Genomic DNA, 144,179 nt, shown 5'->3' with positions numbered 1-144,179 from the left:
AAAGTCCGTTGAAACTTTGCGTTTTCATTTCAAAGAAGCAAACATTCATTTTAATACCTTAAATAGTGTTATTTTTATTAAATGGAGAAGTAGAATAATGGATTTATTTTTACAAACATACAGTAAATTGAGGTATTTTGACACAGTTGATTGATGTAATGATGAAATATACACAAGATTGCGCATATAATTGTGACTTTAATTCATAGATGTACATTTATCATCGGGTTCATTCTATTCGCTTGAAAATTGTTTATAATAAAAATGGATACGAATGATGCATAAGTCTACATGACATAGTGATATCTACAGTTCGCACTGCAATTTGAAATGCGGAACCTTTTAAAGACCTAAAGTATTAAACCTTTTTGCTTAGTTCTATGATTTCAAAATTCCGATATATTGAAGATTACCTTTCTCCTTTTTACCTTTATTTTAGTCAGTCAGAACTTAAATATCCCAGTTAGCTTGTAATAAAGGATACTACATATCTTGGCCTTTTTCTTTGATATTGAGACGAATAAAAGACTACAAACAAAATATCTATGACAAACTTTGGAGGGCGATTTTAATTTTCCAAATGTCAATTACCCAGCTAGGTCTCAATGTACTACACTCCTCTGCGCCATCGTATAAGAGCACATATCTCAAATTATACCCTATGCTGGTGCTTGTTGAGTCAATACAGTCTTCTTGGATAGGGGTGTACCCCTGACTACTTAAAACAGGCCGCAGAATTTTAAGGGATATTCAAACATAATAACGACGATGATATAAAAACGGCATGGTAAAATTAGGAGAACGATGTAAATGACAAACAAAATTCTGCAAAACTCTACATAGACCACCAAAGATATAACACGAAACATACTGAAAACAAGGTTATCTCGTGTGCCCCCGGAAAGTTTAGAAGATTCTGTTTCAATTGTAACACCTGACTATCAAACGTGGAAATTTAATTTTGGTGTCATATACTTAATTATGAAGAACTTGCGACTGAAATAGACACAGAATAGGTTTTTATTTTACCGTATCACGAATAATGATACATTTAAGCTCTGTCGTGGCCCAACTCACTAGCAAGTCTTTTTGCGGTTTACAAATTTTAGATACTAAGTGTCAGATGACTGAATCTGAAAATTTGCAATTAATTTGTGGTTCCATTCCTGTTTGTAATATAATGATAGTTTTGATTCGCATGACACGGCTAACATCTTGTTGACACAACCAAACTGAACTATTTTTTGTTTTTCCTGGAACTCCCCTAGCTTTGTTTTAAACATAACCATCGGTAACTTACGTACTTTTGCCTGTGTTTCTTTAAGACATACAGACAAAATGGCAGCTGGCTCAAGTCAAGAAACCGAAGTCCCGGCTATCAAAGGTTGTGCTATGTGTACTATTGTTTGTCTGGTTTTTTTTTTCATTTTTAGCCATGACGTTGTCAGTTTATTTCGACTTATGATTTTAATGTCCCTTTGGTATCTTTTGACTCTCTTTCATATGTTTGCATCTTTTGTAAAGAAAACTACAACTACAACCAAGACGAGGAATTTCATTCTCTAAAACAGAACATTTAAGTAAAGGCTGTTTAATGCTTATTTGTCATATAGCCACTATGAACCTTTACTGGGAGTCAAACTGTTGTATTCTTAATTACAAGATCATTCACAGTAGAAAGTTTTTTATCATCAGCAGTGTGATATAAATGCTATCCCTAGTTCAGATATGAAATCTCTTATACAGACCAGAAAGTAGGGCATAACGGCCACGACAATCGGAAACATTGCACAGACTACAGTCATGTGATCATGTCTAGTGTATAGTGTCGATGCGGATCACATTGTTTTCCTGGCTTTTGTTGAGAGATATGTTTAGTTTCATGCAGCAGGACTAGACTTTTCTTTCAATACAGGGTTCTTGTGAAATTTGTCCTAGAGGTGCATTGATGTTTCAGTTGTTTTATGTACCCTATAAAATACATTGACATGGCAAAAGTGTATTCAGCAATGACGATGATGTCCAATGGTGATGGATAAAAGCTCGCTATATGTGGTACACAAACATTTGACCACCACTCTATTGCAAGGCACAACACGTTAAATGTCCGAAGTTTAACATTGATATTCGCAATATCATTATAGGATTCGTGGCTTAACAATTTTGTCGTGTTCTTTACACACTGACATTCGAGATTTTCTAAAACTTCCACTTGCGAACATACGTATTCCGGCCAAAGATCAGAACGTCTTAATAACGTCCCAACATTACAAAAGTCATTTGAGGTCTGAATTACTGATTAAAGTTAGGTATATTTAGTGCTATGTCAATATATCCCGCATAAAAAAAATATGATCTTGCGTCACTTAGTTTGGGATTGAATAACCGAAACTTTCTTCGTTTTCAATAGAATAAAAGGCTATTCTTTCATAAAATATACCTTTTAAAGTTGTAAGTTTTTCTTAAAATGATTTATTTTCCAATTCATACAAATTTATTCCATAGAAATCGTCATGACATTGTCAAAACTCAGCTATAAGTATGTTTTGAAATAATTTGTGTTGTCTGTTTTGCATGAACCGAGTTCAACATATATGGCAAAAACTTAAGTTTTCACTTTCATTGATGTTAACTAGATGGTTATATGAATAAATATATATTTGTTCATAATTTCTATAAATTTTGTTAAGTTTTGACAGACGTTGTTCTTATTATTTGAAAAAAATACATCATGTTAAACTGAAAACTACCCCCCTTTTTGTACAGTCGCATAAGTGAGTTCGGAAATCTCATATAATGATGGATTTCCACTTTTTGTATGAAAAATTGAATAAGGAAGAAAATAGATTTAAGTTTTCAATCATTCTACTGTAAAAAGGGTATTTAAATTGGAGTTAGATATTCAATTTTAATTTTCCTTGAAAACGACATTTTACCTTTGATCAAGATTTCTGAAAAACTGCACCATATTTTCATTTGACGACCAGAAGAATCTCAAAGTACACATTTTTCCGAATCCAATGATATATGAAATAGCCGTGTACCATTTTTGACGATTAAAATTTTATAAATCCGACTTTGGTCACCGGCCTATGTTACGTCAGTCTCTGGGAAAGTTGTTGTTGCAGAAATTTGTTGAATATACATTAAAAAGATTGAAGATGAGTTTTGATTTTTTTCTTTAAAAATCACAAAATTTATTTCTGTCTTAACCGACTTCTTAATGTGTCTTAAAAATGTGTCTCAGAAAATTGTCCAGTCCGAGCAGAAATGATGTGAATATCCATGAAATCTTTTACGGTTATTTTCCTTAATCGAACAATATACATTTCATTAAACCATCAGGAGAACTAAAAAGAATAATTCCATTTGCGCCGACATAGGAAAATTAGACCCAGCGGTAATCAGCTTTAGACAAAATAATTTACCGTAATAAATCATTGGTAACTTCGATCTTATCCGGGAAAGCTGGTGCAGAAAAACTTAACAACGATCTATTTAAAATAATTTGAAGGACAATTCTGATTTTTTTATTTATCTAAAGATACTGAAATAATATAAAACTATTTGATTACTAGTAATCTATTAAAATGTCTAGATAGTTTCTTTCAAAATACAACATATTTATCAACAGAAAAGATCTGATATGGTTTTTACTTCTTTAATATTAAATATCCAATACGTTCATATAGATTTGTAAAACTCTGATCATATTAATATCTCTTAACATGTTCGTGTTCTAATATGCATGTAATATTGCCACTTGACGCTCGACACCATTATCATTGTTATCTTCAAATTCGTCATCTACGTCAATAATTGAGTGCTAGATTATATCTCCTTTCCCTTTTACATAGAATGTGACGATGTATCCGTCAATGAGACTTTAACCTAATGATAAAACTTACCAAACTACATCTAGAGTTTGATTAACATGTAGACGATAACTTGTTAGTTACTACGAACCGCATAAACCTGTTGAAAAAAACTGCGAATAAACAGAAACGGTATCGTAGGAAGGGATTAATACTGTAATATTATGCAACTGTATCTCTAATCTGACGATGGACATTCAATTGGATATGTATACTGTATGTACAAACAAACATTTCTATAGTCCCCTATACATATTATAGACGCAAATATCCTTTATCTATATACATGTAGTTTAATGTCTGGAAACTTATAAAACTCCGAAGTATTTACCATGTCTACATACTTTCTGTAAGTTATGTATTCATACGTATATTCAGTCATCTGTTACAAAAGAAAACATTTGTAATGGTTTCAAATGTCCTATTTGTCGAACATTTGTGTCATTTCAAGCAAGTTCAAGCAATCCAAAACAAATGGTAACACTTTTTATATTTGTGCACATGATAGCACCAGTTATGTTTATGCCGACGATTGAAAGATGTGTCTTCTTCAACAGATGGTTCAATTGAATTTACTTTTCAAAATCAAGAACTGTCACAAACGAAAGGAATTGATTTTAATTTCCTGGGAAGTATTTTCGTGTGTTCACGAGGATCAAACAATATACACCAAATTTCACAATCAGGCGAACTGATAAGAACGATTCCATGAGCAGACATTGGTACAATGGACCCATGGGTTATAAGGTTCAAACAAAACACCAATATATTTTTAGTTACGTCAGTCACATCCGGGAAAGTTGTTATTGCAGAAATAATTTAGTTTATAATTAAAACCTATTAGTAAATGAAGAATATCTTTTATTTGTTCTGTATCAATTTTTGGATAACTTAAACTTATAGTTCAACTTGATGTTCACGATAATGTTTATTGTATTCCATAATGGTTTGGCGGATAAAGCCATTAATAACAACCGATCACCTTAATTTACATCTGATATAATCAGTTTCTGTTATTTAGTGGATTTTATTAGAATTGATTGTAGATGAAAACGTTATAATGGTATATGTGTACATACTGAATATTGCGGTCGGGAACCATTCTACCGAACTTTGGGCCTGAAACTAGTTATCCTTTTAATTAAAGATAGGAGGTAAATGTAATTGTTCACGAGCCTGATTTTAACTAAATTTAAAAAACAAAACGTCATGGTTGACAGCCTAGTGATCACTGTATATTAAAAATATTTAGACCATTCGGCCACTGATGCACCTATGAAGCAAGGAGATGTATTACGATTTCCGAAGAGACAATTATTCACCAGAGACCAAATGAAATGGAAGTAAACATACGGTCTACTTTTATATCATATGTGTTTATCTTTTCTTTTTTTTGAATAAATCAGACCGTTTATTTTATGTTATGAATTGTTTTATGATTTTTATGTCAAGGCCTTGTATAGCTTTTTATGTTGTATTGGTTTTTCTCAATGTTAAAGGCAGTATGATCGACGTAATTTTGTCTATGGTAGATAATGGTTTTATGTTCAATCATACCACATTCCCTTATTTTATAAATGACAATCAAAGTAACACTTAAGCAGCAGGAGTGCCTATTCGTAAGAGAAAAAGTGTAAACTGAAGATTTTTGTGATACAAAGTCACCTAAGACATTATGAGTTTCATATGATAGATATAAGATGTGATGTGAGTGCCAATGAGACAACTCTCCATCCAAATAACAATTAAAAAAAGTAAACCATTATAGGTCAATGTACGGCTTTCAACACAGAGCCTTGGCTCACACCGAACAACAAGCTACAAAGGGCCCCAAAATTAATAGTGTAAAACCATTCAAAGGGGATGTATATAAAAAAAGAGACTCGTATATCTTTTTTTCAGAACCTGCATTTCATTCATTGTTGAAGGCAGTACAGTGACATAAAGTTGCAAAAATTCATGTGTATAACTAACGACAGCAAGCCACTGTTAAAATACAACATGCACTCTTTTAACTACTGATAAGCGTTTATATATTACCAGCCTTGGTTTCACCATGTATACAAAAAATTAAACGAACCAGTTCTCGGACTATTTATGTGTCACTGAGCTAAATTCTCAACCAAACCTGATAATAAAAAACAGAGGTGATTTAGTAAAAATAGTCTAGAGACGCTAGTGACGCTTGTTGCTCGAAATTAAATTTCAGCTTGCGTACATTATAAAACACTTCTCACTACTTGCAAATCTAAGTTTTTCAAAAAGAGATTTGGAAATTTTTCTCTCGACAAAATGCGATTGATATACTAAAAAAAATTGGGTCTGCCACCTCTGCTGAAAGTATGATTGTGAATAAAAAACAGTAAATGGTCCTCAATTCATCAGTAATGTCTGTTTCAAAAGGGCTCATATAAATAATCTAAATTGGCAACGAATATGCTTATTTGTATGCAAACAGGTAGATAAAGAATCATTTTCTTAAAACTTGTTTAACCTGTTTAAAAGGAACCCATTTAAAACAGCCCGGCAGAAGTTAAGGTTTCGGTTTTACAAGCTAACAAACTTCAGCATTGCCCAAAAAATTATCTAGACATTATATAAGCAAAGGTGAGGTAAGCCGTTAAGGTATGAGATTGTAATTATCTGGTTAATGTAAGAAAATCTGTCTATGTGATAGAGCCAATGATAAGAGAAGTTGTGTGTCATACGACCAAATGTAGGGAAAGCAGTATGTGCCATATGGCTGAACGTGAGGACATTCTAAGCCACTGTGTTGTATGGCTTCAAGTTAGGGAGGCTGTCTGTGTGACTGTCAAGTTACCAAAGCCGTTTTTCAGATGGCATAAGGTAAGGGGAATTGCATTTGTCATTTGGCCAAGGTATGGAAAGCATTGTGTGTCATAACAAGAGGTAAGAGAAGCCGTCTGTGGCATATAACCAAAGGTAAAGAAACCTTGTTTCACTTTCTTATGGTTATATACAGCTGTGCCCACTTGATTCACTCTCATGTGGTTATTTACAATAAACTCAACATAGATACCAGGACTTAACTTTGTATATACGCCAGATGCGTGTTTCGTCTACAAAAGACTTATCAGTGACAAAACACACCCTTAATTCACTCTTATATTGTACTATTCGTCTGCACACTTGAAATCAATCAAACAGTACAGCTTATCACTGTACAACTGGTAAACAAATAGGACTATAAAATGTGACATAAATATTTCTTGGTAGAAAGGATGCAGACCTAGAAATTACATATATAGCTCATAGATATTCACTTCTATTACCCCATTGTGTTATGCAGAAGGGTTGAATCCTGTTCGAGGTCAGGCTAATCCAGGTTATTGGGATGAGGTTGGATCTGATTACTGTTTTTGTGTTAGTTGATATAAAAATCAAAATGTGAAGCTTATATAGTATTGATTTGTCTTGTTCCTGTCCAAGGAAAGATCATATTAGCATCCTTGTTTCAGTTACAGGTGAGATAAAAAAAAAAAAAAAAAACACACAAATATTCATTTGTATCTTTAATTTTCTTATACAATTTACATAATAAAAAAGATATGCACAAAACAGATAATGGATGACAAATGATTAATGAAAATATCTCCTAACAATATTATAAAAAAACAGCCACTGTTACTAAACATCAACAACTTAGTTAAATACTTAATGGCTCAAAAATTTGCATGGTTTTGATGTTTACAAATGTATTGTTTTTATTTAAATTGAATCATATTCATAATCTTAAAGAAAGTGACACATATTTGGTTTAATATATAACTCCTGAAATTTCTGAACGTAATTATTAAATAGAAATTGGAAATATGAACAGAATTTAAAGATCCTTCAAAGAGACTGCAACTGTTTAATTCCTTGAAAGCCCTTGACTAGTTTAGGCTATGTTATTTAAAATCTAACAACCTCCAATATCATGTGTAAAGAGCATTTAACATATCTGGTTATAAACATTGTTAATGGAGCAGAAAATGATATTATTTTAAGGAGTAAAATTTAAAATTCCTGTCTCTTAGTACAACTTTCGACAACCTTATTCATGCATTGCTTTCCCTAATTTATATAAACATAAATGAAACAAGAATATGGACACTTACCCTGCATTCATTCATATGTTTAGTGAACCACAAAAAATGGGTTCATTCCTTTTTTGGCATTTGTCTTAAAAAAAATTGTAAGGGTTCCGCGGAACCCAGTGTCTCGCCTACTTTTGCTGTAAATCGCAGGCTCAACAGAAATGAGGAAAAAAATCAATAAAAATATTCCTCTGGATACTATCTGATGATTGTAAGAAGCTTCTGTCCAAGTTTGGTAAAAATCTAGGATAGTTAATGAACCTAATAAATTTTTTGATAACTTTAACAGCCTGTATGTAATGTTAACTGGAAGAAAATCTAAGTCCATTATAAAGTAAAATGCTGAAAAAATGGAGTTATCTTTTTACAAAATTTACTTCTGGATACTACCTTATGATCATAAATAAACTTCTATCCAAGTTTGGTACAAACCCAGAATAGTTTAAGAAAGTTATTAAAATTTAAAAACTTTAACCACAGAGTGAATGTTATGATTCCCCGCAGAAAAACTAAGTCCATTTAAAAGTAAAATACGGAAAACATGGATTTATTTTTTTACAAAATTTACTTCTGGATACTATCTTATGATCATAAACAAGCTTCTGTCTAAGTTTGGTACAAACCAAGGATAGTTTAAGAAAGTTATTAAAATTGTAAAAACTTTAACCACAGAGTGAATGTAATGTTTCCCTGCAGTAAAATCTAAGTCCATTTAAAAGTAAAATATGGAAAAAATGGAATTTTATTTTTACAAAATTTACTTCTGGATACTATCTTATGATCATAAACAAGCTTCTGTCCAAGTTTGGTAGAAATCCAGTATATATATATAGTTTAAGAAAGTTATTAAAATTTCAAAAACTTTAACCAGAGTGAATATTTGTGTACTTATGCACAACCTGAAATCTTGTACAGGTAAGAAAAAACTGAGATGTGGGATAATATATACACCAAAAGATTACTCCTGTGTTTGCCCTCTTGACTGATATAATTAAACATCACTCAACTGTCATTGAGTCACTCTAATAGACTCACAAACCATATTTGTATCATTTTGTTCAGAATTATCATGCATAGACTTCACAAAAGTATACAAATTAAACTGCATTATGGGTAAAATTGTCTCCACTTCTTTTTATCTAGAAACAGCAGTGTTACATGAAATCATAGAAAGCAGCCATTTACAGCCATACAACGATCTGCATATTTTACATATTTCAAAATGTAAATTCTATAAATCTGTTTTATGTTAGCTGCCATGGTAACTAAAAGCACCATAACTTTGATACTGATCTTTAAGCTCAACCAGATGTTTAAAACACAGATCATCTGTAACCATGGTAACCCCCACCTCCATATCCACCACGACCTTGATTATGACCTCTGTTGTGGTGTCTTCTGTCATCTCTATAATGATCTCTGTTGTCACGTTGATCATTGTAACCTCTGTTGTCATGATATCCACGATCGTTACTCCTAGAAAAAATAAACATAACTTTCTGTAAATATATGAAAATTGATGAAATGAAGGGGAAAAAATCAGGTAATTACATTGTTATACAAAGAAATACAGCTGACTATCTAGTTATTATGAAATTTTTATCCATCTAGCCAACTGCTACGAACTTTCTTTAGATTGAAAAAATACATATTGTATTCAGAAGCTTAATTCATATTGTTTCATGAAAATGATTCAGCATGGGTTGCAGAGAATCTACCCTATATTGTAGATTCATGGGTACCAATTTTTGTGGATGTACTAAAATATGTACTATTATATTAATCTGTGTACTTTTTAGTATCCTTCTAATAAGTATGAATTCCTATCAGACTGGAAGAGAGGGCGAAGTTGTAGTACTAGATTTTTAGAAAAAAAAATCAATGTTATTTTTTAGTGTGCAGGAAAAAGATGTCGCTGGTGCACCAAAAAACCCTGCACAGATAGGACTATTTATCCCTGAGTAAACCACCAACATGACCAAGGGCCAACAGTTGCAGGATTGACTTATTTGATTCTGTACTTAAAGATCGTACCTGTCATCTTGATGTCTGTGTCTACTCCTATCATCGTATCTTCCCCCCTGGTGGTGGTATGACCTATCGTCATGGTATTGTCTATCATGTGACCGTCTGTCATCATAAGACCTCCTGTCATCATGTGACTTCCTATCATCATGTGACCGTCTGTTATCATGTGATCTGTGACTATCTGATCTATGGTCATGTGACCTGCTGCCATGGTATCTTTTATCATCAGATTGATGGTGTGATGTCTGAAAGGTAAATAGCATGTCATTAAAACTGGTGGTAAATTAATAAACAGATTGTGAATTGGAAGAAAGAAATCCCAACCTATCCACCATTTTTTTGCCAAGTGACTAGACAAGTTGCCTATCAGAGCATATATATAGCCATACCTTATTTCTGAGGAATTCAAGGATTTATGTGTTTTAGATTGATTGATTGTTGCTTCTTTAACATCAAGTGGCAGTTATTTCATGTACTTACATGGGGATTTGGTCATTTTCCTGTGATATAATATAATTCCAATACAAATAATGGGAAAGGACCTAAGCACTATACATAGAAAAGTTAAAATAATAAAACAAGTATGCATAATGTATCTCAGATATTTAAAGAGACTTTACTCTTACCTTTGAATCTTCAACCTTTGGAGAACTTTTAATTTCTTGTGTACTAGCATAATCTCCCTTATTTTCACTTCCTGTTTCAGACAATTTATGACTTGAATGAGGTTCTTGGCTTTCCTTTTCAGTTTTTTTTGTTTCATCTGCTGTTTCCTGTCCTGATTCCTCTGTTTGCTCTAATTCATTATGAACCAATTCTTTTTCTTCTAATTCACTTTGAACCATTTCTTTTTCTTCTAATTCACTATGAACCACTTCTTTTTCTTCTAATTCACTATGAATCACTTCTTTATTTTCTGATTCACTTTGAACCACTTCTTTACTTTCTGATTCACTTTGAACCACTTCTTTACTCTCTGATTCATTTTCATCTATTTTATTCTGTGATTCCTCTTTTATTTCACTGTCTGGACTGGTAGATTCTTCAATATTCACTTTTTCACTGACATCTTTTTCTGATTCAGTATTGTCTACATTTTTATCTTCATTAATTGCATCTAATTTGCATTCTGCTGACAATTCATCAACAATTTCATCTTTTTCCAGAGTGGATTCATCTTTTAATTGTTTTTCTGAATCATCTTCAATTTTTGAATTGTCATCTTTTTCATTAGATTCAGTTTCATCTATTTTATCTTTTGATGAAGATTCTTCTGCAACTTCACTTTTCTCATCTGTTGCAGCTTGTTTCTCAGAATCAATATGTTCATCGTCTTTCTCATCTCCTTTCAAATTGTCACTTTTGTCTTTGTCATCTGAATTGTTTGTAGGACTTTTGACACCATCAGAACTTGATTCTATATTATCATTGGGACTTTTCACATCACAAGAATTATCTGCTAAATTTTCATCTTTTTTACTTAAAGTTTGAATTTTTTCATCCTTTTCATTAGAACTTTCTTTAAGATTATCTTCATCTATTTTTTCAGAATTACTTTCCTTTGCTAATGTCACATTTTTGTCACTAACTTGTTCATTTTCCTCTAGTAATAGTTCATCTTCATCTAAAGCATCTATAATTTCATTGATTTTATTTTCATCTCCACTTTCAGCACCGTCATTTTCATTGTCAAAATCAAGCAGTTCATTTTCTTTTCTTTCTGCTTCAGCTTTGTCTTTAGTACTTTCAGTTCTTTGATTTTCAACCTTTTCATCTTTATCTCCACCACTGTCCCTTCCTTCATCAGCTAAAAGCTTCTCTTCAGTTTCATCAGAATTATCTCCCTTGTGAGAAGTTCCAGCTTGCTCTAAATTATCTCTCTTGTAAGAAGTACTGGCTTCCTCTGAATTGTTGGTATCTATTTCCAAGGTTTTCTTACATTTTGACTTTGGTTTCTGAAAAGAATTATTACAAATTTGTCATGAAATTTATATAATATCAATTTGAGAAAATGGATGTTATTTTCGAGATAAACTGAAATTTAAGCTCCAATTACATCAATTGGTGATTTGATGGTCACAAATTAAGTTTACTGGCGAAGTGATAGCGGAGCAAGTAAACGGGTATTTGTGTGTATCAAATCATGAATAGATGCCGTCAGAGCTCAAAATACAATACTGTTTTCTCCAATTTCATGAAACTGACAAAAAACATCAAATCTTACATTTAAAATCTGTGAGACATTGTCTAAGAAAGTGCAGATGTTTTATAAAATGTTTTGAAAATTGTAAATGATAAAAAAAAAATTGTATAGATTCTTTTGCATATTTAAAGAACATGGTTGCATTTACAACAAGGGAATTGTTGAAGTTGTTGAACAACTAATAAATGTGGAAATTAATACTACTGTCAGTTTAGAACATTTAAATACACATTTTTATGTTTTTATTCTGGCTTGTCATTTGTCAGTCTTTAAAATTTGAGGTTCTAGCCACCTGTTGGTTGATCTTTATTCATCATGTTTATTGGATACCAATTATTTGTGGATGTTTTTTGTCAGAGTAAAACACACTTAAAAAACTCAACAAAGAATAATCTAAGTAGTGCAGTTTAGTGAAGGAGTGTTGCACAAACACAAAACAGCCTTATTTAGTTTGATTTACTGTACATTTTTACCAAATAATACTTGCCACAGAATTTGTAATTGCATGAAAACCATGATGACATTAACATTTGGAGCAGGATCTACTCACTCTTCTCAAACATGTTTCACAAAACAATTTTGAACGGTTTGAGTTGGTCGGTCTTAAGTATTCTATGTTTTGTTTGTCTACAACTTGTATTTAGTTTTTAGCCATAGCATGATCAGTTTGTCTACAACTTTTTATTTAGTTTTTAGCCATAGCATGATCAGTTTATCTACAACTTTTTATTTAGTTTTTAGCCATAGCATGATCAGTTTGTCTACAACTTGTATTTAGTTTTTAGCCATAGCATGATCAGTTTGTCTACAACTTTTTATTTAGTTTTTAGCCATAGCATGTTCAGTTTGTCTACAACTTTTTATTTAGTTTTTAGCCATAGCATGATCAGTTTGTCTACAACTTGTATTTAGTTCTAGCCATAGCATGATCAGTTTTTTTTCGACAAGTTTATGAGTTTGAATCTCTACCTAAATTTGATGTAAAAAAAAAGAAGGAATAAGATTGTGACACGGTGATGTATCCCTATTTTGACAATTTTAGTCTGTTTTTTTCACACATCGTTATAAATATAAAGGTAATTTAGAAACTGTGTTCAATCCACCATTTTTTTGTTTACATATGTACAATGTCTGTCATAGTAAAAAATATGACAGTTGCTGTCCTTTCGGTTGATGTGTTTTGTCATTTGATTAGGGACTTTCTGTTTTGAATTTTCCTTAAGATCAGTATTTTTGTTATTTTACTTTTTGCTTACCCCTCTATAGATAGAATGTTTAGAAGGTGTAATAGTGTCCTTTAACTTGACAGTCTTCCTATTCTGTGAGCCCTGGAGCTCTGGAGGTACATATGCTGGATCCCATGGACTTGGTTTGTTGTCATCTACTGGGGAAGTCTCTGCTGATTTAGGGTACACTGCAAAATACATGCTTACATTTAATATCCAAAGGTACCAGTACACTACAGCTCAGGGAACTACCCACTGTTGACTGGCCTAATGGATATTAAATTTCAGATTTTGAAAAAAAATATTGAATTGAAAAAGCTCAACCTGTGCTTAGATATAGGAAGATGTGGTATAAGTACCAATCAGACAACTCTCCATCCAAGTTACAATTCATAAAAGTAAACCATTATAGTTCAAGGGTTGGCCTTCAACACTGAGCCTTGGCTTTAACATATATATATATATGGTAAATTTTAAATGAACAGAATTGGCACTTTTTTTTTAAAGATTGCTATATAGTTTTTGGTCCACTTGTGCCCACTCCCACAATTGGCTGGTAGAATTGACCAGATCCCCAAGTTTCGTGTACATATGTTACAAGGAAACTATTAGTATTGTCTGTTTATAAGATACAAATATTCTTAAATCAATGACTACTTTAATAATTATTTGATAAAACCCTTTACAATGTTTTAATACTATTCAATGCTTTGCAAACAATAAACACATGGGCAAAATTCAGAGGGAGAACTACAGAAACTATTCGATTGGTAGGATAAAGTTTTTTGTATCAGTTTTAATACTTAAGAACAGTACATTTATCCACAATAGTACTGTCAATACATAGTAAATACTTGACTGCCAGAATCATTATCAGAATGATAAATCAACATACTTAAAGCTAAACCTAGTACCTTAGTAAATAAGGTAACACAATTTACAATGGTACACATGGTACAGATGCAGGAACTTCCAGTTTGTTCTTAAACTTGCACTTTAGTAATATTGATAAAAGCTAAAGCTTTTTAAAATAAGCAAACCAAACGCTCAGCTCATAATAATCATGCTTAATTCAATCAATTTTTATTAAGGAAAAGACAACAAGCTCAAGCTATTGAAAATAAAACTAGAGGCTCTAAAGAGCCTGTGTCGCTCACCTTGGTCTATGTACATATTAAACAAAGGACACAAATGGATTCATGACAAAATTGTATTTTGGTGATGGTGATGTGTTTGAAGTTCTTACTTTACTGAACGATTTTGCTTCTTACAATTATATCTATCATGAACTTTGCCCATTAGTAACAGAGAACTATATTTGGTAAAAATTTACATAAATTTACCAAATTAATGAAAATTGTTAAAAATTGACTATAAAGGGCAATAACTCCTTAAGGGGTCAATTGACCATTTAGGTCATGTTGACTTATTTGTAGATCTTACTTTGCTGAACATTATTGCTGTTTACAGTTTATCGCTATCTATAATAGTATTCAAGATAACCAAAAACGGCAAAATTTCTTTAAAAATTACCAATTGGAGGGCAGCAACCCAACAACCAGTTGTCCAATTCATCTGAAAAATTCAGGGCAGATAGATATTGACTTGATTTACAATTTAACTTCTTGTCAGATTTGCTCTAGATGCTTTGGTTTCATAGTTATAAGCAAAAAACTGCATTTTACCCCTATGTTCTATTTTTAGCCGTGGCGGCCATCTTGGTTGAATGGCCAGGTCATCGGACACATTTTTCAAACTAGATACCCCAAAGATGATTGTGGCCTAGTAGTTTCAGTGGAGATTTTGTAAAAGATTACTTAGATTTATGAAAAATGGTTAAAGATTGACTATAAAGGGCAATAACTCCTAAAGGGGTCAACTGACCATTTTGGTCATGTTGACTTATTTGTAGATCTTACTTTGCTGAACATTATTGCTGTTTACAATTTATCTCTATCTATAATAATATTCAAGATAATAGCCAAAAACAGCAAAATTTCCTCAAAATTACCAATTCAGGGGCAGCAACCCAACAACCGATTGACCGATTCATCTGAAAATTTCAGGGCAGATAGTTCTTGACCTGATAAACATTTTTATCCCATGTCAGATTTCCTCAAAATGCTTTGGTTTTTGAGTTATAAGCCAAAAACTGCATTTTACCCCTATGTTCTATTTTTAGCGGTGGCGGCCATCTTGGTTGGTTGACCAGGTCACGCCACACATTTTTTAAACTAGATACCCCAAAGATGATTGTGGCCAAGTTTGTATTAATTTGGCCAAGTAGTTTCAGACGAGAAGATTTTTGTAAAAGATTACTTTAATTTACGAAAAATGGTTAAAAATTGACTATAAAGGGCAATAACTCCTAAACGGGTCAACTGACCATTTTGGTCATGTTGACTTATTTGTAGATCTTACTTTGCTGAACATTATTGCTGTTTACAGTTTATCTCTATCTATAATAATATTCACGATAATAACCAAAAACAGCAAAATTTCCTCAAAATTACCAATTCAGGGGCAGCAACCAAACAACCGATTGACCGATTCATCTGAAAATTTTAGGGCAGATAGATCTTGACCTGATAAACATTTTTATCCCATGTCAGATTTCCTCAAAATGCTTTGGTTTTTGAGTTATAAGCCAAAAACTGCATTTTACCCCTATGTTCTATTTTTAGCGGTGGCGGCCATCTTGGTTGGTTGACCAGGTCACGCCACACATTTTTTAAACTAGATACCCCAAAGATGATTGTGGCCAAGTTTGTATTAATTTGGCCAAGTAGTTTCAGACGAGAAGATTTTTGTAAAAGATTACTTTAATTTACGAAAAATGGTTAAAAATTGACTATAAAGGGCAATAACTCCTAAACGGGTCAACTGACCATTTTGGTCATGTTGACTTATTTGTAGATCTTACTTTGCTGAACATTATTGCTGTTTACAGTTTATCTCTATCTATAATAATATTCACGATAATAACCAAAAACAGCAAAATTTCCTCAAAATTACCAATTCAGGGGCAGCAACCAAACAACCGATTGACCGATTCATCTGAAAATTTTAGGGCAGATAGATCTTGACCTGATAAACATTTTTATCCCGCCAGATTTCCTCAAAATGCTTTGGTTTTTGAGTTATAAGCCAAAAACTGCATTTTACCCCTTTGTTCTATTTTTAGCCGTGGCGGCCATCTTGGTTGGTTGACCAGGTCACGCCACACATTTTTTAAACTAGATACCCCAAAGATGATTGTGGCCAAGTTTGGATTAATTTGGCCAAGTAGTTTCAGAGGAGAAGATTTTTGTAAAAGATTACTTTAATTAACGAAAAATGGTTAAAAATTGACTATAAAGGGCAATAACTCCTAAACGGGTCAACTGACCATTTTGGTCATGTTGACTTATTTGTAGATCTTACTTTGCTGAACATTATTGCTGTTTACAGTTTATCTCTAACTATAATAATATTCAAGATAATAACCAAAAACAGCAAAATTTCTTCAAAATTACCAATTCAGGGGCAGCAACCCAACAACCGATTGACAGATTCATCTGAAAATTTCAGGGCAGATAGATCTTGACCTGATAAACATTTTTACTCCTTGTCAGATTTCCTCAAAATGCTTTGGTTTTTGAGTTATAAGCCAAAAACTGCATTTTACCCCTATGTTGTATTTTTAGCCGTGGCGGCCATCTTGGTTGGTTGACCGGGTCACGCCACACATTTTTTAAACTAAATACCCCAATGATGATTGTGGCCAAGTTTGGTTTGATTTGGCCCAGTAGTTTCAGAGGAGAAGATTTTTGTAAAAGTTAACGACGACGGACGACGGAGGCCAAGTGATGAGAAAAGCTCACTTGGCCCTTCGGGCCAGGTGAGCTATAAAAATGAAATACTCTTAGCTCATAAATATTGAGCATGCTATGCAAAGTTCAATTAATGGAAAATTAAAAAGTTTATATATTGACCATCAAAAATAAAAATTAGCCAAACAGGTAAAAAATCTTGCTCAGAAATTTTTTTAACAGTTTATCTTCAAACCAGAGGTCATGATTATTTAGGAAATGTTGATATTAATGATAAGTATAGGCAGTGCCAAAGACATTATTGTGATAAAAATCTGGAACACATTTGCTGGTATTTTCATTTTGTCTTGATGAGTATATCACTCACTTATCCCTTCTTTTTTTTAAATGATATGTGATTGTTTTGCTTAACATCCAGTGGCAAATATTTCATACATATCCTGGAAGAATTCTTATTTGAATCATCAGCATGTGCTAAAGAGTTGTGTAAACAGCTAAGAAATACAACAAAAGTAAATGCATTCAGCATGCTGGCTACACATTACAATATTAAAAGTTTTGCATACTTGTATAGTATCATATACATGATATAAGCAAAAGCGAAGCTTTAGGGGCCATCTCACTATTTATAACTGTTAATAGTTTGTCCAGAATAATGCATAAATTCTGCTGTCAAATATTAAAATTAAAATTTGATACAATTCCAAGTGTTGTATTTTGTGTAGCATCAAGCACAGCTCTTTCACACTTCAACTTGAAAGAAGTGGTTAGGTGATCAGAGCTGGTCCAAACTGAAGTTTTAGATGACCAATGCGCTATACATCTATGATTTATTAATAAAAACACATTCACACAAACACACAGAAGCTGCTGATCTTACCTCCTTCCCCAGATCCTACAGACAAATACAGTTAACAGGGTTAATAATAAAAAGTAGAAAACAGAACAGGGTAGCAGTTCAGAACATTACTTGTAGATGTCTATTTGGGTTAAAAAGATTGATGCATCAATATTTCAATGCCATATGCCTCATATCTTATTTCATTCTAAAATTTCATATATATCCTGCTTTTTTTCAAAAATAATTGAAGCATAAGTTGTGTGAAGTGTGAAATCAGGGTCCAAACCATTATGCTGTATCTTAGAAATTGCAGGCTAGTTATCAAAGGTAGCAGAATTATAATTAAGTACGCCAGACACGCATTTCGTCTACATAGGACTCATCAGTGACGCTCATATCAAAATATTTATAAAGCCAAACAAGTACAAAGTTGAGGAGCATTGAGGATCTAAAATTCCAAAAAGTTGTGCCAAATACAGCTAAGGTACTCTATGCCTTGGATAAGAAAATCCTTAGTTTTTTGTAAACAAGAAATTTATAAAAATGACAACATTATTGATATTCATAAATTTTCAAAAGATAGCTACCTTTCTTTAAATATTTTCAAAAAATCAAAATAAAGAAAAATTGGATGAATGTGCTTTATGTTATTGCTTCTTTAAAACTTTACAATGTCATTCATTGCAAAATTTAATTCTTTTGAGTCATCTACCCTAGTATTTCAGTCTAAAAAAATGAAGAAAAAATAGTGTTAAAAAAGTTTTATTTCTATGATATATATAAATATATCTTTATATAAAAGAAAAGATTCTTAAATTAAAGCTCATTTGATGGTATGGAACATCTCTTTTACAGACTATAAAATACATAAATTCAATTGGTAGGAAAATTGAACTTAAATGTCATTATCTGAATTAAGGCAGTTCCAAAAACATTCATAGGAACCTTAAAAAACACTTCTAAATCTCTACTGTGTTTTTGCATAGAGAAAATATGAGTGAATTTAAATTTGCCACTATGGGTTGTTACACCATTTTTAAAGTGCCTTCCATGGTGCCATGTTTTAATGGAACAGCCCTCAATTTTCTTAAATCTAATACTCTATACTGATTGTAAAACTTACTAGGAGTGATAGTCCTCCTCTTGACCAGACCTAATGCATCCAGTAATGAGGCTCCTGGTTTATGTCGAGGGTCCTCTTCTTCTATAAAGATAAATAAATATCAACATTTATCAGTTTCAAATGAATAATTTAATTAAGTAAAAGTCCCCTCTTGTTTTGCAATGTAAGCTGCCCCTGTCCTGAATCAGGTGGTTGTCATTTGTTGACGTGGTTCATAAGTAACCTTGTTTCTCTTTTTTTATTCAGACTCAACAGTTGGTTTTCCTGTTTGAATTGTTAAAGGCTTGTCATTTTGGACCCTTTATAACTTGCTGTTCAATTCCAGCCAACATGTGATTGCTTCCTTTATATCATTAGTGTAGTGTGAAATGCAAATCAACATGTTATCCATAGCCATTTTGTTGTAGTTTATTTTGCTCAATCTTTTCAATAATCCTTAGTCCATATAATTGCTTGATTAAAAATTAAAACAAAATCATCTTTTTTTTTTAATTGATTTGTATAAGTTAATATCAGAATTACCCTCTTCTCTGTAGCACTCTGTTCCAGGCTCTGGTCGATTCTCATAACATGAACTCTTCATACAGAACACAAGGTGGTTAGCTGTAACAGAAAGGGGGAGATAACTTAAGTTAGGACAGACAATAGCTAGAATTAGAACATACATTAAGTAACAGAAAAGGGGGGAGATAACGTAGGTTATGACAGAAAATAGCTACGTTAAGAACATACATTAAGTAACAGAAAAGGGGAGATAACTTAGGTTAGGACAGAAAATAGCTACGTTTAGAACATACATTAAGTAACAGAAAAGGGGAGATAACTTAGGTTAGGACAGAAAATAGCTACGTTTAGAACATACATTAAGAAACAGAAAAGGGGAGATAACTTAGGTTAGGACAGAAAATAGCTAGGTTTAGAACATACATTAAGTAACAGAAAAGGGGAGATAACTTAGGTTAGGACAGAAAATAGCTAGAATAAGAACATACATTAAGTAACAGAAAAGGGGAGATAACTTAGGTTAGGACAGAAAATAGCTAGGATTAGAACATAAATTAAGTAACAGAAAAGGGGAGATAACTTAGGTTATGACAGAAAATAGCTACGTTTAGAACATACATTAAGTAACAGAAAAGGGGGAAGATAACTTAGGTTAGGACAGAAAATAGCAACATTTAGAAAATACATTAAGTAACAGAAAAGGGGAGATAACTTAAATTAGGACCAAAGGATTAGGTCATTAGGAAATACAATGGTTTTGTTAAGCTGTAACAGAAGGGATAAAATATAATGAATAACTCTAATAAATAGACTCATCATAGATACCAGGATTATAATTTGGTTTTTGCACAAGACACACATTTTTTCTACAAAAGATTCATCAGTGATGCTCGAATCAAAGAAGTCAAAAAGGCCATATAAAGTGTGTAGTTGAGAAAACATTGAGGACCAAAAATTCCTTAAAGCCATAGAGTGGTTGGTTTGCTTGAACAGAACTTGAATTAGAACAAATATTTGTTAATTAGCTGGAGTAGCAAGGACAAAATTACTCAATTTGCTGTTAAAAAGGACTTGCATTTTTCTTTCTGATCAAATTTCAGATTGAGACGTTACCTTTGACCTTAATTTCAATCTTACCAATCTTGTTGCCATAGCGACTACTGAAGCCACATAAACAGTACATAGGTTTGGGCATCCTTCGTTCCCACGGAATGTTGAGGTTAAGACTTGACATTTGACCTGAGTGGAATCCCATCATATGATTAGCGTAAGCTATACTGCAGATAGTAGCAAATCGACACATTGAACACTCCACATACTTTCTGTAAAATTTAAATTAATCAAAAAAATATTACTTTGTAAATTTATGGCAAATTCAGCAATTTTTCATTTGACAAAAGGTACATTACTCAAGTACAGCAAAAGTGACTTATTCAATCTTGATCTGTGTTTGGTGGTAATCAGCATTGTGTATAAGTTTTATAACATTTGGTTAGAGTGTGGAAACTGCAAATTTACCGTATTTTCCATTTTTTAGGGACATTAACTCGGTATCTGGAATGGTGAAAATGATGCCACCCAAGTTCAATTTAGATTTGTGTTTGATGGTAATAAGCATTGTGTATTAGTTTCATAACATTCAGTTGAGGCAAACATAAGTTAGGGAATGCATTACAATTTTGGGACATACAGATGGAAGAGGGTGTGTGCAACTTAATGCTTCTCTGCCTCCACAGGGGTATACAAAGTGCCTTCCTATTAGAGAGAAAATCTTGTCCCTCCAAAGTCCAAGAGTTTACTAAAAACATACCTATAATGATCATGTGTTCCCATGGACATTTTACATTCAAAGCAGTTAAAATAATGGACCTCTCCTGGAAACGTTGTCCCTCCAAAGTCCAAGACTTTACTGACAGATGGTGCGTTCAAAGATTTGACTCCATGCTGATTGTGTGATGATGATGGCACTTTTATTAATACTTGGTCTTGTTTGCTGCTGTGTGCTGAGGTTCCTACAAATAAACAGACTTTTTTACTGTAAATTAAAAAATTTTGCAATGGTTATATTATTGTGAAAATTGCCATTGGATAAGTGTTGCAAAGATTAAACTCAAGACTTAAAATTAATGTTAACATAATTTGTCTTGACAGCATTTCTTGGATATTTACTGCACACTTTTGAGTAATCATGATATTGTTCAAAACTTGCAAAAATAAAGGTTTGAAGTTAAGTGCCACATCCATTTTCTTTGAATTAGTTCACATTTGTGTTTAGTTGAGGTCTAAATTAAAATATTGTTTGTTTGCCCTTTTTCGACCCTATGGTTTGAAACAGGGTAGGTAGTTAGGTCTAATATTTTCTTTTTCTTTTCACCAAATATAACTTAGCTCGGTACATTTTTTGTCATGGGTAAGCAGGTAGGTATAATATTTTATTTTATAGATACAAAACCTGCATGATGTCATTTTTGTTTGTATTGCTTTTGTTTAAATGCTTTTGCTTACAAGTTTCTGAAACTATTAGTATACTAGTCCCAGGAAGTTTAGAAATCATGTAGAATGTAAATTTATTCATATGCACTTCTATTTTGTTTTCAAATATCAAAATATAGGGCTGTGCAGCATATTCTCAATATTAAGAATGTGCCTCACAGCCCTATATCTATTTTCAAAATCTAAAATACTATAACCGACTTCTTTTATTAACTTATCCTCAATATTTTGTCTAACCATACCTAGCACTGCCTTCTGATTGGGTCCATGATGTTTCAGTTTATGGGCCTTGACTTCAGAAGAGTTGAAGAATGTCAGTCTACACAGACCACATTTTTTAGTTTGAGCCTTAGACTGATGTTTTAACAAATGTCCATAATATGTCTGTGTGGTGCCCCAACCTTGGGAGACAAATTTGACAAGAAAAGCACGAAGGCAGTATAAACATAGTAAATGCTGGGAACTGTCGTGTTTCTGAAATATAAAATATTGAATATATATATAGGAAAACAAATATAAATGATTACTTTATTTTCACAGGAATATATTATTGTAAATTGATTAAATTGTATTAATATGGATACTTAAGTTCATGGTATTGTTGAAATCTGCATGTTATAAAGTTTGAAGGTTGTTGAACACAAAATTTGTGAATCTACATCTCCTTTTATTGTGTTTATTTACAGCGTTTTATTTTTAGGCAGCACCAGGGTAATCGAGGTGACAAATAAGATAAGCATCAAACATAATTTCCATTGCCTCCCAACTCTCCATCCACTTTAAAGTAAGTTCCCATAGGCCTAGGGTTCTTTTTCTTTTCTTTTCCCTTGTACTGATTTTATTGACATTTTGCAGTAGAGGAATTAATATTCCCTATTCAATCAAAGGTGTGAAGTGAATTGTCAAATTATAAATACTACATGTATTCTTTAAACATGTTATAAAGGATGGTTTTAAAACCATAACTGACTGAAAATTTAATTGTGGCTTGTGCAAATTTTGAATGTATATACTGACTAAATATTCATGTTTCAAAAAATCAGTTTGGTTGTTGATAAACAATAGTTGTAGAATGCATCAAAAGGAACAGCATGTGCACATGAAGCTAGCTTCCTTCTTTTGGAAATTATCTTTCACTTGGACAAACTAAAACCTTAGATATCTGACATTTATTGTGATGTACTCAATTTGTATCCAATTATTTAAGTTTTTATTACCTTTTTAAAATGGTCGACAACATCACTGTACATAGAAGATCTAAATTTACATAGCTGACATGTATATGGCATCTCACAAGCATTGTGGTTCTGTCTCATGTGGTTGGTGAGAGCCTGGCGAGACTCATGGTCACGTTCACATATACGACATAACAAGACATTTGTGTTGCTCATATGTACCTGGAAAATTTAAAATAAAATGTTAATATATTTCTTTTGGAAGAATCATGACTTTTAATTAAGTTTCAAAAAACAGGATTTAGGTGTCTGAAAGATAAAAAAAATGCAAACTATTTAATATTTGCTGTTTAGTAGTTTTCAAGAAAAGGCTCATCATATCCTTACCAGAAGACAGACTTTCGTCAATCAAATCTAATTTTTCATTAAAACTGAATGTAAATTGTTATCAGTTCTTTTTGTTTTCATGGAATCAAACTTTCTTCTGGATCTTTCCATATATTGATTTGTAATCTTAAATTCATGGATAAAGCCATCCATACAATACCAAGAAAATTGGTACCCTCGAATAGAATTTATTCACTGTAGTTCAATTATTAATTTTAAAGAATGACATTAGAGATTTTATGTTAAAATTCTTCAACAGGCTGCATCGATTTTTCTCATTCTTGAAGGCTGTGTAATTGCTTACAACCTCTCATTTGAACTTTGGTAAAAATTGTCAAAGTATAAATAATTACAAACCTTATCCACATGGGTCTGCATTTCAAATGGTGTATCGAATTGTTTGTAGCAGTGTTTACATTGTGTCAGGTCACTGAGGTCAATATTCTGTTGTTTACTACTGTCAATGTGACCTTGAATGTGCATCATGGCCTTGACATTGTTGTACAACATCTTGTTACAATACCAGCACTGAAAATAGAAAGAAATAGAAATACATTCAAAACAGAATACATAATAAAATTGTAAACTATATCTTTGAGAATGATTTAGTTTTCTTTGTTGTGTATTGTGTACTAGTACCGTATAGCGGGTTATTTTCGTGGGGTGTGAATTTTCGCTTATTTTCGCGGATAGAACAAAATCGCCAAAATAAATTCCACCAATTTAATAGTGTGCATGCAAAGGTAATGTAAAAAATGTTGAATCCGCCAAAATAATAACCGCCAAAATATTTCGTATACCTTAAATGAAAATCGTATAAATTTTACACCCGCGAAAATAACCCGCTATACGGTATTTGTCTGTCTTTTCATTTTTTAGCCATGGCGTTGTCAGTTTATTTTTTTATCCATGAGTTTGACTGTCCCTCTGGTATCCACCCCTCTTTTATAGCTATAATTTTTTTTTTCAATCTTGTATTGGGGATTTCTAAAATCAGCATTAAATCTACCCCTGTAACCATGGCTACAAACCTTGAACCTGAATTCTCCTTTCTCCTCTTCATATGTGGGGTCTCCCTCCATCTTGCCGTAGTAATATTCATCTAATGGAACCCAATTACCTGTAATTAGATAATCATTTACAGGTAAATAAAAAGTAAATTATCACAAAAATACAAAAAGCCTGGGAATATTCAAAACAGTAAGTCCCATATCAAACAGCAAAATCAAAAGCTCAAACACATCAAACTAATGGGTAACATGTAAAACTGCAATTTTTTATGTAGAAAATAAAAGCTACTAAATTGAATGGACAAACCTTGGAAAGTTAGGAAGACTTTTAAACTCTACCAATCTCTTACAAAACTTGAGCTTCAGATAAAAAAATATATATAATATTTGTTTGTTTTGCATGAAATACATGATATATCTGGAGCCTCCACGCTCTTTCAAAGGAGATATAGCCTTTCCAACCATCTTGCTGTATTTTGGATGAGTAGCTACTTTCTTTGGTTTAGCTGCAGCTTTCTTCTTTGGTGACTTATCACCAAAAAGTTTCTCAATTATGATTGGTATATATATATATAACCATTAATCACAAAAAAAAAAATAATAGTTGTCACATTTGCAATGATGCAACATCTTCTAATTTCATATTAAATTAGCTGAGCGTGATTTGATTGGCATTTATCAAAGGTTGTTTTACTTAAGTATACCCAGACATCAAAAAGAGATGTACTCACATAAATAAACTATTAATTTGCTAACCTAATAACTCTGTTCATTTCAGTGACAAAAATATCTGTCAGACATACAGTTTAAATTTCAATTTTAGACAGAGACAGACAACAGATTTGCAATAAAAGCCATACCCCCTCCTAGAGTATAGGGGGTTATTTTCGCGGGTGTAAAATTTCACGATTTTCATTGAATAAGGTATACGAAATATTTTAGCGGTTCAAAACTTTTATCAATACCTTTGCATGTGCACTTTTAAATTGGCGGAATTTATTTTCGCGATTTTCTTCTATCCGAGAAAATGAGCGAAAATTTACACCCAGCGACAATAACCCGCTGTACGGTACCATGAAGAACATTCTAGTCTTTCTGGCTATCAAATGTTTCAGTGCACAATGTTATAATGAAAATTCCAGTAGTCATGCAAACTAAACATCATACAACAACTGTTCATGCAGAAACACAGCTGCTTTGTCATTAAAACAAGGAAATTTTCCTGAAATATGTTAGGGGTGGAATTTTTATCAGATAGCCCTTAGAAATATTTCACTAAATTTAAGAAATGTTTGCAATTATATATGAAATTTCATCATAGTTTGATAACTGTAGATCTTTGGGTACCCATCAAAAAGGAATTTGTAGGTTTTTTCTCCATATAAGTCTATAGGAAATGTACAATCAAATAGAACACATAAATAAATGGTTCACCAAATCCCACAAATCAAATCAAATCTGTAACCAAATGAATCAGGATATGGAATTTTAATCTTTATAATTAACAAAGAAAGGAGTTTTTCATTACAGCTGAACTATTTGAGCATGTTCTTAGTGCATGAAATCTATATTTCGCCTGTTTAAATAAAACAAACATATATTGTTTATTAGCCAACAAAAAAAAGAATTGTTAACATAACAACCAGCTATTAAACAGGTGTATGTAACCAGTCCTATGATTTAATTGGCTAGTAATAACAAATATAACTTTTTAAATGGATGGTTCACATAACTTCACTTCATTGGCTTTTTTTTTGTACAAACTCAAGTAAATCAGCTGTAAAATGATAGAGGAACGTCCCACAGTGAACATAGTGAAAGACATTAGGATGCAGGAACTTACCATTGACACATATATCTGGACTTTTATCTAAAAATTCAATGATGGCAAATGATGAGAAAATGCATGCAAGCACATGCTGACATACACAGTGGCAGAATTTAAAATTTCTTAAATTTTAAGTCATAGTGTTGTACAGAACATTATCTTAGGCAGATTTAGAGAAGGGCCCAGGAAAAAAAATTGGTTAAATATAGAGGTAATCACTAAAACATGACAGTATATTGTTTTTATATAATTTGCTCTTGATTCTGTCTTTTGATTATTAATGAGATTCTCTCCAAGTTTTGGTTAAGAAAGTCATTGCATTTGCGCCAATTTTTGAAAAAATAGATCTTTCCTTTGTGCCCCAATGTTATATTTTCAGAATATCAACTAATATGGCCAAACTCATAACTTAACCTTGGTATAGTGTCTAGAACTTAGAACTGTCTCACAATTTTACTCCCGTGTTCAGTACTTTCTTTAGGTTTTTTTCTTAGGTTTTATGGTCACATTGATTTATGATAAAAATGTGTTTGATCAATGTTTTAACATTACTTGTATTAGTTTTTTGATGACTGATTTGATATAATAAGATTTTCTTATGCAATTTACGTTATAATATGGGACAAAAATCAATTTGTCTTGGCCCCAAATGTCTTTTTAAATGTTATATCATTGAAAAAGCTCTAAATTATCTCCCTTTGATGAAAATTGTCATATCTTTATGGTGTATATTAATCATCTTGTTTTTATTTTCATTTTGTTATGTTGTGTCACATACTATAAATGTGTAGTTTTATGGCAATTAAGATTTGAATTGAATTGAATTAATTGAATTTATTAACTCATCAAATTTCTTTCAAATAAGCTGAACTTTAACTAAACTATTGTAAAATTTAGGCAATTTCTGTAATTTAGTTCTTTTTTTATCTTCATAATACCTTTTTTTCTCCTATTAGTTCAACAGAAAAAAGTACCTTAACAAAAATGCCTGCTTCTTTCGATGGCAGATTGTGAGCTTAAATAAAGGGTGACCCCATATTTTTATTTAATTTTTCTATTAAATATAAGATAAAGTTTATTTATAGAAAAAAATAGCAGAATCCTATATTTATCAAAATAAAATTGATTTATACCCAGAAGCCCCCTTTAAGTGTTTTACTGGAGCTATGCCAAGTCATGTTGAATTTAAAATGCAAATGCAATGTACATAATAGCATTGCATTCACTATTAAAAAATATCAAAAATATTTCAAGCTTTTAAAATAATGTTAAACTTGCAATAACTACAAAAAATCTTCATATTCATATACTACAAGCAAAGCACACAAGATGAGACAACTAAAGCATTCGTTTCCTAAATATTAAGTCATAATTTCAAATGATGTGTTGCCATGGTAACAATGTACCCATCATGCACCTACCACTTTCATCACTTTCAAAAGGTCTTTTTCTACCAAATTCATCCACCTCGCCTGGTCGCCTTGGTTTTTTCTTGGCCAGTTGATCTTGTTGGAAGTTTGCTGGCCGTTTATATCCCATTCCCATGGTTCCACTGACCGGCTGACCAACCTGTTGCACTGTTAAAGTATAGATTGTATATTAACAAGTTCATGGTTTTTACAATTTTAGTTTTTCGTGTTCCTTGAGAAGGTAAAGACAAAAAGTGCTTTATCATGTTTTTACACCTATTTATAAAGTGTAATTCTTTTATATCTGATATATGTTTATGAAATCTAAAATGGCATTTAGTTTAGTCATTGTTCATTCCTTATCTAAGAAGAAATACCAACTGTATGCATGATTTAAACTCTTTTATCATGTATGTAATTCTTTTATCTTTTGTTTGTATCTCCAGCAACAGGTAGCCATTTTCTTATATCTTTTTATTGATTTTTAGCCATGTTAAAATTTGTATTGTTTTACATTCAACCTGTTTTGACCCTTTTGAACCCTACTGCAGGGTTTAGGTTTTACTTATTGTTGAAGGCCTAATGTTGCTAATATCTTGTAATGTATGTCGGTTACCTCAAGCATGACATGCTATCTTTTTATCATGTTTATCGCATTCAAAAATATGCTTCATATATTTGTCATATGTAATTTTCGGGTTTTTTGGTTTAAGGAAGTTTGCTCCTCTATTTTTTTAATTTTTGTCAGATTTTTGGAATCCTCTTGTTTTACCCATGTATTGCCATTAAAAAAAATTGCCCACAAACCCCTACTTTTCTTTTCATAATTTTATAACATATAGTTTAAAAAGCCATTTTTCAAAATCTTATAAAATCCTTGTAATTATTTCATAGTTTTTGACACAAAAAAGGAGCCAATGTTAAATGAAAAATCTAGAAAGAACTATTTTCCGCCAAATTTTCAATGGCTTGTATCTCGAAAACAAGCACAGAACCCTCCATTTTTTCCTGCTTTTTTAGTTTTTAATTTATATACTATCAATTAATAACAGTCTTATAAAAAGCTTGTTATTTTTAAACAGAGTAGCAAGCATCCTTAACTTCAGGTTTTTACAGACTGATGTTATAAAGACATATATAACCATACCTTGTTGCAATGGTCTATTCAATGTCTGCTGCTGTTGAGGCTAAAAATAGAACAAAATGTTATGTATATGAAACTTTCATCACCTTTATAAATAACTGAAATAAATCATAATACTTTAAAGAACTAACAAGAAAATTTTAATGCAGCTTCAAGTTAATGTACACATCTCTGCTTTTGATATTTGAGGAAAGTTTTTACATGGGCAATCATAAAACATACTGTGGTTTCAATATTTTCCGTTTGATACTAATTTTTGTTGGTTTGGTGTGATAAGGAAAACCACTAATTCAAATGTTCAACTAACTAAAATTTTTCTACAGGCTTTGTGTGCAAATATTAAAAAAAAACACAAAATCAAATCTCCACAAAAATGGAAGTTTTCTTCAATCCATGAAAATTGATACCCAAAAAAATAAATACATAGACAGTACTTTCCACTGTCATACAAGTGATAGGTTTAGCGCTATAAAACCAGGTTCGATTCACTATTTTCTACTTAATAAAATGCCTGTACCAAATAAGGAATATGACAGTCATTGTCCATTCATTGTGTTTTATCTTTTGATTTTGCTGTTTTGGTTAACTTTAAATGGTTCTTTTTTAATCGTTCCTTCAATCTATTTGATATCAAGCTAATTTTTCCTCACCATAACATTAGCCACCGGTTTCATCATCCATGGTCCCAGTTGACCTTGGTTTGTCTGGCTGACATTGACTAGCTTGAACACCTGTTGTTGTTGTGGTTGTGTTAATGGCGGTGGCTGTTGTACTGGTTGTCGGGGCTTGGACGCTGGTGTTTCTCCAACAAATATAATATCGGGACTAGAAGAACGTTCTGAAAATATGTTAATAAAGAAAAAATAAATAAAAAGATGAGCGTTGAGTCATCGTAAACTACACTTCCAAATATGTTGATTTTGATTTGTCATGTTCACTTGTACACCGTAGGCTTATTCCAAATCAAAATTAACAATTAAAACCATAAATTTATTTAAAGATATTGAAATCAAAATAATTTTTCAAATGCTGTCCACTCTTGTTAACTCAAAGTACACAGAAATACTTTGAGATACCTTTGGTTCCACACAAATGAATATATTGGAAGTTTGACCAAATGAAAGAATACAACGCTTAGTTTAGTAAAATAATAAATCCAGATAGATATGTCATGTATGTGTAGGGGCTACTATTCTGATATCAACATAAAAAGCAATGTGTTAATTCATACCTGGTTCTTTTGCAATTGGTGATTGAGTTTTCAATGCAGGAGTTGCCTTTTGAGTAACTTGAGGCGATACTTTGCCAACATTGTCAACTTTGTTTATGATTGTAGCTCTGCCTATCCTTGCCTTGGCCTGAGCATCTCTAACTTGGGCGATGGCTTGGTCATATTGGTATCTGGCCACTTGCTGGGCAGTGATCTGACTGGGGGACAAAGCCTCTTCAGTACATTCCATAAAGAGCTCAATGCCCATCGTCCTACGACTCCTGGTGGCATTTCTCTTCACTGGCATGGTTGTCTTCTTAGTCTGAAATCAGAGATTTAAGAGTAATTGATAAAAGGGAGATAATTGACAACTAATAAAAATTTACTGTAAATTCAGGAATTATTGTTTGTGTCAGAGTTTAATATGGATTTTGGAAGAATGGACTAAAATGTGAGATTAATAATTGTGCATGTTTATCTAAACTAATTGCGCTCTGAACATGCATGAAATATTTGTCACTGGACATTAAGCAACAAACAATCAATCAATCATTCATTACAATACATTCTTTGTCCATATATTACTCTAAGAACTTAAATTGTATTTTGAAAATTATTGATGTTGTAATGTTTATGCCTTTTGGAACCCATAATTGAAAATAAATTATTCTTCTTTTTGTGCTAGAATATAATTATACCTCAAGGAAAATAGCCCAATAGGAAAACAACAACAGGAAAAGTAGTTAATGTTTAGCAGCAGTTAAAAATCACAATTTCCTCTGCCAGCTCGTCAAACAATTTTTACTTTCCTTTTCATATTTTTCTCATCTTGTAAAACTGATTAGAATTTTGCTTATATTGTCTTAAAGAAGATAGAAACCAAATTATATGATGGAAAATCCTGTTTATAAATTTTTTCATTGAAATGATTGTCAAAATGAAACATGAAGAAGTACATTAATAACATGTTAATGTCAGATGAAACATGCGCTGCCAGATATAGACTATCATTCCATATACCATATATAGTAGACCTATTGCTTATTGTATCTATGAAAAGTGTCTTAATAATGTAAATTTAACCTTGATTACTGATCCAAAAGGTCCAGGTCAGGTACATGTACCAAATATAGTTGTCCTACTACTGAAAGTAAGTGAGAATTTCACATGACAGAGAAAAAAATATAATATTTTTCAAGCAGTTGCTAAATCATGAAACAAGAAGCATACATATTTACATGTCCTCTACCTTCTAAAATATAAACTTTTATTTTATAAATAGTTACTGCAATGTCCCTGAATAGTAATCCTTATGTCCTACATACTTTGACAATTGAGACAAATACTATACACATCATGTGACATGCTAAGACACTATTAAATATTAAGAACAACACGTTTAATCGTTTCTTGTGTCTGTAACAACTCTTCACATGAGACAAAATGACACAGAAATTAACTTCTATAAGTAACTGTACGACCTTCAACAATGTTTATTATCATTCGGGGTTAATACAATTAAATTAATTAATTAACATGATTTTAAATAGACATGATAGAAAAATGGTGGGAATGAATTAATTTATATAATAGACATGATAGAGGGTGTTGCTTAACATTTGATTAATTAACATTTAAGAGATACAATGTACAAAGACAATGATGACATGAAAGATCTAAACTCATAACTTGTAATTTTTAACAATTTTAAGCCATGTACATGTACATGATGTATACAGCAATCGCAAATGCTTCAAAATTGTGAATATTTGTAGGAAATTACATATATATTTTAGGGAATATAAAGCTCTATGATATATATTCTATTCTATATGCTTAAACTCAGCTGAAAAAATTGGTAAGTGCTATGATCAGACTTTTTCTTCCTTAACCTCAATGCAATCATGTTTAATTTTGAGAGGTGGACAGGTATGGAAGTAATACATATTTATTTTTATAATAGAACTTAAGTCTTTTCAGGGAAAAACTATCATAGGTGATTGTGTTGTAAAGTTATTTGCATTGTGTGTTTTTTCCAGGGCAAAACGCCATCAATTGGCCATGGATGACCATAGATATTGGAAGATGTGGTATGCATGGTATGAGTGCCAATTGCAATGAGACTAATCTCTCATCCAAAACACAATTTTCAAATTTAGGCCATTATACTATGACTATACAATGATTTTAACACATGTTACATAGAAAGCTCAACAATTGGTGATTAATTACTAATTATACCATTATTTGCTACAATGTTTTTATTTCTATAATATAAAGGGTTATATATATGTATCTCTTGTTTTTAATATTGTTAGATTCATACCTGAGTGTACAATTAAAGTAACAGTTCAATTTCAAAGGTGTTAAAGTGTATCATATCTAGCTGCACTATTTATGCTATTTGTGAAATTTAGTAAGAAACTTTCAGCTTTCAACTGGACCTTCAAAATTGAGAAGAAACCCCTTGGAATTGAAGTAATATGTTTACACTTTAAAACATCTACATGTCATGAATGTAATATCATCATTTATTAAATAATGATAAAGAAAATTACTATCACATTGTAATGAATTTTGAGTTTCTGTATAAAATATTTCCAGCTTTTTCTTTCTTTTCCATATATTGGTTTTAAATTCTAGTATTTATAATTATTAGATGTATTTTGTCACCTGCCTGGAATATTAATTATTTTTTATATTATTGTATTTGATCAGCAAACCCAGAATTACCCTTGTCCGCCCCCGATTTGATCCGATATAGAAATTGTCTTCATTTCCAGTTTTGGCATGCATTGTTTTTCGATGTCAGTCAGATGCAATTTTACTCGGATTTACACATTACTTGTCAGCTGTTTTTGGCTGTATAAAGCTAGCTGTTGAACAAAATGAACATTCCTGTCTTGAATAATAAAGATGAAAATGAATTTTGAGATCGTTTATGTGACAAAAAATAGTTGGCAAATTTTTTTTTTAATTTTCTTTCAAATCAAAGGTACGTCAGGCGTAGCTAGTTACCAAAATGATAGTCCACTTGCAAAATTGGAAGGTCGTGGACCTTGGACCACCGCTTATTTGAACCCCTGGCTTGAGATGAATAACACATGAAATGTACAAAATGTATGTGTAAAGATATTTAATAAAAGGTAAAGAATGTCAACATTGAAAGTGAAAAAAAGGTTAAATATCATTTGATTGCCTGATTCAATGCACAAAAAATCATCTTTACAGCTCAGCCAGGGGACTTACTTAAATAAGTGATTTTTAAATCACTTTTTTAAGTAGCAAATTCGAAAATTGTCACAAATTGCGATTTTGTAGTTTTACCTAAATTTTTAACATATACATTGTAGGTTTAAATAATATCTTTTCATTGATAAAATTGGAAAAAAAACAGGGTTTATGCCTTTAATCATTGTTAATGCTATCATTTAGCTACAAATTCCATTTTAGCTGAAAAAATGCTCCAATATTGGCTTTACATAATGAACTGATACTTTCTTAACAGATTTTTCCCAGCAGTAGGAGTATTTTTCCTGTGAAGTTCAAGGTTTCATCTTTCAGATTATGTAATACATTTTGTAAAATTCTACTGTTCGCAATAAAAATTTCACTGTTGGGGGTTTTGAAATTAGTAAAGGTTATTAAAATAATGATGCCAGTGCCCTCAGTGTTAATTGTTTATTTTCGACTCAAATTAATAGTTTGGATAAATGTTTTACATTGTAATAAATCAAATATGAGAATTTGATTAACACCGGAGATCATGAATTTGACAGCTTATACCTGTTTAACAGTGAAGCAATTGTAATAAAGTCATTGGTTCCAAGCCGGGAAAATGTCTCAAATTGGACGATGTTGAGTTCTTTCCGGCATACTTAAACAATCAACAGTGTTGTTGCCAGTTGGTAGTTTTCTAGATAAGTCCCAAATTTTAGAAATGTTTGGCAATACAAATTGAGCAAATATAAAAGAATTATAATAAGCTTCAGAGATGAAACTTAATGTATGCCAAGATGAATTTTTCTATTACCTCGGCTTCTATCTGCTGCTCGTAAGCTCCTTTCTTTGGAAGTAGTAGTCTTTGCTTAGGTTTTGTCTGTTGGATACATGTAAATGGAATATCTGGCACCGCATCTTGCCGGAGTTTTGGCCTCTCAAAAAGGCTACCTAGATTCCTAATCACAATTGGGTCACGGTCATAACATGAATTAGAAAAGTGTGCAGAACAAAGTCTTTGATTCACGTTGGGTATGAAATCAATTTTATTACAAAAATCTATCCATGTCTTCCTGGTCTGCAGGTCATTTGGAAATCTGTAAAAACTTAATTCACCATTCCTTGAATGTTTACTTTTGCATCCAGCAACAGCACATAAAACCATTGTTTATCACTGTCATTTGTTGTGTCAGTTAATTTGTACAATGAATTTGCACTATTATAAATGTAGCTAAATAGTCTATCAATAAAACTGATTGGCACCAATGCTGTACAATTGAAGCTGTCTTATTCTGATTGACCCTCTGCCCTGGGATTGAAATAGTATATATGCATATTGATCAGGTGATGTTTTTAAATACATATTTTAACAATGTTTGAAGCATGCTGTTATTGAAGTATTTTCACAGGATTTTTATCAAAATTGAGCACATGGGTAAGAAATCTTACTTAGAGGTGTATAAATGCAGTCTGAGCTCAGACATAAATAAGTCTGAATCTGCTTTTTTACTCATAGAGGTCTAAATTTGTTAGCTTTAGAATTTGTCTCCCTTTAATGCAAGTCAAATATTGTTAAGCAAGAAATAATTGACCAGAATCTAAAAGTTGCAAATATTGACTCCTACAAGTCGATAAGTTATCAAAATTGGTTAACTTCAAGACCCATGCATACATCTAAATCAAATAATGACAATATTCATTGACATTGAAAAACAATTCTTTGTCTTCTTAAAGAAAAATATGAATGAGTCTAAAATTTTCATCAACATAAATAGACCTAAACAAGTGACGTCTGTCATTTTCTGACTTAGATAAGTCTAAAATTGAAAACACATTTTTATAATAAATACATGATTTGACTTCAAGTCAAAAACAAAAATCAATTGTTATGAGTCTTAAAATGAGTGAAACATGACTATCCAAATAGAGCTTCTCTTCATGCTCTTGAAGATTTCCTCTCTATTTGTGAGAGGCTCTATTGTGATAGTCATGTTATAACACTAGTTTTCATCCTCCTGTGAATAATTTGAGTTGCATCTTCTATATGATGATGTTCTCAAGTGTTAAATATTTTCAATTATTTTGTTACTAAAAAAGTATGTTTTCTAAATTTTTCTAAATGCTTAAAATAAAAATAAAAAATGAAAAAATGAAGGACATTCATGCAACATAAAAAATATTAAAGATTACACATGGTGTACATGAAGTAATCAATCACCATAATGGCGGCTTTTTAAGGTGAACCGCATTTGAATACTGCAAAATCAATTACCTAGTGCTATATAACAAACAACACGCTTTGAGAGTGTTGCTCAAGCTTGTTTAATACTTCGATTTTATAATGTGATCAGTGATCTTTCCCTTGCTCTTGTCTGTGAACAGGGAATCACAGTGTAATCGGATGTTCCCCGATTACCAGCTCCTTGTTTTGGTGTGGTCACGTGATTATGTAAAATCTCCGTCTGTTATGGTCTAGCTTTCTGGCAATAAACTGCTTCAAAACGTGATATTAATCTTGATTTTTAAATTTTGTTCTATGTTTTGATTTCAATAGGATGCAGAAAGATAGAATTCAAAATGTCTTTTACAACGATTTCATTTGGTGTCGAGAGTATATTTCTATGAATAAATTTCTCTTTTAAAAGCTTGATCTTGAAGGTTTCAATATGGATTATTCAAACGCTCTTTTCATCGGGTTGTAACAATTTATGTTCAGTTTTACATTTTCTAGATTGACAGAAATGTAAAAACGAATGAAGGGAATTATCATCCACTGCATAGATCATTGATTGATTTATCCTAATTTATTATAAAAAAATATTCGAAACATAGAAAACTGAAATAGAAAATATGTATTTTAATAATTTTAAAGACAACAAAGAGTACAATGTTTTTAGTTTTTAATATTTCGTTTTATGTGTAAATCTATTAAACAAGCACTGAGCTAGCAGACAACAAAAACTAATTGCGGTTTGAACACTGGTCTACTAACAGCTAAATGGCAGAAGCGTGTTCTGCAGCGAAAGAACCAAGGGTCCATCAACTTCAGTCAGGAGAGGAATACCAAGAAGACATATTTAGAGAATGGCGAAGATCAATTGTTCGGAGATTTTATAGGACAAGGTCTATTTTCCTAGAAAACCCCGAGGCTACATAAATATTGTTTTGGACTTTGATCGCAAGTCGTCTGAGTTGTCATTTATTTTGTTATTAACGAATAGGAAGTTTTTTTTACATATACCAAAACTCCAAATATTTCAATTTGAGAATGGAAATGCAAATGGGGATATTATGTATCCAACCAGGCTAAAGATATCCAATTACTTTGTTAAGTATCTTAGCAACAAATTGTTAGAGGTTTCACTTGTGGAAAAAAGACTTTACAATTTCCATTTGAATAAGCACCACTCTTAAGCTTATAGCTGAGTTTTATGAAATATGATCTTCAATCAATGTTTTATTAAAAGGTCAAAATATAGGGCTGTCACTATTTTCAACCCCTAAATGTCAAAATGCAGGTCATGACCTGATTCAACCAAAAAAATATCTTATCACAATGAGAACACACTTTGTTGGCTTACATTTGTTGTAGTTTATGTTTACACGATGAGTATAATAAAATCACATACAGCTATTCAAGGTTGTTTTATGTCTGAATATTTTGTCAAATATGGCCATCATCATCACCAGGAAATAATTGGATGAAATGTTTGTTTCATCAAAATATTTTTTTTGTCTACAATTTAAAATGTCAAATGTATATATGCTTTCTATTTTTGTTTAAGAATAAAGTTGTCTATGTCCATGTGATGTCATTGTTTGTCTAAAAATTTCTTTACTTTTAAAAAAAAAATTGTTGCAAGTTGATGAAAATTAAAATTACTGATAAAAACATCCTGGACAGTTTGAACACAGGGCAACAAATATCTCTTTTTCAAGTTTTGTTTTCTCACTCAGGATATGAGCAAAGTGATAGAAGAAACCCATCTTCTTGATCTTTCCCCTAATCTCCTAGTTACATTTAAGTCATGTAAGTAAGCATCTACTTTTAAATCTCTAAACATAACATTTAACACTGAATTCATAAAAGAGGGATGAAAAATACCAGAGGGACTGTAAAACTCATAGATTGAAAATAAACTGACAACACCATGGCTAAAAATAAAAAGACAAACAGACATTGTATTATAAATATTGATTCAGATTTGTCCTGTACCATATTAATAGATGGATTACAGTGAAAACTGAAATGATGATATTTTATCTATTTCAGAAATCTTCTCAAGAATGGAACTTGGCCAGCCTCTATATGGAATCTTGGTTTCATGGTACTTTGTCTGTCTGTGTGCATGCTTGGTGACTGGGAATTAGTCAGACCTATCAATGCTAGGCTACTTATACTACCTGCTTATTTATTTATTCCCCAAGGTACATGTTTTTTAATTATGTATCTCCTACAATAATCCCATGCACAAGGAACATGTGTAACACTTAGATGTTATTAATTTTCTCCCTTTTTTTCTTGCTTGATATCTTTAAATATTATTCTGATGAATCAATTATTATTAGTAGTAGTTTGATAATAAGGCCAAATAAAAAAGCATGTGTGTTTCCTGTTTCCCTACCTACCCTATATTTTAAGCTTAGAAATAGCCTACCCTAAAGTTTTTTTTGGTCATTTTTCAATAAGCACTGTTAAAGTCAGGATTTCTCTCCCATAGACTCAATGTAAAAAAAAATGGTAAAATAAAAAAAAATCCCTACCTACCTACCCTATTTTTTTCAAAGATGAAACAGGAAACACACATATTATTTTATTTGGCCTAATCGATTAAAATTTATATGCAAATAATTTTTAAAATTTAGTGACACTTTTCTTTATGAAATCCTTGTGCATATATTAGATATTATTTAAGTAGTTTTATGGAATACTTGTATACAATGATGTCAATCATTGTATTACAATGTATAGTTTATGTATGGTTTAAGACATCTTTCCAGTTACATTAAAGGGTTTCACTGTTTGACTAAACAAAATAATATTTTATGGATTATATATATATAGTTTTTACTTTTATCACAAATTAGATAATTATTGAAAATTATTTTAGGAATGACTGTAAATTGTATGAAGAAATAACATCAAAAATGTGGTGCACACTGAATACATAACCGTCACATGACTTAATTACAGGGTTTCTGATCGGTCGCCATTTTTCTAAATTTGCATAAAAATAACAATTGTGGCATTTGCGAAAGTATTTGGCAAAAGAAAATTATATAAAACGATTTATTTTCCTCCATCTTGTTTATTTACTTTTTTTCGAGTTTCTTGTACTTTACCCAATCAGACAATACATTGGAATTCACCTTGACTTCATTATGATTTGGACAGAAAATCAATAATCAGCTGATTACATTTTATAGCTATCGACAACAAAGGACTAATTAATAAAGGTGTTGATTGAATTGTTAGATAAAATGATATTGTTAAATGGCTTCCGCTAAGGGACGACATCAAAAGTTCAATGAAGAATAAAAAACTTAATTCACATAGTTTTTTCACTGACCCCCACACCCCCCTCTTAACTTTATTTGTGAAAAATTGATTGACCAATAGGGATATATGTAAAATCAAGGATCTAACTATACAAATCCTTGGTAAAATCGATTTTGGATTAACAAAACTTGCAGCAATGTTGACCCCCACCTCCAAACTATTTGATTTTTATCCTACATCAATCTTTTGATGTTGTCCCTAAATGTCACATACAGAATTTATTTACCACTTTGCAACACATGTGTTTGAAGCAAACTTTTGATGTCTCCTCTCCTTTTAGAGATAGTTTAGAAAAGAAACCTGTTGTTGTGACGAAAAATATTCAAAAGCAAGAAAAGTCTCTGAATTAAAACTTTCTTTATCCTTTGACATTAATACATTGTAATATAGGTAATTGATTAGGGGGACTACTTTACAGTCTTTGGAGTCACACACATGTTTCATGCATAGTATTACGTTTCAACTTTTTCATTTACAATGGTAAAAAAAAAGAAAACTGTTGTTATGAAGAAATCTATTCAAAAGGTTGGGAACAACCCCTCGAATGAGAGTAACCCTTCAATGTAGTGACTACTCATGAAATGAGGGATCAATTTCATGTGATAAAAGCTTTTGTTTTGTGGTAAAAACCACTTCACAGTACAAAAGGGCACATCAGTATTTTTCTTGTAAAGAAACTTTCCCTACGAACTATACTGGTATTATGATAAAAACATTCATTAATTTTGTTATATTCCAGGACTTATATCTTCTTTAATATTAACAGAATAGTGGCCCCCTCATTTAAAAAAGTTGTTTAAAATACAATGAATATTTTTCATAGACACAATGGGGCAAAATCACCTTATTTAAGGAAGGGGGGGGAGGTAGAAAAAAGGGTAAATTTTAAACGAAAAATATATTGTTTTGGTGAAAGAGGTGGCGAAAAATATAATTCACCCAGGGGAAACCCAGTAATTATGTCTATTAGTGATAAACAAAACAACGTCAGCCAATGAGAAGACGCATTACATCCTAAATTAAATTATAAACAATTAATTGAAAATTTCAATAATTGGAACATCACTACAGAAGTAAATTAATGAATGTTTTACTGTTTAAAAATAGATTATTTTTGGTATTATATTATATAATATTATATAAACATACATGAAATGCAATTCAAACTATATTGTCACTGTCTTCATAGCTGTATTTTAAATGAGGAGCTATGTTTCAATCTTTTTACAGGATGTCCATTTATTCTGAAATCCATCATAGTTTCTGCAGTTGTTGGTTTTGTGTTTTTCCTTGTCCTCCTGTATGTGAGGCGGTTCATGTTAAGAGGACTACTCGCCTACAGAGGCTGGATGTGTGAGTACTACATGATATTTACCTAGCCTGTTTCCTGTATATTACCAAGGGCAGATAATTGTCTAAACCAAACCTAAACTTAAAAGTGGTACCCAACACCTTCACTAAGATTAATTTGGCTGGTTTAATTTAAAAAAAATAAATTGAAAAAGTATACATGTACTTTTACCCTTTGACAAAATATGAAAAATTGAACCAACCAATTCATCAGAAAAATTACACTGGATATATAACAGTTTGACAAACACTAATTTTTATCATTGAGAAACTTAATATTCCCTTAACAACACAATGTTATTAAAATGTTTTGCTGATTTAACAGAGTTATCTCCCTTTAGTGTTAGGTACTACCTTTATATATTGTTTTATTTATTACTTTATTATTAGACTCAATCTTTGAGACTGAATATAATTGAAAAAATCAATAATCTAGCAATGTTAATACAACACTTTCATTACAACGTGCATCCACAATATGCAAGAGATAACTGCTACTGAACTTTGAGCAATTAACAATTAAAATCATTCATTATAAGGGGATTTAATACTATTGAAAAAAGACTATTTTTATTCACATATATAGATATAGGAAAATGTGGTGTGAGTGCCAATGAGACAACTCTCCATCCAAATAACAATTTAAAAAGTAAACCATTATAGGTTAAAGTACGGCCTTCAACACGGAGCCTTGGCTCACACCGAACAACAAGCTATAAAGGGCCCCAAAATTACTAGTGTAAAACCATTCAAACGGGAACACCAACGGTCTAATCTATATAAACAAACGAGAAACGAGAAACACGTATATATTACATAAACAAACGACAACTACTGTACATCAGATTCCTGACTTAGGACAGGTGCAAACATTTGCAGCAGGATTAAACGTTTTAATGGATCCAATTCTGTATTCTGTAGGTGTCGCTGTTGACACTGGATTGTCTCCCTTGTAATTTTTGAAATCTTGCGTGTATATATTTCACTCTGGTAAACAACTCACTTGTACTTTAAAATATATACTTTTAGGTGGCAACTGCGCTTAACATAATTTGACAAAAATTAAAAATATATACATTTATTTATTAAGGGGGAAAAAAAAAAAAAAAAAAAAAAATAATATTTCATTAATCAAAGCCTTCTCCCTTTTTCTGAAACAATCTGAAACAATAATAGCATAACATCACAACATAGAAAAACATACGATAAAATATATTGGCAGACTTAACTCAATCAAAAAACGTATGATTCATATAAGATTCTATAAGTTGAATGCTTTTAGAGTACATGTACCACACGATCTTGCTGAATTTATTACTATGAATTCATTAGTATTCAGGGACATGGTGGGTACAGAGGAACCACAAATTTATATGTTCAACAAATTACAATTTTTTTAATGGAATGAATGCAAACTTTGCCAAAACCACAAAGTTGAATAAAGACAAATATGCAAGATTACCTCAAACCATGAAAATGAGTACCTACAAAATAAAACTGAAACAGAATTAAAACTTGAATGTGATATCAATGTAAATGCAGATCATGATACAAGGGGAGAAACTCTACAAGCAAACTCTCCATTTTATGAATTTTACTGATATTTTCTTCAGATGAACAACCTAAGACCCAATCATACAGTACTATACTATGGGGAGTTATGGTTAAAGTCGTTAGTGGTTATAGTCCCAGCTTATACAGCTGCCAACGAAGTCTACCCAGGATGCCAGTCCCAACAGTTCAGGAAACACTTAGTAGACTGCTAAAATCTCTCCGCCCATTGTATGACGAAGATTCCAAAGAATGGAAGAGTATATGTAAAAATGCTGAAGAGTTTGAGAAGAGTCTGGCACATAAATTACAGAGAGTTTTGATGCTTAAGTCATGGTGGTCACAAAACTATGTCACAGACTGGTGGTAAGATATTAAGGCTAATTTAAAAATAAAAACAAGAAAGGAAAGGAAATGTTTAATAGGCATATATATGTCAAAGGGTTAACAACCCAATGACAAAAAACAAAAGAAGTTTAGAAGTGAACAATAGAAAAGTGTCCAATACATTTGCACAATATGTAAATCTCTTAAAATTAATTACTTCTTTTCCTGAAAAGCTGCAAAATAATATGAACAGAGACATACAATTTTGAAATATAGAATTAAATAGATATAAGCTGGGTAATAAGACAAGAGACAAATGTATTTAAACAAATAAAGGGTACCTTAATACGTTCTTCAACAATGAGCACAACCCACTGACTGGTGCATTGTGTATTAGACTTGGTGGAGACACCATTATTTGTTCCAAGTTCTGAAAAAAGCATGGTTCAATTGAAAAACAAACCCAAAAATGACAATAACGATATAGATATGAATTGGAAATTGTTATAAAGTATATCCATTTTATTTACAGGGAAAAGTATGTTTATTTAATGGGAAGAAGTGCACTGCCAATTAACAGTAATTACTATATAATGGACCAGAGCTATTTTATGCCTACTACATTCCAAACTGCAAGGTAAGATGGATTATATTTTGGTTCAATTAATTTATGACTATTGAATAGCGGTTGTTGCCATTATTCATTTTGTTATTACTTTACCTCCATTTACTTTATTTTTAAGGGGGGCTGAGTGGTCTTAGTAGTATATACTGTAATCACTGCCCTGTCAACACTGACAGGTGCTTTTGACTCGAATCTCAATTGACTAGGATTTCATTTTTTTTAACAAAGGTCGTGATTTTCTCTGAGCAGGCACTCTGGCTTCCTCCACTAATTAATTAAAATGGCCGCCATGAAATAGCCTCAATGCAGTGCTAAAAAGGGGTGTTAAAACACCCAAAAAATCAAAAACCAAATTTATTTTCAAGGAATCTCAAATAACAAAAAAAAAATATCTGACCTCTCAAAAGGGAAAGAAATATATAAAACATTACTAAACTACATCTGACAAGTAAATTAGACAATCTCGTAAGTAAATAGTCGTACGGACTTGAAATGGTTAAACTCAAAATAAAGTATCAGTGAAAATAAGTTGGTTTACAGCATTTTAATCTAAATTATAACAATATGATATCTCAAGATGAGGCTATTTTGGAAGAATAACTAACAAAAAAAATGATTTGAAAAATTTGAATGAGGTTATTTCAAAACGGTTTGGTATTTTTCTTTCGGGACATCGATAGGAAACAAACTTAAAGCTTATTTTTTACATTGCTAAGTATTATAAAAAAGAAGATGTTTGTGATTGCCAATGAGACAATTCTCAACAAGAGACCAAATGACTTATGAATTATCAGTTATAGGTCATTGTACGTCCTTCAACAATGACCTAACCCATACCACATTTTGTAAGCTAAAAAAGGCCATGAAATGAAGTGAAAAATGTAATACAACTCAAAACAGAAAAGTAACTGCCTGGGCCTTATTTAGCATCTTGAATTGAAAAATAGAGAGAAAAAAGAAAGGTTTTTTTAATCTAAATATTTATAACAATATCTGAAGAAAAGGATTTTTTTTGAAGAATAAGTATTTATTCTTTAAAACTTATTAGGGGGAAAAAAAGATTTGAAAAAATTGAATGAGGTTATTTCCAAAACCGTTTCATAATTTTGATTTGAGACATCGGAAGGAGACTTAATTTGTTTTAAGGCTAAATTTTGGTATTGTCAAAATATGTACAGATACTTGAATATGATGTATACACGTCTCTTGCTAGTACTCCTAGATAGGAGGGAATTAAGAAAGAAAAGATTGCCAAGGTCTTTCTTACATTGTCTTTTGCTTGTATTACAGAACAGCCAATGCTGCCCATCAGTATCTGAAGTTTAAACAGCTTATAGACAGAGAGAAGTTAGAACCTCTGCTGATACGAAGGACCATCCCAGTCTGCATGGCCCAGTACGAGAGAGTTTTCTCTACAACAAGGTATTGTAACATGAGCTATTCCACATATTTTGATTTCAGGCTGAAGATAAGATTAAAATAAATATTGTTTACTGTTGCCTATAACATGTATAAATCTGCCTAAAAAAGCAGCCTACCTGAAATATTATGACACTTGTCAAAAAAATGTTAATTCTTTTTTTGGCCAAAACAAAAGATAAAAGTCTTCTTCCCTGTGGATGAGTAGACAACATCAGACAAAGAATTTTTTAAGGATGTCCTCATGATCTTTTTTGCCAAACCTGTATGTGGTTTTCTGGAACCTTATTCTGATCTTTCTTTATGATCAAATTGTCAACACATTTTTGCTCAGCTCACCTCCGGCATATATCTGCTGATTTATACTGAATTCAAAATAACTTTTTTTTGTATTTGATTTTAGAATACCAGGTGAAGACAATGACACTTTATACCATGTAGATTCAGCTTTATCTAAAGTAAGTCAAAATCTTTTCATAGGAAATGTTGGTTTTTTTGCTATATATATAAAAGATGTTAAACATAATCTTAAAGTAGTGATCAAGACCTGCAAACACCAAGGTTATGAGTTTTAAACTAATTTTTAACAAGGTTTGTTTTACTCTGATCCAACATGAATAGGACGGTCAGTTTTTCTGCCGAAGGCTGATAGTTTCCTCCAAGTACACTAGCGTCAACAACCTATAAAAAGTGAATTTAATTTGATATAAATGTTTACAATAAGAAAACAACTGCTTAAATCCATATCAAACACATTATTACTATTTTTTTTACTTTTTTAGCTCACCTGGCCCGAAGGGCAAAGTGAGCTTATGCAATCACTTGGCGTCCGTCGTCGTCTGTCGTCGTCGTCTGTCGTCATAAACTATTTCAAAAATCTTCTCCTCTGAAACTACTGGGCCAAATACTTCCAAACTTTAACTGAATGTTCCTTAGGGTATCTAGTTTATAAATTGTATCCGAGGTTTTGATTTATCAACAAACATGGTCGCCATTGCTAAAAATAGAACATAGGGGTCAAATGCAGTTTTTGGCTTATAACTCAAAAACCAAAGCATTTAGAGCAAATCTGACAAGGTAATATTGTTTATCAAGTCAAGAACTATCAGCCCTGAAATTTTCAGATGAATCAGACAACCCGTTGTTGGGTTGCTGCCCCTGAATCGCTAATTTTAAGGAAATTTTGCTGTTTTTGGTTATTATCTTGAATATTATTATAGATAGAGATAAACTGTAAACAGCAATAATGTTCAGCAAAGTAAGATTTACAAATAAGTCAACATGACTGAAATGGTCAGTTGACCCCTTTAGGAGTTATTGACCTTTATAGTCAATTTTTTACCATTTTTCGTAAATCTTAGTAATCTTTTACAAAAATCTTCTCCTTTGAAACTACTGGGCCAAATACTTCCAAACTTTAACTGAATGTTCCTTAGGGTATTTAGTTTATAAATTGTATCCGAAGTTTTGATCTATGTACAAACATGGCCGCCATTGCTAAAAATAGAACATAGGGATCAAATGCAGTTTTTGGCTTATAACTCAAAAACCAAAGCATTTAGAGCAAATCTGACATGGGGTGAAATTGTTTATCAGGTCAAGATTTATCTGCCCTGAAATTTTCAGATGAATCAGACAACCTGTTGTTGGGTTACTGCCCCTGAATTGATAATCTTAAGGAAATTTTGCTGTTTTTGGTTATTATCTTGAATATTATTATAGATAGAGATAAACTGTAAAGTGAGCAATAATGTTCAGCAAAGTAAGATCTACAAATAAGTCTATCTGACCAAAGTTGTCAATTGACCCCTTAAGGAGTTATTGCCCTTTAAAGACTTTTTTAACAATTTGTTCATCATGTTGACTTACTTTTAAAAATCTTCTCCTTTGAAACTGCTGTATCAATTTCAGCCAAACTTAGGCTAAATGAGTTTAATAGTATCTAGTATAAATTTTATATTTTATTTCCTTGTATGTCAAGAAACATAGCTTTTATGGCTAAAATAGAACATTGGAGAAAATGATTTTTTTTTTGCTTTTGAAGAAAATAGGTTGATCCAAAAACATTTAAATAAATTGAAAAGCCAAAATAATCATTGATGAGAGATTTAACCAAAAGAATTAAGGTGAGTGATTCAGGCTCTTGAGAGCCTCTTGTTCTATTTGTGACCATTTTGTAGGATGCCTTTTATGGGCCAATAATTTGTTTAATAAAGTATTGATATTGATATTTGTTATTCACATTTACTTATTTTTCAGCATTTAGTAGTTTATAGGAAAGGACACATGTATAAAATAGATGTATATGACAGTCAAGGGAAAATATTAGAAGCTGCAAATATAGAAAAACTTCTACAATGGATTATAGATGATGCTGATTCACAATTAGGTTAGTTTAAATTGAATGTTAATTGTAAATTGCTGTATACATGTACTGTAAATTCAGAAATTAATGCGAGGTTTTTATTATTGCGAAAAATGCGACTGAGTTGTAAACGCAATAATTTAAACTCGCATTTTGAAATATTTTATATGAATTTAACAGGATTTTTCTGAAAATCCTAAAAATTAAAATCGCATTTAAGTCTAAAATGACAATATCGCAATAATAAATGCACGCAATAATTTCTGAATTTACAGTATATAGAAGTTAATGGGAGGTTTTTGTTAATGTAAATATTGTGACTGGGAGAGAATCACAGCTTTTCCTGCAATGGCAATAGTTAAACTTTTTGGATTGCAAAATATTTTTTCATCTATCTGCTTTTAATCAAGCACCACTTCTAAGTTTTATTTATTTTTGAAGACAAAACACACAGGTCTTGGGTATTGAATTATAGATAATAAGTCTTTAATGAGTTTTTACACATGATATACCCAATGAACATTACACTTTATAAATTTGATAAGTCTTAAGTGGTTGTTGATTTACCTTCAGAAATGCTCAAACCCAGAAATTTCCTTCATCAGGCACACTAAAAACTCCAAAAGTTGAAATGCTAAATAAATCAGTAGCTATATGACACATACATGAAATACAAAATGTACTTAAAAAGAACCTCCAAACCATCAAATGTCAACTTTACTTGAATTAATTATGTTTTGTCCTTATTTTGTTTAGATAGTATATCAGACTCTGAGAAATCTATACCAGCCTTAACAGGAATAGAACGTCCAACATGGGCGAAAGTCAGGGCTGACCAGTTCTCCACAGGTGTAAATAAAGACTCATTAGATATTGTTGAGTCAGCTATATTCTGTGTAAGTATAAACAAAATTTAGGGACTTTGATATTAAGAATTGCAATGAAAGGAATAGACAAAATGAAGATCATAGCAGGGTTGATGAATTATTACAGGTTGCAACAATGACCCGCTAAATAATAAAAATAATTATTTTACTTTTGGTTATTTAAAGAGAGGTGAAAGATACCAGAGAAAAATTGAAAAATTGAAATTAAACTGACAACACCATGTAGCTAAAACAGAAACAGATAAACAGTAGTACACAAAACACAACATAGAAAACTGAAGACTGAGTAACTAGAACCCCTACAAAATCTAGTTGTCAGGTGCTCCGGAAGGGTAAGTAGGTCCTGCTCTACATGTGGTATCCGTCCTGTTGCTTGTGTTAGTTCAAACCTGGTAATAAGTCTAATTCGATAGGTCACATTCTGGAAAGGGGAAAGGGATTATAGTTAGAGACATATCTGTTATCATCTGATAGTTTAGGAAGCATTGACAGGATAAACAGGACAAGTAAATTAGATTGGGATCTGTCATTTCAATGGAGATTATTTGGTATTGTCTGTTTGGTCATGCTCCTTAAACTTTTGAACTTTTTCATAGTTTACTTGTTAAAAAGATTTGCATTATATTAGAAAATTACTAACAGGCAAGGCATATCTCTGTGTCACCAAATTATTTATTTTATTTTTTTTTTTCTTTCAGAAAAGGAATGCACCACTCATAGGCATTCTGTTAACAAATAATTTTGTTTATCATTTTAGATAACTCTTCACCATGAAAACAGAGATGATTTTTCTAGCCGTGCCAAGTTTTTAATGTGTGGTGACGGAAAGTCTATCTGGTTTGACAAGTCTCTGAACCTGATCACCTTCCCTAACGGTAGAATGGGACTCAATTGTGAACATTCCTATGCTGATGCTCCAGTGCTGGCACATCTAGCTGAGTACAACATGACTGAAGAGTAAGTAACTAAAATCTCTCTACACCCCTCCCCACTCTCTATCTGTAGCTGAGTATAACATGACTGAAGAGTAAGTAACTAAAATCTATCTACACCCCTCCCCCACCCTCTATCTGTAGCTGAGTACAACATGACTGAAGAGTAAGTAACTAAAATCTCTTTACACCCCTCCACACCCTCTATCTGTAGCTGAGTACAACATGACTGAAGAGTAAGTAACTAAAATCTCTCTACACCCCTCCCCACTCTCTATCTGTAGCTGAGTACAACATGACTGAAGAGTAAGTAACTAAAATCTCTCTACACCCCTCCCCACCCTCTATCTGTAGCTAAGTACAACATGACTGAAGAGTACCGGTAAGTAAATTAAATCTCTCTACACCCCTCCTCACTCTCTATCAGTACTAAGCTGAGTACAACATGACTGAAGAGTAAGTAACTAAAATCTCTCTACACCCCTCCCCCACCCTCTATCAGTAGCTGAGTACAACATGACTGAAGAGTAAGTAACTAAAATCTCTCTACACCCCTCCCCACTCTCTATCTGTAGCTAAGTACAACATGACTGAAGAGTAAGTAACTAAAATCTCTCTACACCCCTCCCCCACCCTCTATCTGTAGCTGAGTACAACATGACTGAAGAGTAAGTAACTAAAATCTCTCTACACCCCTCCCCACTCTCTATCTGTAGCTGAGTACAACATGACTGAAAAGTAAGTAACTAAAATCTCTCTACACCTCTTTATTGGTAGCTGAGGGCTTTTCCAGAAAAAATTGTATTGGGGGGTTGGAAGGCAGTTTTTGTCAGCAGCACCCAGACAATTGTAATTGAGAATTATAGTGCATTATAGTGTGAAAAGTTGCTCTGATACTCATCACCCATGTATTATTAATACAATGTGCCTTCCAACTCCTCCATACATTTTTTTCTGGAATAGCCCTGAGTACAATATGACGGAGGAGTAGGTTCTTTACATCTGTTTTCACAACACCCCTCCCCACCCAAAACTAAGATGAGTTTCAACAATCTTGTAAGTGCAACTTCAATTAAATTTCAATAGATTTAACTGAAACTTTTAAGAAGTGTATAACACCACATACGGTGAAGTATAATAGTTCCAGATAGACATCTTCAAGGGGAGATAATTAAATTCTGTAAACTGACTTTTTTCACGTTTTACTCTTTCTAGTCCACTTTGCGGTTATTTAATTTTGTGATTTTCTAATGTTCTTGGTGTAGTATTAAATGGAAAGATACAAAATTTGTCTTCAACTCAGGGTTTTGGCTCACACCAAACAGGAAGCTATGGAGAGCCCCAAAATGACTAGTGTAAAAAAATTCAAACAAGAAAACCAACAGTCGGATCTATATAAAAGAAAAGAGAAACGACAAACTCTCATGAACCACATCAACAAATGACAACCTCGGAACAAACCTACAATTGTGAGGCATTTAAAATCAAATTTGTATTTCTCAATAAAATACAACATTCATGACTGCATATGCTTATCATTACAATGTCAAAACAAAGTATAGGAAAATAAAGGAACATCTTGATATAACTTGTAATTCCATGGGTGTGGTATATAAGGGTCATTTTACAGAGTGGTAAAAAAGTTTATCACATTTTAATAGATATAGGAAGATGTGGTGTGAGTGCCAATGAGACAACTCTCCATCCAAATAACAATTTAAAAAGTAAACCATTATAGGTTAAAGTACGGCCTTCAACACAGAGCCTTGGCTCACACCGAACAACAAGCTATAAAGGGCCCCAAAATTACTAGTGTAAAACCATTCAAACGGGAAAACCAACGGTCTAATCTATATAAACAAAACGAGAAACGAGAAACACGTATATATTACATAAACAAACGACAACTACTGTACATCAGATTCCTGACTTAGGACAGGTGCAAACATTTGCAGCGGGATTAAACGTTTTAATGGGCCCAAACCTTCTCCCTTTTTCTGAAACAATAGCATAACATCACAACATATAAAAACATACGATAAAATATCAATTAGCAGACTTAACTCAATCAAAAAACGTATGATTACACAAAGAACGAATAAATTTGATCTGCGATATCTGAATACAAATGCACAGTTAATTAAATATAAGAGACAAACAGTCATGACCAAAAGGCTATCACACAAATTCAAACACACTGAGAAATATTTAACCAATCAATGTTCACTTTAGAAAAAAAAACGTTTTTTTATAATCTTGAAGTTTATACAAATGTTGTAAGAATAAGTGAAAAATTGAAGATATAACAAATAATTTAAGTATGAGGTGCTTCTGTAATTTCACTTGATAGTACTGTGGATTATTTTATTTTTGTGAGTACCCAATTTTCGTGTATTGAGGAAATCTTAAATATTTAATTTTATTTTGGCAATGTCTGCATACATCCCTTTAGAAAATTTGTAATTTTTTGAATATTTAAAGGAGTAGGGGCATTGAGACCCTTATTTGGGCCAAAAATTACTGCAAATTTAAAAGTTATCATACATACTCTTATATTACTGAAAACTTGACTAAGGTATAAGGGACTAAGAAACAACAAAACAAATTTGAGTAACCATGGCAACAAATCATGACTTAATTTGCATATTTTGTTAAATTTCGTAATTTCCTTGTTTTTCCATCCAATTTGAAGTATATTTTAGATTGAAAAATTATGTGCGCACCCAAGAAACAACTTTATACTTGGTGAGATTATGCCAATAGTAATAATAAAGCTTCTGTTAATTTATTTTGTTGTTTTTTGTCTGGGCAGGATGTTTCCACAATGGAAATAAGGATAGAAAACTGCATAAATTCTGTATTTTTCATCATTTTTGTGAAAAAAGTACACCTTATGACGTAATTGTGACGTCATCAGATAAAAATCTTGATGCTTTTTTATTGATATTTATTGACCCTATGCATTTCTGAACATAATGTGCCAATTTGAAATAGTTATCAAACATTTAATTTTCTGGGCCAAAATTAGGCCTTAATTACTCCTTTGTAGCTAACCTGTTATCCATGAAATCGGCAAAAATTAGTATCCAACGAATATTAATGAATCCATAGCATCTTTTAAATAATATTTTAATATATTTTAATTTTTTAAAGTAGCATTTTGATTTTGGTATTAATTTAATCTAATAATAACTTTAATCTTGTACTTTTTAGGTCACTGCATCTTTGTGGTTTCGATGAGAAGGGACATTTTGTAGAGAGTGATTCACAGCAATCGTTTGTTAAGCCACAGAAACTTGTCTGGGAGATGACCAATGACTTGGCTACTGCCATAAAATCTGCTCAGTTAACTGTTACTCAGGTATGATCACCTTACTGTTTATAGAAGAGGAGGAAAAGATACCAGTGGGACATTGAAACTAATTAATTAACTAACAACCCCATGGCTAAATTTTTAAAAAAGTACACGAAACACAACATTGAAAATAAAGATTAAGCAACAAGAACCCCACCATAAAAACTGGCAGTTATTTCAGGTCCTAAATAGTTCAGTTGGAGATACACAAGTGCTTTACCCACTCCTGTTGCTTTATTGTTCATCAAATTTTCATAGGTAATGCTAAACCCCAAATTTATGTGTTAAAGAAGAAAAAAAATCTTTAAAACTTCTATGCAGAACTTGTCAAAACCAAGTCAGGAATATGACAGTTGTTATCCATTCGTTTGATGTGTTTGGACTTTTGATTTTGCCTTTTGATTTTTGATTTTCCTTTTTGAATTTTCCTCAGAGTTTAGTATTTTTGTGTTTTTACTTTTCCAATACACATAAAATTGCATTTGTTCTCAATCCACAAACTTTGTTATTAAGAAAACAAATCATATCATAATTGGTATCAATTTTTATTTTACATAATTCACATAAAACATTTTAAGAACATATATTCTGAAGAAAATCTAGTTTAATGATATTTCCAAAGTTTTCAGAACTTTATAGAGTATTTTTTTATGTCTGAATAATTCAGGTTATATATGCATCGTTATCATAGTTTGGACAGTAATCTATGATTTTTATGCCTTCTAATTTGTTTTAATTTGTTTGCAAAGGAAGGTCATCATACATGTCATATTAGAATGATATCCTTCAACCCCGCAAGTTCGTCCCACCCGCAAGTTCGTCCACCATCATTGTTTTCATTTATCGCGCATGCGGAAGACCCGTGACGTCACTTACCAGCTGATCAGCGTTCTATATATAGTAAAGAACAACGTGGAAAAGTGAAACCAAAACATGAGATTGAAACAGGTAAATAATTATAAAAATAAAAAAATCTTTGTCAAAACCGCCATTTTTACTAATTCCCTTTTCTATCTATCTTTAAATGGATTTTTTAATAGTAAAACACAGGGGAAATCCCTTCTAAACTGAGTTGCCGATTTGTTTACATTCCAGTGATCAAGACTGGTGACCTATAAAAGTATGTCAGGCCAAGCATACGTAAAAATCGTATCTTACAAATATGGAAATTTTAATGAATTTTTTTGCACAGATTATGAAAAATTCGGGAAAAATGATGAATTATCGCTATAAAATGGCTTCTATTGCCGAATGTGATTTTTCCCACAGCATCATGGTTGCTAAAAAAGCTAAGGCTTTGTTAATTCCAGACCAATATTTACAATAGAGGGCTCAAAATCTAGCTGAGAATTTACACTTTACATACAAAGAAATAGATATACACACATACACAATGTTAAAACAAAAAATACAGCAATAAACAAAAGACATCTCATTACATTTCAGGCTAAACCTACCTTCCTCAGACATGATAAAAAGTACAGGTTGTACAGTCCCACGGCTTTGACAAATGCATACATATCAGTAAAGAATAATGAAATGTCACAAAGAAAAGCAGCTCTTCAATTTAATGTCCCAAGGCAAACTCTTCGTGATAGAATCACTGGCAAAATAAGTCCAGATTGTGTCACCACTGGAAGGGCACCTGTCTTTTCGCTTGAAGAGGAGGCACGCATTGTGGAACATGTAAAGTCTATGGCTTCGTATGGATATGGGTACACTAGACAAGAAGTTACAGATCTAGCTACTGATTTTGCCCACACAATCAAAATAAAACCAAGGAGTGAAGAATTTACCTTGAGATGGTTTGAGGGTTTCATAAAAAGATGGCCAGAACTTAGAGTTGTTAAACCTAGAAGTTTGGAGATTCTTCGTGCAAAATGTGGTTCTGTTGCTAATGTTGAAAAATACTTTGCAAGCTTAACGGAAGTCGTCCTAAAATACAATCTTCAAGATAAACCACATCTCATATTTAATGTTGATGAGAAGGGTATAACACTGAATCACAAACCACCTAATGTTGTATCTGGAATTGAATGTACCACATCATCAGTAACATCTGGAAGGGGTAGTACTACCACCATACTTGGATGTGGCAGTGCCTCAGGATTTGCTGTTCCTCCATATTTTGTATTTGAAGGGAAAAGATTGAATAATGAATTAATGAAAGGTGCAACACCTGGTGCTGTTGGTGCAGTATCAGACTCAGGATGGTCCAATACCAACATATTCAGACAATATTTAACAGATCATTTTCTTAAATACATACCTGGTAGAAACAATGACAACGTACTTCTTCTCCTCGACGGACATAAATCACATGTAGCAGTTGATATAATTGAATGGGCACAGGAACATCACATCATCATTCACGTCTTACCAGCTCATACCTCACATATTTTACAACCTTTGGATGTTGGATGTTATGGGCCGTTGCAGCGTATTTACGATAATGAATGTCACAAAACCATACGTAAAAACTCCTCAGTAATAACTAAATATAATATATGTGAACTAGCCTGCAAAGCATACCAGAAAGCACTGTGCCCAGAAAACCTTCAGTCAGCATTTAGAAAGACTGGAATATACCCCTTGGATAAGACTGTCATCAACCAAGATCAACTGAAACCATCAGAGGTATTTACAAGAAATGAGGAATGTAAAGAAACTACAGAAACTACAGATGAACCAAAAACAGATGAGATCCAAATGCAAGAAGTCGAATTAGTCGAAGTTGATATGAATAGAGAAGTAACAGAAGCTGTTGAAAGTGCTGTGACTGTGACTGTGACTGATGTTGTTGAAGATATGCAAGACCATGATACTGATGTACCACACTTCTTTGCGGAATGAATAAACAAACTAAAAAAAATGAAGTCCGAAAATGACAAGAAAGAAAGAAAAACACTTGGAAAGATTGTCTCTGGTATGCCAATAACTGAAAGTGAGGTAGCAGAAAAGGTTAAACAGCACGTTGAAAACCAAGGAAAAAATAAACCAAGCAACCAGAGTTGTAAGAAAACTGGAAAACAAAATAAAAAGAATACATCCACTTCTGCTTCATCACTTAGATCAGGACCTAGCCACACTAAACTTGGACCTAGCAACATAATTAATAAACCAGGACCTAGTCACAAGTCTCCAAAACCAGGACCTAGTCACATATACATTGATGATTCCATGGACTTCAGCGATACAGACGATGAAGACATTCCAGAAGTCGAATTATGCTGTGTGTGTAAACAGTTTACCCCCAATCAAATTAGACTTGGGGTTGGTGTTGAACTTACCAAATGGGTGCAGTGTGACAATTATAGGTGCAAGCACTGGACACATCTGAAATATTGTACAGAATTGAGGGCTGTGAGGAGAAATACCAAGTTTTACTGCATGCATTGCAAGGACATGGAATAGACAATTTTGCCAAATTTTCTTGTTATTGTTACTTGTTGAAAATTTTATTGTTAATTATTTATTTTTTGTTGATTTTTTTCAATACTTACCCTTTTAAATTAACTTTGAACAAAAAATGCGAAAATGCAATGTGTTTGGCCTAACCTGTGTGACGTAACAAGGTTGTACATCCGGTGGACGAACTTGAGGGGCGAAAGTAGAACAGGCATTGATTTCAAGTAAGTGTTCACTTTTCCATTTCCGTTATACTACGGTCTTCTGTTGATTCTTTTTCATGCCAAAGATTAGAATTTTATTGAATCTTTATTACTGCAAATTATCGGGAATATACGGGAAACGTATCTGAAAATGCACCGCGATATTCGTTAGGTGGACGAACTTTGGGGAGTGGAGGATATATTTATTACTGTTATTTTTTATAAGACTTTTTTTTTAAATGATAAAGAACTTAAAACATCTATGGTAAAAGGTTTTCAAGATTTATCCTGACACAAGATTATTTTTTTTTCAGAATATAAATGATATAGATCTCATTGTTAAGGAATTCAACCTTTATGGCAAAGGATTTATGAAATCATGCAAGGTAAGTGTTTTTAAACTTAATTGTGAATTTCCCCCCAATACATTTTTTCCTGGAATAGCCCTAAGGAATAAAATTGATGTATGGGTGGTTTGTATTTGAACTGAAAAATTGTTAATTTATATATTATGTAGATATACGAAGATGTGGTATGAGTGCCAATAAGACAACTCTACATCCAAGTCACAACTTTTAAAAGTTAACCATTGTGCCTGTCCAAAGTCAGGAAAGTCACGTACCTATTGCAGATCCAAAGTATATTGGATTTTCATTTTGTTTATTGTTATGTTCATAAACTGGGTTAGTTCTTTTTTTTCTTTTTTTCTTTGTTTTACATTTATCATTAAGAGGTCTTTTATAGCTGGGAATGATGTATGGTTTTGTTCATTGTCGAAGGCTGAGAATTATAGTGGTTAGCTGTTACATCAGGAGGAAAGTAGTTTCATTGGCAATCATACCACATGGTCTTGATTTGAGAGATATAACCTCTTTTTCAGATCAGTCCTGATGCCTACATACAGATGGCTCTTCAATTGACCTATTATAGGAATGCTGGGAAATTTGCTCTGACATATGAATCATCCATGACTAGATTGTACTTACTGGGGAGGACTGACACAGTTAGATCTGTCACATCAGAATCTACTGAATTTGTCAGGTATGTTAAACTAATGAATTTATTTTTAGCTCGCCTGGCCCAAAGAGCAAAGTGAGCTTTTCTCATCACTTGACATCCCTTGTCCTGTATTGTTAACTCCTACAAAAAAAAACTTCTCCTCTAAAACTACTGTGCCAAATTTAACCAAACTTGGCCACAATCATCACTAGTGTATCTACCTTAAAGAATATGTCTGGTGATCCTACCTGCCAACCAAGATGGCCAACAAGGCTATAAATGAAATATAGAAGTTTTTGGCTTATATCTTTTTAACTAAAGCAAAATTATAATGGTTGCATTAATTTATGCGTCAATTGTAAATAAAGATATCAGGAGAGTGACTAGGAACCTCTAGTTTTAAAATCCATTGGGAGCAAAACTGTTTTACAACACTCATACTGATCGCAAAAAAAACAGATATACTGTGGATTCATTTATTTTTGTGGGTACCAATTTTTGTGGATTGATTAAAACTTGCATATTCGTGGATATTTTAATTCGTTGTTTAGGCAAATTCTTCATACATTCCTTAAGAAAATCTGTATTTCTTTGAACACTTAAATGTTTGCCCTTCAGTGAAGATTGGTATCCAACGAAGATTAATGAATCCACAGTAGCTCACTTTGAACTGTATCTTTAAATTCCTGGAGTCATCTGAATTGATTTAAAAAATGAAGATTTGTTATAGACCCTAATCTGTAAAATACAACTGGTGAAATAAAGGCAACAGTAATATACCTCTGTTCATTAGTCATAAATTGATTAAGTTAAAAACAAATCCGGGGTCATAAACCAAAATCGAGGGAAACACATCACTATAAAATTAAACCAATGGAACAAGACAATATACAATTTAAAAGAAATCATATGATGTCTGTGAATGGAATTGATGCCATGAAAATTGTGTTGTTATCCAATCAAAATGTTCATTACGATATCAGCATATTCCAATATAATTTTGATAAAACAGAAATTTATTTGTGAGAAGAAAATTAAACAATAAAAAAGTATCACAAGTCTAATGTGTATAATTATATTGATGTTGAAAATATAGTAAAATTCAAAGTTACTTGTCCCATTTCAGTCTTATTTTGCAGAGAAGTAATTTTACCCTTTTTTTTCAGGGCATACTTTGACAAAGAGAAATCCTCTCAGGAGAAGATAACTCTATTGAAACGTGCCTGTGAGATCCATCAGACTCAGTACCGTGATGCTATGAATGGAAAAGCTATCGATCGCCATCTCTTTGCCTTATATGTTGTCAGTAAAGGAATGGGATATGTAAGTTTTAGTGTAGATTTTTAAGAATATTTTTTTCAATTATAAAATCCTAATGACAATGTATAGTATACAATACCTAGTTCATCCTTCACACATATCTGGTTTAAAATGAGTAAAACAGCAAAAAATGTCAAAATAAATCATCTTTTCAGTGAGATATCAGAAATATTTTTTATTAGGGGAATTAAGGGAATAGATATAAGGTCACAACCAAAATTATAAATTGAAAACAGTAAAGGACAATCACATACTTTGAATTTTTTCCTGGTGTAAAAAAAAACTTGAAACCCTTTTAAATGTATTTGTATCAGAATTGATCTTTTGTATATGGGGCTCACACAAAATTGTGCAAGTGAGACCCTCCCTGACATCAGTTTTTTTTTAGTTTACTTTATAAATGATAAAAAAAACTTTTCGTGACAGGAATGTGATTTTCTGAAGCATGCCCTGACCATACCATGGACTCTGTCTACCAGCCAACAGCCACAACAACAGATAGCCACCAGTCCTGACTGTAATAATATAGAATTTCAAGATGTTGTAAGTAAATTAGTTATGAAAATTTACATGGTGTACAAAATTTTAGGCCTGGTATCAAAGATGAGTGTATTTATCCATCTCAAATCATTCTTACTAAGTTCCCCTGTGATTGTGAATGCCATACATTATGTATCGCAAGACTACAGTTGACTGTTGTTTTCACTAACTTAGTTGACTAAAAACTTGGGATGAATCCAAATTTTACTGTGGTCCTAAACCTTTTTCCATATACATTTATATATTGATGAGTCGAAATCTTGTATACAAGAATAAACAGCTTTATTTAAGTCTTACTAAGCTAAGCAAAAGTTGTGTCCCTTGGTTTGTCAACCTCTGGAGCAACCGTGGTAGGGCTTTATAGCCAGTCAAGGTCAATAAAAGCCCCCATAAGTACTTCTGGTATCTCAAATTATTTCTCTGGTTGGGCTGACTGTGAGTTATAATATCTATACAAGTGGAAAAGTTTGAGTATGCATTTGTTGATAGGTTTCTAATTTAATTTATATTTTGACACTACATTTTCGTATTGCAGCTGTGCCCTGGAGGTGGTTTTGGTCCCGTGTCAGATGATGGCTATGGTGTGTCGTACATGATTCCAGGGGACAGGAAGTTATTCTTCCACGTCTCGTCCAAGACATCAACAAAAGGAACAAATTCCAGTCTGTTTATGGATCAGTTATTCGATACTTTCAAAGAAATGAAGGAATTACTGGAATCTCAGAAATAATCAGGTCAAAGAAGGTCTGGAACCATTGGTTTTATGACAATTTTATGATGATTTTATTTGGGATTCATTTGTTTTTTCCATGTTTTATTGATTGTTATTCCTTTAGAAGAAACTGAAGATTTTATGATAATTTTACTATTATTTGGGGTCATTTTAACCCATGTTTATGAATTGTAATGCAATAAGAAGTTAGATGGAGACAGGCTTTAAGCCATTCATTGAGTGATAATTTTATAGTTTATGTTTTATGTGAACCAAACGTTTGATGCAGGTGAGAGAAATTGTTAATCTATAAGATGAAAATATATTGTAAATAAAATTTTATCCTTGTGTGATTATTTTCTAATATTATGATGTGTTTTTTTTATTTCATTCGTGCAAAATGTTTTAAAGCTTGATTTTCCCATTTTATTTTATTTTTAAAGATACATGATGCTAACATTTATTGTTTCATTTTTGTTTCTATTTTGGATTTTTGAAATAAAACTTTTTAATTTTTTTTCAGGCAATGTCATACACACATTTTAATTGTTGATTAATAAAATATTAAGTCTTAAAAATAATAGAGCAAATCTGTATATATGTCTTTTTACTTTTAAATTACTTGTTAAAAATTTTTGAAATATTTTTTTAGGGTTCCATAAAAAAAACATTCATCGTCCCATGGAAGGCACTTTTATTTTTTATTTATAGGGTAACCCCCTATAGAAGCAATTTTAGAATATCACTTACATTTTCAATTTACAAAAAAGTATTTGACGATCACAACTTGTTGAGATGACAAAGTGCCTTCCCTGGGTCCTGCTGATGTTTTAATGGAACAGCCCTTACAGCTAATTTCCTAATGCATGTAAAGCAAACCTTTGGTTTGGTTTGCTTGCTTTGTTTGTATAATTGTTTATACAAGCTTTGTAAATAAGATTGACATCTTCAAACAATAAATATAGGCATAGTTTAACCTGTATATATAATATTTGAATTTAATTGGTTGTTATCCTAATGATTGTACAATATAAAAACAAAACAAGCAAGCTAACTAAAGTCTATGTCCTACATGCTTTATGAAAATAGCTGTAAATCAAACATGTATGTATGTACACTAAAAGATGGATTAAACGCCCAGTGAAAGCAATTTAGCTTATTATATGTTGATATTTAATTTTACATACTGTATGTTATCTTTGTAATTTTGCAGACAACAGTTCCATGTTAAGTTTTTCAGACTTATAAAACGTTTTGGCAAAACTCAGGTTTTCAAAAGCAAGATCAATAGCAAATTTTGAATAGAATCTCAAGTACTTATCTTAATGATAATTATAAATTTAGATATTATGTATGTGTGCAGTTTGAATAAAATCCATAAACATTCCCTGAATGAACATATACTGTGAGAGTTGAATATGTACCGATTATCAGGTTATCTGCATGTTGATATCGTAAAATATCAGCTGCGAGACATAATATGAAGCTTTTTGTCGAGTGAGCGTAGTGAACGAGATCAAAAAGCCTTCATATAATGTCAAGCAGCTGATATTTTACAATATCAATATGCAGATAATCTGATAATCGATTTATCGGGCTATATTTGCGTGTTTCAGAAGTGTTTTCTTTGTTTCACAGCACACAAAAGATGACTTGATAAGTTCGGGTCAAAGTTATTAACGTCGGTTCAAACATTATGACGTCGCTGATATGTCTGGGTCAAAGTTATTAAGGCCGGGTCAACGTATTTGACGTCACAAAGACATGATACGGAATAATATTAAGAGCTGAACAGAGTGATATAGACAGAGGGACGACCGATAAATAGTCATACAGAAGCAGTTTTTAATATGCAACTTACATTACTTAATATTAAGAAATTGGCAAAATTTTATAATTGAATAAAATGATTTTTTTTTCTTCATAAAGTAGATTTTTCTCAGTGCAGAATTGTGGTTGATCACAAATTAGAATTAAAAAAAATAATCAAAAGAAGTGTTATTTCACATGGGTGTCCCATTTTTTCCCCTTCAATTTATTGAATCATATTTTAAAATTTGATATTTTTCAAAAACATTGACAAAAGAAATAAAACAATTTTAGCAGATAGTTGGTTTTTTTATTTGATTTTTTCATTTTTTACTTGTATTAATTTTTTTTAATAATTGATAAAACATTACTTTTATTACGGAAACAAACGGCTCCATACAGATGTAAGAAATCTTTTCAAAATTTTGCAACTTTTTTTTTAATTTTATTTCTGGTTTTTAAAACATTTACTCATGACTTTGACAATTTGGGTCTAAAATCATTACAAAGTTTTAATTTTATTTCAAAAGTCCCATGTAACCCATGTTTTTAAAAGTGAAATAACTATATAAAATGAAATATTTTAGAATATAAATAAATAAAATGATGATATTTTTCTATATTAACAGAAGGGTTATATTTCGATTTTTAACTGTTTTGATAGGCATGTTCATTATCATATAAAATTATAATACACACAATAATTTTTTTATAATGACAATTTTTATATTGTTTTTTTTTAATTGGTTGTAAGAATCTTGGTCAGATTTAATACATAAGAGTCCATTCCAGTTTCATAATTGGTTGTTTGAATCATGTGATCTACATTGATACATAAAAGAGTCTATTCCACTTTTTAATTGGTTTTTAGAGATCATGTGATCAAATTCAATACATAGAGTCTGTTCCAGTTTGAAGTACACGTGCCAACTTGTAACACCTAATAATTACTGGACCTGTGCATGAACTTTAAGTTCAGGAAAATTTAAATACTACTGACCACAAGTTTGTGCCAGTTGGCCTAATCAAATAAACACTCTTGGTCTGCGACTTCAAATATTTTCTCTTATGTTGCTAAAAAATTTCCCGATTTTTTTTTTCTCTTTACGGAAAACAAAGTAAAAAATGCTGTATTCATTTCAATGCAGTATCATAGCTCAATGTTGTAATTTGTTAGCAATGACATTATTTGGTGCAAAATTATGTGTATTTATAATGTTGATAAACCAAGGTTTTTTTTACAATGAAAATGTCAGAGATTTTCAGGGTTGTCTCAAAATCCTTACAGTACTTTATAAACAATAGTGTGAAGGTCCGATAGATCAAATGCGTTTTGTCTCAGTGAACGAATTAAACAAGTTGTTTTTTTCTACATTTATTTTTTACGGGGACAATGCAAACAATAACATGTTGGTTTTTTTTAATTTTTAATTAGTATCTTAGATTTTATTTGTGTTTTAGTTAGTGTAAATATTTTATAGAGTGTGTTGTTTTAGTTAGTGTAAATATTTTATAGAGTGTGTTGTTTTATTATTGATTTTTATTTTTATTTTATAGTGTGCTAATTTTAATAATAATACCCTATTTTGAAATTTGTTTCTTTCTGAAGTCCCTGCCTTATTGAAACTATTGTGTGCTTCATTCTTTATTCTAATCAGTGAATTTATAAAACTTTTTACATTCATTAAACTTTTTTTTTTAAAATCTTTATAGACATTTTACCCTATAATGTCAGTATTCAGTTATTTCCTAGAAAAAAATAATAATCATATAGATGAACAGCTCTGGGACAAAAATTAAAATACTTCGCAGTTTAAATATAATCAATTTTATATTCAGAATTGCACATAGGCTAGTTACCTAAGTTTCTCATCAAAATTTGTTTATTTTCTATTTTGTTGAATGTTAAAAAAAGAATTAATGCAATATTAAAGAGCAAGAACACAAAAACTGTAAGAATAGTAAATTGTAAAAAAAAAGAAAAGAGAAATTGTCCTTCTTGATTCACAACTGCTAAAGTGAAATAAGTGAAGTGAAATTGTGGCAGGGATGGTCTTTTAGCAATGTATTTATTGGTGGAAGAAATACAACATATGTACAGAAACACTTACTATTGTGATATATCCTAACAAAATTAGACTTGTCCTTGACTGTTATAACCTTGTGACTAATGACCAAGTTTCCATGGTGATAGTTGTATCTAATATATATGAAAGCAAGTGCTGAAAGCATTTTGTATGTGTATAAACTAATAGAATATATGTACTGTTAAACATGTGTTTAGAAAAATATGTACTGTTAAATGTGTGTTTAGAAAAATATGTACTGTTAAACAGATGTTTCAATTGACAAATATGTCCTATAGATTTTTGCTAAATCCAAACTTTAAAATGGAATCTATGATGTCTGATTATGGTTCAATTAATGCTAAGCAATAAGTAAGGGGTTGTTTAAGGTTAAAGGTTAGGGCTTGTGTAAGAATTCAACAGGTATAGTATTAGGCTTAGGCGTAGGGTCAAAGTTAGTTTAGTATAGGTTGGAAGAAAAAAATGCCAAATAACCATTTAACACACAACTATATATGCTCTAATCATATGCACTACTTTTAAATAGTTAGAATTCTGATTATTGTAAATATATAAATTTTGATGCACTTTTTCACATTTGTTAGTGTTAGAAATTTTTAAAATAATTATTTTATGAAGTGAACAGGACAATCATAGTCTCATATTGGTGCCAAAATTAAATTACATTAATTATACTGAAAACAATAAAATTTAACAACCTATAAAACAAAGTTTTAAAATTGTTTGTAGTACATGTATTAACAAGTCAAAGAAATTATGAAATCCATGATACCTTCTTTAACTTGTATTTAGTTTATACAAAATTCAAGTTTTTATTTTACCCTTTACCGGTGTGCTGTGTCACAAGTTCCAAACAGTATTATGTTTTTGTAACGAATGATATAAGTAATATAGATCATAAAAATGTTAACGAATTATTGATAAAAAGAACAAATTTGTGATTGTCATTAAGACTTAGGAATCATATTTTCCTTCTTGTAGAAATTGTGTATTTTCTTTAATAACCATATCTATAATTGTCAAAATTTCAAGAATTTTTCATCCTCTTTTTTGCAATCAAAATTCAAGTTCTCTTCTAATAATAAAGTTGGATTAGATTGGATATACTTTTACCTTCATAATGTTTTCTGAGATTTTATTATTAACAAATTATGCTCTAAATATTATTTTCAGTTGTGTTCCTTTGTAAAAGTTACCAACACTGCAATAGGTTTCTAAGGGAGGCTACTCTTTAAAGTTTTTGAATTTTTGTTATGTTTTCTCTATTATTTATCCTGGTGAATATAATTCACTTGTTTTGTGTTTGGCTGTGTCTTATTTATATATCCTCAATGGTTTTTTTTATTTACGTCTTATATGTTGAAATTTCCAAGAAAATATGTTCAGATTTTGTCCCCTCCTTTAAAAAACAGGAATAGATTTTTTTTACCATAAGGCCAAATAAAAATATATATGTGGTTCTAGTTACATCATTTTATAAGATAGGGTTAGTAGGTTGGCAATTTGATTTTATTTTTTTCGAATTTTTTAATTGGGATTGTCAATTGAATTCACAATCCTTCAAATTTGATCGTTTGTTTAAAATTATTTTTTTCAAAAATAAAAAAAAAAAAGTTCTAGGGTCAATGGGTTTATGCTAGGGTTGGTCAGGTTACTGAAACCACACATTTATATTCTTGTTTTACCATAACATTATGATAAGTTGACCAATAGAGATTATTTAATAAGATAAAAATCATGTTTACAATGTTATTTTAACCTTTAAGAAGTTGTACTATTATTTGTTACTTCACCTGTATATAATAAAATGTGTTGTCTGTATTTTATATAAAGTTGTTTCATGTAATGCCTTATATAAAATAGTTAACTGTGGATTCAGTATTTTTCATTGAATACCAATTTTTAAAAGATCACAAAAAAATAATTTGCTTAGTCTTACGAAGAAGCATTTAGTGTCTGGACAATAACTTTAGTTTAAGTGAATGGATCTCTATAAATTTTTACGAAAAGGTTCAATATCACTAACAGAAGGTTGGGTTATGGTCCTAATAGTTTAGGAATTAGGGGCCAAAAATAAGCATTTTTGTAGTTTTCAAACAATAACTTGTGTTTTAGTTTATGAATCTCTCTGAAAGTATACCACAAGTTTCCATACAATGAAGGGATGGTAAGTATTAACTTTGGGGTTTTTTGGCTCAAAATGTTTTGAAATTTTGGGCAAAAAAGGAAAAAACTATTTTTTTCTGGTCAATGGACAATTACTGTAAGACAATTTAAAAGCAGTGAAAGAGAGGTAATTCAAAAACATTTAATATACAATGTTGGGAATGTTTGGAATTACCTCCCTTACACTACTTGTATCTATACTATTAAACGAGAAGACCTCATTTTGTGTGTCACTTCTCTTATTTCCACAATAAATTAATCATCATGCCTCTGTGTCCTATGGGTACAGTGCATAATCGCATTTGTCATCCATTCATATGATAATTCAGATTGAGTTATTTTGGGTGAAAAACAAGATAAAAGTTTCCGTTATTGGGCGAAATTTTAAGTCAGATTATACCTCCGGTTTGCGTTTTTCTTTTTTACTTTGACACAAATACATATACTACGAATGATCTGATATCATTTTCAAGTTAACTATCCACGGCACATGGTCAGTCACAGGGTTTATTTAATAGAGAGGGTCTGAAAAATATATCAATGACCGCTGTGGATCAATTATTAAACTGAGAATTGACTGTGAAAAGAAAATACACTTTCGGGACGTCTGGAACGGGTGTTTTTTAGGATCGTAATTTCAGGATTGACCATTTCGGGATCCGGGATTTCTTTTTTCGAATTTGGGGATGTCGAGATATTAAATTTGTTTAATAAATTCAGAACCTCGGGATTTCATGTTTTTAAGCCCGGGATATTGGGATCAGGGACCCTCCGCAGTGCATGGCGGATCCAGAAATTTGCATACGCAGGGGCCCGTTGACTGCCTAAGAGGGGCCCGCTCTGGTCATGCTACAGTGATTCCCTATATAAGCAACCAATTATTTCCCAGAAAAGGGGGGGGGGGCTGCCCCGACCCCCTTTAATAAATGTTCATAATATACAGATAAGCGTTAAAATTAAAAATTAATAGAGAACAAACAAAAAAAGAGGATTTTTTTGTGGAAAAAGGAGGAGGCGGGCTAGAAAAACAATTATCCTGTCCAAAATTACCTATGACTTTGGATACCTTTTCTGAAATTCTCAAGTCACTAAATGTTTTACAAAAAAAAGAAGTTGTGGTATGAATGCCAATGAGACAGCTCTCCACAAGAGACCAAAATGACACCGAAATTAACATTTAAGGTAACCTTACATTCTTCAGCAATAAGCAAGAGCCGATAATGCATAGTCTAATATAAAAGGCCCCGAAATGGCAATGTAAAACAATTCAAATGAGAAAACTAACAGCCTTATTTATCTACAAAAAATGAACGAAAAACAAATATCACTGAACCACTGAATTACAGGCTCCTAAATGGAATGTTCATAATGCATGTACACGAAATGTATGTTCATAATGAAATAAATAGAAAACAAAACATGGGAATTTAGGAAATAAAGAAGGGTTAAAAAAAAACATTTTCCTGTCCCCAAGTACCTATGACTTTTGATACTTTTCCTGAAATTCTCAAGTCATTAAATCTTTTACAAAATTCTTCTTACAACACTTTACATCCTTTCAAATACACTCTGAATGCCCGCGATTTCGCGGGTGTGTTCTAGTATTATATATAAAGGAATGACAATAGATTTGTTAGATCTTAACATTTGTTTTGCGTCAGTAACCCATATTATGTCAAAAATTTGATCACAATCCAAATTCAGAGCTGAATCAAGCTTGAATGTTGGGTCCATACTAACTCCAACTGTTCAGGGTTCTACCTCTGCGGTCGTATAAAGCTGCACCCTGCAAAGCACCTGGTTTGTGGAATTAGTGGGTAAAGGTGAACCTCGAAATTAAATGTTCAATGATTGACACATTTCCTTTAGGCTTCTTTGCAGATTTTGCCAAAACAACAAAATTAGATATCCAGGAACATGCAAGTTTTCTTTAATCAATGAAAATTTGATACCTACAAATATTGAATTATACCACACCTACACACTAAGCTAAAATATTATGCTACATTAATGGGCATTATGTTTTTTGGTCTGTGTTTGTCATCCCTTCGTCCGTCTGTTAACCGTATGCCTGATGTAAAGTTTTTTGTCAGGGTAGTTTTTGATGAATCAGCAGGCCACTAAACATAGAAAATGATAGTTCAAGTTGGGAATCCTTGTACTATGGACACATTCTTGTAACTGCTAGTTCACATGGTAACATCCCAGATGAACTATAAAAATCAAGGTCAGATGAACCATGCCAGACAGACATGTACACCTAACAATCAATATATGCATTGAATATAGTTGAACTATTGCTTAAGTATCCAAGAAACAAACTTAACCATGAAAACTTAACATTGACCATGAAAATGAGGTCAAGGTCAGATGATACCCAGACCGATAGACTTATACACCTTATAATTTAGTCAAATAAAACTTGCAAGACTACAGGCATGTACATCATAAAATATTTTTACACACAACATATAATTGACCTATTGCATATAGTGTAAGAAAAAAGACCAAATCTCAGAAACTATGACCATTGAACCATGAAAGTGAGGTCATGGTCAGATGACAACTGCGCTATACATGTTCACCTAACAATCTTAAATTAAAGTAGACCTATTGCATACTGTTTGATTTGTTTTACACTTGTAATTTTTGGGACCTTTCATAGCTTGCTTTTCAATGTGAGCCAAGGCTCTGTGTTAAAGACATTACTTTGACCTATAATGGTTTACTTTTATAAATTTTGGCACTCTTACCACATCTTTTATCTATTCAACTTAAATGTTTTTTGTTTCAATCTTGGAGGGTTATTTTCGTGCAACTTGTTTTGTCATTTTTATTTCACGTGCAGCCATGAAAAAGCTTCATTATTCACCGTTTTTTGTGAAATAGGTAAAAAGATCAATGTGCAATACATTTTTAATTATTCTTTCATCAGGAAAATGCAATTTCATTTATACTCTCCCTTATGCTCCTCTTCATATATAATGGTACTGGTATGTCTTAATTATACCCCCGCTTTAAAAAAGGGGGGGGGTATACTGTTTTACCTCTGTCTGTCCTTCCGTCAGTCTGTCCGTCCTATGAATATTTTCGCTGCATTTTTCTCAGGAACTACAATACAAGGATTTCTGAAATTTGGTTTCAGGGTTTATCTAAGTCAGCTATACCATGTGATGCGTTTTCAGATTTATCACTTGACAACTTCCTGTTTACCAAACACTTGTATGATTTTACACATGATAGCCAAGTTGAAAATTTTCGTCACATTTTTCTCAGGAACTACAATACAAGGATTTCTGAAATTTGGTTTCAGGATTTATTTAAGTCAGCTATACCATGTGATGCGTTTTCAGATTCATCACTCGACAATTTCCTGTTTACCGAACACTTGCATATTTTTACACTATTAATATTATCCACTTGCGGCGGGGGTATCATCATTGAGCAGTAGCTCGCAGTTTCACTTGTTTATCCTCTTCCACACTAGAACAACCATCATTGTCATAATAATTCCTTTTTCAGAAACTGAAGGGTTGCTATTATTATAATTGATGGTGTAAAATTTTAACATAGAAGGCAGTCAAATTTGGAGTTACAAAAATTCAAAAGATTATTGCAATGTTAATTTTATTGTGAAAAATGAGACGGGGATATAATGGCAATAATTTGAACTCATATTTAAATTTTTGTATGAAGAAGAAAACAGGATTTTTCTCAATGTTGGAAAAATTAAAAAATCGCATTGAGTTGAGAAAGACAAAATTGCAAGAATAAATAATTTCTGAATTGACAGCATGACTAAATCCAAATTTTCTGAAGGTAGAAAATGTACAAATTTTAAATTTGATTTTTATTAATTGAATTTGATTGCCAAGAGTAGAATCACATCAATACCAATGGCAAACTCAAAAGCTCAAACAAATGGATAATAACTGTCATATTCCTGACTTGATACAGGCATTCTCTTATGTAGAAAAGGCTGGTTTTAAATAGCAAAACATCTTGTTTCTGATGTTTGGTCTTCAACATTATTTCTGATTATTCTGTCACTTTTGGGCAAACAAAAATGTATCAAAATGTGAGACAAAAGAAACTTATTCATATTAATCAGATAAAAGACTCTTATTGTCTGCTCTTTGTTTGTTTTTTCTTTGACTGATATTCTTCATTTTCATTCTAAAAACCATGGCAGTATTAGTGGTAAAGGCATTCCGGTCAGTCTTGAATATTCCTTGGATAGAATTATTCCTTCTGAGCTACTGTGTTCCGAGATAGAAAAATGTATATTACCACTAAATCTTGTAAGTGTAATTAGTCTATGAGAGGCCTCTATGGGGACTCTGGAGCCTGTAATTCATTGGTTGTTGTTTGTTTATGTGTTACATATTTGTTTTTCATTCATTTTTTTGTACACAAATAATGCTATTAGCTTTCTCGTTTGAACAATGGTGCATTGTCATTTCAGGTATCTTTTATAGCTGACTATTGGGTATGAGCTTTGCTCATTGTTGTAGGCTGTACAGTCACCTACAGTTGTTAATTTCTGTGTCATTTTGGTCTTGGAGGGTTGTCTCATTGGCAATTATGCCACATCTTCTTTTTTTACTGTCCTTTATCTTAAATTATTGTGCGATACAAAAAACTAAATAAAGGTGGTTTCTTTTATTAAAAAAAAGAAAGGCACTAAAAAGGATTTCTCTCCATAAACCAAAAAATAAAAACAGAACAATGCATAATATGAACAACATCACATTGTCATAATAATAACAATTAACCAAGTCACATGATAATCTCAGTCACAACCTTAAATAATATACACTTTCCACAATGCAAATCTTTGTTTCCATGGCTACAAACTTAAATAAAAAAATAATCTCAAATTCATATCTACCTTTAAAACAATCTTAAATTGATTTAAAATGCAAATCCGTGTTCTCATGGCAATAAACTTAAATGAAAAATAATCTCAAATTAAACTGTATATAGAATCAATATTACAATAAAATTTAGGTATTTTTTTTAATTCAAACACTTATTGTGAAAAATAACACAAGAAATGGAAGTTTTTTAACAACATTGACTGGCTATACAGCCCTTGCACAGTCGGTACAAATGAATGCATAAAACGTTAAGTGAATTGCACAAAAATATACCCTGCAAGAATGTGATGATCATTTTTCAACTCATGAATAAAACACATTGGCTTATGCATTGAAATCACCATGGTTACCCTGCAAAATTCAAAAATCAATTTACAAAGATAATTTAAATAAAAAAAGACAATTCTTACAAAATAACAAAATTATGCGTAATATATAAGGAATGTCTCAAAAATAGTACTTTATATTCTTAATTGACACAAACTTCAACAAAAACAATTGAATGTTACATTAAGAATTTCAGAAATGAAAATATTCTGCCTAATCTACAAAGTTAAACCTTCATTATAAAAATACAAAAGATGGTCAGAAATTTCATACCTATAACTTTCAAGAATTCTATCTTCTTTTTACTTTTCTCTATTGATAAAAAATTTGAAAAAAAAAAATGATGATAAATTCTTTTTCCATCAAGTGAGCTATAAAATGAATGTTACTTCTGTCAGATCGAAACGTGTACACATATTGATTGTTGCTAGTTTAATGGTTAAAAAAAATTATTTCATACATCTTGTAAAATGGATCACCTAATTGATAATTTGCCCTCATTATTTAAATTATATCCCTCCATCTTTCAAGGAAAATATAACAAGAGTGCACACACTGATATGTCTCGCCTTCTTTACTAATCATTGATATCATGTTGATAGTCCTTATAATAAAGCTTTATTACAACTGTCACATAAACTTAACATAAACCAAGAAAACTAAACATTGACCTTTGAACCATGAAAATGAGGTCAAGGTCAGATGAACATTGCCAGGTAGGCATGTACCGCTTTCAATTCTTCGTATCAACAAATATAATTGACCTATTGCTTATAGTTTAAGAAAAACAGACCAAAACACAAAAGCTTAACACTGAGCAATGAACCGTAAAAAATAAGGGCAAGGTCAAATGAAACCTACATGAATGACATGTAGATCATGAAACATTTCCATACACCGAATGTAGTTGACCTATTGCATATAGTATTAGAAAAAAGTTCAAAAATCAAAAACTTAACTTTGACCACTCAACCATGAAAATGAGGTCAAGGTCATATGACACATGCCAGGTAGACCTGTACACCTTACAACCATTCCATACACAAAATATAGAAGACCTATTGCAAACAGTATAAGAAAAACAGACCAAAACACAAAAACCATAACCACTGAACCATGAAAATGATGTCAAGGTCAGACGACACCTGCCAGTTGGACATGTACACCTTACAGTGCTTCCATACACCGAATATACTAGACCTATTGCTTATAGTATCTGAGATATGGACTTGACCACCAAAACTTAACCTTGTTCACTGATCCAAGAAATGAGGTCGAGGTCAAGTGAAAACTGTCTGACGGGCAAGAGGACCTTGCAAGGTACGCACATACCAAATATAGTCATCCTATTACTTATACATGTAATAAGAGAGAATTTAACATAACAAAAAATCTTAACTTTTTTTTCAAGTAGTCACTGAACCATGAAAATGAGGTCAAGGACATTTGACCTGTGACTGATGGAAACTTCGTAACATGAGGCATCCATATACAAAGTATGAAGCATCCAGGTCTCCCACCTTCTAAAATATAAAGCTTTTAAGAAGTGAGCTAACACCGCCGCCGGATCACTATCCCTAAGTCGAGCTTTCTGCGACAAAATATGCAGGCTCAACAAAAATAAGGAGATGTGGTATGGCTGACCAAATGACATGTATGCTTTGAAACTACAACAAATAATTTATGAAATATCTTACAAAATCTAAGAATGCAATTAAAACAGCTGACAAGTACAAGCAGACATGTATATTTTCAAATATAATTTGGTTTTCTCAAATAATTTTGGCATTTCTCTTTTGGCATATTGGTTTACATAGGTACAACTGGTTGGATTTTTATAACATCTGGCCTTTAAAGAAAAAAATAGCTCAAATTTTTCAAAAAGAAACCCATAACGCTTAAAAAGTACAGCATTTATGTAACAGTTCAGAAAATATGAAAATCAAACACATAACGTATGAAGTAACAGATACAAATTCTTAGTTTAAAAAGTAAGGAAGACATGATGGTAGCACCAATTGAGAGGTCAAGGTTTCAAGTCACTGTTGCTATGGTTACCATATTTCACATCTGTGAGCAGGGTTCATTGGAGAACCTTTGGGACAATTGAAGGCTTTAGAAAATGCTGGAGAGTTGACTGCTATACCATTGGGCCTGAAAATAAAATATATCACATGTTTAAAGTGATAAATCAAATGTAATAGACATTTTTGTCATCAGATATAGATTCAATATATTTGTTCCGTTTATTTAACTTTTGTTTCAGTTTAATATGTTTCACATTATATTCATATTTCACTTGACAATTTGCTTTCTGTGTATTTAGAAACAGACATTTCTTTTGTTTTGGTTATTAATAAAAGTATTTATATTTTTTAAAAATCACACCATAAATATTTTAATCAGATATATAGAAAGTGAATTTAATATCTAAATGATATGAGCTGGATCAGATAGAAATCGACCTTATTCAAGTAAACATATACATGTACATGGAAAAGACTTTAATTGATTGTGTAGCATTAAAATACGAAATACAGAGGCGGATTTGAAGGGGGGGCCCAGCCCCCCCCTTTTTGGGAAAAAAATCAGTTACTTATATAGGGAATCACTGAAGCGTGACTGGAGCAGGGCAGTCAGTGGGCCCCCACTTATGAACATTTTTAGACCCGACAGTGAAATAAATGATGAATGTTGGTCTATTTAGTAGGGTCATGAAGTACACTCATATTTCAAATAGTAACATAATGTCAATGACTGGGTATAGAGGGTTTTTTTTCAACCTGTTAATAGATGTATTGATATTCATTTGCAAAAGGTCAATCTTTGCAAAAGGTCAATTTCTATCCGACGGCAGCTCATATATATCCTCAATATCTACCTAATAGGAGCAGGGGAATGTACATCTGTTAATATTGACGTCCTGGCATGTGCTGGAGTGTAGTATGAACACCAGATCTAAAAACAAGACAAAACAAACATCAAAACTCACACCACATCTTCCTATATCTATGTAAAATTTGCACGCTTTTTTGTACATTTTTTTTTTACAGCTCTCTTTTTCATACTTAAACATGTTATAAATTTTGAAATTTCCCATTGGAAACAAGCTTTAGAGCTATCATAGGTTATCCCTGATAAAATATGATTCTAACATTTAGTTTACTTGTCTTTTCACTCATAAGAGTTTTTTTCACGTATTTTCTTTACAAAATATGACAATTTTTCTAACCCATGACTTGAATCTCAATCCAATAGTTCTTTTAAATATTTGTTGAATACATCATAAAATAATCTACATTCTTGCAAAGTTTTCAAATTTTTATCAATCTAATAAACACCCCCCCCCCTCCTCTCTGCCCATATCTAACTAACTTCTTTGCATATCATATATTACCCTTACTGATTCTGTAAATAGTTAACAACTTATTTCAACTCCCGTTATAAACTACTTATTTAAACTCTGGTGGATAGTTGTCACATTTGCAAGCTCATACCACATCTTTTGTGGATTCATTATTATTCATTGGATATCAATTTTTCGTGGATTTAGTAGGTATAGGGAAACCACAAATTCAAATGTTCAATGAATTACTAATTTGCTGTATCACTAAATGCATACTTTTAGAAAACCTTGAAATTAATGTCCATGAAAAAGCAAGTCTTCCTCTATCCACGAAAATTGGTACCCCTAAAAAAATGAATCTGCAGTAAAATACAAACCTGTCCAAATCCTATAAAGTAGAGTTGTTCTGGTGTTAGGTTTAACCCAGGGAATGTCTTGATGTCCTCTGGTTTCCATCTACTAAAAGCTGTATACCCTGACTTGACTCCACCGTTGTCTGCTATATTCTCTCCTATCGTCCTATCACCCTTTATCTGAGAATAAAAGACAAAATCAAGAATAAAAGCAAAACTTCAGATAATGGAACTTGAAAATAAAAGCAATTCTTGAAAATACAAGAAATTTTGGGAATAAAAGAAAAGTGCGAGACTTAAAGCAAAAGTTGAAAATGAAAATGAAAACTTGAAAATAAAAAAATATTGTTTTTTGTTTTAAAACAAGAGTGCACAAGCTGAAATGTCTCACCTTCTTTATCAATCACTGATATGATGTTGATTGTCCTAAATATAAAGCTTTATTACAACTGTCACATAAACTCAACATAAACCAATAAAACTAAAGATTGATCAATGAACCATAAAAATGAGGTCAAGGTCAGATTAACCATGCCAGGCAGACATGTACAGCTAACAATTCTTCTATACAACAAACATAGTTGACCTTTTGCTTATAAATGAAGAAAAACAGACCAAAACACAAATACTTAACACTTAGCAATGGACTGCGAAAATGAGGTCAAGGTCAAATAAAACATGCGCAACTGTCATATAGATCATAAAATATTTCCATACACCAAATATAGTTAACCTATTGCATATAGAATGAGAAAAACAGACCAAACACAAACTTAACTATAACCACTGGACCATAAAAATGAGATCAAGGTCAGATGATACCTGCCACTTGGACATGTACACCTCACAGTCCTTCCATATACCAAATATACTAGACCTATTGCTTATAGTATGTGAGATATGGATTTGACAACCAAAACTTAACCTTGTTCACTGATCCGTAAAATGAGGTCGAGGTCAAGTGAAAACTGTCTGACCTTGCAAGGTATGCACATACTAAATATAGTTATCCTATTACTATAATAAGAGAGAATTCAACATTACACAGCTTTCAAGGTTTTCCACCTTATAAAATAAAAAGCATTTAAGAAGTTAGCTAACACAGCTGCCGCCACCAGATCACTATCCCTACGTCAAGCTTTCTGCAATAACAAAAAAGTTGCAGGCTCAACAAAAATCATTCAGTATCTGTCAGAACTTTTAATTGTAGATATTCTACTGTTTTTGTTTTGACAATACTATCAGAGACTCTTGAGTATTTAAAAAGCTTGACATTATACATGCATTGTCAGACAGCTGTCTATTTCATAGACTATATGTTTGCCTCTAGAATTTAGATGTCTTTTTGTTTTTAGGCTGTTAAATTATCTCATTGATGAAGTCCCACAATTCCTTTTAATCATATCAAGATAAAAAGTGCAAACCAACCAAAAGGGCATTTAAAACTACAAACAAATTTATGGTCAAAAGAACTTGGACAAAACAACATTGCAAGGAAATATTGGAATACAACTTACATTATACCCTTGGTATGTAAACATGGGAATACAACTTACATTATACCCTTGGTATTTAAACATGGGAATACAACTTACATTATACCCTTGGTATTTAAACATGGGAATACAACTTACATTATACCCTTGGTATTTAAACATGGGAATACAACTTACATTATACCCTTGGTATTTAAAGATGGGAATACAACTTACATTATAGCCTTGGTATTTAAACATGGGAATACAACTTACATTATACCCTTGGTATTTAAACATGGGAATACAACTTACATTATAGCCTTGGTATTTAAACATGGGAATACAACTTACATTATACCCTTGGCATTTTTAAACATGGGAATACAATTTACATTATACCCTTGGTATTTAAACATGGGAATACAACTTACATTATAGCCTTGGTATTTAAACATGGGAATACAACTTACATTATACCCTTGGTATTTAAACATGGGAATACAACTTACATTATACCCTTGGCATTTTTAAACATGGGAATACAACTTACATTATACCCTTGGTATTTAAACATGGGAATACAACTTACATTATAGCCTTGGTATTTAAACATGGGAATACAACTTACATTATAGCCTTGGTATTTAAACATGGGAATACAACTTACATTATAGCCTTGGTATTTGAACATGGGAATACAACTTACATTATGGCCTTGGTATTTAAACATGGGAATACAACTTACATTATACCCTTGGTATTTAAACATGGGAATACAACTTACATTATAGCCTTGGTATTTAAACATGGGAATACAACTTAGATTATACCCTTGGTATTTAAACATGGGAATACAACTTACATTATACCCTTGGTATTTAAACATGGGAATACAACTTACATTATACCCTTTGTATTTAAACATGGGAATACAACTTACATTATAGCCTTGGTATTTGAACATGGGAATACAACTTACATTATAGCCTTGGTATTTAAACTCTGAGTACTGATCAATCATACACTGTGACTTTTGTATAAATCCTTGACTAGATCCGTTGGTCCACCAATTCTCTAAATTGCCATATTTGTCAAAATGTCTTCCTGAAATGATACAATTTAATTATTCTTAAATCTTAATACCATTACATGTACTTATCTTATAATCAACTTTCGCTCAGAGAAATCTTTGTAAAAATATTGTTATAAAAAGTTGTAAACAATTAAGCTCAGAACACTTAATCATCTGCCATTACATAAGATCAGACATTTTAAAAATCTCATGGCAAAAGAGATTTTAAAACTACCTCAGTCAGACTTAGTGTTGAATATTAAATTAAAGATTTGGTCTTACAAGCTGGCAATTTTTTAATTTAATTTAACATATATATATGTTTCTCTCATTTTCCTGTTTAACTATTTTTTTACCAATTAAATGCATGTTTTCTAATCTTTAGTCTGGTTGTTGTCTCTTTGACACATTATCCAATTTAATTCTCAATTTTATGTGTTTTGAACAGAAATGCAATTTCACAAGAAAATATGCCCAAATCAATAATTTTCAACTTGATCATCAATATGTGGCCCCTCCACAAATCAACAACCAACCAATAGAATTACCTAATCATCAATTCCATGTCCTCCCCTTATTAATAATCAACCAATAGAATTACCTTAATCATCAATTCCATGCCAGGGACAAAACTTAAAGTCGCCCATGGCTCCTAAACTAAATAGAATAACCTTGATCATCAATTCCAGGCCCCTCCCAAAACTAACAATCAACCAATAGAATAACCTTGATCATCAATATGTGGCCCCTCCCAAAATCAACAATTAACCAATAGAATTACCTTGATCATCAAATCCATGTGTCATTTCATGTCCCATGACAGCTCCAATAGATCCGAAGGAATAAGATCTGCAAATAATATTTAAAACATTTGAATACTGTAAATTCAGAAATTATTGCGATGTTTTTATTATTGCGAAAAATGTGACAGGGTTATCATCGCAATAATTAAAACGATTTTTTTTTATATATATGAATCAATTAGGATTTTTCTGAATATCGCAAAAATTATAATTGCATTTTTGTCTAAAATGACAAAAGCGCAATAATAAATGCATGCATAATTTCTGAATTTACAGTCATGTTTAGTCATCTATGTAGGTTTTCATACTAATAATGTAACTTAACATCTGTTTGATAATTTTTCCTTTTCAGGATTGATTGATTAGTGTTAAATTTATGCCACTTTCAACGCAATTGAGCTATTTTGTGGAGAGAACTATGACCTTTGGTAGAAAAACGGATCATCCTTGTTAATTAAAGTGAGATTCAAACTCACAGCGTTGATGTTGGCTGGCGATTGATACAGTTGTAAGACTAGGTGCCACTCTGTCAGATGGCAACAAAGGCCACGTGTCCCTTACAAGGAGAAACCATCAATATATAGGACCTCTGTAAGTAAAGTCTTGTATATTCAATCTTTCATCAAACCCACAACCTCCTTGAATTTAACACTAACTCAGCACCTGAGATCCCTTCCAAAGTTTTTTTGGGGGGGTTTATGTTGCTTCCTTTCTATGGTGTGTTTTGTTTACTGTTGTTTTTCTGATTGTCTTTTTCTTTTTGAACCATGGTGTTGTCACTTTACTTTTCAACTTTGAATGTCCCTTTGACATCTTTTGCCTTTTATTTACGAAAGCACCTTTCTATGAGAAAGAAAGCACCTTTCTATGAGACATAATACTTACAATGGAAATTCTGGATCATAGAATGGTCTCTGTAGAATACCAGCAGGAAACACAATTTTATTCAGTTGTGGCGTGTAGTAGGCATTGACAGCATATGGCATCATGTCCCATCTAAAATACAAAATATAAAAAGTCATGTTAGTGATGTCCCCTTTGAGCATATGATTAATCGTGTACAATTTCGGATTTTTTTCTTCATAAAATCATATATAAAATCATTTTATGTAAAAGGAATAATTTATTATACTCAAGCTTTCAACAAAATATATATCCTTTTGCAAATTTTATTAAAATAGGCATTGACAGCATATGGCATCATGTCCCCTCTAAAATACAAAATATAAAAAGTCATGTGAGTGATGTCCCCTTTGAGCATATGATTAATCGTGTACAGTTTCGAAATTTTCTTTGAAAACAACATATACATAAAAAGTGAGTTGATCTGCGTCAGATAGAAATTGACCTTATGTAAATGATGTTAAACTATTTCAGGTTAAAAAATATCCCTATATGCATAATCAGTAACAGTAAAAATTGAGTTGATAATTAGAACCCTACAAATCAGACCAAAAAATATGTTTAAATCATGTTCTAAAATCAATTGAAGTCTTATACTTGTACTTGCATAAGGTTGACTTGTACAGGACACGGCTCAGATTTTATATTCAGTATGTACAGCTATCAACAAAATATATCTTTTTGCAACTTTTATTTAAATTAAGCTCAACTTAAATTTAGTGCTTGTGTTTAAATCTGACTGACCTCCTTCTTGTGCCCACTGTTTTTCTCTGACAAAAATTAGTTAAGAGAAGGTAAACAATTATGGAAAAAAAATGGTTTTCTTCAATGACAAACTTAAGATTGGTATACAGCCCAAGCCAAAGCAAGAGACACCATCTTTGAAAATGTTGGCAACTAATTATAGCTAACAGATTAAATTCCACATTGCAAGAGTTATTTCCCTTACATGTCTTAACTTCTACAGACTTACTCTGATCTATCTGGGACGGTGTTTAGTTTTCTCAGCACCCTGTCTACCTCAACTTTTCTATGTGACAAATATGAGTCAAAAAATCTGTCCGTACTAATTGTCACCTGTAAATGAAAACAGTTTTTGATTTTTTGCCAAAGGAGTAGGTACAGTAAGACCCCTTTTAAGCCCCAAAATATAGCAAATTTACAAAAATGTTAAAATGTAAACTTTTAGTTATTTTTTGGAAAGTAGAATGCTTCTGCTACATAAATATGGGCTGTTTTTGACTAAACAATGCACATATATTGGGTACTAGCATCATTAGTCTTGCTTAATTACTGAAATCTTCACAATTTTAGCTTTTTAGTTAAATTTTAGATGGTTTCCGTCTTAAATGAAAGTGGCCGCATTTGTGTTCATTCTTTATATTGAAATGTACGTAGAAAGGTTGAGGATGAACACGGACGCGACCACTTTCATTTTTACAAAAAAACATCTAAAAAAAGACATTTTCTGACATATTTGATAGATTTTTCATACCGGTATTTAAGCTTGAATCAGAGCGTTTTTTATTACTTAATCAGTTTGAGGCCAAAATCGGCCCTTTCTTTTTCATAATTTTTTTTCTCACTAATTTAACTTACATTTTCATAATACTTGTCTAGCTCTGTGACGTTAAGGATCCAGTCGGGGTATCCAATCATGGGGGTAATGTATTTTAACTTAGCTTGAGCCTTCTCTCTCGTCTCTTTGTCCATCCAATCAACTCCAGGCATATTGTCATAAAATGCTGCAAGAACTCTATCTAGTATATCCTGGACCTATTATACACCAATAATACATATAAACCATAAATATGTCACTGAAGTAACCCCAGGCTAAAAATAGCCCAATTTGTGTTAATTTATCTATTTCTATAAACATGAATGTACAAAAAATATCAGTTAGATTTTTGATTTTTCAAATGCTGGTTACAATATTGTTGAAAACCAGTTTTAGTGGATTATATTGGTATAAATAAACAAATTTTCAAAATTTCGAATGGTTTAATTGTATGCATACATAAGTCTATCAAGGAATGATCCAAGTTTTACATATTTGCAATAATTTATATTCCCATTATTTGTCTACTTGCAAAAGTCATGAAACAAATTGCTGGTGAAAATAAGTTGGTTTGGAGTACCCAAACAAACAAGTGAAACTGCGAGCTACTGCTCACTGATGATACCCCCGCCGCAAGTGGATAATATTAATAGTGTAAAAAATATGCAAGTGTTCGGTAAACAGGAAGTTGTCAAGTGATGAATGTGAAAACGCATCACACGGTATAGCTGACTTATATAAATCCTGATACCAAATTTCAGAAATCCTTGTACTGTAGTTCCTGAGAAAAATGTGACGAAAATTTTCAACTTGGCTATCATGTGTAAAATCATACAAGTGTTCGGTAAACAGGAATTTGTTGAGTGATGAATTTGGAAACACATCACACGGTATAGCTGACTTATATAAATCCTGAAACCAAATTTCAGAAATCCTTGTATTGTAGTTCCTGAGAAAAATGTGACGAAAACTTTCAACTTGGCTATCATGTGTAAAATCATACAAGTGTTCGGAAAACAGGAAGTTGTCCAGTGATGAATCTGAAAGTGCATCACACTGTAAAGCTGACTTATATAAATCCTAAAACCAAATTTCAGAAATCCTTGTATTGTAGTTCCTGAGAAAAATGTGACGAAAATTTTCAACTTGGCTATCATGTGTAAAATCATACAAGTGTTCGGTAAACAGGAAGTTGTCGAGTGATCAATCTGAAAACGCATCACACGGTATAGCTGACTAATATAAATCCTGAAACCAAATTTCAGAAATCCTTGTATTGTAGTTCCTGATAAAAATGTGACGAAAATTTTCAACTTGGCTATCATGTGTAAAATCATACAAGTGTTCGGTAAACAGGAAGTTGTTAAGTGATCAATCTGAAAACACATCACACGGTATAGCTGACTTACATAAACCCTGAAACCAAATTTCAGAAATCCTTGTATTGTAGTTCCTGAGAAAAATGTGACGAAAGTTTCATGGGACGGACTGACTGACGAACAGACGGACTGATGCACGGACTGATGGACGGACTGACGGACTGATGGACAGACAGAGGTAAAACAGTATACCCCCCCTTTTTTAAAGCGGGGGTATAAATAAAAAAACTCATCCTGAACATGTAAAACAAACTAGATATCATTGAGATGGGAGCCATCTCTGTGGGCCCCGCTGTCAAAAACGTGGGGTAAATAAGTTGTATGGATAATCTGATATGAAGCATTATTTGAAGTTATTACATAGTCTCATGTGTGATTTTATTCTAAGATTTTAAGTTAAAACTGATAAATATTCTCAACTTACTTTCATAGTATAATAGTGATATGACTGCATGATGTGAACTCATTGTTGACTACTCTAAGGTGACTTCTGGATATATGGATTGATGTTTGAACAATATGTTTAAAGGTGCTGCCCAATTGATATTTGTCACATATTTTTAGAATTATGCCTTCAATATATTATGACCCACCACGTATAAAGTATGAAATATTAACAGTTCTCGAGAGGTAGAGCGGACACAATTTGTTAAGAACAACGAACGGATGGACAGACCGACGGACTGACCTTTGACCTAGGATGCATACATTATGACACATTCTCTGGTGTTGGTTAATATATATGTTAAGTTGAAAATGTTTGTCAGGTATAAAGTATGAAATAATAACAGCTGTCCTCTCAAAATATAGTGTGGATCAAATTTGTTAGCGATGGACAGACAAACAGACAGACAGACCTTTGACCTAGGAAGTGGTACATACATCATGACACACCCTCTGGTGTTTGTTAAAATGGATGTCAAGTATAATATTTGAAATCATAACAGTTCTCAAGATATAGAGCGGACACAATCTTCACAACTGGACACTGGGTTGTCAACTGAAACCAGTTTTTTTGGCGTTGACCTTTGACCTAGGAAGTTATACATACATCATGATACGCCCTCTGGTGGTGGTTAAAATGGATGTCAAGTATAAACTTTGAAATCATAACGGTTATCTAGATATGACGCGGACACGATCTTCACCACAGGACACGGGGTTGTCAACTGAAACCAAAGTTTTTGACCTTGAACTTTGACCTAGGAAGTTGTACATACATCATGACACACCCTCTGGTGTTGGTTAATAATCATGTTAAGTATTAAGTATAAAATCATAACGGCAGGGGTGTGGAAATATTTGTTGTGAGCACTTGTCCCCGGGCAAGTGAAACCTAACATTTTACTTGTCCGGAAAAATATTTACTTGCCCTGATGATCTCAATAAATATTGAAGTATTTCTTGTTAGCTAATATATGATTCTTACTTTGCACTGTTGTGCATCATCCATTTGTTTATATGTGTAAAAAAAATAGGAAAGTAGGAAATGGGTTAACATCAATGGGACAGAAACCTAACAGCAAACCAACCAATGAAATAACATGTAAAGGTCAATTTTGCAGCAGTTTTGATAAAAATTGTAGCCAGTAGGTACATATACTAAATTTGAAGAGAGTGACTGATAATTTGAAGAAATGTAAACTGTAAATAATAGATAAAACTATTGATTTTGTGGTGTTTCTCTCAAATGACACACTTGTTTTTTCTTGATTATTCATTATTGTCTTGATGGGCAATTAAAGTGTCCATTCTTTTTACCATTTTGAGAACAAATAATGTTGACCTTTCAAACTTTTATAAAATAAGACAAAAACTTAATTTATTTTCCGAATTTCCATAGATAGCAAGGGGCAATCTGATATCCACGATGTCTGAAATTCTCGCTTCCATTTTTATTTTTTAAATACTCTGTGTCCTCAAATTGCATTTAAGGTTTTCTACTCGACTCATCACTCTTTTTGTCTTGCTTGCCCAGCTTTTTATTTAGTATTTATCAATCTGAATCTCGATACAAAATTAAAAGAAATGACACTTCCGGCAAATGACGGACAAAACCTAATAGACGATCCCAGGTCAATGGACAAAGCCAATGCAATGTTACGCGACTCGGGTTCGCATACTTATTTTATTTATTTTGGTAATCGATCTATTTCCGGTATCATGTAATATTTATCGTCATGAACATTGATGTTTTTACTTGCTGAACATTGGTTTCTCTTACATAAATTAAACATCTCTATACGTTTTGAAATTAATTTTATGTTTTTGTTGGATTTGAACTTTGTCTTGTGTATTTTTTTACTTGTCCACGGGCAACCAAGACAAAAATAATTACTTGTCCGGTTGTTCAAATGTACGAGTCGGGCGAGTCGGGCATAGCATTTCCACACCCCTGAACGGTCATCTAGATATGGAGCGGACACAATCTTCACCAAAGAACACAGGGTTGTCAACTTGAACCAAAGTTTTTGACCTTCACCTTTGACCTAGGAAGTTGTACATTCGTCATGACACACTCTCTGGCGTTGGTTAAAATGGATGTCAAGTATAAACTTTGAAATCCTAATGGTTTTCAAGATATAGAGCGGACACGATCTTCACCACAGGATACAGGGTTGTCAACTGAAACCAAAGTTTTTTTACCTTGACCTTTGACCTAGGAAGTTGTACATACATCATGACACACCCTCTGGTGGTGGTTAATATACATGTAAAGTATTAAGTATGAAATCATAATGGTTCTCTAGATATGGAGCGGACACGAAAGTGTTACGAACGGACAGACTGATCACTATAGGGTTAGGCGGGGCCCTAATTCATTGCAATCAATCATACTGACCTCACTTCTGCTGGACTCAGAGAAATGTTGTTCCACGTACATAGCCCCAGTGGCAAATCCAAACACAGTATTTGTTTTATCTACACATCTTTGTGTCAGGGGATCTAACTCCTTCACACCACTCTCAACCTTATCTAAGATCAATGCTGCTTTGGAAAACTTCAGGGGAAGAAATCCCATAAAATACTGGACAGCACTCCATACCATGTAATTAGCTAATAGTCTGAAAATAAAAATGTGTGAAATTTTATCACTGTTGAAAGTTATTTTTTTGGGAACAATAAATCTTGCATGTTCCTCTGTGTTTGATTTCAAGGTTTTGCTAAAGTCTGCATAAATTCCTTTGTATAAAATTTTATTTTGTTGAACATTTGAATTCATCCTTCCAGGTAACCATGAAAGCCACGAAAATTGGTATCCAACGAACAACAATGAATCCACAGAATCATACAAGCATAGCAAAGAGCTACAGGACTGAAACTTTCTTCTTTAGAGTTGTCTCCCCAAACACTGGTTTCCTTATTATAAATTACAGCTCTTTCGTCACTTTGAAAAAAACATGAACAATTTTTTTTAAACATGTTCTTCCACAAAAAAAGAAATGTATAAACTATTCTTTTTTTAATTTTCTTTTTGTTCAAGCTTAGGTAGCCTAATATTTGGTTTTTATCATGTTGATCTGTTGAAATCTTAGAGAAATTATCTCCCCTCATTAATTTACTAATTTGTATGTTGGTATTTAGGACACACACTTGGAAAAAATTAATCTAATTTTCAGAATTCAATATTTTCTTTCTCTTTAATAATTATTTTCTTAAGATCTGAGCCTGTAACCAAAAATTTATAGGCATCACAATAAATAATCACTTGAGCTGTAATGTACGACAGTTTTAAAAATAATAAACAAAACTTGTATTCTACCCCTATGTTCTATTTTTATCCATGTGGACCATCTTGTTTGGCAGGCAAGATCATCAGAAACATTTCATAATGTGAAGGAGAAGATTTTTGTAAAATTAACGACGATGGTCGCCAAATTGATGACAAAAGCTTGGGCCTTCAATAAATACTACAAGATAATAATACTTACTTTTTATTGGACAATGTTTTCAGCATTATTGGTGCTAGTTTGGTGAGGTAGTCTGGAGTGTACACTATCACATCTGTATCCTCTGCTAATTTATATCCCAGAAAGTTCTGTAAATATTTACTCAAGTTTATCTGAAATAGACCAATCAGAAATAAGTTTAAGTATCTATAGGCCTCAGTCAATCTCAAATAGACCAATCAGAATTATGTTCTATATCTTCAGACCTAATTAAGTCAATCTGAAATAAACCAATCAGAATTTAGTGATGCATTGACTTGAAGTAAATCTGAATTTCATTTCAAATCATGATCAGTGTATACTAAATAAATTTTTTCTGAAATATACCAATCATAATAAGTTTTTTATACACTGAAATTTTTGCATACTAGAATTCTCCTTTAATATAACATAATATGAAGAAATATTTTTTAATTTAAAAAATTTATTTAAGAAATAATAGATGTGAGCTATACTTTATTGTAGTTTTAACATGAGTAGGCATTATATTCGTGATTATTTTGCCAAATGGATAGTGAATTATTTCAATTCTGAATAGGACAATTAAGGTAATTTCTATGTCCAATAAGTATAGGTGTAAAAGCGTTTGTGAAGCCTCTTCCATGAAACTCCCTTTTTTGTTTGTGAAGAAGCAAACGGCTGGAACTGTGATTTTTCAGAGAGAGGAGTTTGAACAGCCAGCATGAACAGTTGTCGTATCTAGGTCAAATATGTCAAATTCGGAAAGCAACACATTACAGTCATAATAAATGAATTAGTAACATCATGTGCACCATTTAAAAGTTTGAAAGTGTTTTAAAGGTAAGGAAATATATTAAGTGCATTATATTTGATAAAATTCATTATTCTGAAGAAGTCAATATACGCATGTGCAAACAAATTTTATTGGATATAGAGCACTGGTTTGTTCACAAAGCAAAAGAAGCATGTCATATTATAATTTCTAATTACTGAGGCAGAAATTCAAAGCATCTTTAAATGAAATCAGAAATGCCTTAATAGTAACTGTTGCTTGAGATATTCAATCAACTGTGTCTGGTGTTTCAAAACAGAAAATTTACTTACCCAATTACCCATAATTCCCTGCACTTCTTTAAGTGTCATCTTGTGGTAAATCAAGTCTGGCTGCCTTAAAATTTCTTTTGGCACAAATATCTGAAATCATCAACATCTTTTTAAAGAACTGCTGTAACAAACAAACATTAATAATTTTTAATGACTTTTTGCCTTGGACAGCTGGTGATAGTTATGTTTGGGCAAATATCCAGTGTAATCTTAATTGATAATTTTTGGAGCAAATACAAAATTTAAATCCTGGTATCTAAGATGATTGATAGAAGAAGATGTGGTATGACTACCACTGGGTCGATGCCACTGCTGGTGGATTTTTTTTTTTATTTCCAGAGGGTATCACCAGTTGTCAGCACTTCTGTGTTGAAATGAGTTATCATATTTTATAATTATAAATTATCTGCTTATAAAATAGAAATCGATATACAAAGGTTTTTCTACCTCAGGAATTGAGGTATTGGGCAAAACTTTATTTGGCTTTTTAACTCTTTTTGGTTCGACCGTCACTGATGAGTCTTTTGCAGACGAAAGGTTCATACGACACAAATACAAAATATCAATCCTAGTATCTATGATGAGTTTATTTATGCCCATTGATGAATATTAAGATATTGTAAAGTCACTCATTGAATATTTTTCTACATTCAAATTCTAGGTTTCTATAATTGTGATTATCAATAGGTGTAGGCAAAAAATTACTACGCAATCTTTCCTCACAAACGTCAACATACTTCAGATAACTGTTTCTCAAAGTTATAAATGTCCTCCATCTTTTGTTGTGTTTCGTTGTAATCGCCACCAAGATATTGACCAAGCGTAGCACCAAAGTCCAGCATAGCGTTACGGAGCTCTGTATAACTGGAGTAAGTGGTGTTATATTCTTCCTCAGTCTTTAATGTGAGACCAGGCTGAGAAAACTGAAATAATTCAAACATATTATAAATAAATTTCCTAAAAATCCATTAAAAATAGTGTGGATTCATTATTATTTGTTGGATAACAATTTTCTTGTGTTTCTATTGTGCAGGTGAACCACAAATACAAATATTCTAATGTTTTGTGAGCAAACATTGACAAAACCATGAAATCATATACCCATGAAAATGCAAGTTTTCCTTAATCCACGAAAATTGATACCCACAAAAATAAATGAATCCACAGTAGATAAAAAGTGCTCAGAATATTAGAGGTAATTTCCTAATACTTGTAACTTGCTTTGGTTGTATAAATTTATGATCAATGATTGTTATTAAGATTAAAGCAAATATATCATTTTAAGATCACAATTAGTTAAATTGTTCAATCAAATATTTGGTGTAATATTTTTTTGTTTAATCTCAGGCCATAGTTTTTTTATTTTTAGTTTTACGAACCCTCCTACCCTAATTTTTGCCAAATAGGAAAAAAAATTAAATTAAAAATGTTGATTTTTTTTTTTTTTTCACCTCCGACCCAGTGTTTTTCATGCAAAAAAATTTTTTTTTAGTTCATAACTGCATGAAAGAATCTAAATTTATGCTCTCGGTGATTAAGTAAGTTGTTGCACATTGATTTTCAATTCAAACCTTGTCAAGAAAAAAAAATAGTTGTTACACTAGTAGAAAATCTCCTGGTGAAATAAAAAAAAATATTTTAATATTGACGGTTGGTATTAAAAAAAAAAAATCAGCAGCAGCATTTTTTTTCTTTTTTTTTTTCGTCCTCCTATCCATTGGTTTTGTCAAAAATTTTCGTAAAACTAAAAATACAATAACTATGGCCTCAAATAATTTACAATGTCATATACAATGAAATACCTATAACACTTACACTTAGAACATACTGTGAGCTATTCTTATCATCAATAGTAATACCAATATCAAATAAAGGAGCAAAATTATAGATGTTGATTTTAGCTAAGACATCTTCCAGCTTCCATTTATTCTCATCAAACCCTGTATTAGTGACAGTCCAACCTCCTATTGCTTTGATGAACTGTAAAATATTAAAAATATCATATAATTGATTACTGCAAATTCAAATTTTTGCACGCATTTATTTATGTGAATTTTTTAAAATTAACAAAAATGTGAATTATTATTAACTGTTACAAAATTTAGGAAAATGCAGGTTTATGTATTTGATATCATAACACAAGAAGATGTGTTATTTGCATTAATAAAAGCCTCACAATTACTTCTGCATTTATTAATTTTCATGTAAAATATTTGTTTATTTTAGATGTTTTCTATTTGAGTGTTAGGTTACTGTCTCTAACCCTGTGATAACCTAAGAGTGGATCTTCTTGATGGACTGTGGAAAAAATATTCTAAATATAAAAATTAATTGATATAGTATCGTGTACTTGGCTGGGGGACTATGGTAAGCGCAAGTAACGAGAGACGAATAAACTGTACGTTGTTCAAATCAATTTTGTTTGTTTCATCTCCATGCTTCTGCACTGGCAGACGACAACTCAATGTAATCATTATAGCTAAAACATGTTCCACATTTTCTGACATAATAGTATAAATTGTGTGAGGCAGTACCGATAACCAGAAGACCCTAAATAGGAATATAACAATAGAAAACATCTGAGTCAGTAATAGAAAAGGACTTTTGTTTTGAAAAACTATAATGTAACACATCAGAACACATTTTAAATCTTGTGGATAACTGTAATACAGAGTTTTAGAATTTTAATAAAAAATATATGTTTGATTTTGAATATACAAAATGTCTTTTTATTTGGCTGTCATTTGGTTCAGTGCATATATGTATTACCAAAAAGAAATTTCTATGCTGTAATAATAGATTATCTTTGGTATGGTGGAAATGACAAAAGCAATCAAGTGGAGATGACCAATGATAATCTCTTTATCGCTATTTCATCTATGGCGATGTTGTTAATTTCATTGACAACAGACACATGCTTCTTAAGTTTCTGGAGATAATTTTTCATATCATGACTCCACTAAGAAAGGGAATTATCAGTCAGCAAGTTCAAAGGAAAATTTCGTAAAATAGCGATAATGTCAAGAATGAAAACTCTTTCATTATATAACATTTACATACAACTAAAATTTGTCATAAAATATAGATTTTATGATAAATATTCTCTAGACATTTCAGGGGTTACTACTTACCTGAGTGAGGGGTTCTGACCCCAATTCATTAATCTTTGATGTATCTAAACACATTTTATAATAAGTCTTCATTTTCTGTACAGTTTCAGAGTGCTGCCCTTTAATGGTTGTAGAATTGGATTGTAAGATCTGAAAATGTAGAGTATAGGATGAATGATATATATAATTGTTGTATGTCCAAAGATCTATGGTTAATTCTATATGCCTTAAGCTACCCCAAAACTATAACATCACATTATTGGTTAAATCTTTATTGCTTAGGATGCTTTTATCCAATCACCTTTCACACAGTGTCTGGAATACTACCCAGATTGCTTCAGATTCTAAAATGGAAAATCCTATGGTTTTAAATATAAGAAATTGAAACTTGGACTAACTTATCATCAGAGAAAAGTTACCATAATTTACCAGTCATTTCATTTGCTGTAAATTCAGACATTATGGAGTACATTTATCATTGAGATTATAAATTGAAGTGTACAATAATAGGAGACTTATTTATTATTGGGATTTCATGAAAATCTGTGTGCTGATAAACATGATGAATGGATCACTTATCTGATTGCCAATTCTAATTATTGCGATTCACAGTCATACTTATTCTGAAAACGATAAAAATCACACAATAGTTTATGAATTTACAGTAACTAGTATTCATGCACTTGGCAAAATCTGTTAAACTTATTTTGGGGTAAAGGTTTTGCTAAATATTGAAAGCCATACTTAAGTTGTTAACATCAATGTCATTTGGTCTCTTGTGGAGTGTTGTCTCATTGGCAATTATACATAAAGAAATTGTAATGGAGAATTTCCAATTTTTTGTTTTTTACTGAGAAGTTATCTCCCTTATCAGCCATTTTATAGACATTTACCTTTCTGATGTACACTTTATTTTGATCAGAAACTACAGAAAATATGTTGTATTTTGGTCGACTATCTGGAATGGTGACTGTGTTCTCCCAATTACCACAGATAAACTGGTAGAAGTCCTGACAGGGGTCTGCAGACAGATTCATCTGAGCTGTGATATAGGAGCTAGAATGTACACACTCAGGCTTCGTACAAATCTACAAAAATAAAGAAAGAGATGTGATGTGGGAGCTAGAATGTAAACACTCAGGCTTGGTACAAATCTACAAAAATAAAGAAAGAGATATGATGTAGGAGCTAGAATGTACACACTCAGGCTTGGTACAAATCTACAAAAACAAGAACCTACAAAAACAAGAAAAATAAGTGTTTTTCACATATATCTGATATTATAAACAAGAGGCTCTCAAGAGCCTGAATCGCTCACCTGAATTTTTTTGGTTTAATCTCTCATCAATGATTATTTTTGCTTTTCAATTTATTTAAATGTTCTTTGAATCGTCCTATTTTCTTCAAAAGCAAAAAAAAATCATTTTCTCCTATGTTCTATTTTAGCCATAGGAGCTATGTTTCTTGACATGCAAGGAAATGAAATATAAAATTTATACTAGATACTCTGAAACTCTGAAACTCATTTAGCCTAAGTTTGGCTGAAATTGATACAGCAGTTTCAAAAGAGAAGATTTTTTAAAGTAAGTCAACATGATGAACAAATTGTGAAAAAAGTCTTTAAAGGGCAATAACTCCTAAAGAGGTCAATTGACAATTTTTGTCAAATTGACTTATTTGTAGATCTTACTTTGCTGATCATTTTTGCTGTTTACAGTTTATCTTTATCTATAATAATATTCAAGATAATGACCAAAAACTGCAAAATTTCCTTAAAATTACCAATTAAGTGGCAGCAACCCAACAATTGGATGTTTGATTCATCTGAAAATTTCAGGGCTGATAAATATTGACCTAATGAACATTTTTACTCCATGTCAGATTTGCTCTTAATGCTTTCGTTTTTGAGATATAAGCCAAAAACTGCATTTGACCCCTATGTTCTATTTTAAGTTACGGTGGCCATGTTTTTTGAAGGATCAAAAATCAAAGCACACACTTTGTGCAGGATAATCTAAGGAACAATCATGCTAAGTTTTAACCAAATCCATTAAGTAGTTTCAGAGGAGAAGATTTTTTAAAGTTAGCAAATATGATGAACAAATTGTGAAAAATTGTCATTAAAGGACAATAACCCCTTGAGGGGTCAATTGACAATTTTGGTCATATTAACTTATTTGTAGATCTTACTTTGCTGATCTTTTTTGCTGTTTACAGTTTATCTTTATCTATAATAATATTCAAGATAATGACCAAAAACTGCAAAATTTCCTTAAAATTAACAATTAAGTGGCAGCAACCCAACAATGGTTTGTTTGATTCATCTGAAAATTTCAGGGCTGATAGATCTTGACCTAATGAACATTTTTACTCCATGTCAGATTTGCTCTAAATGCTTTCGTTTTTGAGATATAAGACAAAACTGCATTTGACCCCTATGTTCTATTTTAAGTAACGGTGGCCATGTTTTTTGACGGATCAAAAATCAAAGCACACGATTTGTGCAGGATAATCTAAGGAACAATCATGCTCAGTTTTAACCAAATCCATTCAGTAGTTTCAGAGAAGAAGATTTTTTAAAGTTAGCAAATATGATGAACAAATTGTGAAAAATTGTCATTAAAGGACAATAACCCCTTAAGGGGTCAATTGACAATTTTGGTCATATTAACTTATTTGTAGATCTTACTTTGCTGATCTTTTTTGCTGTTTACAGTTTATCTTTATCTATAATAATATTCAAGATAATGACCAAAAACTGCAAAATTTCCTTAAAATTAACAATTAAGGAGGCTCGCAGGTATAAAATTTTCAGAAAAAAATCAAACATTCATTTTTCTTTACAAATTTTATTAATTACCTTTAGTAGTTGTTACTTTATCTTATGGTACAAGAATTTAAAAAAAAAATCAATACATGTTGGTACCAGGTGACTTTTAAAATTTAGATATCATTGAAAAAGCTCTAAATTATCTCCCTTTGGTGCAAAAATGCCATTTTTTTGGCTAAGAAATTAAATATCTTTTTTAACTCATCGGTGACCTATATTTTTTATTGTTGTTTTTGAAAAGGTTGTACATAAACTGAATAATTGTAAAATTTAACCAATTTCTGTAATTTAGTTGTTTTTTAATTTCGATATTACCAATAGTTCTCCTATTAGTTCATCAGAAAAAAAAGGACATTAACAAAAATGTATGCTTTTTTCGAAGGCAGTTTGTGAGCGTAAATGCACGGTGACCCCATTTTTTTTATTTCATTTTTCCATTAGGTATAAGATACAGTTAATTTATAGAAAAATATAGAGAAATCCTATATTAAATAAAAAATTTGATATAGACCCGCGAGCCCCCTTAAGTGGCAGCAACCCAACAATGGTTTGTTTGATTCATCTGAAAATTTCAGGGCTGATAGATCTTGACCTAATGAACATTTTTACTCCATGTCAGATTTGCTCTAAATGCTTTCGTTTTTGAGATATAAGACAAAACTGCATTTGACCCCTATGTTCTATTTTAAGTAACGGTGGCCATGTTTTTTGACGGATCAAAAATCAAAGCACACGATTTGTGCAGGATAATCTAAGGAACAATCATGCTCAGTTTTAACCAAATCCATTCAGTAGTTTCAGAGAAGAAGATTTTTTAAAGTTAGCAAATATGATGAACAAATTGTGAAAAATTGTCATTAAAGGACAATAACCCCTTAAGGGGTCAATTGACAATTTTGGTCATATTAACTTATTTGTAGATCTTACTTTGCTGATCTTTTTTGCTGTTTACAGTTTATCTTTATCTATAATAATATTCAAGATAATGACCAAAAACTGCAAAATTTCCTTAAAATTAACAATTAAGTGGCAGCAACCCAACAATGGTTTGTTTGATTCATCTGAAAATTTCAGGGCTGATAGATCTTGACCTAATGAACATTTTTACTCCATGTCAGATTTGCTCTAAATGCTTTCGTTTTTGAGATATAAGACAAAACTGCATTTGACCCCTATGTTCTATTTTAAGTAACGGTGGCCATGTTTTTTGACGGATCAAAAATCAAAGCACACGATTTGTGCAGGATAATCTAAGGAACAATCATGCTCAGTTTTAACCAAATCCATTCAGTAGTTTCAGAGAAGAAGATTTTTTAAAGTTAGCAAATATGATGAACAAATTGTGAAAAATTGTCATTAAAGGACAATAACCCCTTAAGGGGTCAATTGACAATTTTGGTCATATTAACTTATTTGTAGATCTTACTTTGCTGATCTTTTTTGCTGTTTACAGTTTATCTTTATCTATAATAATATTCAAGATAATGACCAAAAACTGCAAAATTTCCTTAAAATTAACAATTAAGGAGGCTCGCAGGTATAAAATTTTCAGAAAAAAATCAAACATTCATTTTTCTTTACAAATTTTATTAATTACCTTTAGTAGTTGTTACTTTATCTTATGGTACAAGAATTTAAAAAAAAAATCAATACATGTTGGTACCAGGTGACTTTTAAAATTTAGATATCATTGAAAAAGCTCTAAATTATCTCCCTTTGGTGCAAAAATGCCATTTTTTTGGCTAAGAAATTAAATATCTTTTTTAACTCATCGGTGACCTATATTTTTTATTGTTGTTTTTGAAAAGGTTGTACATAAACTGAATAATTGTAAAATTTAACCAATTTCTGTAATTTAGTTGTTTTTTAATTTCGATATTACCAATAGTTCTCCTATTAGTTCATCAGAAAAAAAAGGACATTAACAAAAATGTATGCTTTTTTCGAAGGCAGTTTGTGAGCGTAAATGCACGGTGACCCCATTTTTTTTATTTCATTTTTCCATTAGGTATAAGATACAGTTAATTTATAGAAAAATATAGAGAAATCCTATATTAAATAAAAAATTTGATATAGACCCGCGAGCCCCCTTAAGTGGCAGCAACCCAACAATGGTTTGTTTGATTCATCTGAAAATTTCAGGGCTGATAGATCTTGACCTAATGAACATTTTTACTCCATGTCAGATTTGCTCTAAATGCTTTCGTTTTTGAGATATAAGACAAAACTGCATTTGACCCCTATGTTCTATTTTAAGTAACGGTGGCCATGTTTTTTGACGGATCAAAAATCAAAGCACACGATTTGTGCAGGATAATCTAAGGAACAATCATGCTCAGTTTTAACCAAATCCATTCAGTAGTTTCAGAGAAGAAGATTTTTTAAAGTTAGCAAATATGATGAACAAATTGTGAAAAATTGTCATTAAAGGACAATAACCCCTTAAGGGGTCAATTGACAATTTTGGTCATATTAACTTATTTGTAGATCTTACTTTGCTGATCTTTTTTGCTGTTTACAGTTTATCTTTATCTATAATAATATTCAAGATAATGACCAAAAACTGCAAAATTTCCTTAAAATTAACAATTAAGGAGGCTCGCAGGTATAAAATTTTCAGAAAAAAATCAAACATTCATTTTTCTTTACAAATTTTATTAATTACCTTTAGTAGTTGTTACTTTATCTTATGGTACAAGAATTTAAAAAAAAAATCAATACATGTTGGTACCAGGTGACTTTTAAAATTTAGATATCATTGAAAAAGCTCTAAATTATCTCCCTTTGGTGCAAAAATGCCATTTTTTTGGCTAAGAAATTAAATATCTTTTTTAACTCATCGGTGACCTATATTTTTTATTGTTGTTTTTGAAAAGGTTGTACATAAACTGAATAATTGTAAAATTTAACCAATTTCTGTAATTTAGTTGTTTTTTAATTTCGATATTACCAATAGTTCTCCTATTAGTTCATCAGAAAAAAAAGGACATTAACAAAAATGTATGCTTTTTTCGAAGGCAGTTTGTGAGCGTAAATGCACGGTGACCCCATTTTTTTTATTTCATTTTTCCATTAGGTATAAGATACAGTTAATTTATAGAAAAATATAGAGAAATCTTATATTAAATAAAAAATTTGATATAGACCCGCGAGCCCCCTTAAGTGGCAGCAACCCAACAATGGTTTGTTTGATTCATCTGAAAATTTCAGGGCTGATAGATCTTGACCTAATGAACATTTTTACCCCATGTCAGATTTGCTCTAAATGCTTTCGTTTTTGAGATATAAGACAAAAACTGCATTTGACCCCTATGTTCTATTTTAAGTAACGGCGGCCATGGTTTTTGACGGATCAAAAATCAAAGCACACACTTTGTGCAGGATAATCTAAGGAACAATCATGCTAAGTTTTAACCAAATCCATTGATTAGTTTCAGAGAAGAAGATTTTTTAAAGGTAGCAAATATGATGAACAAATTGTGAAAAATTGTCATTAAAGGACAATAACCCCTTAAGGGGTCAATTGACAATTTTGGTCATATTAACTTATTTATAGATCTTACTTTGCTGATCTTTTTTGCTGTTTACAGTTTATCTTTACCTATAATAATATTCAAGATAATGACCAAAAACTGCAAAATTTCCTTAAAATTACCAATTAAGTGGCAGCAACCCAACAATGGTTTGTTTGATTCATCTGAGAATTTCAGGGCTGATAGATCTTGACCTAATGAACAATTTTACCCCATGTCAGAGTTGCTCTAAATGCTTTCGATTTTTAGATATAAGCCAAAAACTGCATTTGACCCCTATGTTCTATTTTAAGTAACGGCGGCCATGTTTTTTGACAGATCAAAAATCGAAGCGCATATTTTGTGCAAGATATACTAAGGAACAATCATGTTAAGTTTCATTCAAATCAATTCAGTAGTTTCAGAGGAGAAGATGTTTGAAAAATTGTTAACGACGACGACGGACGCCAAGTGATGAGAAAAGCTCACATGGCCTTTTAGGCCAGGTGAGCTAATAAAATGTACACTCCGGTTTTGTACATTCTACAAAAATAAGAAAATAGGAGTGTTTAACATACTGTGTATTTATAATTTCTATTGTTTATATGTTAATTTTAATTGATTTCTAAAGTATAGGTTACTTATAAACCACTAATTTAAATGTTCAACATGTTCAAATTTTCTATTCTGCAGACTTTTTATAGCAAAACCATGAAATCAAATAAATCAAGGAAATAAGCATCTTATATCTTACTCATGTTGATTAGCCTTTATTTTTTGTTTTATGTTTTTATGGGGAGGGGTTCTCACTCTACCAAAAGAAAAGCTTTTTTTTTATTTTTTGTGCAATAATTTTCATTGTCAAGATATTCTTCTGATTTAATGTTTATTCCCAAAGACAAGATAACACAAAATTAAGTTTTATATAAATATCAGGCATGCATGAATAATCCTAAATTAGGCACTGTTGAATGTTTTTGAAGTCATAGGGGTACCAAAACTAACCACATGATCTGAACATGAAATTATTTTTAGGAAAAATACTCCTTTTAAAGGGAGATAATTCTTACATCTGTGTCATCTTTTGTCACATGTTGATATATTACTATGCCAACCAAGAAGGCAATAACAAACACAGCAATGGCCAGCAGACATGCCAATCTGTTGTAGCGCTGAGACCATAATACATCTGGTTTACGTTTTACTGTATCTAAAAATAGAAATCATAAATTTGTGAAGTAATAAGAATATACGAGACGAGCATAAGTCAAAAGTTAACAGAAAATATTAAAAGTCATGAACCTAACTTTTTTTAATGGCAATGGCTATTTTACCAGCACTGGCAAAAAAACCAAATTCAGTGTAGTGTTATACAACAAAGCTATTTTGCCAGCTAAAAATCAGATATTAGAATAAGAGCTGGCAAAATAGCCACTTTCCTTTTTAATTCTTATTCTTTCTTCTCCTAAAATATAAGATAAGAGGGTCATCATTTTTTTAAGAATGACACAATATGCAACTCTCCTGCCAGTGCTCACTTTAGTCCTCTAAAAATCCAACAGAATATTTTGTAAAAGTATTTGAATGAAAAATCTTCACTCGTTTGTTAGATTTTGTATGTCCAAAACAAAATTAGCTAAATTTGTCAGCTCTGTAGGGTCTACAAAATGGACCAGTCAATAACTTTTTTCCAAATATATGTTAATTGACTCAAAGTCAGTAATAGTTACCCCCCTATACATCCCTATGTAGGATGTCTATGTGCATAAATTCCTTCTTAATTCAAAATACAGTACTGTACACCAAAAAGTGTCAAAATATGGTACAAAATAGAATATATGTGATTTTTAGCTATTCCTTAAATTTACATGGAGATGTCAGATGGTTTCCCTAAATAATAACATTTAATATACATAGACAGATGACCCATGACTGAAAATTATTATTGCTTTACATTAATAGTAGATAACTGTAGACAAATGGCATCATTTTGTTATTTGGTGATCAGTGAACAGGTATTTATCATCAAATCACCCATTTATAAGGTCAAAGCTTATAAAATATAATATCTCCATTCTTGTGAAACTGACAGAAAACAACACAGAATCACACATTTAAAACCTGTAATACTTCTTCTGCACTTGCATGTACATTTTCATAGCATCATTTGTGAAAAATTTGATGCCATGAAAATTGGTGACGTTATCCAATCAAAATTGATGTTACAAACAATGTTATATTAGAATATTCAATAATTGGTGACATTATCCAATCAAAATTAATGTTACAAACAATGTTGTATTAGAATATTCAATAATTGGTGACATTATCCAATCAAAATGAATGTTGCATTTGAAACATCACAAAGTTCCCTGTCTGCTTACCACCTTCTGCTGATCCTTCACTAGATGACACACTTTCATCAAGGGACCTATATTTGTATCCCTCCGAAATTGTACGATTTCTTAGTTTCTCCTCTACATTACTTTTGGCAAGTTCGTCTTCGTTAACTAAATAGGTTGCCTCCCCTTTTCCATTACTGGTCATGTTAATTTTCTATCTGTCAAGTCATTCCCATGGCTACCAACAATAAAAATATTCAGTTCAACAAAACTATTTATGATTTTTACCCAGACGGCCCAACGGCCCAGGTTGGGTTCTAGGCATCAGATGCTTTAGTTTACCGACCATACAGGACTAAAATGGTACTTAAGGTTGTTTTAAAACATCCCTCATCATCTTTTTACATTTCTTTCAGGACCTTTTTGTGGAGTTATAAATAGGTCTCATTTTAATTCTAACAGATCTGAATTGTTTCCCTTTAATACAGAATAATTATCAAGTATTTCTTGCTATAGTGTAGGAGACCTTTGCAAATTTTGTACAAAAATATCCACAGATATAGTGGACTCAAATTTCTATGCAGAAATACAATGCACTTAAATAAGAAGCCATCCCTAATATTTTTACAAATTGATTGATTTTATCTTATGGTAGCTAATATATATAGTAACATTTGTTAACAGATTCAAAATTTAAAGACATAGTTTAATAATAAGGGGAGATGACTCAAGATAATGTAAGTCCTTACACCATATTTTAAAAGAATTGAGGTACTATATTACAATTCCTCTTGCTTTCATGAGTATTTGTATAAATACAGTACAATTGGGCATTGATTATAACAGGCTGTTAGTTTTCTCTTTTTATAATTTTTAATTGTTTTGTTATTTCTGAGATTTGTTTACTATGTTATTGGACTTTGATGGAGTGGAAGTTGTCCTATTGGCCATAATACCACATCATCTTATTTTTATATTCAATTAAAAGCCGTAAACAAACAAACATGTCTATATGTAAAGTATAGGTATAAAGTATAGGTATAAAATTATTTATATTACATATATGTATAACATGATGATAAAAATCTTTACAACAGGATTCAGACCTTAAGGCAAAACATGTAATAAAAAGTGAATATTTTCCACATCTCTGATGTTGTTACCTGATTTAATTTTATGATACAGGAAATTATTAGATTATTTCCTAACTTTTAAAGGTTTTTTTTTTTTGGTAACTTCGGAGTTCAGACCCACCTTCACCACTAGTGTATAAATCTATTTTTGATTCTTCAGTTGTTAAATTGTTCAAAGATTATATTTTATGATACAAAAAATTCAAATACAATTTTTCAAGAGAAATGTATTATTAATCTTTTTAAGTGAACCTAGGCCCGTATCAAATAATTAAACCTAAAAAATCTGCCGTAGTTATAAAACCAGTATCGTTAAAAGTTGTTATATATCTCTCAGTACTTTTTCCTTTCTTTTGAGTTATCTTGCCATCCTGCATGTAATTTATAATGATTGATTTTTATACCACTCTTAAAATCCCCCTCCAAATACTTGAGGATACAAAAAATTTGACTTTGAAAAAATTGAATATCATAAATGACTTACATTGTTAAATAATTAAAGTTATAAATATTACCACATTAAAAACTAGATGTGTCAAAGCAACATGAATGGCCCCATCCAAAAAAGTTGAAAAATCCGCAATTTCAATATGAAGACATGCGGACACAAACATGATGGTAGTCTCACATATATATCCAAAATCAGCTCAAAATCTGGAGGTGTATAGAAAAACAATCTGTATAACTGTGATTTTCAGTAATTTATCAAAGTCCAAAGCCCGTAATTTCAGCCAAAAATTAGCAGAGCGGAATGAAACTTAAACTTAACCTGACGTAACTCATCATGGTTAACTAAAGTATCCAAAAATCAGCCCAATATATGAACGCGTTTAGTAGAAAACTAGAGGCTCTAAAGAGTCTGTGTCGCTCACCTTGGCTTATGTGAATATTAAACAAAGGAAGCAGACGGATTCATGACAAAATTGTGTTTGGTGATGGTGATGTGTTTGTACATCTTATTTTACTGAACATTCTTGCTGCTTACAATTATCTCTATCTATAATGAACTTGGCCCAGCAGTTTCAGTTGAAAATGTTATTTAAAAATTAACAATTTTATAAAAATTGTTAAAAATTGATTATAAAGGACAATAACTCCTTAGGGGGTCAATCGACCATTTTGGTCAAGTTGACTTATTTTTAGGTCTTAAATTGCTGTACATTATTGCTGTTTACAGTTTTTCTCTATCTATAATAATATACAAGATAATATCAAACTAGAGGCTCTAAAGAGCCTGTGTTGCTCACCGTGGTCTATGTGAATATTAAACAAAGGACTCAGATGGATTCATGACAACTTTGTGTTTTGGTGATGGTAATGTGTTTGTTCATTTTACTTTACTGTACATTCTTGCTGCTAACAATTATCTCTATATATAATGAACTTGGCCCAGTAGTTTTAGTGGAAAATGTTGGTAAAAATTTACAAATTTTATGAAAATTGTTAAAAGTTTGACTATTAAATATTAAACAAAGGACACAGATGGATTCATGACAACTTTGTGTTTTGGTGAAGGTAATGTGTTTGTTCATCTCACTTTACTGTACATTTTTGCTGCTTACAATTATCTCTATCTATAACAGTAGTTTCTGTGGAAAATGTTAGTGAAAATCTACAAATTTTGTGAAAATTGTTAAATTCAGGGGCAGCAACCTAACAACAGAATGTTCGATCCGTCTGAAAGTTTCTCAGCAGATAGATCTTCACCTGATAAACAATTTTTGTAAACCAGATTTGCTCTAAATGCTTTGGTTTTTGAGTTATAAGCCAAAAACTGCATTTTACACCTTTGTTCTATTTTTGTCGTGGCGGCCATCTTGGTTGGATTGCCTGGTCATCGGACACATTTTTCAAACTACATTCCCCAAAGATGATTGTGGCCAAGTTTAGTTTATTTTGGACCAGTAGTTTCAGAGGAGAAGATTTTTGTAAAAGATTAAAAAGATTTACGGAAAATGGTTAAAAATTGACTATAAAGGGCAATAACTCCTAAAGGGGTCAAGTGACCATTTTGGTGATGTTGACTTATTTGTAAATCTTACTTTGCTGAACATTATTGCTGTTTACAGTTTATCTCTATCTTTTATGATATTCAAGATAATAACCAAAAACAGCAAAATTTCCTGAAAATTACCAAATCAGGGGCAGCAACCCAACAATGCGTTGTCCGAAACATCTGAAAATTTCAGGGCAGATAGATCTTGACCTGATGAACAATTTTACTACTTATCAATTTGCTCTAATGCTTTGGTTTTGAGTAATAAGCCAAAAACTGCATTTTACTCCTATGTTCTATTTTTAGCCATGGCGGCAATCTTGTTTGGTTGGCCGAGACACCAGCACACAATTTTTAAACTAGATACCCAAATAATGATTGTGGCCATGTTTGGTTTAATTTAGCCCAGTAGTTTCAGAGAAGAAGATTTTTGTAAAAGCTAACGAAGGATGACGACGAAAGACAGACGCCAAGTGATGAGAAAAGCTTTGGGCCAGGTGAGCTAAAAACGGCAAAATTTCCTAAAAATTATCAATTTAGAGGCAGCAACCTAACAACGAGTTGTCTGATATATCTAAAAATTTCAGGGCAGATAGATCTTGACCTGATAAACAATTTTAAACCATGTCAGATTTGCTCTAAATGCTTTGGTTTTTGAATTATAAGCCAAAAACTGCATTTTACCCTTATGTTTTATTTTTAGCCATGGCGGCAATCTTGTTTGGTTGGCCGAGACACCGGCACACAATTTTTAAACTAGATACCCAAATAATGATTTTGGCTATGTTTAGTTAAATTTAGCCCAGTAGTTTCAGAGGAGAAGATTTTTGTAAAAGCTAACGAAGGACGACGACGAAAGACAGACGCCAAGTGATGAGAAAAGATTTTTGTAAAAGTCAAATGGTAAAAATTTCCTATAAAGGGCAATAACTCCTAAAGGGGTCAACTGACCATTTTGGTCCTGTTGACTTAATTGTAAATCTTACTTTGCTGGGTGTATAACTGTGATTTTCAACAATTTCTCAAAGTCGAAAGGCCATAATTTCGTTGAAAATTAGTGGAACAAAACAAAACTTAAACTTGATCTGTAACTCATCATTGTTAACTCACATACCAAAAATCAGCCCAATATCTGAAGGTGAATAGAAAAAAAATCTGTATAATGGTTTGTTGCGGAATGGCGGAATGATGGAATTATGGAATTTTCGGAATTGGACAAGGGTTAAACTATATGGCACCGACAACATTGTTGCGGGGCCATAAAAAATCTTTTAACAATTACAGTGGCGGATCCAGAAACTTTTATAAGGGACTGCCTGCATAAAAGGGGGCCCACTTCAGTCATGCTTCAGTGGTTCCATATATAATCCAACCAAATTTTCCCACATAAAAGTCCTTTGATAACCCATCTAAATCCACCTCTCCATTAACATATTGATCTTGTGTTGAATTATGATTTTAACAACCCTCAGTCCCTCACCCCCTTCCAAATACTTTCACTTTAAAATACAACAATTAAAATGATTAATTATTGAATATTAAAAATGACTTACACTGTACAAATGTATGTAGTGACGACAGCTGTTTAGAACAAGGATATTACAATTCTACAGTTCCTAGAATTACCTGATGATAACATCTATACCTATATCAAATATGTAATTAATGACAAATAATTGTACAAGGACAACACAAAAATTTACAAATCTATTGTAAAATTAAACTTTAAAAAGTAGAAGTTCCCCTTTTAAATTTCTATTTCATAAATGATAAAAAAAAAAAAAAAAACATTAAAAAAAACCATTTAGCAGCATTAAAGGCAAATGTTTGAATAAGATTTGAATTTTTTTATATCTTTAATGAAAAATAAATCTATACAATTGTCAGACACACATTATTATATCAATAGGGTAAAGAAAACTTAAAAGAAATAGGTAATTCTCTTCCTAAGGTTAAAGGTGTGAGTTATTTGGGGGGTTTTTAAGTTTTTTTTACAAATTAATTCATAATAATTCTTTTTTAGTAAGTTAAAAATAAAATTCAAAATAGCAAATGAGTATAAGAATTTGGGCAAATTTGGTTCTTATTCCGACCTTCATCCAACCTCTAAAATCATAAACGTGGAAGATATAATTCATGATCGAATGTAATATTGCTTTCATCATGGGTTCTGCATTATGTTATCTATAGTAATTGCCTATATTTAGGAATTATTGTTTCAAAATGTCAGACATGTACATGTATTGACAATTACAATCCCATCCAAACTAGGCCAATTACAATATAGTTTTACAATGATACTGAGAAAATAATTTATAAAATTGTTATTACAGGATTCATAATATTAATAGCAAACATATGTTCAACATGTTAAAAGGTTACAAATTAATAATTTTAATATTGTGGTTTAAACAATATTCGTGGGATATCAATATTGGAAGAGTAGTTGTGGGTTCAAGTGAACCATGAATTCAAATGCTCAACAAAGTATAATATATTGGTATAGGTTTGTTTTCAGACCATGAAATAAAATATCCACAAAATTATAAGTTTTTCTTACTCAACAAAGTTTGGTGCCTCTGCAAATAAATGAATCCATATAAGTATAAGGCATACTGAAAAAACTAAATTTCATGTGCAAGCATATTTTTGTACATTTTCATACTCTCTAAGTGGGAATGGGGAACCTCAGTTACCATGACGATGGTAAATCTTATCATGGGAACAGGGGTCGAAATTGGCGCTGGTCAGGTGGTCAGAGACCAGTAGAATTTGCGTCAGACCAGTAGAATTTATCAGCTGGTGGGTCTTCGGACCAGTAGAAATTTGTTGATAAAAATCATTGATTGCATTGCAATCTTGTTTTGTTTACAAAAACAATCCCTGCAAAATCAATTACACGGTACTGGGGGTACTAAGTAAAACAATTTCTCGCATGATCGTCCTTCACAACACAAAATGTGAAAAAATTTCGAAGGAGTTAAACCCGGGACAAAAAAATATATGACAATCAAAAGGAAGGTCGGAAATTGACAAAAGGAAACGTAAATATCAAAAATCCTTGCTGATGGTTAAATTATATAGTCGATCACAATGTAATGAATTGTATAGCATGTGAACAATTTGCAGTGACAAACCTAGATGTTTGAAATGCATTTTTGTAACAGTTCTTAAAATTTTAACTTAGATTCTGTTCTTGCTCATGAACGGTCAGAACAGCCCAAAAATATACAGGAACATATGTAAAATGAAGCATGAAAATAAAAGTAAACAAATGTCATTTTTACAGGACCAGTAGATTTTCAGTTCACTGGTCCGGCTGGTCAGGACACAAAAAAAGCTAAAATTCTACCCCTGCAATTGAAATTACGTAAAGAGAATTTTTTTTCTCTTGGTTTGATGCTAAAACATACAATGTGGCAAAAACACCTATGGTATCAAAAATACAGACTTTTGAGGTCTTTTAAAATACATTTTAAGTTTCAATTCAAATTGACCGTAACATGATGGTATATTAGGTCATGTTAAACCAAAATTTTAATCTGACACAATAGGGGAACAAAGATCTCATTACATTTACCCCCTTTTCCTATTTTTGGAAGAAAATGGGGATTTTAATTTGTGGATAAATTTTTTAGCTGAATGTGGAAAAATAATATTTTCCTGGATAAAGTGATTATGCAAAATGCAAATATCTACATGATCTACATGCAAACTAATAAGACATTTGTACTTCTTTGAACATTTAAATTCATATTTAATTTTTACCATCGAAATTGGTATACCACACATAGTATCAATGAATCTACAGTTCGCTTTAACAGTTATAAATGGAGTGAAGTAATGTGGCATCATTTCAGTGGTGAAACTAAATTGGGTATTTTTCTACATATATATTTATAGCAATATAAAATAATAACTTCAAATGTCAAAATTAATATCTAAACTTATCTTCTTTCTCCTAAAAATTTTGTAAATATAAAAACATTCATAATATTTCATTTGTGTAACCATAATTAAATGTTTTTCCTTATGACACGTCTAAAAAAATTCTTAGTTCATCTTTGAACTTTTTATTAAACTTTAAAAAGTTTCAAAACATTTCAAAAATTTAAAAACAACAATATTACAAAAGCAACTTTATAAATCTTTAAGTAACACATTACCAAAATTGATTAAATCCCAAACATGGTGCACTCTCCACAAAAAGTTGACAATATATATTTTAACCTCAAACAAAAGTTGAATGGTGTGTATTTAAATTTGTGTTCACTCATCCATGCAATATTTACCAAATAGGTAAATAGTCATACATGTGTAAATGTGTTTCTATTGCCAATTAGAGGTAAAATAAGGGTTATAAATTTCTGAACCATGAAATAATTCATTGATGCAAAAAAAATTAGTTTAACCTTGAGTAAATTGTTATTAAACAAGTATGTCATGTGACCCGTATTTATGTATACAATTTATAAATATCACACTTAATTAAAATGAAGCTATTTTTGAAATTGAAAAATAAGTTTCCTCTGAAAATTAATTATTTATTCATTTCAAACATACATATTTACCCTTTATTATATGCATCAGCAAATAGTAGAGTAATTTAAACTTTCTAAAAAAGCATTCGTTTCATTTTGTTGTGACTTTAAGAAAGTGTTGGTGAAAGGGTGGAAAGGAATTTCGGTGTTATTTTCACTCATTCACAAGTTCAGCGAATTGTGTTTTTTCTAAACTATATATTCTTGATTCCAAATCTTTATTTTTATTTTTGTGTTTTAATGCCACATTAAAGCACTGCTTTTGGGCTATTTGGTGGCGGCCAAATTTTATTGATGGATTAAGGCGGAGTGCCGAAGAAAACCATGATCTTTGATAGGAAATCTGACAATCCTAGTAAATTAAGATTGGAGTCAAGTGCACCCGCACCAGCGTTTGACCTTAGTGTTGACTGGCTAGTGATTACATTAGTAACTACTTAGACCGGACTCGGCCACCAAGGCCCCCTACAAACTTTGAAGATAAATAAATATTCTTCATAAGCAGAAGGAAAAAGATTTTTTTTAATTAAATTTAATGTTCAGTCTTTAATATAGTTAGTTTAAGTTAAATCGACAAAAGATGAATAATATGATGCTTGACTGGTACAATTTTTTTCATTGTATGACAAAAAAAACCCAACCATAACACCCCTCAAAGTTAAAAGGTCATTACATCAGGACTTTTATCAACAGTAGTTTATATATGTAGTACAACTTTTTACAACAGTTTACAGTCAGCACCAAAAAAATTTCCTAGTTTTAGTCTGTAATCCAATATTAAGAATTTTTTCTTATGTTTTGTCAAAACTTACTAGATTGAAATTTGTTTATACTAGTCTGAGGTTTCGGAATAGTGGCTTAGAACAGTGCACTGAGTTTATCTATTACAGAATAGAAATATATACAAAGCCTTAAATTTCATAAAATATTAAAGGATTGTATAAATGGTAAAATATAAAAGAAACTAGGTCAACTATCAAGCAATAAATCCAAAAACTGTATAATTTCATTTGGTAAAAGGGAGACAACTACAGTCCATTGTTACTACGCAGACTCATTTGGAAAAAAAATGAGGATAAATAAAGAGATTTTTAGGTAATCCATGTGCGCATGGCTTTGTCTTAGTGGGGTTAGTTGGTTCATAGTGAAATATCAGTGAAAATGAAATTAACCTTTAGTATGGCTATAAACCTAATCTAGTTGGGCCTAAGTTTTCATCAGTAACATTCTCAACAACTTTGAAAAATTCAAAATTATTCCAGATTAAAAAATTTCATTGTTATAAGTCCAAATGAAGGTGTATGTTGTCAGTAAAAATATAATCAAAAATTTACAATCATTTATCAGTTTGTGGTAGAACTGAATCGTTTTCAATTTTTTCCAATCAAGGGGAGACAACCTTAGCAGATTAAATAAAAAAAATCTGAAAACTACTACTTTACTGATAATTCATTATTATTGCGTGCATTTGTTATTGGGATTTTTTTTTAAATGGACAAAAATGAAAAATAATAAATACTTCTTCAGAAAAATCTACATACAGATATACATGATATAAGACCTGTTGGTGACCTTCTGCTGTTGTTTTTTTATTTGGTCGGGTTGTTGTCTCTTTGACACATTCCCCATTTCCATTCTCAATTTTATATGAGAGTTCTTTTTGTGACCTCCCATTCAGATGCAGTATTCACATTTATACAACCTCACAATAATTTCTCTATTTACATTATTAAATTGTGTACATATATATATATATCAATCCATATAATTCTTTCTGCAGTCAAAATGCTATTTATTAAATTCATTTTTATTTATAATCAGCCACATGGTTCTACAGCCAAAATTTATCTGCAAATGAGCTCACAATTGTATACGTATGTCGCTTCGTGTTAGTTAAAACATATCTTTTTATAGTGGATTAGGAAACAAGTTATAACAACTTATATAAATCTCTTTCCACTTTGTGGATGCAAGTGCTGTCTTGGAGCGACATTAGCTTGCACTTTTCGAAAACCTAAAAGGGTGTCGTTAATGTGCAAAAGAGATCTGCTCTCTCTTAACACGGGTCAGCCATTTATTGTCCCCTTCTGATGCACTATCATCATTTATCGAGACCATACTTGCAAATGGTGTCAAGGAAGAGCCAAAAATTCAGTCCCTGTAATTTTCTCCCATTAACGGGGATCAAACCATGAACCTTTGAGTTAGTAGTCTGTTGGGCTAACCACTACACCATGGCTCTCTCTATTGTTCACTGTGTGTTATCTGTACAGCTGTATTAGTATAGTAGAAAGGTCAATTGAAGGATAACAGAAATGAACATGTGTTCAATGTTGCTAATGAAAAAAAAAGAATAGAGACTAAGAATGCTATTGGAAGACTGCAACACAAAATCAGTAACATACAAGTAATGCTGTGTTCACATGTAATACCAGTACAATGCATTTTGAGTAAAGCATCTACAAATCATTTAAGGGGCAAACAAACAAATTTCAGTCCAGCTTCAGCAAAAGAACAAAATATTTATAAACATGATGCAATACATTAAAATGTATTTATCTCTGTTTTTGAAGTCGTTCTGAAAAAAGTTGAAATATGAAAACTGACTTAAATAATGGTTAATCCTTGACCACTGGCAATATGCAGTACTCTATTAATTGTATTATGATCTTGCAAAAATGGCAAGGAAAATTACTACTGAAATTATAAATGCAAATATATGTTTATTACTTTATTAGGCACTAGCTGTTAAATTCATGTTCACCTATTTAACTCAAATTCTCATATATTATTATTTCACTTTTTCACTATCAAGGTCATTCAAGATACCCCGGTAACCCCACCCAAAAAAAAATAATGCATATATGTACTTTTATCTTACATGTGACTACAGCAGGGGATTGAACTTTGACCTACATGAATATTCACCATCTTCCTCCCACGACAGCTCACCATCCGTGTCAGAATCAGTGTTACGTAAATCTGAGTACCCCTGGTCTCTGGCAAGCTGACTGTTAAATGATCTGTTAAGTGGTCGTTCCTCCTTAGTTTTAGGAACACCTTTCTTTCGTGTTTTCATTTTCATCTTGTTTTTTTCTTACACATCTTTAACTGTTATAGATCTGCCACAAAACTTGTAACCATCTGAAAATACAAAGAGACATAAATTTATAAGATTAACCTTGTAATACAGTAGTGAATCCAGAAATTTTCATAAGGGGGAGGTAGTGGGCACTAACTGCAACTAGGGCTTAACTTGCTTTAACTGTTATAGATCTACCACCAAACTTGTAACCATCTGAAAACGTGAATATATAACTGATTAGTTTTGACCTTGCTATAGATATAGGAAGATGTGGTATGAGTGGCCAATGATACAACTCTTGATCCAAATAACAATTTATAAAAGTAAACCATTATAGGTCAATGTACGGCCTTCAATGTATACCTCACTGGATCATAGCTAAGTAAATTATATAATGACCTGTTTTTCTAACAGCAAAAAAGTGCAATGCATTTTTTACATAAAATAAACAAAGGACAATCACAAGACAATCTATAGTGGAAAAGAAATAAAATGGCGAATGGAAATGGGGAATGTGCCATAGAGACAACAACCCGAACAAAAACCAAAAAACTGCCAAAGTCCACCAATGGGTCAACACATCGTATTTCAAGGTGCAGTTTATGGAAGTTAAAATATGTATGACATAAAGTTTAGAGTTAAAAAAAACTATGTTCAATTTTAATAGAAATGTTTAATCAAATTGTAAATAATATAAAAGTACTAAAAATCATTGCATTTTACATGTCCAGTCCAAATACATTTTTTTTAAAACAACACATTTGTCCAACTTTTAATTTGGCTTGTGCTAATTAGAGAAATTTTCGGGTGTAAGACTTAGCGCAGATTTTTAAAATTGGCATTCTTTCATGTGCGCTGATTTCATTTTGTCATTTGCACCGATTTTATGTTTGCTCCTACTTGCATTTACAGCTTATCACAGGTGAGTAAATACTTGTTCATGTACTATACCTTGAAAGTATATTGGTAAAATTTAGTCATAAAAGTTGTTCACTTATTTTTAAGTTAAGAAAATCCAGGCCGTTACGTATGTTAAAATGGGAACTCTTGAAATGCCCACATCAGTGCGTAAACCAGATATAGAAAAGATTGACTTTGTTATAATTGATATTACAGCAAATAAAGAAGAGACTAAATCACAAAAAATACTCGGCAAGAACAGATTTATGATTTAAATGTATTCTGTTTTTATAGATTTTTAATTTGTCATTTTAGTATAAACAGAGTTCTTTTATCTTAGGTATTTGATTTGAAAGTATGTGAACATTGTGCGTTTAAATTGACTTATCCTGCTCAGGATCCTTCTTCAACCTCCCTGTGGTGAGCAGAGACAAGTCATGCACATGTTATGATTGACAATTCATATCATTTGTATAAATGGCTAACGGAAGAGCTAGGTCAATAAGGATAAATGCAAAATAGCATTTACCTGTAAAAAAATTGGCGCAAATGAAAAGACAAGAGTGCACACGCTGAAATGTCTCGCCTTCTGTACTAATCATTGATATTATGTTGATAGTCCTAAGTATACAGCTTTCTTACAACTGTCACATAACCTTAACATTAATTAAGATCACTAAACAAAGACCAATGAACCTTGAAAATGAGGTCAAGGTCAGATGAACCATGCTAGGCAGACATGTACAGCTAACAAGGCTTTTATACAACATATATAGTTGACCTATTACTTAAAGTTGAAGAAAAATAAAAACACAAAAACTTAACACTGTGCAATGAACCGTGAAAATGAGGTCACGGTCAAATAAAACCTGCGCGACTGACATAAAGATCATAAAATATTTCCATACACCAAATATAGTTGACCTATGGCATATATAGTATAAGATAAAAAGACCAAAACTCAAAAACTTAACTTTGACCACTCAACCATGAAAATGAGGTCAAGGTCACATGACATCTGCCCGCTAGACATGTACACCTTACAATCATTCAATACAACAAATATAGTAGACCTGTTGCATTTAGTATGAGAAAAACACACCAAAACACAAAAACTAATATAACTATAACCACTGAACCATGAAAATGAGATCAAGGTCAGATGACACCTGCCAGTTGGACATGTACACCTTACAGTCCTTACATACACCGAATATACTAGCCCTATTGCTTATAGTATCTGAGATATGGACTTGACCACCAAAACTTAACCTTGTTCACTGATCCATGAAATGAGGTCGAGGTCAAGTGAAAACTGTCTGACAGACATGAGGACCTTGCAAGGTACGCACATATCAAATATAGTTATCCTATTACTTATAATAAGAGAGAATTCAACATTACAAAAAATCTGAACTTTTTTTTCAAGTGGTCACTGAACCATGAAAATGAGGTCAAGGACATTGGACATGTGACTGACGGAAACTTCGTAACATGAGGCATCTATATACAAAGTATGAAGCATCCAGGTCTTCCACCTTCTAAAATATAAAGCTTTTAAGAAGTTAGCTAACGCCCCCGCCGTAGCTGCCACCCCCGGCTCACTATCCCTATGTCGAGCTTTCTGCAACAAAAGTTGCAGGCTCGACAAAAAATCGGCGCAAATGAAATGCAGATCAGCGCAAATGCAAAACACCGAAAATTTCATGTCTGATTAATCTTTTATCATATATATTTCCCTACAGCTATACTCAATTGGTAATTGCAATAAAAACAAGCCTTAATCAATCAGCCTGTCAATTCAAAGTTGACAAAAATCACAAAATTAACAAAAGAATATAATTCAGGATTAAAGAAAAGTTTTACTTGAATGTATAACAGTTATTATCAAATATTAATATGTACATCGTTTAATCATTGTAAATTATGAATATATGCACAGTATCTTTTACTAAGGCAAGAGGTATATACATAGTTCATGTAGTTGTAGTATATGTTTCTGCTGAGGCCAATGATGACTTTTCAATACTGTAATAGTTTATTTTTTATGAGGTAGACAAATTAATTACATGTTCAAAGTAAACCAAACCATTTTAACATGTTAAATATTTATTAAATATGAATAACAAAGTGGTTCATTTAATGACCATAAACACAGTTTTACATTTTTTTCATTGTAATCAGAATGTAATAAGAAAGTAATCAGGATTACAGGGTATTTTGAAAAGTAATGGATTAAATTAAATTACATGTAATCAGATTTTTGGCTGATTAATGATTACAATGATTTCTTTTAAAATTGTAATCAATTACAGCTGATTAACGATTACAATTACAATTACCCCAAGTCTGGATCCATGCTATAAAAATAGTTTCATAATCATAAATTGTTTACTAATACAATTACAAACAATACAATAGTTTGTTGATTTAAATAAACAAGAACTATTTGGATACTTATCTTGCAAACATAATGATTATATGTCATCATGGTCATGGCTGATGATGATAAAAGGTTTTTTTTTCAATTGTGTCATCACAACTATCATGTACAACAGCTACTTTTGCATAGGTACTATTTCTGTACTATTTCTGTACTTAAAATCTGTAGTACTGGAAATTTACTTTTAATATTTAGTTCTATTTCTTTACTTAAGAATTACCGGTATTGTTATATTTAGGTACTTGTATTTTCCAGTACTTGATTTGTACTTAAAATATTGGTACAAAAATAATACCAAAAATGATCACAGTATTCCATGTTTGAACATCATAACTTTATGAGAATTAAAGAAGACAAACTTTCAAAATGCTGAAAATGTAACCATGCAACAAAAAATCTGTAGTACTTAAATTTCAAGTACAAATCAAGTACTGTAAAATACAGGTACCTAAATATTACAATAATTTTAAAGTAACAAAATAGTACTGAATATTATATTTTTGGTACAGAAATAGTACCTGTGCAAAAGTAGCTGTGTATTTGTGATGTCAGAAATATAAGTGACGTTCCATAAAATCTTGATTTTTTCGCATAATGTGGAAAAATTTATGACAATTATCTAAAAATATTAACAGTGGCATCATCCCAGAGTTGCCTAATATCATGTTTACAAACACCATGTACATGCACTGTTCATTACTTTTTCTACAATAAATTTAATGGCTGGAGGTTGGCACCATAAAAATGAATTCTCAAAATAAGGTGGAAAAAAGTAACAAATTTTTGAACAATGAATTATAATAGATATATTCCTGCATATTGTACCCTGTATAAATAAAAGAAGATGTGGTATGTAATTGCCAATGAGACAACTCTTCACAAGAGACCAAATGACACAGAAATTAACCACTAAAGATCATCATAGGGCCTTCAACATTGAGTGAACCAATACACCATAGTCAGCTATGAACCTATGTTGCAAATAAATATCTTACCACAAAAGGAAAAGATAGCCATATAAATTGCTTATCAGCAAATGTTTTTTTTTACAATTTTATGGTTGAATAACTTCCTGTATGGTAAAACGTTTACTATAACAATTTGGATTTAGTTTCAACATTGAAACAAAATTTAAATACCCAAGCATTTCTTTTTATGAATTATTTACATGTATGACTATTTTATTTACAATGTTTAAAGTTTGGTGTTTAAATGGTGTTAAAAGTGTTTTACAGATATTAGAAAAAAAATGATTACTTCCCCACTATTTAAATAGCAACAATAACAAACACAAGGTAAACACACTAAATAATAATCTAAATGCTCCAGATATTTCGTTTTTATATTCATTGTCAAACCAAGACAAACTTAAAATCTATAAAAACTGAAAATGAATTCTCCAAGCTTTTAGATGTGTCCATTTGTAAACTTTGGTGACAAAAATATATACATTACTCACCTGTCTTTTCCACAACAGTAAAGATTTATTGTAAATGTTTTAAAGTTTAAATCAATATATCCATATCAATATATATGATGCATTATCCATAGTATTTTGCAACAGATGTTTAATTGTCAACACAGGGGTTCAACACAGGGATTCCAATCTCAAGGGAAATTAGCTAATTTATAAATATCTTATTTCAGATCAAAGTTGAAATATATAATATTGCTTGAGTATGATTATTGTATACATTTCTATATGAGTTGAAGAAGAAGGAAAAGTTATCAAATGTCCCCTTCGTGGCCCCTCAATCAAAGATTGAATCACTTTAACATCCAGGATTAGTTTTTGTAGATCTTGCATCAATGATTATTTTGTTGTTTTATGTATATCAATATGTGTTTGATATATGTACACCTTTAAAAATTCTCCTATCACAGTTTATGAAAAAAAAGATACAAAATTTGGAAAAATCATCTTTCAAGGGCAATAACTCTTATAGATTTTAAATGCCCTACGGTCAAGGTGAGATTTAAAATATGCAAAATGTATTCAAGGTTACAATTTTTTCAATTTAGGACAAATAAGGATGTGACCATAGTAAACGTATGCCTTTCAATGGTTTATTATATCACTATAGTAGCTGAATCTATGAAAAAAAATTGAATAACAATAAAAAAAAAAAAAAACATTTTGGAAGCATCATGCTGTTGCACCTGTCATGCCTGTTGTTCTTTCATTTTATGCTACTCTATTTAGAGTTTTATGTAATGATACATTGCAAAATAGATATACCAGTATACCATTATAATGTAGACAAAACATTTAGCTTAAATTTTAAGTTTTTTTACAGGAAAAAAATATGATATATAACAGTTATTGAAATTATGCAGAAATTTGTGCTACATGTACATGCACCTTTGTTATATAATTTAGGATTGATCAATATATTGGAGGTTATGACATCTTTTCATGCAAAAAGAGGAAATGTATTGTTTTACACATAAAATTAATATAAACTATGTCAAAAATATAGTGGTTTTGTGGTACAAAATGTATGAAAGGTTTTAACAAACCAGTCCATTATTTTGTTTCGTTGTTAGCACTGTAAAGTTTGGGGTAACAACAGAAAGCAGAATTATGATCATGGTCTTGTTTTAGATTTTCAGAGTTACCAGTTAAGTAACACCAGTAATGAATAGCTTAAAAATACTGGAGTGGCAGTTTTATTACAGGAAAAGGATAACAAACAAAAAATAAGTTCAAAATGGTGATTTAAACAATGTTAGAAACTCGATCTCAACTAAATGACCGAAATATTTCTGTAAAAAAATAAAATTTGTCCTAAATCCCAATTACTCATTTAGAACAAAATACTTTCAGTTTAGGTCAAGACTGGCATATATGACCGTTTCCGGACCCTTGTGAGTTTAAGCATCTGCTCATACATGTACTTGCAAGCTATGTCACTGACATAGCTTGCCATAACCTCTAGTCATTACTAAATTTCTGACACCTGTCATTAATTAGGGCCCCGCCGACTAAGGCGGGTCGCCCTATAGTGATCAGTCTGTCCGTCCGTCCGTCCGTCTGTCCGTCTGTCCGTCTGTCCGTCCGTCTGTCCGTCCGTCTGTCCGTCCGTCTGTCCGTCCGTCCGTAACACTTTACTTTGTGTCCGCTCTATATCTTGAGAACCATTATGATTTCAAAGTTTATACTTGACATCCATTTTAACCAACACCAGAGGGTGTGTCATGATGTATGTAAAACTTCCTAGGTCAAAGGTCAAGGTCAAAAACTTTGATTTCAGTTGACAACCCTGTGTCCTGTGGTGAAGATCGTGTCCGCTCTATATCTTGAGAACCGTTATGAATTGAAAGGTTATACTTGACATCCATTTTAACCAACACCAGAGGGTGTGTCATGATGTATGTAAAACTTCCTAGGTCAAAGGTCAAGGTCAAAAACTTTAATTTCAGTTGACAACCCTGTGTCCTGTGGTGAAGATCGTGTCCGCTCTATATCTTGAGAACCGTTATGATTTCAAAGGTTATACTTGACATCCATTTTAACCACTACCAGAGGGTGTGTCATGATGTATGTACAACTTCCTAGGTCAAAGGTCTGTCTGTCTGTTGGTCTGTCCATCGCTAACAAATTTGATCCACACTATATTTTGAGAGGACAGCTGTTATTATTTCATACTTTATACCTGACAAACATTTTCAACTTAACATATATATTAACCAACACCAGAGAATGTGTCATAATGTATGCATCCTAGGTCAAAGGTCAGTCAGTCGGTCTGTCCATCGGTTCGTTGTTTTTGACAAATTGTGTCCGCTCTACCTCTCGAGAACCGTTAATATTTCATACTTATACTTGACCGTCTGTCTGTCGGATTGTACATGACACCAGAGTGTGTGTTTCCAGATTGTGTGTCGATGTGTCATGATACCCTCCAAAAATAGATGTGGAGTATCATTCAACAATCAAATTGAATGAAATTAAAGTAAGTACTGTATTTCAACTTCCTCATGTAAATGCATTTAAAATATTTCTGTCATGCTGTTCTCTAAATGTATATGATATTTCTGTTGTGCTGTTTTCTAAATGAACCTGTCTTATAATCTTGCTGCTTATTTGAATTGCTTGCTTGCATTTTCTATACTTTCTTACTTTTTTATATCACCTTTTATCACAGCCTTATTCTGTATGTTTTTATGGTGCAAAGCAGACTTGTTGGAGAACATATATTTTTCTAATCTCTTGTTTTGTACTGATAAAAAGAATATGTTCACAGCTTATTTGCTTTATCTATAATCACATTTTACCCACTTTTACCTTTAGCTTCAGTTATTATTTTTTACAAGTTTTACAGTTATATATATATATGACAATTGTTACTTTTTTGCAATTATGGTAATGGAAGATGAAAGTGGATTAAAGTCTGATTATGCATGACCTGTCTGCATTATTCATTACAAATGCTACGTTTGTATGTATTTCAACTTCCTCATGTAAATGCATTTAAAATATTTCTGTCATGCTGTTCTCTAAATGTATATGATATTTCTGTTGTGCTGTTTTCTAAATGAACCTGTCTTATAATCTTGCTGCTTATTTGAATTGCTTGCTTGCATTTTCTATACTTTCTTACTTTTTTATATCACCTTTTATCACAGCCTTATTCTGCATGTTTTTATGGTGCAAAGCAGACTTGTTGGAGAACATATATTTTTCTAATCTCTTGTTTTGTACTGATAAAAAGAATATGTTCACAGCTTATTTGCTTTATCTATAATCACATTTTACCCACTTTTACCTTTAGCTTCAGTTATTATTTTTTACAAGTTTTACAGTTATATATATATGACAATTGTTACTTTTTTGCAATTATGGTAATGGAAGATGAAAGTGGATTAAAGTCTGATTATGCATGACCTGTCTGCATTATTCATTACAAATGCTACGTTTGTATAATGTAGATCCTCCTAGAGGTTGCACTGGTAACAGCCTATTGCTTGTGTAGCTTTTCATATTGCACATATTTTGTGGGTTCATTTTGGGTTCATTATATATATAAACTATCATTAACATTACTAATGTCAATTATTGCTTGTGTAGCTTTTCATATTGCACATATTTTGGGTTCATTATATATATAAACTTATCATTCACATTACTAATGTCAATTATTTGAGAGAAAAAAAATATTTACTACAATGGGCTGGCTAAAAGGTCATGATTTTTACATTTTATTAATGTTTTTTATTTCATAATTTTGTCTAGAGATTATCATCAAATTTAGTAACAAGAGCACTTCTACTGAATATTTTTTTTTATAGATGATGACAATTTCAGTACAGAGCATAGTATTGACAAAAGGCAAAAGTCTTAATTAATTTTTGAATTGCTTTTTTCAGCTCTGCACAATTGACCAAGGAAGAGATCTTTTCCAGATTTGACATGTATACTAACTAACACTGTCAGTCAGTCTGTCTGTCCGTCTGTCTATCCATCTGTCTGTCTGTCTGTCTATCCATCTGTCTGTCTTTCCATCCGTCTGTCTGTCTTTCCTGTCTATCCATCTGTCTGTCTTTCCATCCGTCTGTCTGTCTTTCCATCCGTTTGTCTGTCTTTCCATGGGTTTGTCTGTTTGTTCATCATACCATCTGTCTGTCCATCTGTCTGTAACAAATTGTGTCCACTCTATATCAAGAGAACCAGCATAAATCAGTCTGTCTGTCCATCTGTCTGTAACAAATTGTGTCCGCTCCAAATCAAGAGAACCAGCATAAATCAAATGATGTACCTATTAGAAACTGAAGTACATTGTGCAGCCTTCAACAATTAGTTCAACATTATAATGGCTTTACCATTTTTATAGGGCATGAGGTCTTGGAGGTAAATATTAGAATTATTAATACATATTATATATTTTAGGTTGCAACAAGAAGAAAATCAGTCCAAGGGATTATATATTGTTTCCTTAAATCTTAGAAACATATTAAACTTGCCTTACAAACTTTGTCTAATATAGATTAAATTTCAGATAGCAATGGCCTCTCCTGCTAAACAAATGAAACCAGACTTAGATGCACTATTGACTGACTCCATTAATGATATTGATGTACAGTTAAAAGCCGCTTGTTATGACATTACGAAGGGAGAACAGGACAACGCACTCAAAACCATAGAGAGAGTTCGCAGGCTGATGAAAGTAATGAAAGGGAAATGCAATGTGGCTATGGATGTAGCTAAGAAGGATTTAGATTCATCTACACAGAAGAACAAATCATTGGTATTTAGAGAGAAAACACTGATGAAAGAGAAAACTGCTCTTCAAGACAAGATTAAAACCTTGTCAAAACAACTTCAGGATTACACTGCTGAGTTGGAGTTTGATGACCTAGATGTATCCATGACCTCAACACAAGAGCCACCTTCTTCTTCACAAGAGATGCCTTCTACTTCACAAGAGCTGCCTTCTACTTCACAAGAGCCGCCTTCTACTTCACAAGAACAAAATTCAGAAATTGAGCCTAAGACTACTAAGAACTTGCCTACTGCCACACTAAAAACTGAGTGAAAGGACATACTACTGTATATAAAATGAACAATAATTCTGAAACATTATCATGATTTTTGTGTATTGTGCCAGATAGGCTAGAGTTGATTACAAAATGAACAATAATTCTGAAACATTATCATGATTTTTGTGTATTGTGCCAGATAGGCTAGAGTTGATTACAAAATGAACAATAATTCTGAAACATTATCATGATTTTTGTGTATTGTGCCAGATAGGCGAGACTTGATTACAAAATGAACAATATTTCTGAAACATTATCATGATTTTTTTTGTGTATTGTGCCAGATAGGCTAGACTTGATTACAAAATGAACAATAATTCTGACAAGATATTTTTTAGACTGGATAACATTATTATATACGTTCTATAATCACTGAGAATGCCAATTACAGAATCATTTAAAATCTTTTATTTTTCACAATAATCTTTTAGGTCATAGTAAATATGTGCTTATGCTTTTATTAATAATACATATGTCATTTAGTCATTACCCAGACTCTATCCTGTAACCTCATAATGTGTATGTTACTTTATATAATGTGGGTGTTAACCTTAAAAATTGTGTTTTAACCTTATAATTTGTGAGTTTACCTTATAATTTGTGTATTAACCTTATTATTTGTGTACTAACTTTTTATAATGATTAATAAAATTTTTTTTTTTTTTAGATTGAAGTATGAATAGAAGAAGGAAAGAGAAAGAAAGGCAAAGGAAACAAATTACAAGAACTGGAAAAATGAATAGGGTACGTTAAAAAGATGTTTCTACAATGAGGAATGTTAATGGCAAGTTCTCAATATTAAACATGAGAAATGTACATGGACAAAATTACACATAATACATAGAAAAAATACAAATTATCTATGAACAGGCTTTCATTCCTATTCTTCATCTTGACATTTTATGTAAATTTTTAATCAGTAACATATTGTCATTATCCTGTAATAAATAATTTGTTTCAGTCAAGTTCTAAAATAGTTTTACTTTCTATTTCAGCCGCCTGATGATATTGAAGTCACTTCTTGGATTACAAAATACCTGAAAAATCAAGCAGATTTATCAGAGGAAAAAAAGAAGAAGATGAATAAATGTAATAGCAATATACAAGTTGACAGTCACAAAATTGATTCTATAGAAACAAAACTTTTAGTTGTATCGCATTCCAAAACAGTGAATATGTCACATTTAGATACTGAACATAAGAAATGTTGGAAAAGAAAACTAGAAACATGTGATGCTTCTGATCAAATTGATTCAAAACAAAGAAAAAAAACACTTAGTAAAAATATACATCCAAAAATTCACTCAAACACTGAGAATCCAGTTGAAGTTCATATGAAGAAAAAGCTTTTTACAAGACATAGAGTGAAGCTTCACCGTGAAAAGCGAGATTTGCAGAAAGTTTTGAATCAAAGGCTGAAAGATAAAGCTAGAAAGCAAACAAAAAGAAATAACAGAAAAAGAATAACTATTGAATCTGATAGAATTAAGGATATGAGTAGAAAGACAACACAGAGAGAAAAAAGAGATGAAAATACTATTGACTTTGATAAAAACAAGGATAAAAGAAGAAAAACAACACAGCGAGAAAAAAGAGATGAAATAACTATCGCCTCACATAGAAGCAAGGATAAAGTTAAAAAGAAAACAGAGAGAGACCATAGAGATGAAAAAACTATTGACTCTGATAAAAGTAAGGATAAAAAAAGGAAAACAACTCAGCGAGAAAAAAGAGATGAAAATACTATTGACTGTGATAAAAGCAAGGATAAAAGAAGGAAAACAACACAGCGAGAAAAAAGAGATGAAATAACTATCGCCTCACATAGAAGCAAGGATAAAGTTAAAAAGAAAACAGAGAGAGAACATAGAGATGAAAAAACTATTGACTCTGATAAAAGCAAGGATAAAAAAAGGAAAACAGCTCAGCGAGAAAAAAGAGATGAAAATACTATTGACTGTGATAAAAGCAAGGATAAAAGAAGGAAAACAACACAGCGAGAAAAAAGAGATGAAATAACTATCGCCTCACATAGAAGCAAGGATAAAGTTAAAAAGAAAACAGAGAGAGAACATAGAGATGAAATGACTATTGACTCTGATAAAAGCAAGGATAAAAAAAGGAAAACAACTCAGCGAGAAAAAAGAGATGAAAATACTATTGACTGTGATGAAAGCAAGGATAAAAGAAGGAAAACAACACAGCGAGAAAAAAGAGATGAAATAACTATCGCCTCACATAGAAGCAAGGATAAAGTTAAAAAGAAAACAGAGAGAGAACATAGAGATGAAAAAACTATTGACTCTGATAAAAGCAAGGATAAAAAAAGGAAAACAACACAGCGAGAAAAAAGAGATGAAATAACTATCGCCTCACATAGAAGCAAGGATAAAGTTAAAAAGAAAACAGAGAGAGAACATAGAGATGAAAAAACTATTGACTCTGATAAAAGTAAGGATAAAGGAAGGAAGAGAACAGAGCGAAAAAATAGAGATGACAATACTATTGACTCTGATAAAAGCAAAGATAAAAAATTGAAAACAACACAGCGAGAAAAAAGAGATGAAATAACTATTGACTCTGATAAAAGGAAGGATAAAGGAAGGAAGACAACAGAGCGTGAAAATAGAGATGACAATACTATTGACTCTGATAAAAGTAAGGATAAAGGAAGGAAGACAACAGAGCGAGAAAATAGAGATGAAAATACTATCAACTCTGATAAAAGTAAGGATAAAGGAAGAAAATTTGCAAATAGAAAGAGTAGAGATTTACAAACTACTATTACTGATAAAGTGAGAGATAAGACAAGAAAACAAGCTTCAAGAGAAAAAAGACATATATCAGACTTTAAAAGATCAAAAAAGGAATTTGCCTCATATATTTGTACTTGTTGTCATCGCACTTGGTTTAGATCATCTGTGATACAAGCAGTGAAGAAAAACTTTAATAAAACAAAGACCGACATTATAAGTAAATCATTTACTAACTATAAATCATTTGATGGATTAGAATATATATGCAAGTCTTGCTCTTCCACAGTTAAATCAAACAAACTTCCTATTTATGCTGTCAATAATGGACTTCAGTTGGATTCGATTCCAGAAGAATTACAAAATCTTTCTGAGTTAGAATCAGTGTTGCTGTCTCAACGGATACTTTTTTACAAGTTGTTAAACCTTCCACGTGGTGGTCAAAAAGGATTCAAGGGTAACTTAGTGAATGTGCCAGTAAACCTTAGCAAAGTGACTTCCACTTTACCAAGAACACCAACAGAAGCAGGAATTATTCCCGTAAAATTAAAAAGAAAACTACAATATAAAGGCCATCACCTTCATCAAACTATCAAGCCGCAAACAATTAGACACGGCTTGTCTTGGCTAAAAAGACACAACAAGTATTACACTAATGTACAAATTGACGAAACATGGGAACAAAGATCAAGAGATGAAGAAGAAGAGTTATGGGAGACATTACAAGAAACAAATAGTGACAATGATCATGATAATACTCATGTTGAAAACTTTGACAATGATCATGATGATACCCAAGTTGAAAACAGTGTCAATGAAACTGATCTAAATACTAATAACCAGGATCAGGAGATGAATGAAAATGAAATACAACATACTAATAGTGATGAGGAGAACGTACAGAATAAAGTTCAAGGCATTCAGTATGACACCTGCCTGCATCCTTCTAATATTATGCATACAGGAGTTGAATCATATAGTATAGCTCCAGGAGAGAATGAAATTCCTAAACCACTTTTTATGGACAAGCAATGTGAAGCTTTAGCATTTCCAACATGTTTCCCTTATGGAAAAGGAACTTTTTCAGATATTCAACATTCCAATGGCAATGGAAAATTGTCTCTGAAAAAATATTTTGTGAATAGGCTAACAAATGTTGATACAAGATTTGCCACAAACATGTCCTACATTTTTTATGCACTGTATGCCACTGAGAAAAAACAAGTAGATGATGCAATATCAATAGCAGTAAGAAAAGCTCGTAAACAGGATATAACAGCAGGACAGTTAAAAGATCCTGGTCGCTTGAAAGAAATTATTGTAAAAGATCAAGCATTTCAATTTCTCCAGCAAGTAAGGGGCTCACCGTCTTATTGGCAGCATGCTCAGTTTGAACTTCTAGCCTTAGTAAGGAGCAAAGGACCCTTTACTTGGTTTCTGACCTTATCATGTGCTGATACTAAATGGCCTGAAACAGTACAATCAATAGCAGCTCAAAAAGGAAGGATAATATCAGATGAAGAAGTAAAAAACATGTCTTCTGGTGAAGTCCATCAGTGGTTACGAAAAAATCCTATCACAGCAGCACGACAATTCGATCATAGATTACAATCATTTTTCAAAAATGTCATTCTCAGCAAAATGGAACCTCTTGGCAAAGTCACTTGCTATTTTCAACGAACAGAATTTCAGTTAAGAGGTTCACCTCATGCTCATATTGCTCTTTGGGTTGAAAATGCACCTAGATTAGAGACTGCACCAAATGAAGAGATTGTATCATTCATTGATAAATACATTACTTGTAGTCTTCCCAATCCTGATGATCCATTATATGAGCATGTCAATGAGAAACAAAGACATTCACATTCTGTAGCTTGTAAAAAGAAGTCAAACAGCTGTCGCTTTCATTATCCTAAACCACCAAGTAACAGGACAATTATTGCATCTGCTAAACCAGAATCGAATGCTACTGTGGGAAACATAAAAATTCAGGATGCCACAACGTTGTTAGCCTCAGTTCTTAATACTTTAGAAAAAATAGAAGATCCAGACAAATATAGTGTTGATGAGCTTTTGCAACATGCAGGAATAACTTCAGACATCTATCATCAGTGTTTGTCATTGTCTAAATGCAAAACAGTTGTATTAAAAAGAACTCCAGCTGAAAGGAATATCAATTACTACAATCCAGATATACTGCAGTTATGGGAAGCAAATATGGACTTACAATTTGTTTGTGATGCGTATGCATGTATATCGTATATAGTGGCTTATGTCACTAAAGATGAGAAAGAGATGTCCCAGATGCTGAAACTTGCAGCTAGTGAAATGAGAAACGCTGATGTTAAGACCAGATTGAAACATATTGGTTATGTCTTTTTAGGTAACCGTGAAATAAGTGCACAAGAAGCTGCATACCGTCTTCTAGGCATACCTCTCAAGAGATGTAATACCAAAGTAGTCTGGATTCCTACTGACTTTAAAGAAAACAGAATAAGTATTCTTAAATCACAAAATCTTCTAGATGACTTGGAAGATGATTCAACAGATGTCTATTGCAAAAGTATTGTTGACAAATATGCCATCAGACCTTTCATTCCTATTTTCAGCAACACATGTCTTGCACAGTTTGCTTCAATGTATGATCGTGCTACTAGCCAATCAAAATCATTCACAAATGATGAGTCAGAGAATGAGCAAGACCCATCACTGCCTGAAACTGACGTCCATCAAGAGCTTCCAAAAATAATAACTCTTCAAGATACAGATGTCATTATGAAGAAAAGAACAAACCCAGCAGTACCAAGGTGGCATGTTGTATCTGAAAATAAGGATCCAGAAAAATATTATCACCAACAACTGTTACTTTTTGTGCCATGGAGGAGAGAAGAAGAAGACCTGTTGAAAGAGAATACATTTTATGAGGAGTCATATAATGATATGTTGACTATCCTGAATGAAAATAAGAACCATATAGCTGAATACGCAAGTCTTGTTTCTCAAGCTGTAGAGGAATTCCAGGAGAATGGACCTCCCCAACATGCATGGGATATGCTAGACCCAGAGGGTAATTTACAAAATATGCAGGATTCAGAAAATAGGCAAAACAGCAATGATGACAACGATGAGGAACAATCTGTTAGGCCACAATTACATAGATCATCAATTACAAGTTCGGTTAGAAAGCATGAAATATCAGACAATGAGCTCCAAGAAATTATATGTAGTTTGAACCATGAACAGATGCAATTATTTAGACATATATATGACTGGTGTCTACAATACAAGATGGGATTGTCACCAAATCCTTTTCATATATTCTTGTCAGGGGGAGCAGGGACAGGAAAGAGTAGACTCATTAAGGCCATCTATCACCAAGTATCAAGAACATTGCAGACATCTGGTCAAGATCCTGATCATCCTTGTATTAAGCTTACTGCTCCAACTGGATGTGCCGCTTTCAATATTGGTGGATCAACAATACATAGTGCATTAAAGCTACCAGTAAAAGGAGGTTATTATAGTTTGCGAGGAAATCCATCAATGCTTGCAACATTTCAATCAAAGTATGAGAACTTGCTCATTCTTGTAATAGATGAAGTTTCTATGCTAGGCCGAAAAGCATTTGCCCATGTTCACAAACGTCTTCAGGAAATAAAGAATGTTGAAGGAACTGATAAGATATTTGGAGGTGTTTGTGTACTTGCCGTTGGTGATATGTTCCAAATTCCACCAGTACGAGAATGTCGAATATATGACACCTCTCCTAGTCACAATCTAGATGAAATGGGAGTCTTACTCTCTAACTTATGGACAAATAATTTCCAGTTCCATGAACTTAAGATTATTATGCGTCAAAAAGATGATTTACCATTTGCAGCAACATTAAATAGATTACGACTAGCAGAACACACAGCTGAGGACATTGAAACATTGAAAGCTAGAGTAGTCAAAGGTAGTGATTACCCTTCAGAAGCTCTGCATATATTTTCTATAAGAAGAAATGTGGATGATCATAACGAACAAATGTTGCATAATTTAGACCATCAAACTCACAGAACTGTAAAGTCATTTACCCATATACCGCCTTCAGTCACTTCATTTGATGTCAATTCTAAAGTTGCAGATTTGCCACACACTCTTGAACTTGCACCACATGCTCGTGTCATGTTAATAAAAAACCTTGATGTCAATGATGGACTTGTAAATGGAGCAACAGGATTACTGTTAGATTTAATTTATAACCAGAATGCTAAGCCTCCATCTTTGCCAAAATGTGTGATAGTTAGATTTGATGACCCATCCAGTGGATTGTTGACACAGCAAGCCTCAACAATTTCACTAAACAATTATCCACAAGGTACACCAATTTACCCTATCGAAGTTCAAGAACATGTTGGAAGAAGTGAGACTTCACCACAAATTACAAGGATACAACTGCCACTTGTGCTTTGTTTTGCTTGTACAATTCATAAAATACAAGGTGCCACTTTGAAGAATGTTGTCATGTCATGTTCAAATATACGACAACCTGGAATGATGTATGTTGCTTGCAGTCGAGTGACCACACTTTCTGGACTTCATTTACTTGATTTTAAACCTGAGTCAATCAAAGCTTCAGCATCCACAAAGGAGGAAATGACACGTTTACGTACAGAAATGAAACTTCAAACTTTTTATGATCAACTAGAGAAGGATCCAACTTGCCTTCGTGTTCTCCTGTTCAACATAAGATCAGTCCAAAACAAAGAGAACCACATTAATTCAGATCCTTATCTGGGTAGTGTAGACATAATGATTCTAACAGAAACTTGGAAGAAGAACAAAACAGATATAAATGTTCCACAATTTCACTACCAATATCATAGCGTCAGGACAGAAAACAGAGGTGGTGGGGTGTCAGTTCTTTCGCAGACACCAATGATTCCTATACAAATGCAAGTATCTTCAGATGTATGTGATGCAATTGTTCTTCAATACAAAAGAGATAGTGCTAAAATAAACATCATTGCTGTTTACAGGCCTCCATCTTGCACATTTGAGAAGTTCATGAGATGGCTAACAAAAATACTTACAAGCATTAACAGAGATATACCTACTTTAATAGCAGGTGATTTTAATATTAACCTACTTGAAACATCAGCTGCCTATAGAGGATTGCATGTATTCATGAACCATATTCACTTTAAACAGGTGATCAATACAGCAACCCATCAATTAGGAGGCCTGCTTGACCATTTGTGGATCAATTCTGGTGTGACTGTTTCTCAACAGATGCTTGCAAGATCTCCTTACAGTGATCATTTCCAAATTTTTGCTGATTTACAGTTGTAAACTACCGGTATTTTGTATAAATTTTATTACAAAATTTTCCTGATAGAAATAAAATGCTTATTTGTGTTATATTTTTCTTTAAGTAAAATCCATATTTTTCGAAAAGTTTCAGCAATTTTCCATTTTTTAACATTTTATTGGCATTCTTTTTTGGTGGGTCATAATATATTGAAGGCATAATTCTAAAAATATGTGACAAATATCAATTGGGCAGCACCTTTAAACATATTGTTCAAACATCAATCCATATATCCAGAAGTCACCTTAGAGTAGTCAACAATGAGTTCACATCATGCAGTCATATCACTATTATACTATGAAAGTAAGTAGTGAATATTTATCAGTTTTAACTTAAAATCTTAGAATAAAATCACACATGAGACTATGTAATAACTTCAAATAATGCTACATATCAGATTATCCATACAACTTATTTACCACACTTTATTGACAGCGGGGCCCACAGAGATGGCTCCCATCTCAATGATATCTAGTTGAATTTATTTGTTCTTGGTAATGTCAGTATCATATGCTGTCTGAAGACCTTGAAAGAAAGCACAGCAAATTCCACGCCACCAGTTTGTCTAGCAAAACAGCCGTTAGACGTCAGAGTATCGCAGATTAGCAAACCTTCTTTACCACTACAAATTTCTACATGTATGATGTAATGTAAACTAAATGGTTGTTGGTTTGAGCTATTATTTCATTAGACAAAATCAGGGTCTGATCCTTACCAGTGTCCAATTGCCAGGGGCAAGTTAAAGCTGTATTCGGACAAGTTAAAACATCATCTTGGTTGTCCGATCGGGTAGGTGAAGAAAAAAAAGTGTTATATGATTAAAATTTCACAAAATCAATAGTGTCCGCTGTTTTTTTGTCCATAGATTCAGTGATAACACAACATGGTCGAGTAAAGTCGTCTTAACCCCCCTTCAAGTTATGAATGTGTATATTTCGTCATTTGTTCACACTGAACTCCCCATCTTACTAAAAATAGATCACGTTTAAAAATATTGGCAAATCAGGTGTCGTTGCATTGCTTCTTCATTATCGTTATCAGTAGGGACACCACTCAGGCGTGTCTGACGCAAGTGTTATTCCCATCGACCAATGGAAAGCGGAGGTCTATTTTCGTTGTTCTAACTTTAGAATTTGACATCAGATGTGTATTTCCCTAAGATGGAAAAAACCAAAAAGCTTGAAAGAGAAAATGAAATTCAACTTTAACAAATTTGTCAGTTGTTGTCAGTTTCTCGGCTCATATATATATGCCTCATAGTATCTCAGTGGTCAAGTCTAGTTGCTGCCATCATGGCACAACAATCAACCCTGGCAAGTTTTTTCAGTTGAATTCCTCTAAAAAGGAAATCTGACTCCCAGTCTGATTCAAAATCTAAATAGTTTAAAATATAATAAACAAAAATGGAAGTCATGAGTGTCCTTGAGTCTGTGAAAAAGGCAGGGGCGGATCCAGAACCTCGATGTCCGGGGGGCACCATGAAACCAACATTTTATATTTTTTTTAGATATGTATATATGGGAGTGTGAGTGTGGGGTTTTTTTTGGGAAGAAGGGGGGGGTTTCTATATTCATATATGGACCATAATTTGACATTCGGCCTTTGGTGTCTTTTTGTATCCTTTTTTATAAGTTCTAAAATTTTAACTTTTATTTTGTAGGTTGTGTTGGTGTTAGAATAGTATGAATGGAACAATTGACTTTTTCGAGAAAAAATTAATACATTTTGATTCACCGTTTACGTGACATGAAACCAAACAGGAAACCAATCTTTATTTTCTTTATTTTGCACAATATAATTCAAAAGGCATAAATAAACACCATTACTAGTGTTACTTGCTTCATGTTAATATTTAAAATCTATTTTCAATGTTATATTAAAGTTTTTTTTAAACCTAACAGGAAACCATAAGAAACCGAAAGCATTTTTTTAGTTTTATTTTATTGCAAAATCTGCTTAAAATAATCTGAACAGTATACTTTTTCTTAAAATCCATCTTAAATGTAACAGTATTATAAAACTCCTAAATATGTGCTTGTTTTGAAAACAATTAGTACAATTTATTCAGAATTTTCCATATTTTCTTCATTGATACAGGATACCATAATCGTTGTATCTTGATGTTTAAGCCAAATAAATGTATTTATATTTGGTTTTGATATTCCAGTTATATACAATTTATTCCAAATCATTGGCAATGTAACATTCTTTAAATCCAGTAAAGAAAAAAACTTTTAACATGGAATTAAAATCTTTAAAATAGGCACAATGTGATACTTGTGACCTGTACACCATCTACATGGTTTCCACCTTTTAACCTACATAAGTGGGCTAAAATCAATAAAGTACTTCCTTTCAAGTCATGCATGGTAAAATTTTACTTCTCCTTTGACAAGTTTATTGCGTTTCTGATAAGTGTTTGCAGATCAGACATGAATAAAAAAATATTAATTAAAAACTGTGACAAAGATGACAACTTTGTACATTCCAAGTGTAACGGTATATTAACATGTATTTTTTATTAAATTATATTTATTCACCTTAAATATCCAGTAATATTTACTGCTGAAGTTAAATCAATCCAACGAGCATTGGTACAATGATAAGAGACTTATTTCGATTGATTTTTCCAAGGACTCTTCACGTCATTATCGGGAAACGAAGTGTGTTCTAACGTCTGTCAAATATGAAATCGATTTTGTCAAGTCATTGGGCATTTATTTTCACACAGGATCGTATGTAACATTATGCACATAGGAAAAATAACAGACCACCGGCGCAATCTCTTTGACAATTGTATTTTCCTCTTTTAAACAAGACGAAACAAGTCTACAGATTATGTTTGCTAACATCCCGTTGGAAACAAACAATGTTTAGACCTAGTATATCATACATCCGGCCCTAATGGCGTTATCACATGTTAGTCACATGTTTCACGTATGACCGGAAATGATAAGAACTTAAAGACAAAAACAATTTTAATAAATAACTGGACTTCTGTTTCGTGTGAAATGTAACGCATAACGACAACGTCATTTTCTTACTTAATTATTACGAAGATCAAAACAAGAAGAATTTACCTGTTTGAACATCTCGCGAGAGTTCATATTTGCATATTGTTTTTAAGAATTCTATTACAACAAAGCAGATTACATCATCTAAAAATTGTGTTACGAAATCGGACACAAAAATCACGCCACTGTTCTTACATCTGCTACATAAATATACTTATAGTTCTCGGCATTTTCTTCTCACTATTCTTATTGGTCGATGTTCTTTGTTATTTGAAAGCAAAAAATACGAATTTGCCGGTGACGATTATCTATAAATCAGTCAGCGTTATGCTCTTCGGAACCAAAAAGTAACGCGAGAAATGACACAAAAATACGGTTGTAGAATCTTTGAAATTCGTATATTTCAATTTTTTTTCTAGGGAAGAGTAGCATACACTTGTATGTTGATAAAAATAATGGCATCTTTAGATGTAGTTACAACTTTTCTTACAGTAATTCACATTTTATCACTTTTCTATAGTTATAGGAAACGGAGCCCAATAGCAAATTATGGTCCATATATATCTTTTATTTTTTAAACTATTTCACTTGATACATTATTTTCCTACCAATTGATCTTATAATATTTGTCCTAGACATATATCAAATATTTGCCACTGGACGTTAAACAACCCACAGTCAAACAATATTTTCTTTAAATTTCATCACCGGTATATTCTTTTATCTATACTGTTTTGGCCTCACTTCCAAACCTACTTTTTCACACATTTTTCTAATAACTGTAAAAAACCTTCATATACTTATAAATCATGACCTATTCATAACCTCATGATCATACATTTGTACATGCAGGGGTTAAAAAATCCACTAGCCCGACGCCCGGGACTACATCATTTAGGGCTCGGGCAACCAAATTTGTAACCCAATATGCCCGACGGACTAGTGACAAAAAATTCTTGGCGTTTCTAAAATAGAACGGGGAAACTCCCCTCATCACTTTTCTATCTAAGCCAATCAGATTCGACTACGTCATCAGAATGTTAACTTATTTTGTACAAGTTTTAAAATAGAACAAATAACTCTGCTTTCAATATCGATGTATTAGTACAGGCTTAATATGCAACCTGATTGCACATCCTTCTGAATAATTTATTGTAATATAAATGTGAATCCTTTTTGACAGCAGAAACCTGACTTTTGTCAGATATTACTTTTGAAACATGTTATGGACGCCATTTTGTTATTGTTTACATACTGTAAAGAAGCCTCCAGAACCATGATCTAATCATTAACAGTCTCGGAAAACTTAAATAAAGACAACTGTAGTATACCGCTGTTCAAAATTCATAAATCCATGGACAAAAAACAAAATCGGGGTAAAAAACTAAAACCGAGGGAAACGCATTAAATATAAGAGGAGAACAACTACATAACAATGAAATGTAACACACACAGAAACGGACTAATCATCAGACAAAATCCCACGAGAATAACAAATATAACATCAAAACCAAAAACATGAATTTGGGATAGACAAGTACCGTGACACGTCTTATCGCAATGTGAATTTACACAAAAAATTTAAAAAAAGAAAACAAACGACGCAACGTTAAAATGTAACACACACTAAAACGAACAATAATATAACAATGGCCATCTTCCTGACTTGGTACAGGACATTTTAAAGGGAAAAATGGTGGTTTGAACCTGGTTTAGAGGCATGCCAAGCCTTACACTTTAATGGCAATGTTAAATATAACATTGAATTGACAACATAATATAACAGGACTACAATACAAATAAATAGGATATTATATTAGACAAAGAAACACATGATTAATAGATAACAAAAAGCATCAGGTTTAACTTGTTGCAATAAATCTTCATCAATCATGATAATCTTCATTGATATTCAAATGCATTCGATTTTTAAAGTCCCCAAGGATGACTGGGGTATAGAAATACGGTCACTTGGTCTTCTCCCGACCGGCAGTAAAACGCTTGCCGAAGTAGGGCGTCCGTTTGGCTGTGCGGGATGTATCAAGTTCGCAGTCACGTCCGGTCAGAAGGGGGGTTAAATCCGATGTCTCGTGTGCCACGCTCTTTGAACGTTAAGAACCCTTGTAACAATTCTTTGAGGAGTCCGTAGGTGACCTGTTGCAAGGCAAAATTTCTGTTCCTATCCAATATACCCTCATTTTCCAGTGGCAGTCCAAGTGTTCCCGACCATACTTCCAGATAGCCTCTATTGTAACAACCTACCTATTGTATTTATTATGAACTTGTTCTCGTCCTGATTATGCATGAAATATTTGACACTGGACGTTAAGCAACCAACAATCAATCAATCGATTTTTAAAGAAATATTTTTTTTTACAAATACAATTTCAGTTCAGTTAAAAGGCCGTGCTTAGGTTATATCTATTTAAGGTCACAATTAACTTACCTGTAAAAAATGTAAATATGGACATTAATGTAATTCGTTTATAAAACAATTATAAAAGACAAAAGCTATTGATGGTGATATTTCTTCACAAATATTAATGGTTATAATTTTATTAACTGATAACAATTATGAGCATTACATAATTAATCAGCTGATAATTCTTTTAAACAAACGCGAAAATGTATCTGGTAAGAACCCTCCAGTACTTGAAGACTTGTTTCATGTCGGGATTTGGGCAACTCATTATTAAAGAATATACTGTGAATATTCAATTATCAATTACTTTATATATATATATGCTAATGCTAGTAATTGGATAGTTTTGAGTATCCAATTTGCACAAATCTACTGTAAAATGGATAAAAATTGTTAACTTTATATAATTCATTGTTTTAGCAGCAAACTCGTTCAAATGTGTGAAGCAAACTAGGGCTAGCGGGTCAGTTTTGCTGGGCTAGTAGTTCTTCCAACAGGGCTAGTAAAATCATGCTACCAATTAGCCGTGGGCTAGTGAGCTAATACAAAATTTCTTAACCCCTGACATGTATGTACATCGTAATTGTAAAAGCCGAAAAATAAACAAATATAACTGTATGCCTGTGCTTTGAGAGAAATGTATAAGTCCCAGATTCTGTTACAAAGTAGATCTTATGAAAATAAAATAGCATTTTATTAATGATTATTAATTTATTCATGTTTCCTGGCCAGGAAAAAAGGGGGAAAACAAATTGTTGATTTCCCTTGAAAATACCGTAAGAGGGGAAAGAAATACGTCATTCCGCTTAAAAAAAATCTTGTACATGTTGTATGGAGTTAAAAAATGAATAGTTTAATTTGTTGCTGAATAAATTCAGAAAAAGACAATTTTGAAGAAGAAAAGCAAATACATTCACAAGAAATGTTATTGTGAGTACTGTATTCTAGAATGAATGAAGAGATATCCCAAATATAGATGTATACCAAAATGATTGGCATTAAACATATATATATTCATGATATGTGTACCTATTCTTTAAAAACATCCTAATCTGTATTGTATTATAAACCATTAAAAATTCGCACTATTCCAATCAACAAGTAAATGTATTTTACATAAATTAAGCTTTTGCAAAGAGACAGTAAAAAAACACACAGGTGTCTATATTTACACACCCCTCTATAGGTTCAATGTCATAAATCACGCATGTGGACACCGGTATTAATTAACGATGACCTGAACTGGGTGGGGGGGGGGGGGGGGCACGTGCCCCCTGTGCCCCCTGTGCCCCCTGTTGCAAAACTTCCACCTTTTTCAAATCTTACTATTTTGGATATCCTTGTGTGGGTAAACAGCAAACTGCGAATTACTAGACTGTAATATTTGTGAACAACATATATATAGACACGGTCAAAATTTTGGCGGGAGAAATATCAGTTCAAGTTCGGACTGGATACGGAATTATCCGGGTTTTTGAAAACTGCCATTTACTCTGTAAACATAGGGCCTAAGGCGGATCCAAGTCCAAGGGGGAGGGGGGCACTGGGAAAAGGGTTGGTTTGGACAAGGATCTTAATTTGCTAGATTATATTGTAATCCCAACTATAAAGAAATAATATTCGATTAAGCAGAAGGGGAAACAATTCGGCTGACTAAGAGTTGCATTGCCATTCTGTATTGATCTGTATTCCGGCTGTATGGAATGATTTTCTCAATCTGCCAATATACATTTGTAGACACATCTGCGTTTTTGAAGTAAAAATCAAAAGGAATCCGAACAACACTACAGCCAATGAATTGCTCCACAAATATATTTTCACTTCAAATAATATATATGTTCTAGACCGTATGAGTATTTGGACCGTATGCGTACTTTTCAAAATACTCATACGGGCGGACCGTACACGTACGGTCTGACTAATATTAAGAAGTTGGTCAAGTTTATTAAATACAAATGCATATAAGTTATCAACATAACTTAATTCTCAAATTAATATAAAAAGTTCAATTGTAATTGAAATAAAAACTTTATATTTTAACTGAGACTACTATAACAGTTATAGTAGTCTCAGATTTTAACTATTTAAAAAAATCATGCTAATTAATTTAATCTGTTCATCTCTTGTATTTAGCATGTCGATCAGTAATATATTAATTGAATTATGATCACTGAAATTGAAGATAGATATATCTATCTGTAAATAATAAACATAATGTGGGCGGACAATCGTTTTATAATATTTAGCGACGGCTTTACAAAAAAAAAATGTAAGGAAACATGCATGAACTGTCAACAAGTAAATGTAAAAAAAATATTACGTTACTCGTGGTAGTAAGTGTCACCTTGGTCCGTGCAGAGACATATAATACATTTATTATATGTCTCTGGTCCGTGTAACACTTATCAATTCAAAATTTTAAAATGATTTCTCTGCTTTTTATTTGTTATCAAATTTTTCACCTCTTACAACTGTCTGCCTCGGGTTAAATTTTAAACAGTTTCTATTCATTTTTAAATTATTTCGTTTCGTTTAGTCCTGTTTTTATTCCGTTTCGCACTTTATGGGTATCCCTCTTTTCGCCCACTTTCTATTTTTGATATCTTATTCAAAAATTTAAAAAAGCAAATTTTCAAAAAGCAAAATAATCAAAACTGCACGTTAAGTTTGATACTTTTAAAGTTTGATCAAATATCTCAACTATCAAATTATATGAAAACAAGATTTAGCATTTTAAAATTTTAATTTTTTGGGGAAAATTTCAAAACTTTTAAAAAATTTGAAATTTTGTTATTTTAAAACTTTGTTCAAAATTCCAAAAATTAAAAATTTCAAAAGTTTTTAAAATTTTGAATTGATATAAATAGCCCTTTTGTTCACACTGATCTTCCAAACATCAATCGAAACAGGGGATATACCATCTGACTGGAGGAATGCCAATGTTAGCTCAGTCTTCAGGAAGGGAGAGAGATATAGAAAAGTTCCCGAGGATTTAGAACGAATCTTCAAAATTTCCTCCGCAAAACAAAATAAAAATGTTAGCAAACACGAACCAATATTAAAACAAATTTAATATTGGTTTTAAATTATGTTTTATGGCTCTTGATCATATACTTAGTAATATCTAGTATATTTGAGGATTAAAAGAACAAATCTATGTGAAAAAAACGGATGTCCAACGTTTCATTAATGAAAAACTGTTTTAACTCTTATGTATAGTGATCCTATTTCTTATTCTCTGATCTTCCCGAATCATGACAGAAACAACGAAATGTGTAGGTTATTTGTGGCGGTAAACCCGGGTGTTTTTTTCTTTTGTTTGCCAAATTTCATTTGACTCGATTGGTACGGGGCGCTGAATGGGACTCTTGTGGTTTTGTACAAAATTCAATTCTGTCATAACAAAATCATTTTTGTCCTACAAAACTATGTGCTACAGACTTGTTTTGTGAGAACTTCAATTTTGTGATGACAACATTTATTTGCGTATAGACAAAATTCATTTTTGTCATGGCAAAATTCATTTTTGTAGACAAAATTCATATTTGTCATGACAAAAGTCAATTTTGTCTAAAAGGTATGCAAATATAAACTATTTGCATACAAAATTGACTTTTGTTACCTGATATGGAAATTAAATCACAAAAGTCAATTGTGTGAGGTAAGATTCTATTTTGTCAGACAAAATTGACTTTTGTGAGACAAAATTAACTTTTGTGAGACAAAATTGACTTTTGTGAGACAAAATTCAATTTTGTCAATTTTGTTGAGACAAAAGTCAATTTTGTTAATTTTGTTGAGACAAAAGTCAATTTTGTCAATTTTGTTGAGACAAAAATCAATTTTGTCAATTTTAATGAGACAAAAGTCAATTTTGTTAATTTTGTTGAGACAAAAGTCAATTTTGTCAATTTTGTTGAGACAAAAATCAATTTTGTCAATTTTGTTGAGACAAAAGTCAATTTTGTTAATCTTGTTGAGACAAAAGTCAATTTTGTCGATTTTGTATGCAAATGAGTTCACAGAAACCAAACTAAACTAATTTCAATACAAAATTGACTTTTGTCGCCCAATTTTCAAATTAGGTAACAAAAGTCAATTCTGTGTAACAAAAATGAATTTTGTCATGACAAAAGTGACTTTTGTCCGCTGATAGATAATTTTGTATGACAAAATTTTAAATTTGTAGTATGATACAAAATTTTGTTAAACTGAACTCATTTTTGGTTGAACAAAAGTCACTTTTGTCCGTACAAAATTGAATTTTGAGTACAAAACCACAAGAGTCCCATTCGGCGCCCCGTAATTGGCTGCATATAAAGCTGGAATAAGAAAAATGTCCAACGACGTTTTCGTTAACTAGACGACTGAAAGTGAATTTTATAATTAGATATAGCGGGAAATGAATAAAAAGAGCAAGACAATAATAACATCTACCAAAAGTACAAATATTTGCCTCATTGTTCGTGAGTTCAAATATTGCAGATTCTATAAAATATTATCTACAGAGTCGTTTTTCAAGCGATAGCCATTTTGTCCAAGTTGATATTTCATTTTTCAAAGCAGTTAACGCGTATTTTTTAACTGATATTTCAATAAGTTATTTATAATTGATCAACACAATAGTTAGATACACAAAGAGTACAAAATGCCAAGATTCTTTTCTTATTAACTACATATTTGGGTCTTATAGGAATAAAATGCTTCCACACATTACAAAACGGTAACCAATTTTTCCAAACGTTTAAAAACGTCTAAAAATCCGAAAAACGCTAATTTCCGACGTTACATGTGCTAAAATTTCAAGGAAATGTATATGATAATTAAAACAAATCGTGTGGTTAAATTTAGAAAAAGATGTTGATGGCTGCCGAAAAAAAAAAATAGTGCATGTTGCTTTTAGACTCTGGCCGGAAACATAGATTCGACACAGGTTAAATTTTGCAATGTTTATTAATCGTTTATTCAAATTCAAATATTTTATTGGACAAAGCACATATGATACAATGCGTATTCCAAGATATAAACACAAATTAAACATGACAATTTATGCAAATACAACATAAAGAAAACATTTGAAGTACCAATTATATATATAATATCACAGTATTACATAGTATTATACTTATGGTAGACCAACTGACATTAGATTATTATTACGAGCTTCAAAAGCTTGACTTAAATAACTACATATTTGTCTGGTGTTAACTAGATTTACTGGATTAAGTAAATAGATTGTTGATTGAATATCATCATCATTATTAAGGTTTTTGAAAATATCAAACTTCTCTCGAAGGTCTTTATATAGAGGACAATGTAAAAGAAAATGAACTTCATCTTCCACTTTATCTTTACAAAGTTTGCAGTATCTTTCACTTGCTAAAATTTTTGGTTTGCTATACCTCCCAGTTTCAATTGCAAGTGAATGTGCACTTATTCTAATTTTTGTAAGCAGTAACCTATCATATTTTTTAATATCAAATCTTAAGTAAGCTTTCAAGTCAAATGATGAGCACATTTTACTATAAAATCTTAGTTTACCTGTGTTATTAGATTTAATATTCTCAAGTTGACCCAAAATCTTGCATTTATAAAAGTTTTTCAGTGAGTCCTCAAACATATTATGTGATATTTGAAGTGAATCAAAGTTGATTAACTTTTTTAGTTTATGTAAGGACTGTACCCAGCAAGCGCTCTTTAGTGTATACAATTTTTTATCTTCAATGAATGCAGATTTTAATAGATCAAATTTTGGGTTGTTTCCAACTTCAATGTCAGTTAATCTAGCATATTAGTATTTAAACATTAGTTTATATGATATAAAACACACTGGATATAGCTCAAGTTCTGTACGTAAAGCTAAATTGGAAGCCTTACCATGAACACCAAGAACATTTTTCATAATCATATTCTGAACCTTTTCAAATGGTAGTTTATCAGCAGTGTCAAGATTTATATTAAAAATTTAATAATAGTTTATATAGCTTTTAACGATTTATTTAAAAGAAAGGTGAAATGGGAAAAAAATCTCTTTACATGAACTTCGTTCATTTTTTGAAAGACAAATTGGAGACACCAAGACAGTCTTCTAAATGAAAAATGCAAATTTTGATTTTTGTTGCGGATGTACTCCGAAATAGATCATTTAAAGTCGTCACTTCAGTAAGATGCATTCACCAATATTAGAAGTCCACAGAATGTTTCACTTCGCGATTTGTCCTGCTATTCATGTTATAACTGTCGTGATGAAAGTAATTCCTGTACAAGCGAAGCCGAAACTTTTTGTCAATATAAACTTGTGCATGAAATGGAGGTAATTGAAAGACTAATCCCAGACAGCGACGAAAACCGTTTCATTGAATTAGTAAAACCCGGGATTATATTAGCCGTTTTTACGGACGATCCAGGAGTAGATTACTATATTTTAAAATGTATATCAGAAGTTAAACAATTTAAGCAAGCAACTTTAGATGACTTGAGAAATAATTCTCAAACCAAGGTTCAAGTAATTGAAGGGGTGTATTTCGACAAATTATGTGCCAGGGAATATACAATTCTATTCAAATTAACCAAGGATAAAAATGTTTCGATTTACTTGCAGAGTGTCAGATATATGTATTGGGGTTGAATTAAGATAAAGAAACTTTACAATGACAGATGATATGTACCATGAAAGTTAAACATCCTATAATAAAAGTTTATATAATTTTTTTTTTAACGGAAAACCGTATACATGCATGTACTTCAGTCCCAATGTCCCTTCCTACATTACTTGCTACAGTATATATACAGCATTTTTAGATGAAACAACTTAAAGGGTAAACATTATTAAATCGATTTCCACAACTTGAGGTAATTTATGATAAAATGACATCACTAAAAGAACAGAACCAGAATCAACCAACAACATATGAACAAAACTTGCAAAAATTAATCGAAGTCAAAAACCCTCTTTGACGCCGCATTTTTAGTGTAACGTCGTGTTGTAGGAACATCGTGCACAACGTTATAGCATATAGAACTACTGACCAATATCTCTGACTTGGATATGCTGCAAACTCATAGAGCACATAATCACAGCCATATAAATGAACCATGCAGACCACCACCAAATTCTCTACCCATTACAACATGGCTTTCGCTCCCAACGATCTTGTGAAACCCAATTAATTGAATTTGTGGACGTCATCACTAACAACATGAGTGCAGGTAAACAGACAGACGTACTTATTTATGGATTTCTCTAAAGCATTCGACAAGGTCAGTCACAGTCTCCTCGTTCATAAACGCGAACACTACGGAATCAGAGGAACGGTCAATAGATCGGACACAAGCAGTAGTAGTGGATGGAGAGAGCTCATCATATATTGATGTAGAATCTGGGGTACCCAAGGATCAGTCCTTGGGCCTTCGCTATTCCTGTTTTATATCAACGACATGCCTGATGGAATTAAATCCATTATCAGCCTATAGCTATTTGCTGATGACACCATAGCCTACCTTACAATATCAAACGACAAAGATTTGAACGACCTACAAAAAGATCTAGATAAACTGGCAACATGGGAAACCAAATGGAAAATGGCCTTCCACCCAGACAAGTGCTATGTACTTAATATCAGTCGGGAAAACAACACCATTGCAACATCATACAAGCTACATGGTCACACTTTAGAACATTTCAAAAGCGTCAAATACCTAGGCTGAACATTCACATCCGAACTGAAATGGAATTACCATGTTAACAACGTCTGCATGTAACAAAGCCAATAGAATAATCGGCAATAGAACAATCGGCTTCCTAAAACAAAACCTGAACATCGGATCCGTCTGTAAAGGAAAGTGCGTACAAAACACTTGTTAAACCAATTTTAAAAATAATACGCCAATCCTGTATGGGACCAATACAATAAAACAGAAATAGACCGAATATAGATGGTCCAGAGACGAGCAGCACGATATGTGATGATCAAACACCAAAATCACTCGAGTGTAAGTAAGATGCTAAACCACCGTATGTCCGTATGCGCACCGAAGTCATGGCAAAATAGTCAGTTTCAGAAACTTTCAGACAGGTTAAACTATATAAAAAAAAAACTAAAAAAGAACAGGTAAAAATATTGGAAGCATCGATTGATTTTTCGATGTTTAAATGACATTTTTGTGTTACAGTTTTGATCGATTTACACCCGGAGTTCCATCATTCTAAGGAAAACGTTAAGATGCATATATCTTTTTTATTATTTGGTTGATGCATATTTACATACAAATTGTTCTGATTACTAAAACTCGAAGCAGAAACGCTTGACAGTCTTCCGAATGACCAAAACATTATAAAACCGTACAGTTCCGTTCCAAAACTGTGATATCATGTTTAAGAAATAATTTATGCACGCTATACTTTATTGTAGTAAACGTTAACATGGGTAGGCATTATATTCGTGATTATTTTTGGCCGAGCGATAGTAAGGTATCCCTATTGATCTCGAGCCGCGACGTTTCCATTCCTTTTAAATATACAATTCCTTTAGAATTTTTTTTTACTGGAAATGGCAACGTCAACGATTATCTAGTTTGATTTATCATTTTACAATCTCAATTAATAAATAAAAAAAGAATCCAAGTAAATGGGCCCTCTACGCCCTCCTCGAGATTCGCCACGGGTCAGTACTAAGATAGTTTACACTCATGACAATAGCGTGATTAGCTGAACATTGGGCTTGGCTTCCGAGAGCCTGCAATTTTAAAGGAAAGTGATTTATTTTTCTTTTAAATTGTGAAAATTATGTGTTATATCTTATTTTTACAACTGTTTTAAAATATACATAACATGTTTGTATGATTTAAGTTTTTTCAACATCGCATTATAAGGGAAAACAACTCAGATAACCTTATTTTTAATTCCAAAAAAAATTGATAAATTACATATCATGTACTTTCCGCAAAATATATTTATTAAGTAGAAGATAGTAACATAATTGTTTTTAGAGAAAAACTTTTGTTGCAATTAGTTGCAGGTTGTTCAACAAATTGACAAGACTAACTGTGAATATTTTAATTTAGAGCTTGTAGAGTTTTCAAAAATTTTAATATTACTTATCCCAATAGTAATACACTATACTGTAAAAAAAAAAATTGAAATAGATCTGTTATAAAGTTCACCGCACTTTATTACCGTATAATCTGTTACAGTAATTATAATTGACAGATCAGCAACTCTCACATGTCTGCACGTTCTTAAATAAACATGTAATTAAATAGATCAATTGAGGTTCTTATACACATGTTGTCATTCTGTAGTCGGACCATCAAACGATGTACTTGTTAATAAATATTAGTTATAGAAACTGGATTGTATTATTACATAGCAAATATATTACACATTTTGGCGACGAGGAAAAAACTGAATATCAAAATAAATTTGAATTTCTACAAGTGACAATGCCGACTTACGGGAAATTAGGCTCTTTTGATGAATCCGAAGATTGGACACAATATGTAGAACGTATGGAACATTATTTTAATGCTAATGAGATAGACGAAGAAGACCAGAAAAGGGATATTTTCTTAAGTGTATGTGGGAAGAAAACCTACAAATTAATAAGGGATTTATTAGCTCCAGCCAAACCAGGAACGAAATCACTGGCCGATTTAACAATACTAGTTAAAGACCACCGCGATCCAGTACCATCAGAAATCATTCAGAGATTTAAATTTAACAGTAGAACGAGACACAGCGATGAGTCAGTGAGGACATTTATTGCCGCACTAAGAAGTCTGACAGAACACTGTTATGGTGACACGTTGAACGCGATGTTACGTGACAGGTTAGTCGTCGGGATAAAGAGTGACCGCATACAGAGGAGGCTGTTAGCAGAGCCGAATTTAAGAAATGTCACAACAAATCTGCCAATGGGAATTTAAGTGAAAATCAAAGAGAGTTTAAATCACGTTCTAAACCACGTGCTCATTTCATGGAGCAGGATGAAAGTAGTGAAAGTGAAAATGAAGTTTACTCAGTTTTTCATTTTGGAAATAAATCTAATGAGGCACATAAAGTGCAAATCAATGTGCATGCATGTGAAATAGCCATGGAAATAGTTACCGGAGCGTCAGTTTCTATCATGACCGAGGATACTTACAAGTCGAAATTCAGAATCGAACCGACAAGTGCTAAACTCAGAACATATACATGGGCGAGCAGATTCCCATAATAGGACGTGCAATCGTCAATGTTAATTACAAGAAGGAAAGCTCAAAATTACCATTACTGATAGTGAAGCGTAAAGGGCCGAATTTACTTGGCCGAGACTGGTTGAACAAACTCCGACTGGATTGGAAGGATATTTTCTCCGTCGTTTGAAGTGATAATCAACCGAGTTATTTGAATGTGATCTTGGAAGCAAATAAGGAGGTGTTCAAAGATGAACTTGGAACTGTAAAAGACATGAAAGCCAAGATTTATGTTGATGAGAGTGCCGTACCGAAATATTTCAAGGCTCGCCCTTTGCCGTATGTGTTGAAGGATAAAGTGGAGATGGAACTTGAACGTCTTGAGAAGGAGGGTCAGATTCAACAAGTGGAATTTTCCGACTTGGCCGCTCCGATAGTACCTGTAGTTAAGGAGAACGGATCTATTAGAATTTGTGGTGACTACAAGGTAACCGTCAATGCCGTTTCAAAGTTGGATAATTATCCGATTCCTTAAACAGAGGATTTATACGCAACGCTTGAAGGAGGACAAGAATATACAAAATTGGATTTAAATCAAGCATACCAACAAATTGAACTTGATGAGGACAGTAAAAGGTATGTGACTATAAACACGCACAAGGGTTTATTCAGATACAATAGACTTCCGTATGGTGTAGCGTCCAGCCCAATTATTTTCAAGAGAACACTTGAAAATGTTGTTCAAGGTGTAGCCAATGTTTTGGTTCGAGTAGATGATATACTGATAACGGGAAAAACAAGGGAGGAACATCTAAATACTCTTTCTGAGGTTTTGTCTAGATTTAAGAGAATCGGAATTCGGTTAAAGAAACAGAAGTGTGTGTTCATGGCAGAAGAAGTTGTTTATTTGGGATTTAAAATAAACAAACACGGAATATATCCAGTGGAGAGTAAAGTTGAGGCGATCGATAAAGCATCAAGTCCGACAAACGTGACAGAACTGAAAGCTTATCTTGGAATGCTGAACTATTACAATAGATTCTCTGCGAATTTGTCTCACTTGTTAAAGCCGCTACATGTACTTCTACAGAAAGACACAAAATGGAGTTGGGAAAAGAACAGGAAAAAGTGGTCATAGTGTCAAAACAGCTGTTGAAATCCGCATCAGTACTTGTACATTTCGATCCGAAAAATTAATTAATCTTAGCATGTGATGCATCTCCGTATGGAATAGGAGCCGTACTTTCGCATAAAATGGACGACGGCAGTGACAAACCAATACCTTATACATTTCGAACACTTACATCAGCAGAGAAGAATTATTCCGTTCTTGAGAAGGAGAGTCTAGCCATAATATTTGGTATCAAGAAATTTCATCAATATTTGTATGGGCAAATCATAACTGATCACAAGCCGCTCATTTATTTCGAGAAGATAAACCTATACCTACAATGGCCGCATCTCGAATTCAAAGGTGGGCACTGACGTTAGCTGCATATGAGTACACGATTGTATACAAAGAAGGGAGTCTGAATGGTAATGCAGATGGACTATGTAGACTACCGATGAAAAACAAACATTGAAAAGACACCAACGCCAGGTGATACTATATTATTAATGGAACATTTAGCCACTACACCAGTTGATGCTAAACAAATTCAAAAGTGGTCACGCAAGGACACAATACTGTCTTTGGTGCTTATATACATTTTGAAT

General features: G+C 32.0%; 5 protein-coding genes across 14 annotated transcripts; 3 read left to right on the top strand and 2 right to left on the bottom strand.

Annotated features, from left to right (window-relative positions):
• Positions 1–8,868: 8,868 nt before the first annotated feature.
• Positions 8,869–36,215, bottom strand: LOC134719102 (uncharacterized). Of its 5 annotated transcripts, none has more exons than XM_063582052.1 (20): positions 35,860–36,215; positions 34,402–34,896; positions 30,390–30,690; positions 29,809–29,996; positions 29,162–29,201; positions 28,027–28,182; positions 26,621–26,647; positions 24,799–24,887; positions 24,125–24,295; positions 23,423–23,602; positions 22,448–22,679; positions 21,523–21,724; positions 20,850–21,034; positions 19,731–19,811; positions 19,209–19,289; positions 18,125–18,139; positions 13,463–13,620; positions 10,630–11,958; positions 10,010–10,248; positions 8,869–9,451 (listed from the first exon to the last, which is right to left on the bottom strand). In XM_063582052.1, exons 2-20 carry the CDS (start codon positions 34,750–34,752, stop codon positions 9,301–9,303), a joined length of 4,176 nt encoding a protein of 1,391 aa, XP_063438122.1. In that variant the 5' UTR covers positions 34,753–34,896; positions 35,860–36,215; the 3' UTR covers positions 8,869–9,300. The 5 variants fall into 5 exon arrangements, with proteins under 5 accessions (XP_063438122.1, XP_063438126.1, XP_063438124.1 ...); XM_063582056.1 differs by having other exon boundaries at positions 34,402–34,546; positions 35,860–36,212; XM_063582054.1 differs by lacking the exon at positions 26,621–26,647.
• A 288-nt stretch (positions 36,216–36,503) lies between these two features.
• LOC134719103 (carnitine O-palmitoyltransferase 1, liver isoform-like) lies at positions 36,504–60,557 on the top strand. Of its 2 annotated transcripts, none has more exons than XM_063582058.1 (16): positions 36,504–36,710; positions 37,861–38,015; positions 40,378–40,500; positions 42,111–42,414; positions 42,908–43,012; positions 44,291–44,422; positions 44,823–44,877; positions 46,679–46,808; positions 47,541–47,680; positions 48,429–48,628; positions 51,817–51,964; positions 55,884–55,955; positions 56,450–56,610; positions 57,735–57,891; positions 58,315–58,431; positions 58,964–60,557. In XM_063582058.1, exons 1-16 carry the CDS (start codon positions 36,586–36,588, stop codon positions 59,156–59,158), a joined length of 2,319 nt encoding a protein of 772 aa, XP_063438128.1. In that variant the 5' UTR covers positions 36,504–36,585; the 3' UTR covers positions 59,159–60,557. The 2 variants fall into 2 exon arrangements, with proteins under 2 accessions (XP_063438128.1, XP_063438129.1); XM_063582059.1 differs by lacking the exon at positions 36,504–36,710 and adding an exon at positions 36,754–36,914.
• LOC134719104 (uncharacterized) lies at positions 52,803–54,811 on the top strand. Its single transcript, XM_063582060.1, has 2 exons — positions 52,803–52,906; positions 53,405–54,811. Exons 1-2 carry the CDS (start codon positions 52,892–52,894, stop codon positions 54,809–54,811), a joined length of 1,422 nt encoding a protein of 473 aa, XP_063438130.1. The 5' UTR covers positions 52,803–52,891.
• A 9,895-nt stretch (positions 60,558–70,452) lies between the features above and the next one.
• On the bottom strand, positions 70,453–133,734 carry LOC134719101 (endothelin-converting enzyme homolog). Of its 5 annotated transcripts, none has more exons than XM_063582046.1 (18): positions 133,617–133,734; positions 108,697–108,924; positions 96,839–96,978; positions 90,320–90,514; positions 89,448–89,576; positions 88,132–88,296; positions 87,054–87,239; positions 86,317–86,406; positions 85,234–85,364; positions 84,144–84,366; positions 79,964–80,140; positions 79,338–79,441; positions 78,347–78,457; positions 77,440–77,507; positions 76,566–76,690; positions 74,133–74,288; positions 73,291–73,367; positions 70,453–72,563 (listed from the first exon to the last, which is right to left on the bottom strand). In XM_063582046.1, the coding sequence occupies exons 2-18, from the start codon at positions 108,863–108,865 to the stop codon at positions 72,464–72,466; spliced, it is 2,346 nt and encodes a 781-aa protein (XP_063438116.1). In that variant the 5' UTR covers positions 108,866–108,924; positions 133,617–133,734; the 3' UTR covers positions 70,453–72,463. The 5 variants fall into 5 exon arrangements, with proteins under 5 accessions (XP_063438116.1, XP_063438118.1, XP_063438119.1 ...); XM_063582048.1 differs by lacking the exon at positions 133,617–133,734 and adding an exon at positions 113,668–113,761; XM_063582049.1 differs by lacking the exon at positions 133,617–133,734 and adding an exon at positions 113,204–113,224.
• LOC134718232 (uncharacterized) lies at positions 119,281–126,835 on the top strand. Its single transcript, XM_063580725.1, has one exon. The coding sequence runs from the start codon at positions 119,828–119,830 to the stop codon at positions 126,833–126,835; it is 7,008 nt and encodes a 2,335-aa protein (XP_063436795.1). The 5' UTR covers positions 119,281–119,827.
• Positions 133,735–144,179: the final 10,445 nt, after the last annotated feature.

Source organism: Mytilus trossulus, chromosome 5 (assembly GCF_036588685.1).
Source record: "Mytilus trossulus isolate FHL-02 chromosome 5, PNRI_Mtr1.1.1.hap1, whole genome shotgun sequence".
Taxonomy (NCBI): Eukaryota; Metazoa; Mollusca; class Bivalvia; order Mytilida; family Mytilidae; genus Mytilus; species Mytilus trossulus.
The sequence above is the reverse complement of the archived record's forward strand: the minus strand, read 5'-3'. Positions and strand labels throughout refer to the sequence as shown.

Bases quoted from the DNA above. Each gene is read 5' to 3' on its own strand.
- LOC134718232 (XM_063580725.1), top strand. From the start codon at position 119,828: ATGAATAAATGTAATAGCAATATACAAGTTGACAGTCACAAAATTGAT.
- LOC134719102 (XM_063582052.1), bottom strand. From the start codon at position 34,752: ATGGTTTTATGTGCTGTTGCTGGATGCAAAAGTAAACATTCAAGGAAT. The intron at 29,997-30,389 runs GTATGAATTAAC...ACATATTTTCAG, and splicing joins ACCAATTGCAAAAGAACCAG to AACGTTCTTCTAGTCCCGAT. The intron at 23,603-24,124 runs GTTTGTAATTAT...TAAATTTTCCAG, and splicing joins TGCAGACCCATGTGGATAAG to GTACATATGAGCAACACAAA.
- LOC134719101 (XM_063582046.1), bottom strand. From the start codon at position 108,865: ATGAAAATGAAAACACGAAAGAAAGGTGTTCCTAAAACTAAGGAGGAA. The intron at 89,577-90,319 runs GTAAATGTCTAT...CTACATTTTCAG, and splicing joins ATAAAGTGTACATCAGAAAG to ATCTTACAATCCAATTCTAC. The intron at 78,458-79,337 runs GTAAGTCTGTAG...TTTGTATTTTAG, and splicing joins ACCGTCCCAGATAGATCAGA to ATGGGACATGATGCCATATG.
- LOC134719103 (XM_063582058.1), top strand. From the start codon at position 36,586: ATGGCAGAAGCGTGTTCTGCAGCGAAAGAACCAAGGGTCCATCAACTT. The intron at 47,681-48,428 runs GTAAGTATAAAC...TTATCATTTTAG, and splicing joins TTGAGTCAGCTATATTCTGT to ATAACTCTTCACCATGAAAA. The intron at 55,956-56,449 runs GTAAGTGTTTTT...CCTCTTTTTCAG, and splicing joins GATTTATGAAATCATGCAAG to ATCAGTCCTGATGCCTACAT.